The 139746-nt window shown below is 44.8% G+C and overlaps 2 protein-coding genes across 4 annotated transcripts; one reads left to right on the top strand and one right to left on the bottom strand.

Annotated features, from left to right (window-relative positions):
* Positions 1-10929: 10929 nt before the first annotated feature.
* LOC125447369 (regulator of G-protein signaling 4-like) lies at positions 10930-20355 on the bottom strand. Its single transcript, XM_048521691.2, is given in 6 exon segments — positions 10930-13732; positions 15916-15948; positions 15950-16083; positions 17746-17804; positions 18380-18490; positions 20258-20355. Coding segments are annotated over 6 exon segments (549 nt in total). The 5' UTR covers positions 20302-20355; the 3' UTR covers positions 10930-13564.
* A 40723-nt stretch (positions 20356-61078) lies between these two features.
* LOC125447400 (adhesion G protein-coupled receptor E1-like) lies at positions 61079-117463 on the top strand. 3 transcript variants are annotated; one of them, XM_059640012.1, is made up of 19 exons: positions 61081-61153; positions 63422-63502; positions 65891-66025; positions 67610-67744; positions 68468-68602; positions 73828-73959; positions 74773-74861; positions 76885-76983; positions 85551-85728; positions 87552-87668; positions 88492-88694; positions 89829-89999; positions 98362-98553; positions 101931-102166; positions 104844-104910; positions 106046-106137; positions 106688-106856; positions 112226-112312; positions 114449-117463. In XM_059640012.1, exons 1-19 carry the CDS (start codon positions 61123-61125, stop codon positions 114461-114463), a joined length of 2364 nt encoding a protein of 787 aa, XP_059495995.1. In that variant the 5' UTR covers positions 61081-61122; the 3' UTR covers positions 114464-117463. The 3 variants fall into 3 exon arrangements, with proteins under 3 accessions (XP_059495996.1, XP_059495995.1, XP_059495997.1); XM_059640014.1 differs by lacking the exon at positions 61081-61153 and adding an exon at positions 61802-61891; XM_059640013.1 differs by lacking the exon at positions 63422-63502 and having other exon boundaries at positions 61079-61153.
* Positions 117464-139746: the final 22283 nt, after the last annotated feature.

Raw genomic sequence — 139746 nt, 5'->3', positions numbered from 1 at the left:
GTCGTACTCCACTACAGTCATTGCCCTACAGTCGCCTACCTGCTTATAGTCATACACTTTGAAAAGAAACCTCCCATAGTCATCCCTGCAGTCACACAAATTCAACAGCCACACCCACAATACAATCACCCTTAAGTACAGTTACACCTCTGTTACAATTTTACACTCAACATGATCATAATTCCTGTATGGTTACACTCCACTGGTGATTTCAGTACCTGAAGATGTTTTTTCATTATGATCCCACTCTCCTCTCTTAATGAGACCCTCCCAGTCAACCCCAACACAGTTTCATACCCCTGCAGCCACACCCCCAATCACAGTAATTCTGCAGTACAATCAACCTACAGTCATCCCTCGTTAAATAGCTCCACATGACAGTCACCACTGCACCACAGTAAAACAATTTTCTACGCAACTCCTACTACAGCCATACTCCCCCTATGATCACAATTCCCTTAAGATCATGCTCTACCAATCTCACTTCCCAGCAATGTTGCCCACCCCTTCGTTGATTCCATTCCTTGGCTCTGCCCTCAGACCTGCCTTTAGCCACTGGGATTGGTCATCTTTACCCTGGCACCAAGCTGCAAGGTAGCGCCCATCTAATAGCTGTAAGTTGCTGCCATCATCTGGTTAATAATCCTGACCGGAGAGCCTGCTCTGACAGGTCGCACCACTGAGTGGCATTCATGCCATAATAAGGTGACCAGAGCATTAGGAGGATATTAAATTTATGCCAAGAACAACATTAAGCAATGTCTCACAAACAGCACATAATAAACAGAGGATCTTTTGTTGTATGTTTTATCATTACGAAACAGTACCAGCAAGGGAACCGGTTCACCAATGATTCTTTCCAATATATGCACTTACGAGCACAGAGAACAAGAGGTAGGTATGTATTATTTACAGACGGCCTGAACTGAAGTTTGAGCTTCTGCTAGCTGCTGCTGAAGGAGATAACTGCTCATTTACTGTCACCTCAATGAAGAAATGGATTGCATTTTGAGACAGTTTGTTGCCAATGTGGGATCTTGGTCTGCATATACTGGCTTTCTCTTTGTCTGCACATGGCTTAACGGACCACAGCCACATTTACTGCCCATCCCTAATTGCCCTGGAGAATGTAGCAGTGAACTGCCCTCTTGAATCGCTGCAGTCCATGTGCTGCCATTAGGAAGGCAATTCCAGGATTTTCACCCAGCAACAATTAAGGAATGCAATAAATTTCCAAGTCAGGATACTGAGTAGCTTGGAGGGAGTCACCCATTTAAGACAGAGATTAAGACAGAAGATTTTGTTTCTCTCCAAGGATTGAGAGATTTTGGAACTCTCTTCCCAGAGGCAGCAGGACTGAATAAGGCAGAGGTAGATAGATTCTTGATAAACAGCAAAGTCAAAGGCTGTCAAGGTGGGAAGGGAATTGGAGTTGATGCCACAATCAGATTAGCCATGATTTTATCAAATGTCAGAACAGGCTTAAGAGGCTGATTGGCCAACTTCTGCTCCTAATTGTATGCTTGTATGAGTGGGACTTAAACGCAGAGTCAGCAGCCTGCACTGAGCTGGCACCAAGATGATGCAACACTCCTTTTGATTTTTCCAATTGGGTGCGCAGAGAGAATGTGAAAAATGTTTGCCATCCTAAAGATGTGCTTCACATTTTAACTCATCGAAAGCGAATGTCAGACCACAATGATTCCTTATGAACTGCAAGTACAGATGCACAAATTCCCACATCACAGAGCTTTTTTTTAATTTCAAGAATGTTCCAAGCAGATGTTTGTGTGTGTGATGTGCTCACTCATGTTACTGCAAGCAGATTAAATTAGAATTGTCCAATAGTGACACACAGCCACTCAGTAAATTTGTAAAATCCATATCGACTGCCAAACCCCAAGTAGCAGCTGGTTCTGCTTTCATTGTCAAAACTTCTCTTTGATGACTGGCATCTCTTGCTGAATTCAGATATAAAAATATGAATAAGGAGCAGGAGTTGGCCATTCAGCCTCTGCACCAACTGTACCATTCGATAAGGTCATGGTTGATCTGACTGTGGCCTACACTCTACTTCCTTGCCTTGCCCTCAATACCCACTTACGCTTCTGTCAGTCATTATCTATCTATCTCAGTCTTAAGCATATCCAAATCACAGTTCTTTGTACAACAGAATCCCACTTATTCACAATCTGGAAAGAAAGACTTTCTCTTCATCTTAAATGGGAGACCTCCAGTTTCATGTGTCCCCTTGTTTTAGTATCTCCCACAAGGGGAAACATCCTTTCAGAAGCTATCCTTATCAATTCTCCTCTGGATCCTCCATGTTTTAATAAGATCACCCGTTCTGATTCACATTGCAATTTTTGTTTTGTGTTGAGTTTACTTAACATCAGACACACAAGGTTTGGAACTTGGCAATTCAGTGGAAAGCCATAGATGAGGGGTAAGAGAATTAGAAGAAATTGCTCACCTGTGGAGGAATTTTTGCCCTTTGATCAGTAAGATTTGCTCAACCAGGAAGGAAAGATCACATCCAGAGTGACACAGCCCGAAATTATACAGTCCAGGGAGTTTGGAGGCAGTGTGGAAATTGGTGCAGAGAGGAAGAGGTGATTTTTATGAGCCAAAAACAGCAAGAAGTTTGTAGGTTTTTAAAAATAGGATAAATTGCAGCCCACATTCAGGAGCCTTTGCATTGCTTACTTTCAGGTTGAAGATAAATAAGGGAAACATTGACAAGTTACAAACTGAAAGATTAATATGGAAATTTTAAAAATCAAATTAAGAACTAAGCAATTAAAATAGAAATGCTGGTCCTGGCAATATGTTGTAACTGCATGATGTTTATGTTAGTGGACTCCATTGTGGTTCATAGCGATCACATCTGTAGCAAGTTTTGACTACATGAGGAACTCTGGCTCAATTCATGAGCTACAGTCTGAGCTTGGAACACTGTGATACATCTGAAGAGTTACATGTACGCTGTGTTTCAGGAGGCAGTCACATCCTTGAAATTAACTAACAAATCCATTCAGTGGTCAGGGACAGAAAGTATGACCACGAGTGAGGCAGGACATGGAGCTGAAGAAGCCTCAGCCCCTGAGTTTGTCTAACAGGCTTGAGATTCTTGCTCTGTATGGATGAGACTGGGGGCTATAAGGAGGTCAAGCAAACTGATCATAGGACTGTGGTAGAGGATGGAAGAATGAATCCAAGAAGATTTGGCAAACCAAGTTCTAGTCAGATTCTAATTGGAACACTACGTTTTCTTTGCTCTTTCAGGGGAAGTAGGCATCACTGGCTAGGCTCGGCATTTATTGTACATCCCTGATACTCTTGAACTAAGTGGCTTGCCAGGCCCATTTCAGAGGGTTAGCACTGCTGCCTCATGGCACCAGAGATCTAGGTTCGATTCCAGCACTGGATGATTGTGACTGGATGGAGAGAAAGGGGGTAGAAAGAGAAAAATAGTTGGAATTGAGGATATTACAGTCAAAGGAATAGACCCTGTTCTGGAAGGGAGGTGACGGCCTAGTGGTATTATTGCTGGGCAGTTAATCTGGAGACCCAGGTAATGTTCTGGGGGCTTTGATTCAAAATCCAACCACTGCATATGGTGGAATTTGAATTCAATAAAAATCTGGAATTAAGAGTCTAATGATGACCACAAATCCATTGTTAATTGTCAGGGAAAACCCATCTGGTTCCCGAATGTCCTTTAGGCAAGGAAACTACCATCTTTATAGCTGGTCTGGTCTAAGTGCAATTCCAGATCCACAGCAATGTGGTTGACTCTGAACTGCCCTTTGGGCAATTAGGAGGGGCAATAAACTTTGGCCTAGCCAGCAATGCCCTCATCCCACAAAAAAATCTGTGGTCGGGACTAAGAGTCCTGAAGGCTATGTTGCCTACCTGGTGACAGGGTTCAGGATATCTCAAACAAAACCAGAAATTACTGGAAAAATTCAACAGGGAATTGTGGTGAATTGGATCCAAAATTGGCTCAATGATAGGAAACAAAACATTATGGTGAATGGAGAGATAATGGGAACTGCAGGTGCTGGAGAATCCGGGATAACAAAGTGTGGAGCTGGATGAACACAACAGGCCAAGCAGCATCTTGGGAGCACAAAAGATGATGTTTCAGGCCTATGCCTTTCAAGGGTCTAGGCCCGAAACATCAGCTTTTGTGGTCCTAAGATGCTGCTTGGCCTGTTGTATTCATCCAGCTCCACACTTTGTTATGGTGAATGGATGTTTTTTGTAAATGGATTTCAGAGGTGTTCCACAGGGCTTAGTGTGAGGACTCCTGTTGCTTGTGGTATACGTTAATCATTTAGAATTAAATGTGGAAAGCACGATTGGGAAATTTGCAGGTGGCACAAAAATCGGCAGGGCAGTTGATAGTGAAGAGAACTACGGTCACTTGCAGGGTTGTATCAGTGGTTTGGTTGAATTGAGGAAATCATGGCAAATGAATTCGATTCAGAGAAGTGGGAGATTATGCATTGGTGAGGGCAAACAAAGCAAGGGAATAGATAATAGATGTCACTGAGAGATGTAAAGGCAGTGAGAGACCTCGAGCGCATGTCCCCGGGTCCCTGAAGGTGGCAGGATGAGTAGATAAAGTGGTAAAGGTATGGGAGGTTTTCCTTCACAGGGCAAAGTATTGACAGAGCAGAGATATAATGCTGATACTGGTTAGGTTCCAGCTGTAAGGCACTGGTTAGGCCACAGCTGGGATTTGTGTGTAGTTCTGGCCATCACATTACTGGGACGACAATAGGTGCTATAGAGAATACGAAGGAGACTTACGAGATTGCTTCAGAGATAGCAGGAACTGCAGATGCTGGAGAATCTGAGATAACAAGGTGTAGAGCGGGATGAATACAGCAGGCCAAGCAACATCAGGGGAGCAGGAAAGTTGACGTTTCGGGCCTAGACCCCCATCTACTCTGTCTATTCTTTTAGCCTTTTGTTGGCTCCAATGAGATCATCTCTCATTCTCTGAAACTCTAGAGAATATAAGCCCAGTTTGCCCCATCTCTCTACTGACTAGCTTTCACATCCAGATTTTTAAATGTGATTCAAATTACATTGTGGTGAGATCTGAATTCTTGTTCCCAGGCCTTTATACCTGGAACTCTGGTTTAAAATCCAGAGTCAATAGTCCAGTGACAAAGCCATGACACCACTGCCTCAGTCTTAATTACTTTCCTCACTGTTTGCTGCATGTCCAAGCTTCATGGCAGCTACAATTTATCTGCCCAGATCTTTAGTATATGATAACAAGAGCACTGGTTCCAAAAGCACACTATTTTTGGCTCCAATGGAAAAGATGACTGTTCACCATGATTCTCCACTTTTGGTTTCTTAGTCAGTTTTGGTCTGCTCTATAATTATGTATGGACTTCCGTACTATTTACATAATCCTTTCTTAAAGTAAACACCCCATAGTGTAACAAGTACAAGGCATTGGATTTTGCTACGTGATTAATCAATTTACTTGACAAGGTGTGTGCAACTGCCTCTGGGAGGTACATCTTGAAGTCAAATGAGTGTCAATTGATTAATCCAAACCCTGTAGCACATATTAATGCCAATCCAAGTTATTTTAGAGTTTCTACTTGTTTAATAATTATTTGTTCATGAAACTGGCCCTTAAGGCCTTTCTGACAGGATTGTTTGGACACTCCCCTTGCTCTGGCTCTGATCCAGTGGCATCTATTTTACACGGAAGCTTCTCATTTCCTGTTGCAATTTACACCATCTCCTCAGTTCTAGTTTTTTTTAAGAGTCATACAGCATGGAAATGGAGCCTTCAGTCCAACCAGTCCACATTTTATTTCTGTATGGCATGTGAGTGGTGGAGATAAGGTGAGCATCCCCTGGAGAAGAGGCATAGTAAGTTACCTTCTTGGACCATTGCATTCGTCTGGTGTAGCTGCATCCTTGGGGCTTAGAATGTGCTTTCCGCTTTTCAGAAGGCAGCAAAAACAAAAATTCGACTCAGCAACAGAAGTAGGCAATTTGGCCCCTATCGAGAAAACATTCTTTGCTGGCTTAAAAATTATTGTCCTTGTCTAAGTCTTAAATAAGTGACCCTGTATTTTTAAACAGAGACCTCTGCTTCTGGATTCACCCATTGGTCACTGCTGATTAGCTGGTGTTCTGTGTAGGTCAAACCACGTAAGGATGATAGATTTCCTCCCAAAGGACATACAACCGTACTGCACAGGAACAGGTTCTTCAGGCCACCATGTCTCAACCACGATGCCATTCTAAGTCAATCCTATCTGCTTGCATATGGTCAGTCTCTCTCTGTTCCCTGCCTGGTCAGAAATTAGACGACATCAAGTTATAGTTCCAAACCACATCAATATAGTGGAGGTGCCAGCATTGGACTGGGATGGACAAGGCCAGAAGTCAAATGACACCAGGTTACAGTCCAACAGATTTATTTGAAATCACAAGCTTTTTGAGCATTGCTCCCTTGTCAAGTGACTGTAACCTGGTGTCACCTGACTTCTGACCTTGTCCACCCAAGTCCAACACCGGAATTCCACATCATGACATATTCCCTGCCTGTTCATGTCTCTAAATGTCATTTAAACGTTGGTATCGTTTCCACCTCTACCACCTCATCTGGCAGCGTGTTCCAGGCACCTACCTTCCTCTATATAAAAGACCTGCCTCACACAACTCCTTTAAATTTCTCCACTCTCACCTTAAACCTATGCACCATCGTATTTGATGTTTCCAAAGACTTCGGCAATCTACCCTATTCATGGCTCTCATGTCCGTATCCTAGTAACGAATGGAAAAAAAATCTTTGAAGCCTATGGGATTAAAGGGGATACAGAATTGGCCACAAGGTAGAAACCGGAGATCATCTGCTTTCCCACTGGCGGTAGTATTGATCCACATGGCTTTGGAACCATTGCCTTAACTGGGTGCACAAATTACAATGTTTATAAGTGACAGAAAATATGGCCATTCAGTAAAAAGCAAGGAAGTAACGCTCTGAGTGAACACCACTTTACCTGAGTCAGATGTTGATGGGTCCAATCTCCCATCTAGGATACAAAATTAAGGCAGATATTCCTAGAGCAGTACCAAAGGAGTGTTGCCTTAATAGGAAAGCTATCTTTCAGATAAGATGTTAAACCAATGCCCTTTCACCCAACTCACACTGTAAAAATCCTAAGGCTCTGTTTCAAAAGGGGTTGCTCCACTCTCCTGGGATTTCCAACTCTAATAACACAGTAAGTAGTACAGCAACCGTCAAATATAGCAGCAAATCACCTGTGTTCCAATCGGTGCTCATGAGTTGGTCCCAGTCAAGGCATCACATTTGGGCTCAGAATCCTAGGGCTACACATGGAGGCCAATGGGTGTTCACAATCACTATGAGCTCTGTTCACTGCTCCAACAAGCAATGCAATACTTGCCTGCATGCTGAATTTTGGGTGAGGACAGAGTGACCACAAATTTGATGACACCCTCTACCATCTGGCTCCACAGGTTAAGAATGACACTAGTGCGTGTTTAGAAATATGGTTTTAGATCCGATGCCTGAGGAGGTGGAGTGCAGCCATGGTCAGCACCTTCTGGGGAGGATAATTGAACAAGCAAACACTAACTGACCAGCAAATCAACACAGATACCTGGGCCACCAACTCTCAGGGGTCATCCTGGATTCTGCAGGGATTTAAAGTTTTGTGCCACAGACACGAAAAAGTGTCATTCCTTTCATTCACTTTGAGTGTTTTAAAAAATACTAGAAATTTTGAATGGGTGGAAATGTTTAATCACAGGAGATCATGTGATTCAAACCTTCTGTGGATAAGGTCAACAAGAGTTGGCAACATTAGCTCCTGCAGTGGTGAAAATCATCTCAGGAAATGTGGGAAATGGCTCATGCCTGTGTCATTTTACTCAGGCAATGTACATAAATACTAACAAAAGGAAACATCCCAAACGACATCATATAGTGGAGGTGTTGGTGTTGGGACTGGGGTGGACAAGGTCTTAAGTCAGGCAACACCAGGTTACAGTCTAACAGGTTTATTTGAAATCACAAGCTTTCGGAACATTGTCAAGGAGCAGCGCTCTGAAAGTTCGCGATTTCGAATAAACCTGTTGGACTATAACCTGGTGTTGCCTGACATCCGACCACATCATATAGCACATCAAGTGGTCAGAATGTTACAATCAGGAGTATTCTGTGGGCAAAGGCAGTGGCACACAGAGTGAGGTCAGGATGGTGTATGGGCAAAAGTCTGTACCTTCAGGCAGACTGCATTTAAAGGATTAGCTGCAGCTTGAAGCAGCTCCACAAAGAATTAATAATTGCTGTCTTATGCTAGTTCAAAGCTACACCCTGTGCCATAACGTAGCAATACATTTCTCTCTGTCTTTACCCACGTTCCCTTCCATCTTTTATTTACTTTATCTGCTGCTCTCTTCTCGATTGCAGTGCTCCTGTCTGCCCTAGTTTATCTCTACTTGTCCTTGTATCATCCTCTGTCTGATTTAGAAATCTATCAATGTTTGTTCCTTTCAGTCTTTTCCTACATTGTCAGTCTACCTGTGGGAACTCTTTCTCAATGTGTCCTTCCTTCTCTCTACCTTAAGTCGGTGTGTTAACTCTGCTTTGTTTGTATCCTCTGGGATCACAAGGCTTTAGGGTCAACTCCCATTCTAAGAACCTTAACCCAAATTTGTTGCTAATGGTCAACTGCAGCAAAGTGCAGTTTTTGGGTTGAGATGGGACACCATCTGCACTCTTGGGTGAACATAAATACTCCCATTGCACTTTTATAAAGAAGGGGCTTAGTTTTCCCCAGTATCCAGATCAATATTTATTCCTCCATTAACATCATTAAAAGCAATCTATCTGGTCATTTATCGTGTTGACATTTTTGGGAGCTTGCTGTGTACAAGTTGACTACCATGAATGAATTTCCATCATTACTATTGGGGTGATACTTCAAAAGTAACTCATTATTTGCAAAGTGTTTTTGGATCTCCCAATTTGCGCAAAGGTGCTATTTAACGGGAGGTTCTTCATCCGGTTTCCATGCAGCCGATAGAAGCCCGATTGGGCTCTTGGGCAATGGAGACAGAGAGACTAAAGCATTGATGTGCCTTTCTCTAATCCTGCACTGTTGTGATGAGGGAAGGGAGATACAACCATGTAAGTCCAGCAGGGTCCTTCTTTAAAAATGCAGCTTGCCATTTGAAACATTGGTTAGAAGTTTCCTTATCTGGAAAACCAGGCGATTAGAGGCCAAAACACAGTCTTTTAAACCTGCATTTCCACAGAGTCTTTCACAACCTTGGAACATTCTGAAGTGTTTTCCAATCAATGAAGCACTTTGGAAGCATCATTATAGTCGTACAAAAGGGAACCCAGGAGCTGAGTTGTGCACAGAAAGATCCCACACCCAATATTAGGCGGGACACTGAGAGAGATCTCCCTTGCTCTTCTTCCAAGTAGAAAGATATTATAGGGAAGCAGCTCACCTTCTCCAGGTCAACTAGAAATGGACAATGAATGCTGGCTGAGCCAGTGACACCAACACTGCATGAGTGAATGAAAAGAAATAAAATATTTTTGTGCACTCTGTTTATAGTTTAAGCCAGCTGTTAAGACAGAAACCATGACATGTTTCTTCTGTTCCTTTACGCAGCGAGTTTATTGATTTACTCTTCTCAACACACACTCAGAGTCCTCCTGCCTGTTTGCAATTTATAGATATTTTTAGTCAACCTTTTCAGATGTTATGATATCTCAAGAGCTGGCCTCCTCGCTCAAAAGGTATGCCACAAGAGCCGTCCTCTATTTATGTATGCTCAAAGACAAGAGATCCAAGAGCGAAAGTTCAGTATAGTATAGGGACAGGCTCTTCAGCCCACCAGGACTTCACCAACACATAGTCTTTCTCAACTAAAACACTTTTGCCTCTAACCTATCCATTTCCCTCTAATGCCTGCTTATTCAAACATCTGTCAAGATGCCTCTTAAACACTTATTGTATCCACCACCCCTGACAGTGCATTCCAGGCACTTACTACCTACTGCAATATAAAACATGCCTCACATCTCCTTTGAAATTCACCCCTTTACCTTAAACTTTTAAGAACCAAAAGTTCTGAGGAAGGGTGACTGGACCCAAAATGTTAACTCCGTTTTCTCCTCCACAGATGCTGCCAGACCTGCTGAGCCTTTCCAGCAACTTTGTTTTTGTTCCTTAAATTTATGTCCCCTAGTAATTAACACTTCTACTCTGGGAAAAGGATTGATTATCTGTTCTGTCCATACCTCTCAATTTTGTAACCTATTACTGGTCACCTCACAGACTCCAACATTCAAGTGAAAATATTCCAAGTTCATCCTGTCTTTCCCATAGTTAATACCCTCCAAACTAGCCAACATCCTGGAAAACTGTTTCCACATCCCCTCCAAAGGCTCCATATCCTTCCAGCAGTGTGGCAAAGCAATGGAAGGAATATTCCAATGTGGCCTAATGTTATTTCCAGCTGCAATATGTCTTGCCAATTAACACCAACCACCAATTTCTTTTAACTTGAACAAAGAAATGAACAAAGTCAACAATGCAAATGACAACATTTAAAACACTTTGGATGAGGTGAATAGTACAGCACCAAAAATGACATCCTTGGGTATCTGGATTGAGACTGTACACACTGACGTGTAGTCCTATTTAGGGTTCATTCCCAATACATCTACGTTTTGTCACATGAACCTCGATTTTATTCAAGTTTGAAAAACCATTGTTGGGATGCAACGTATCTCGACCCATAACAGAAAATGAGAAGTGACGTCCACACAAATCAGCATGCAGTGTTTAATCTACAATCGACGGCATTAAAACTACTAAAGAACATGATCCAAAATATGCTCTCAACAATAAAATTTTTCCACGCATACATGTGGTTGCCACACTTTTTAAAAAGCCCTTCAACCTCTGATTTCATTGAAATCGCACACACCATTCCCAGCAACATGAGAGAGTGCGTGTTCCTCAGGTGGTGTCAAATTGGCTGCCGGAGTGTGCGCACGAGGCAAACGTGAACAGCAAAGCGTCTCTCAACACGATGCCACCATCACTCACCCTCGGCTTCAACGACGCCCGTTAGCCACTGAGGCAAAGACCATCACTGATTCTTAGGTCTCAAAACAGAGAACCGTCAACCTCAGCATTTAACAAAATTTCCTACGCGTTTCCCTCAGTCAGGCACAATGGGAATAAATTTAAACTGTCAACCGTCACGCATTCCCAGACAGCTCATTTGGCTCATGGCAGCCATTTTGTCTGTCGCTCCAACCTGAGGTGATGTCCGTTAATTTGCCGATGGGGAGAGGCGGGGTACTCTTCGACCAATTCTAAAGTGGTTTCAACTGAATGACATAATAACCAGCCAATGATTGAAGACTAGCAACGGTGTGGTGATAAAGGCCTCCAACGGACCCACCTCCTTTGTTAAATGCCGGCGCGAACGAATTCGTTCGAAAAGCGCTAAATAAAAACCGAAAGAACTATAGATGCTTTCAATCAGAAACAAACGTAGAAATTGCTGGAAAGCTCAGCAGGCCTGGCAGCATCTGTGGAAAGAAATCAGTTAACGTTTTGGGGTCGAATGACCTTGCCTCAGAACTAGGCAAAGGAGGGTGTTTATGCTGAAGATGATGTGGAGGGAGTGTGAAGGAGGATGTGATGGATGGAGACGGAGCCCAAAGAGCAGTTGGGCAGACAAAGGAACACCTAAAGGTCAGCCTGGGAGAATCAGTCACTGCTAATGGAGACCATTAGTGGCTGATAATGGGCTGTGCATCTCAAGTTGTTGCTGGTGTGGCTAACTGGAGCGAATGTGATCTGTAGTTTACAAAGTGTGTCATAACATAATGCCTTCATCACTCTCACCTTTGGCTTCAATGATGCCTGTTAGCTACTGAGGCAAAGATCAGCTGCAATTGCCACTGCTGTTGCTTAGGCCTCAAAATGGAGAACTGTTTAGCTCAGCAATTGAAAGATTTTCCCTCAGTCAGGGACAGTGGGAGTAAACTTTATGCGTGGAAAGTTCTTTACGCAGAGGGTGGTGGGTACCTTGAACGCATTGCCAGCAGAGGCGGTAGACAGAAACACGAAAGATAGTGTCTTTTAAGATGTATTTGGACAGATACATGGATGGGCAGGGAGCAATGGGATACAGACCCTTAGAAAATAGATAACATGTTTAGACAAAGGATCTCGATCGGTGCAGGCTTGGAGGGCCAATGTGCCTGTCTCTATGCTGTAATTTTCTTGTTCTTTGTTCTTGACACCAGCCCCCGCCCTTTGCCAGCCAAAATGGTAGGATTTGTTTATGGCAGCCATTTTGTCCAGCATCCCAACCTGCGATTGTTTTGACAGAATGACACTGAACCAGGCAATGATTTGAAGATGAGCAACTGCTGATGGTCTCCAACAGACCAACCTTGCTAGTTAAATAAGAATGCAGATGGAAATTGATGGAAAAGATTCAGGAGGTCTGGCAGCATCTGTGGTGATTAAAGTAGTTCACATTTTGGGCCTAGTGATCCTTCTTTAGAATTGATTTGTTGTGAGGAAAATATTGATATTTATGCTGACGATGTTGTTCGGGGTGTGGGAAGAAGGAAACAATAGATGGAAATGGAGGTCAGAGGGAGAGAGAGAGAAAACATCAGTTGAGGCAAAAAAGGAAAATGTAAATGTCAACCTGGGAGTATCGATAGCGACTAATGGAGACCATTAATGACTGACACGGAATTGTGAGCAGTGGTAGCAGCCCAGGTGAAAACAAGGCCTGGTGTGTAGGGGTTAAGGTGCATAGGGCCTAAAATTATTGAACTTGACATTCAGTCCAGAAGGCTGAAGAAAATAAGCTGCTGCCTTCCAGTGAGGGTTGACCTGGAGCACTGTCGTAAGCCTGAGGCAGAGATGTTGGCTAGGAAAGTTGTGTTTTGAAGCAGTGGGTAACAGGAAGCTTGGGATCCTTTCTGTAGATTGAAGTTAGTCAAATGATGTTGAAATCATTTCCAGGTTGCTGAGGCCAATGGGGCCATTTCTGGATTCTTTATGAGACTGCCCTCAACATCGACCTACAAAATTTCAATAACTATTACCAGCATCAGTCATTTAAAGTCATTTCAGTGTGCACTTTAATTATATTGACAGGTGCTAAACTTGTCATCAATTTTTGTATATGGCACAAACAATGCAATTGTGGGTATATCTCAAGGCTTAACTACATGGGTTTTTAAGACTGTGCAACCGTTCAACCTTTCTTGAGTCTAGGACAGGATGTGGTTGGATCACAATTATCTCTCAATCATCGCCCCAGCATGAGAGATGGCCCATTCCTAAGGTAAGCCTGGGTATCTCAAAATGGTTACTGAGGCGTCTACATAGTTTGACTAAATGAAGCAAAACTGGAACAAGTGCTTGAAAAGTGAAATGGTGAATGGGTTGACACATGGAAGGATCTAACCTGTGGTAGGAAATCTCATTTTTTACAGGTATTTAAGCAAATTGAAGAAAAGGTTTGATTTCAGGAACCTAGGAAAGGAATCTTTCTCCATCAAAATGTACGTTCTCTCCTGGGCAACCTGGAAGCAGGAGTTGTTGGGATTGGCCAAGTTCCTGGACACAGTTTTCCTGGTCAGTGAGTCAAGGTTCACCTGAAATATAGGAAATAATCCATAAGAAAGAAAGAAGTGATCAAGGTGGTGAGGGAAGAGTAATACTAGGGTTACATTAGGCAGCAGTGATCGGCTTTCATGGAGACATCTCTGTGGTCCCTCAGTTTATGATGAGTTAAGCAGTCGAGAGAGAATCTTATGAACCTAGGGAGGGAAACAATATAAAGGATAAGTTTAGAAATAATGGGTGCAGTTGCAGATGATACAAGAGTGAGTTTGAACTGGAATATGAAAACACTGGAGTGTGATTGCACTGGAATATGAATACTGGAGTATTTTTGATTCATCCATGGAGTATAGATGTCACTAGCTAGGGCAGCAATGATTGCCCATCCCCATTGCGCTGAGAAGGTAGTGGTACCTTCTTCAACTGTTACAGGCCTGAGTTGTAGGGGCACACAATGTTGTTGGGAAGGGAGTACCTGGATTTTAATCCAGCGACACTAAAGGAACAGTGATATATTTCCAAGTCAGAATGGAATGTGGGGTTTGGTGTTGCCATGTATCTGCTGCCGTTGTCCTTCTTGGTGGTAGTGGTCAAAGGTTTAGAAGGTGCTTGGATGAGCCTTTGCAAGTTGCTGTGGTGTATCTTGATGGTACTCATTGCTGCCTCTGTGCGTTACTGGTAAAAGGAGTGAGTGTTGAAGGTGGTGGATGGCGTGCCACTGAAGTGGGCTGCTTTGGTCTGCATGGTGTGAAGCTTTTCTTGAGTTTTGTTGGAGCTGCACATATCCAGGCAAGTGGGAGGTATTCAAGACAATAAAATGTGAGGCTGGATGAACACAGCAGGCCCAGCAGCATCTCAGGAGCACAAAAGCTGACGTTTCGGGCCTAGACCCTTCATCAGAGAGGGGGATGGGGTGAGGGTTCTGGAATAAACAGGGAGAGAGGGGGAGGCGGACCGAAGATGGAGAGGAAAGAAGATAGGTGGAGAGGAGAGTATAGGTGGGGAGGTAGGAGGGGATAGGTCAGTCCAGGGAAGACGGACAGGTCAAGGAGGTGGGATGAGGTTGGTGGGTAGGAGATGGAGGTGTGGCTTGGGGTGGGAGGAAGGGATGGGTGAGAGGAAGAACCGGTTAGGGAGGCAGAGACAGGTTGGACTGGTTTTGGGATGCAGTGGGGGGAGGGGACGAACTGGGCTGGTTTTGGGATGCAGTGGGGGAAAGGGAGATTTTGAAGCTGGTGAAGTCCACATTGATACCATTGGGCTGCAGGTTTCCCAAGCGGAATATGAGTTGCTGTTCCTGCAACCTTCGGGTGGCATCATTGTGGCACTGCCGGAGTCCCATGATGGACATGTCATCTAAAGAATGGGAGGGGGAGTGGAAATGGTTTGCGACTGGGAGGTGCAGTTGTTTGTTGCGAACTGAGCGGAGGTGTTCTGCAAAGCGGTCCCCAAGCCTCCGCTTGGTTTCCCCAATGTAGAGGAAGCCACACCGGGTACAGTGGATGCAGTATACCACATTGGCAGATGTGCAGGTGAACCTCTGCTTAATGTGGAAAGTCTTCTTGGGGCCTGGGATAGGGGTGAGGGAGGAGGTGTGGGGGCAAGTGCAGCATTTCCTGCGGTTGCAGGGGAAGGTGCCGGATGTGGTGGTGTTGGAGGACAGTGTGGAGCGAACAAGGGAGTCACGGAGAGAGTGGTCTCTCCGGAAAGCAGACAGGGGTGGGGATGGAAAAATGTCTTGGGTGGTGGGGTCGGATTGTAGATGGCGGTATTCTGTCACTGTCCTGACTTGTGCCTTGTAGATGGTGGACAGGCTCTGGTAAGTCAGGAGATGAGTTACTCACTAAAATTCCCAACCTCTGACCTGCTTTTGTAGCTACAGCACTCTTGTATCATCTGCAACTGCGCCCAGTTCAGTTTCTGATCAATGGTAACTCCCAAGATATTGATAATGGGCATTTCACTGATAGTAACATTATTGTACATCAAGAGATGATGGTTAAACTCTCTTCTAACTGTCTTGCGGTCACACTAGGCAAGTGCTGGAGACTGTCTAAACTAAAGATAGAATTACAGACTATTTGATTTGATATAACATTTGATTTGATATCCATTTTCTAAATGGATTGAGAGAGATGACACAGACCTTGAAAAATATTTAGCGGGTACTTAAATACTTCTTCCCTTCTCCTTCCCCAGCAGTTGTACATTTTACCTCCTTTGGTGCCTGGACTTTGACAAACTCATCCATAAATCTTTTGGACTTTGAACACAAGCTTGGAGGTGGTCTTTGTGTTCTTGTAGTCCTCACAGGCAAGCCAGAAGTCAATGTTCTTCTCACTGAACTCAGAGCAAAGGAAGGCTCGGAATGCAGCCACGGCACCTGGAATGACGACGCCATTTCTCAGTCATTTACGTTTAATCATCGCTCTGTTTAAAAACCCTTCCCTAGCTCTCAACTAGTTTGCCTCAAATTTCTCATTCGTTTGTCTCCCTGTTCTTTCAACCTTTCTCCAGTTCTGGCTCCTTGTCCATCTCCTGTCTGACTGGGGGAGGAGAGAAGTGCTACACCAATGAGACTTTGCTAAAGCTCTGCCACCAGCCCCTCCCACAAAGAAAACAGCTCGCCACCACCACCTTTCTCCAGGTCTGGTTGGCATAGGAAATAAATGCTAGCCTGGCCAATGATGTCCACATTACACAAGTAAACAACTGAATCCCAGAAGTCAACTGGTGGTCATGTGCCTTGAGTTATTTTAGATCCTAAATTCTGCGATGTGTTTCTTAATTTTGTCAATCCCTCCCCTCTCCCTTTTGTGTCCTTTTACTTAAAGCAACAATATCAATTGCACAACAATCATTGATAAATTGAAATGTGGGCTCATAATTAAGGGCATCCACAAACATGCATAAATATTCATATACAATATAAATACACAGCGGCTACTGAGCAGCTATATAGCTAACTCTGATCTGTGAGTACTATTGACCTCCACAGAGCCATCGGATTATATATTGTGTGGTGTACAATAATAGATAGTCATTTCAAATATGCCCTTTTAAATGTACATGTATATCACCTCACAACGGCTTGAAGATCCTCTGAAAAATCTGTAGTTTTGACCAGACTTTTACATCTCTTTTTAGGATTCAGGCCCAAATTCTGTTCGGTAATTGTCTTCTGTCACCGTTTAGGGAATTTAGCTACATCAAAGGCAGTGCAAATGGTTCTCCTCCTCCCTTATCCCTTATCTAACAGCAACACCATCCCCAAGCCACCTATGACCAGTTGCCACAATCATCTCTCAAAGACTGTCCTTTCCCTTCCTGCCCTCTAGTAACAATAATGTATATCAATAATGTATATTTGATGTAAGGATCATCATGAATAGGCTGAATATAAAGATTTGGTGAACCAGTGAGGGAGACATTAGGAATTGGAGGGGGCCATTTAGTCCCTTGAATCTGCACTACCATTCAATTCAATCACAATCGATCTGCACATCAACTACTTTTCCAACTTTGTGCTTTATCCCTTGATATCTGTACCCAAAAGAACTCTATTAATCTTACTCTTGAAAGCTCTAATGGTAAACACAGGATTTTAGGGTGGAGATTTTCACATTTCTGGGAAAAAATGCTTTCTATGTTTCCTGCCATTGGACTGGCTCAAATATTAAGCCACACCCTACTCTATTCTTGATTTCCCAGCTGAAGGTCATTTTTTTTCCCAAATTATCCTTGCTGATAAATCCAGTGAATGTTTATAACTACTCCATCATATGACCAAGTCCATCATCAGCTCATACAGCCTGTCATCGCAACTTATCCATCAAGGGCCTGGGTACTTGTTTCTGGGGAGACTGCGATGCCCTCAGCCCAAGGCCATATGTAAGCCCAAGAGATGAAGGTACAAATCTTCTGTTCAAACAAAGAACACATTCAACAAGGTTTACATTGGAGCTGGAGGGATTTGGATGGGAAATTGAAAAAAACTACTATGTTTTTGGTGATAAATAGTGTAACTGGTAAAATCAATGCTTACGTTTGTTAGCCAGGAGCTTCTCGAAGAACTGACTTCCTTGTGTGTCCTCAGCACTAGCTCTGGGGAATGAAAATGAAGATGAGGTTGAGAGTGTTAACTTTGCTATCTCACTTTCAGCCACTGAAGCAAGAGTTATCGCAGTTTTCAGGCTTGTTATGACTTGAAGCGGGGAGAGTGTTGTTGTCTAACGCTGGGTTCCTTCACTCAGTTCTCAGCACACCTCCACCCAGGTGCCTTCTTTGGGAAAATCCCATGTTGAGCAGCAGGAGGCACTATGCTCTAACTGGATTAGGCTGTGGGCCCAATCATTCTCATTTAGCCCGTGTATACCTGAGCCAGACAAACCAGACAAAAAGAGGTTGATCCTGGTCAATATCGTCAGAGACTCCCAGTAGAGCAGCAGTTCCTGACTCAAGAGACCTGGGTTAGGTCATGAGAAAGAAACCTACCTTGAATCCTGCTGCTGGTCTGACAGTAGCCCCTGTGTATGTGTTTGAACGTGCACTTCCATGTGTGTATGCGTTTGTGTCTGTGTATTTGTGATGTTTGTGTGTTTTTTTTGTGTGAGAAGGTGTGTATTTCAGTATGCACGTGAGTCTGAGTGTGTATAAGCGAAAGTAACATGTACACTTACTGGACCATTTTTGTCAGTTTATCTTGTTTGACAGGAGAAAGACTGTCACATTCGTTGATGGCTTCTGATTTGTGCAGAAATTGTCCTAGGCGAACCTTCAATTCTTTGACCCTGTAACAGAGGTATGTCAAAATATATCTGTGGATGAGTTATGCAGTTTTTAAGGAGTATTACTGAATTGAGTCAGCTCTCAGTGGTTGGTCTCACGGCCCCCTGCACAAGGTGCTGGAAAGAGCTGTATCTTCAGGTGAGTCATCTATTCAGAGGAGGAAGGGGAGAGGCAGAAATTTAGAAGGGATGGGTTGGTACCTGGGGTGCAGAGAATCATTACATTTGGGGGAGGTAAGAAACACAGTGGGCCAGTAAACAATGACCACACTTCACCATACATTCATGATTACTGTCAGATCCTGCTGAGCCTCTTCTCTGGTCCATTGACATAACCAGCAAAGGACTGCTCATTTGTACACAATAGCATCCCATAAAAAGCATAGAAGAGAAATGATCTGATAATTATTCCCTGATTGTTGGAGTTGAGGATGAAATATTGGTCAGGAATACTCAGGAGAACTCCCCTGCTATTCCTGAAAGCAGGGCTTTGGGATTGCTTACATCCTCCTGAGAGGGCAGACTGGAACCTATCTAAAATATGCCACCTCAGTTTCAGAAACAAACACTTGTAGAGCGTTACAAACTCATCATCTCACAGAATCTCACAATCCTACACAAACCTCTCATGGTCTCACTCATGATCTCTCACTCAAACACAGGAACAAGCTTTCACTCCCTCACAGTCACACATACTCCTTCACATCACAAAAAAGTGGGAACTTGGCTAGTGTTGTAGAACAGAGAGACCTAGGAGTTCAGGTACATAATTCTTTGAAGTTTGCATCATATGTAGACAGAGGTTAAGAAGGCGTTTAGCATATTTGCCTTCACTACTCAGTTGGGACATCATGTTAAGGCTGTACACTACGTTGGTGAAGCCTCTTCTGGAGTGCAGTTTTGCTCACCTGTTATGGGAAGGATATTGTCAAGTTGGGGAGGGCTCAGAAAAGGTTCACTAGGATGTTGCTAGGAATGGAGGGTTTGCATTATATGGATAGGCTGGTATGTTTTTCACTGAAGTGTAGGACGTTGATGGGTTTATAGAGGTTTACCTTATAAAGGTTTACAATATCATGAGATAAGGTGAATGGCAGGTGTTTTTTTTCCCTAGGGTAGAGGATTTCAAGAAAAGGGGGCATATTTTTAAGAGGAGAAATATTTTGAGAGGAGAAAGGCTTTAAAAAAGACACAAGGGACAACGTTTTTACACACTGTGGTTCTTGTATAGTTTGATCTGCCACAGAAATTGATGGATGTAGGTACAGTCACAACAGCACATGAATAAGAAATGTTTCAGTGATTTAGGTTAAGTGCTGGTAGGTGGTACTAGTTTAGATTGGGATTAAGGGCAGTGTAGACGAAGTGGAACGAAGATCCTGTTTCCATGCTGTCTGACCCGAACAGTGCAGCACTCAGTCAATATCGCACTAGAAGGTCAGCCTAGCTAGGCTACTCATGTCTTGGTAAAGTCTGAGCTGAATCCACAACCTTTTGTGGTGAAGTTCAGTATTCTACCCCTAAGCTAACAAACACTGTCTTTGCCAACTGATCAGCTGGTACCAAAGACCACAGTATGTCCGAATCACTCCTGCCATTCAAGCCAACAGTCCACACCCATTGACTGCACCAAATATCCACACTAAGTACACCAACCATTCATGCCCACGAGCCAGTTACACCAAACGTTCCTCCCTATGAACCAATGCAAAAACTATCCTTACAAAAAGACAATTGTAGCTAAAGAGGTAAAGCCAAAAGATAACATACCTCTCAATGGAGATACTAGGCAATGCAGCCAATACCCTACACATGTTGATGGCTAATGTTTTTCTGCTTCCAGAAGGAAAAGTGAATACAATTGTCAAGTTAAGATCGTGTTCCGTATGAGTGCCAGTGGCAGCTGTGCAATGGTGGAGGGGACGAAGCAGAGATTTATATATTTACATCACAGATAAGGGGGAGGAGTCAGCAGCCCTCATCAATCTTCAGTTCATCCCTCAAAAGGAGCCCTGTGACATTTAAAATCAAAGCTTCTGTTCGCTGAGAATATGGGGACATTCAGAGCCAGTGCTGAGGGTAAAAGATGTCCTGACTTGCCACCTGTGCTTTGTTATTCAGTAAGCTGTCTTCAACTTATTTACTAGCTTGTTCTCTAATGAGCAGCATCTGCTCAGTTTGTTACTAGTTTTCCTGTCATAGTTTCCATTTACAGATCAAATTGATGATAAACCAGGAGAATGATGCGTCTTGAATTCTCTCAAAGAAACAGTTAACCTTTGAGGGGGCAGATGGCTGTGAGCACACTGCCTCGATTGATTGGCCTCGAGCAGAGTTTACCTGTCACTTTGCCCCTACAGAGTATCAGGGCCAGCCATTCAGTGTGCATTTTACCTGGAGACAAGACCAGTGTATATCATGTGATTGACCAGATCCTCTCAACCCGTTGGTTCACCAGGATGTTGCCTGGATGGAGCAATTAAGCTATGAAGAGAGGCCAGATAAGCTCGTGTTGCTTTCTTTGGAGCAGTGAAGGTTGATGTGGGGGATGTGTTAGAGGTGTGAGGGCCACGGATAGCGTGAAGGCAAAGCAACTGTTCCCATTAGCTGAAAGATGAGTAACAAGGGGGCATAATTTTAAAGTGAAAAGCAGGAACCCTAGAGGGGATTTGAGGAAGAGGGTAATGGGAGTCTGGAAAGCGTGGTCTGGGAGCGTAGTTGAGATGGGAAACCTCACAGCCTTTAAAAACTACTTGGATGACTACTTAAAATGCCATAACATTCAAGGCTATAGGCCAAGTGTGGGAAAGTATGGTTTTAGTAGATTTTTGGAGTTACAGTCTCAATTGGCCAAAGGACATCTTCTGTACTGTGTGATTTGGAGTGCTTCCCAATCAGAGGGCATTAGGTCTCAAGAATTGGCAGACCCACCAGGAGAAGGTGGGCACAACTGAGGCAGGTTGGTTACCCTGAGGGGACCAGAACTGTAAAAACGCCACCTGGTGTGTGCAGCAGGCGCCTCAAATCTTGGGACTGCACCTCCTGTGGATTGTTGCACTGATGGAGTTCTCATTTGATGCCTGTTGTCCCCAAGTTTGCGGCATTGAGCCCTCTGACTCCAATTGTCCAATTCCACTTGCTGATCCACAGACTATCATGGAGAGACATCTCCATCAAAGGGGACAGATCCTGCAGGTGACTGAGTGGAGACATCTCTGCTGTATGCTATAAGTGGTCGAGGGGGTGATATTACTGCTATCCAATGATAGAAATGTAGCGAGCATCCCCTTTGATCCCTTTAGCCTTCAGATCTATATCTAACTCCTTCTTGAAAACATTCAATGTTTTGGCCTCGAATGCTTTCTGTGACAGAGTTCCATGGGATCACCAGTCTCTGGGTGAAGATGTTTTTCATCATCTCTGTCCTAAATGCCTACTTTGTACCCTTAGACTGTGATCCCTGAATCCATGGTCATTGGGAACATCCTTTCCCTATTTGCCCTGTTTCGTCCTGTTGGAATGTTATAGGTTTTTGAGGTTTTCTCCTCATTCTTTTAAACTTCAGTGAATATAATCCTAACAGATCCCGTCTCTCTTCATACATCAGTTCTGCCATTCCAGGAATCAGTCTGGCGTCCCTCTTGCTCTGCATGTAACGGTTTTCAACGTCACAACTTGAATATACTTCAAATACTGTAAAACATTTTAGGGCATCCTGAGATCAGGAACAGTGCCAAGTAAATGTAAGTCCTTCTTTCCTGCATCCACCTGCAATTTTCCTTTGAGGAGCAGCGACCTCCCTCTTGACTGAGCTTGAGCAGGGCGGAGTTTCCATTGAATGAAGACACTGGCTTTGTTGAGTGAAAGAAGCACCTGTCTATCACACCTCAGAGGTGCTGATAGTTCAGATACAAAGAGAGCCCTCCTCAAACACAACAATTCTGACAGGTTCTGTCCTCACTTTCTCCTCAGCAGCAAACATGCTGATTGGAATCTCCGAGAATGTGGAACTTTGCTCTCTGCCAACTTGTGATGATACATAATATCTGACCTACAGCATCAACATAAAATCCCTCTCGTATTCACACTGAAGAAGAAAAGGTCCCTCTTGTTGCTGCAAACACTTGAGACTTTATAAAGCTTTAGTTAGGCCCCTTTTAGAATACTGTGTCCAATTTTGGGCCCCACACCTCAGGAAGGACATACTGGCACTGGAGCATGTCCAGCGGAGCTTCGCACAGATGATCCCTGGAATGGTAGGCTTAACAAACGATGAACGGCTGAGGATCCTGAGATTGTATTTGTTAGAGTTTAGAAGGTTGAGGGGAGATCTTACAGAAACATACAAGATAATGCATGGCTTAGAAAGGGTGGACGCTGGGAGGTTGTTTCCGTTAGGTGGGGAGGCTAGGACTCGTGGGCACAGCCTTAGAATTAGAGGGGTAAATTTAGAATGGAAATGAGGAGACATTTCTTCAGCTAGAGAGTGGTGGGCCTGTGGAATTCATTGCCATAGAGCGCAGTGGAGGCTGGGATGTTAAATGTCTTCAAGGCAGAGATTGATAATTTCTTGATCTCGCAAGGAATTAAGGGCTATGGGGAGAGTGCAGTTAAGTAGAGTTGAAATGCCCATCAGCCATGATTGAATGGCGGAGTGGACTCGATGGGCCGAATGGCCTTACTTCCACTCCTATGTCTTATGGCCTTATGCTCCCTGACCACTTCCAAAGCTGCAGCCTGTTACGACTGAGACTGAAGATGTTCTCACTCTTGCGCTCGCTGTCACTCTCGCTGTCTAATGCCACTGATGCATGAGTCACAACACAAAATAAAAATACTTATTTTCTGCCCCCCCACCCCAAGTTTGATCATTAAGCAGCTTACGTATATCAGGTTGTAAACACTGGGGTTTATCAACTGAGCCTCTTAATACACACAATATAGTTTACTCTCAAAATAAAACTTACTAAGTAAAGATGCAATAAGTGGTTGACATACAGTCAGTAATACAGAAGTATAACACGCTTCCGTATAAATATCCGCAAATTGCACACCAACATAAAGCAGTTGTTGCAGAGAAATCTTCTGAAAAGAGAAACAGCATGATCAATGGCTTATTCTTGAATGCAAAAGGATAGAGCATTGGATGTTCTGGATTTGTTTCTGTGATGTTTGGACATGTGTGGGCATCACTAATTGTGCATAGATGTATTTTCATTCAGTCTTTCAAAAGAACAGATAAGTTTTACCTTGCATTGATTCAGAGAATTTTCTTTTTAGAAATGGGAGAAGACAATTGGGTAGCTTGTGCTTCAGCAAGGTTTTCTTCAACTCTGCTTCTTCCTAGCTGACTTTGCTCTAAATCAGATTATTCTGAGTGAACTTTCCTCCAACGCAACCAGATAAAGCAAGAATCTCTCCAGATCAGTCAGAGTTGTTCAAGACAACCACATTAGCATCTACAAAACAGTAACCATCAGTCATGTCATTTCCAGGAAGCCTTGGTTGAAATTAAAATCTTCAGTGCCCACTATGAACTTGCGATAACCTCTTTTATATTGATCATTCTAGTATGCCTCAAAACTAAATAAATGCCTTTGCCACAATCCTTCAACATGTAATTTAATCCAGCAACATTAAATATTGTCTCAACAAAACATGACCTCCAACTTTATAATCCCCCCAGCGAGTTTTGAGAAGATTTGTAGCTCAGGTTGGGTTTCTGGATGTGAGTTTGCTTGCTGAGCTGGAAGATTAGTTTTCAGACGTTTCGTCACTTTTTTTTATTTGAAAAAATATACTTTATTCATAAGATGTACAAAAAATAAAACATATTTACACACCTACCCAGTCATGCAAGCCGCTCCGGGTTACCCAGGGGGTACGTACACCAACTAAAGGGAAAAAACAAACGAAGAAAAAAAAAACAAAGCAAAGAAAATACCCCGGCAGTCGTCTCCTGGCACAGTCCCAGTTGGCCACCTGACCAGTTGGGGAAGGCGCCAGCTGGGCCCAGTTACCAGATAGGGCCCTTTTTTCTATTCTGGACGAGGGGTTTCATACGGTGGTCTTTCCCCACCGCGCCTTGGCGGCGGCTGCCCCAAGCTTTAGCGCGTCCCTCAGCATGTAGTCCTGGACCTTGGAGTGCGCCAGTCTGCAACACTCGGTCGGGGTCAGTTCTTTCAGCTGGCAGACCAGCAAGTTGCGGGCAGACCAAAGAGCATCTTTCACCGCATTGATGGTCCTCCAGGCGCAGTTGATGTTGGTCCCGGTGTGCGGCCCGGGAAACAGCCCGTAGAGCATGGAGTCCCGCGTCACGGAGCTGCTCGGGACGAATCTCGACAAATACCACCGCATCCCCCTCCAGACCTCCTGCGCATAGGCACACTCCAGAAGGAGGTGATCGACAGTCTCGTCCCCCCCGCAGCCGCCTCGAGGGCAGCGTGCGGTGGCGCAGAGACTCCAGGCATGCATAAAGGATCTCCCTGGCAGAGCCCCTCTCACCGCCAGCCAAGCAATGTCCTTGTGCTTGTTTGAAAGTTCTGGCGATGAGGCATTCTGCCAAACGACTTTGGCAGTCTGTGTGGGGAACCACACGACGGGATCCACCCTCTCCTTTTCTCGAAGGGTCTCGAGGATACTACGTGCTGACCACTGCCTGACGGCCTTGTGGTCAAAGGTGTTTCCCTTCAAAAATTTCTCCACGAAGGACAGGTGGTACGGGACGGTCCAACTACTCGGAGCATTCCGCGGCAATGAGGCCAGGCCCATCCTTGGCAACACCGGGGACAGGTAGAACCTCAGTAAGCAGTGACGCTTGGTGTTTGCGTACTGAGGATCGACGCACAGCTTGATGCAGCTGCACACAAAGGTAGCCGTCAGGGCGAGGGTGGCGTTCGGTACGCCCTTTCCCCCCATTTCCCAGGTCTTTGTACATGGTGTCCCTGCGGACCCGGTCCATCCTCGACCCCCGAATGAAGTGGAAGATGGCCCGGGTGACCACAGCGGCACAGGTCCAGGGAATAGGCCAGGCCTGCGCCACGTACAACAGTACCGAAAGCCCCTCACACCTGACAACCAGGTTCTTATCCACGATGGAGAGGGACCGAAGCGTCCACCTGCCCAGCTTCGGCTTCAGTTTGGTGATACGCTCCTCCCAAGTCTTAGTGCATGCCTCAGCTCCACCGAACCAAACACCCAGCACCTTCAGGTAGTCTGTCCTGATGGTGAAGGGGATGAAGGAGCGGTTGTCCCAGTTCCCGAAGAACATGACCTCGCTCTTACCCCTATTGACTTTGGCACCCGAGGCCAGTTCAAACTGGCCGCAGATGTCCAACAGCCTACTTACCGACCGACGATCGGTGCAGAAGATGGTGACGTCATCCATGTTCAGGGAGGTCTTGACCTGAAGGCCTCCGCTGCCTGGGATAGTCACGTCCTTCAGGCTCACGTCCTTCCTGATGAATGCGGCGAAGAGCTCCACACAGCACACGAACAAGACAGGAGAGAGCGGGCAGCCCTGCCTGACTCCAGATCTGACGGGAAAACTGTCCGATTCCCACCCATTGATCGAGACTGCGCTAACGATGTTGGTGTAGAGCGGCCGGATCCAATTGCGGATGCCCTCCCCGAACCCCAATTTGGAGAGGATGTCCCTCATGTAAGCATGAGAGACCCTGTCAAAGGCCTTCTCCTGGTCCAGGCTGACGAGGCAGGTGTCCACCCGCCTGTCCTGTATGTAGGCGATCGTATCCCTGATGAGCGCGAGGCTCTCAGCGATCTTCCTGCCCGGCACAGCACAGGTTTGGTCAGGGTGAATCACCGACTCCAGGACAGACCTGACCTGGTTGGCTATGACCTTGGCCAGGATTTTGTAGTCCACGTTCAATAGTAAAATGGGACGCCAATTCTTAATTTCTTCCCTCTCCCCCTTCCTCTTGTAAATGAGGGTGATGATGCCCTTCCTCATGGACTTGCACATTTCCCCTGCCCGAAGCGCACTATCGTACACCTCCAGCAGGTCCTGGCCGACCAGGTCCCACAGAGCGGAATACAGCTCGACCGGTAAGCCGTAGCTCCCGGGAGTCTTATTCCTCTCCAAGGACTTGAGGGCTCTGGTCAGCTCGTCCAGGGATACCGGCCGGTCCAGCTACTCCCTCATGCCGTCGTCTGGACCTCCGTGATAGACGACAGGAACGACTCGGAGGCCGTGCTGTCCGTGGGCTTCGTGTCGTACAGTCCAGCATAGAAGGATCTGCTCATCCTCAAAATGTCGGGCCGAGACGACGTCACTGAGTCGTCATCCTCCTTCAGCCGGCTAAGCACAGAGCTCTCTTTGTGCACCTTCTGAAAGAAGAAATGCGAGCACGTCTCGTCCTGCTCCACGGAGCGGACCCTGGACCGGAAGATTATCCTGGAGTCCTCCACGGTGAAGAGCGAGGCTTGCTGGCCCCTCTCCTCGCGGAGGTCCTCCGTGACATCGACCCCCATCAACTGCAGAAGGAGCAGGTTCTGCACCCTTTTCTGGAGTCGCGACAGCTTTCCCCGCCTCTCTCTCGCCTTCCGAACACCCGTGAGGACAAAGAACCTCTTGATGTTCTCCTTCACCGTCTCCCACCAGTCGCCCAGAGACTCAAAGAGGGGTTTCACGGTTCTCCAACTGGCGTACTCCCTCTTAAGCTCCTCGACGTTCTCTGGGGTCAACAGAGTCGTGTTGAGCTTCCACGTCCCCTTGCTGGCCGGCTGGTCGTCCTGTAAGTGACAGTCGGCCAGCAGGAGGCAGTAGTCAGAGAAGAACACCGGCTCGACGCTGGTGGACCTGACCGAGAACGCCCGTGACACAAACAGGAAGTCTATCCTTGAGCGAATAGACCCGTCTGGCCGCAACCAGGTGTACCTCTGCTGCGCTCCGTCTGCAGGGGTGCTGAAGACGTCGAGCAGCTTGGCGTCCTTCACCGTGCCCATCAGGAATCTGGATGTGACGTCCAGTTGACTCCCCCCACCAGCTGGCCCCACGCCGGATCTTCCATCTGCATCAATGATGCAGTTGAAGTCTCCGCCTAGGATGACCGGCCTGGACGTAGCCAGCAGGGGTGGAAGCTGCTGCAGGACGGCCAACCGCTCACTCCGTACCACTGGGGCATACACATTGATCAGCCTCAGGGGAGTGTTCCTATAGGTGATGTCAGCCACTAGGAGGCGCCCCCCCACCACCTCCTGAACTTGAGAGATGGTGAAGTTGCGCCCCTGCAGCAGAATAGCCAGGCCCGAGGAGCGACAGTCGTTACCCCCCCGACCAGATCGAAGGTCCACAGGTCCAGGCGCCGGACCATTTCCCGTACCTGCCGAGGTGCGGTATCCCGCACTCCTGCAGAAACAGGAGGTCCGCCTTGATGGTGGTCAGGTAGGCCAACGTGGACACACATCTCGCGGTTGACTTGACGCTGCGCACATTAATGCTCGCAATTCGTACCCCCATTGTGGGCAGTGACCGCAGTACCCTCCCCAAGTCCAAGGTCCAGCCCCTCCATCTGTCCCTTCATGCCCATTGCCCGGGCTAACTGCTGGACGCCCTCTGGGCTCAGGAAACCGTCCGTGCTGCCTTCTGGGTGGCATTCCCCCGTCGGGGGTACGGAGGCAGGAGAGTCCGGCTCTGGGTCAGGCTGGGGACGCGCTGTTTCCTCCATCCCGCCTGGAAGTTCTGGGGGGCCCTCCAGGGCCCCAGCGGCACGTGACTGGGTGTCGGAGGGAGCCTCAGGACGCCTGCCATCACCTGGAAGTGGGGTGCTGCTTTCCTTCTCCCTTGAGATCTTTGGCTTCTGCTTTGGGCGGGCCCTCTCCGAATCCCCGTCGTCAGAGCAGCTCTTATAGCCCCCCTGTAGCTGCCTCTTCCCGCCTGATGGTTGCAGTTCCTGGGCCCGCTGACGTGCCTTCCTCCTAGCTTTCCGGACCGTCATCCACTCCCCTGGGTCGCCTGTCACCGCCTCCATCGATTCCGGGTTGTCGGGGGGGAGCGGAGCCTGCAGGGGTGCTTTGCTGGCCTCAGGCCCATCCTGCGGGGCTGGGCCCTCCTGCATGACCTGGCCCTCCTGCACAGTAGTGGGGTCCTTGCAGGGCCCTGGTGCCTTCCTCTCCTCCGGGGGGGGCTGGCCCCGCATTTCCCCTGCCGGTGACTTGGGCGTAGGTGGTCCTCTGCTGCGGGCATGCCCTATAGAGGTGGCCCGCTTCCCCGCAAAGGTTGCAGCTTTTTTCTTGTGGGCAATCCTTTGCAAGGTGTCCCTCCTCCCTGCAGTTCCTGCACATGGTGGCTTTGCAGTCGGCCGCCACGTGACCTGACCTACCACAGGCATGGCAGACTTTAGGTTGCCCTGCGTAGGTCAGGTAGCCCTTGCTCCCACCGATCGCGAAGCTGGACGGTGGGTGTACAATGTTCCCGTCTGCGCCCATCCTCAGCGTCACCTTGACCTGCCTCTTACTGGTCCAGATGCCAAAGGGGTCCATGATGTCAGTTAGGTCCCCTTCCACCTTCACGTACCTTCCAAGGAAGGTCAGGGCATCAACTGCTGGCACATGCGGGTTGTACATGTATACAGTCACCATACGGCTCCTCTGTGCTGGCATCACAAACAGTGGGACAGCGGTCAATACAGAGAGGGGGCCCTCACCTCCTTTCTCCTTGAAAACCTCCAGGAAGCGCTCGCAAAGCTTGGCACTCCTGAAGGTCACATCATAAAAACCTCCTCCGAGGAAATCCTGCAGGCAGTAAATGTCCGCAGCAGCGAACCCACAACAGCCCAACAGGACCCTCTTCACGAAGAAGGTGCGGTCCACAGGTGCACCTTCATCCACCTTCTTCACAGAAACACGGATGGTGTTCCGGACTCCCTGACCTGGGGCACGAGCACTTGCCGCAGCCATCGTTGCAGGTTGGCTGCTCCCCTGAACCTGCGTTAGACCGAAGCCAGCTTTAAGATCCACTGGTCGCAAGGTTGCACAGCCAACCTGACGGCTTCCTTCCACCTCCAAGACAGCGCTCTCCTCCTCTCGGTCCACAGGAGAGTGGGTCTTTATTTTGTTCCGGATGTAAGCTGGGTCACTGAGCTGGAAGGTTTGTTCCCGGATGTTTTGTCACCTTTTTTTTTATTTGAAAAAATATACTTTATTCATAGAATGTACAAAAAATAAAACATTTATACACCTACCCAGTCATGCAAGCCACTCCGGGTTACCCGGGGGTACGTACACCAACTAAAGGGAAAAAAAAACAAAACAGAGAAAAAAGAAACAAAGCAAAGAAACCGCCCCGGCAGTCGCCACCCCGCACAGTCCCAGTTGGCCCCCTGCCCAGTTGGGGAAGGCGCCAGCTGGGCCCAGTTACCAGATAGGATTCTTTTCCCTTTTCTGGACGAGGGGGCTCATACGGTGGTCTTTCCCCACCGCGCCTTGGCGGCGGCTGCCCCAAGCTTTAGCGCGTCCCTCAGCACGTAGCCCTGGACCTTGGAGTGCGCCAGTCTGCAACACTCGGTCGGGGTCAGTTCTTTCAGCTGGCAGACCAGCAAGTTGCGGGCAGACCAAAGAGCGTCTTTCACCGCATTGATGGTCCTCCAGGCGCAGTTGATGTTGGTCTCGGTGTGCGTCCCCGGAAACAGCCCGTAGAGCACGGAGTCCCACGTCACGGAGCTGCTCGGGACGAACCTCGACAAATACCACTGCAACCCCCTCCAGACCTCCTGCGCATAGGCACACTCCAGAAGGAGGTGATCGACAGTCTCATCCCCCCCGCAGCCACCTCGAGGGCAGCGTGTGGTGGCGCAGCGATTCCGGGCATGCATAAACGATCTCCCTGGCAGAGCCCCTCTCACCGCCAGCCAAGCAATGTCCTTGTGCTTGTTTGAAAGTTCTGGCGATGAGGCATTCTGCCAAACGACTTTGGCAGTCTGCATGGGGAACCACATGACGGGATCCACCCTCTCCTTTTCCCGAAGGGTCCCGAGGATACTACGTGCTGACCACTGCCTGACGGCCTTGTGGTCAAAGGTGTTTCCTTTCAAAAATTTCTCCACGAAGGACAGGTGGTACGGAACGGTCCAACTACTCGGAGCGTTCCGCGGCAACGAGGCCAGGCCCATCCTTCGCAACACCGGGGACAGGTAGAACCTCAGTAAGTAGTGACACTTGGTGTTTCCGTACTGAGGATCTACGCACAGCTTGATGCAGCCGCACACAAAGGTAGCCGTCAGGGCGAGGGTGGCGTTCGGTACGCCCTTTCCCCCATTTCCCAGGTCTTTGTACATGGTGTCCCTGCGGACCCGGTCCATCCTCGACCCCCGAATGAAGTGGAAGATGGCCCGGGTGACCGCAGCGGCGCAGGTCCAGGTAATAGGCCAGGCCTGCGGCACATACAACAGTACCGAAAGCCCCTCGCACCTGACAACCAGGTTCTTACCCGCGATGGAGAGGGACCGTAGCGTCCACCTGCCCAGCTTCTGCTTAAATTTGGAGATACGCTCCTCCCAAGTCTTAGTGCATGCCCCAGCTCCACCAAACCAAACACCCAGCACCTTCAGGTAGTCTGTCCTGACGGTGAAGGGGATGAAGGAGCGGTCGTCCCAGTTCCCGAAGAACATGACCTCGCTCTTACCCCTATTGACTTTGGCACCCGAGGCCAGTTCAAACTGGCCGCAGATGTCCAACAGCCTACTCACCGACCGACGATCGGTGCAGAAGACGGCGACATCATCCATGTACAGGGAGGTCTTGACCTGAAGGCCTCCGCTGCCTGGGATAGTCACGCCCCTCAGGCTCACGTCCTTCCTGATGGAGGCGGCGAAGGGCTCCACACAGCACACGAACAAGGCAGGAGAGAGCGGGCAGCCCTGCCTGACTCCAGATCTAACAGGTAAACTGTCTGACTCCCACCCGTTGATCGAGACTGCGCTAACGATGTTGGCGTAGAGCAGCCGGATCCAATTGCGGATGCCCTCCCCGAACCCCAATTTGGAGAGGATGTCCCTCATGTAAGCATGAGAGACCCTGTCGAAGGCCTTCTCCTGGTCCAGGCTGACGAGGCAGGTGTCCACCCGCCTGTCCTGTACGTAGGCGATCGTATCCCTGATGAGCGCGAGGCTCTCAGCGATCTTCCTGCCCGGCACAGCACAGGTTTGGTCAGGGTGAATCACCGACTCCAGGACAGACCTGACCCGGTTGGCAATGACCTTGGCCAGGATTTTGTAGTCCACGTTCAAAAGTGAAATGGGACGCCAATTCTTAATTTCTTCCCTCTCCCCCTTCCTCTTGTAAATGAGGGTGATGATGCCCTTCCTCATGGACTTGCACATTTCCCCTGCCCGAAGCGCACTATCGTACACCTCCAGCAGGTCCTGGCCGACCAGGCCCCACAGAGCAGTATACAGCTCGACCGGTAAGCCATCACTTCCGGGAGTCCTATTCCTCTGCAAGGACTTGAGGGCTCTGGCCAGCTCGTCCAGGGATATCGGCCGGTCCAGCCACTCCCTCGTGCCGTCGTCTAAGACCTCCGTGATAGACGACAGGAACGACTCGGAGGCCGTGCTGTCCGTGGGCTTCGTGTCGTACAGTCCGGCATAGAAGGATCTGCTGATCCTCAAAACGTCGGGCCGAGACGACGTCACCGAGCCGTCGTCCTCCTTCAGCCGGCTAAGCACAGAGCTCTCTTTGTGCACCTTCTGAAAGAAGAAACGCGAGCACGTCTCGTCCTGCTCCACGGAGCGGACCCTGGACCGGAAGATTATCCTGGAGGCCTCCGCGGCGAAGAGCGAGGCTTGCTGGCCCCTCACCTCGCGGAGGTCCTCCGTGACATCGACCCCCATCAACTGCAGAAGGAGCAGGTTCTGCACCCTTTTCTGGAGTCGCGACAGCTTTCCCCGCCTCTCTCTCACCTTCCGCACACCCTTGAGGACAAAGGACCTCTTGATGTTCTCCTTCACCGTCTCCCACCAGTTGCCTGGAGACTCAAAGAGGGGTTTCACGGTTCTCCAACCGGTGTACTCCCTCTTAAGCTCCTCGACGTTCTCTGGGGTCAACAGAGTCGTGTTGAGCTTCCACGTCCTCTTGCCGGCCGGCTGGTCGTCCTGTAAGTGACAGTCGGCCAGCAGGAGGCAGTGGTCAGAGAAGAACACCGGCTCGACGCCAGTGGATCTGACCGAGAACGCCCGTGACACAAACAGGAAGTCTATCCTTGAGCGGATAGACCCGTCTGGCCGCGACCAGGTGTACCTCTGCTGCGCTCCGTCTGCAGGGGTGCTGAAGACGTCGAGCAGCTTGGCGTCCTTCACCGTGCCCATCAGGAATCTGGACGTGACGTCCAGTTGACTCCCCCCACCAGCTGGCCCCACGCCGGATCTTCCATCTGCATCAATGATGCAGTTGAAGTCTCCGCCTAGGATGACCGGCCTGGACATAGCCAGCAGGGGTGGAAGCCGCTGCAGGACGTCCAACCGCTCACTCCGTACCACTGGGGCGTACACGTTGATCAGCCTCAGGGGAGCGTTCCTGTAGGTGATGTCAGCCACTAGGAGGCGCCCCCCCACCACCTCCTGAACTTGAGAGATGGTGAAGTTGTGCCCCCGCAGCAGAATAGCCAGGCCCGAGGAGCGACAGTCGTTACCCCCTGATCAGATCGAAGGCCCACAGGTCCAGGCGCCGGACCATTTCCCGTACCTGCCGAGGTGCGGTATCCCGCACTCCTGCAGAAACAGGAGGTCCGCCTTGATGGTGGTCAGGTAGGCCAACATGGACACACATCTCGCGGTTGACTTGACGCTGCGCACATTAATGCTCGCAACTCGTACCCCCATTGTGGGCAGTGACCGCAGTACCCTCCCCAAGTCCAAGGTCCAGCCCCTCCATCTGTCCCTTCATGCCCATTGCCCGGGCTAACTGCTGGACGCTCTCCGGGCTCAGGAAACCGTCCATGCTGCCTTCCGGGTGGCATCCCCCCGCCAGGGGTGCGGAGGCAGGAGGGTCCGGCTCCGGATCAGGCTGGGGACGTGCTGTTTCCTCCTTCCCGCCTGGAAGTTCCGGGGGGCCCTCCAGTGCTCCAGCGGCACTTGACTGGGTGTCGGAGTGAGCCTCAGGACGCCTCCCGTCACCTGGAAGCGGGGTGCTGCTTTCCTTCCCCCTCGAGACCTTTAACTTCTGCTTCGGGTGGGCCCTCTCCGAATCCTCCTCGTCAGAGGAGCTCTTATAGCCCCCCTGTAGCTGCCTCTTCCCTCCTGATTGTTGCGGTTCCTGGGCCTGTCGACGCACCTTCCTCCTTGCTTTCCGGACTGTAGTCCACTCCCCTGGGTTGCCTGCCGCCGCCTCCATTGGCTCCGGGTTGTCGGGGGGGATCGGAGCCTGCAGGGGTGCTTTGCTGGCCTCGGGCCCATCCTGCAGGGCTGGGCCCTCCTGCACGGCCTGGCCCTCCTGCACATTAGTGGGGTCCTTGCAGGGCCCTGGTGCCTTCCTCTCCTCCGGGGGGGCTGGCCCCGCATTTCCCCTGCCGGCGACCTGGGCGTAGGTGGTCCCCCGCCGCGGGCATGCCCTATAGAAGTGGCCCGCTTCCCCGCAAAGGTTGCAGCTTTTCTCTTGTGGGCAATCCTTTGCAAGGTGTCCCTCCTCCCTGCAGTTCCTGCAGATGGTGGCTTTGCAGTCAGCCGCCACGTGACCTGACCTACCACAGGCATGGCAGACTTTAGGTTGCCCTGCATAGGTCAGGTAGCCCCTGCTCCCGCCGATCGCGAAGCTGGACGGTGGGTGTGCGACATTCCCGTCTGCGCCCATCCTCAGCGTCACCTTGACCTGCCTCTTACTCGTCCAGATGCCAAAGGGGTCCACCATGTCAGTTAGGTCCCCTTCCACCTTCACATACCTTCCGAGGAAGGTCAGGACATCAACTGCTGGCACATGCGGGTTGTACATGTGTACAGTCACCAGACGGCTCCTCTGTGCTGGCATCACAAACAGTGGGACAGCGGTCAATACAGAGAGGGGGCCCTCACCTCCTTTCTCCTTGAAAACCTCCAGGAAGCGCTCGCAAAGCTTGGCACTCCGGAAGGTCACGTCGTAAAAACCTCCTCCGGGGAAATCCTGCAGGCAGTAAATGTCCGCAGCAGCAAACTCACAACAGTCCAACAGGACCCTCTTCACGAAGAAGGTGCGGTCCACAGGTGCACCTTCATCCACCTTCTTTACAGAAACACGGATGGTGTTCCGGACCCCCTGACCTGGGGCACGAACACTTGCCGCAGCCATCGTTGCAGGTTGGCTGCTCCCCTGAACCAGCGTTAGGCCGAAGCCAGCATTAAGATCCACTGGTCGCAAGGGTGCACAGCCAACCCGACGTCCTCCTTTCACCTCCAAGACAGCACTCTCGTCCTCTCAGTCCACAGGAGAGTGGGTCTTTATTGTGTTTGAGATGTAAGCTAGTTCACTGAGCTGTAAGGTTTGTCCCCAGATGTTTTGTCACCATTCTAGGTAACATCAACAGTGAGCCTCCGACGAAGCGCTGGTGTTATGTCCTGCTTTCTATTTATCTGTTTAGGTTTCCTTCGGTTGGTGATGTCATTTCCTGTGTTGGTGATGTCATTTCCTGTTCTTTTTCTCAGTGGATGGTAGATTGGCTCCAAATCAATGTGTTTGTTGATGGAGTTCCGGTTGGAATGCCATGCTTCTAGGAATTCTCGTGTGTGTCTCTGTTTGGCTTGTCCGAGGATGGATGTGTTGTCCCAATCAAAGTGGTGTCCTTCCTCATCTGTATGTAAGGATCTGTAATCCCCCCTCTGCTACCTGGATAATCTCTTCTAATCTTAGAACCCTTATTATTTACAATTACCTCAGTACTTGAAATCTTCTGTCCCTGTAAGATTTTTGAACCCTATATCCACTCTATCTCTGTATCCTCTTCTACACCTCCAATCCTGACATATGAGGAGAGATTGGGTCACTTAGGATCGTACTTGCTGGAATTTGAAGAAATGAGGAGGGATCTCAAAGAAACCTATAAAATTCAAGCAGGACTAGGCAGGTTTGATGTAGGAAGGATGCTCCTGATGGTGAGGGAGTCCAGAATCAGGTGTCATTGTTTAAGGATAAGGATAAACTTTTCAGGACTGAGATGAGGAGAAATCTCTTCATCCAGCGAACTTGTGGAATTCACTACCACAGAAAGTGTTTGAGGCCAAACCATCATGTGTTTTGAAGAAGGAGGTAGATGTATCACTTGTGGCTGAAGAGATCGAATGATATGGGGAGAGGGTGGGATTAGGGTATTGAAATCAATCATCATATTGAATGGTAATGCAAGCTGCGAGGGTTGAATGGCCTACTCCTGTTCCTATCTTCAATTTTTCACGTTTTTATTTACTTTTCTGCAATCTCTCCACCTTCCAAACACCACCTTCCCTGTAATGTCTTCTGTTGTAACAATTCTTCCACCCTGTAACTTCCTCCCATCTCTGTAAGCTCTTCCAGCCCTACAACCCACTCTATCTTGATAACTTGTCCAGCTTTACAATCCCCACAACCTCCAAAATCTTTTTTAAAAGCTCATTCGTGATGTATACACATTGCTGGAAAACCATTATTTGTGGCCTACACCTAATTATCCTTGAACTGAGAGACCTGCTTCTCCATTTCAGAGGGCACTTATAAGATTAACCACACTGCTGTGGGTTTGGAGTGACATGTAGGGCAGAATAGGTAAGGACAGCTGATATCCTTCCCTAAAAGATATCAGTAAACCAGATGGGTTTTACAACAATGAATGATAGTTTCCGAGTCACCATTCCTGCTATTAGTTTTCAATTCCAGCAATGATCTTATGAATTTCAGATTCAGTCAACTGCCGAGGTGAGATTTGAAGTCAGGTGGCCAGACATAGATGTCTGAATTTTTTAGTTCAGTGATATTATCACTGTGTTGCCATCTTCCACTTACGTGATTGACACCGGACAAGCAATTAGGGATGGTAGTAAATGTTGGCCTTGCCATCCCACAAAAGACTAACAGTATTCACTAACCAGACCCAGGTGCAGCTGTAGCAATTCTCCAACCCAATGCTTTGTACCCTTTGAGAGAAAGGCCAATATTTGACTGGTCAAATGTAATGGGTGATTTGGATTTGGAATATTTTTTGTTTCTGTGAATGAATTCCGAAATTCCTGCCTATTGACAATTTCAAGCTTCTTGTCCCTAAATAATATTTTTTTAACTATCTTCCTTTGGTCCAATTTGGATGTTCTCAAATGTTGCCTAACCAGATTCCATTTCATAGAATCCCTACAGTGTGGGAACAGGTCCCGAGCCCCAACAAGTCCACATCGAACCTCAGAGCATCCCACCCAGACCCATCCCCCTATAACCCACCTAATCTACACCTCTCTGAATACTGCGGGCAATTTAGCATGGCCAATCCACCTAACTTGCACATCTTTGGACTGTGGGAGGAAACCAGAGGACCCGGAGGAAACACATGCAGACACAGGGGGAATGTGTAAAGAATTGTTACAGTCACCGGAGGGTGTAATCAAACCCAGGTCCCTGGCACTGTGAGGCAGCAGTGCTAGCCACTGTGCCACCGTGTCACAGTTTTGTTGACTGATCGAATGTGCTGCTATCCCGTTGTAACTTCCTGTTTCCATCTGCACAGTTTACAGTGCCATTTAACTTTGGGTATCAGTAAACCTAGGTATATACCTAACTATTCCTCTGTTCTAGTCACTTACAAATACAGTGAAAATCAAAGCATTCTAGTAAAGATCCCTGAGGATACCAATGGTCGCATTATGTTAATTTGAGTCAGCACTGCTATTCCTATTGTTTAGATAACCCTTCTGTGTCTTCAGCTCTTAATAACTCCTGATCCAAATCAATGGGTTGTCTCCAATTCCATTTACTTCAATTTTCTTGTGAACTAAAGGCACAGCCTGTGATGGAGGCATGAACAAGACTAGAATTGGAGGAGCAGAGAGATCGCGAAAGACTAAATAACATAGAACATAGAACATAGAACAGTACAGCACAGAACAGGCCCTTCAGCCCACAATGTTGTGCCGACCATTGATCCTCATGTATGCACCCTCAAATTTCTGTGACCATATACATGTCCAGCAGTCTCTTAAATGACCCCAATGACCTTGCTTCCACAACTGCTGCTGGCAACGCATTCCATGCTCTCACAACTCTCTGCGTAAAGAACCTGCCTCTGACATCCCCTCTATACTTTTCACCAACCAGCTTAAAACTATGACCCCTCGTGCTAGCCATTTCTGCCCTGGGAAATAGTCTCTGGCTATCAACTGTATCTGTGCCTCTCATTATCTTGTATACCTCAATTAGGTCCCCTCTCCTCCTCCTTTTCTCCAATGAAAAGAGACCGAGCTCAAACCTTGAGAAAGAAATAGTGTCAAGTCTGTATGTGACTCCAGGTCCATGGAAATGGGGCTGACTTCTGATTACCCTCAGAATTGGCCCTTCAGACCAATCCATTCATGGGCAATTAGTGATGGGCAATAAATGGCACCCTTGCCAGTGACACCCAACTCGATGAAAAAATACATTGTTGTTGGTCTGGAGTCATGTGTAGAACAATGCAGTTAGAGGTGACAGATTTCTTTTTTTCTGGGTCATCAAAGAGCCGGATGTGTTGCTGTGAGCATTGATGATTGTCATGGTCCTAAGATCAGCTTTAAAACCCAGAGTTTGTTAACTGACGTTAAATCTCACTAGACATGGTGACATCTATACATCCGTCCCCCTAGAATATTATATTCATCTGGATCTCTGTATTATTCATTCAATGACTATATCATTATCAGTGTCTTGGCCTTGGAGTGTGGGGAAAACTCATCCAAATGAATTATTTTTAATCAACCTTCTCTGACATATCTCCAGGAGGGTGGAATTTGAACCCAGGTCACAAGGCTCAGAGGTAGAGGTGCCACCATTACATCACAAAAAACCTGCACAGCTGAATAACATTTGGCTAAAATGCTTCATGAAGCCAGAATGCACAGACTAGAGTTGAAAATAGCACATGATCTAATTGAGGTGTTTTAGGATAGTTAAAGGGTTTGATTCTTTAGTTAACACTTGGAAATAATTTCCTGTGCTGGGGGAAATCTATTCCAAACAAAAGTCAATCATAGTGGCAGTCAGAGTACAACAGATTGGACCTGGGAATACACAGCAGCAGGACCTTCTGGCCAAATACCAGAGGAGCAGGGCTTGGATCGTGGTCAGTCAGAGAGCAGCAGGAGAGAACTGAATACAGAGGCAGAGCTCCAGAGATAACCTTGGGTTTCAAAATGTGATGTAGGCTTGGCTACTTGGGAACCAGGTCTGGAGAATAAGTGAGTAGTACTTGGAAATAAAGTGGTTATTTTTATGGTTTGTAGTTTGTTAGGAAGAGAAGCGAAAGTGAGAAATCTGATTTTGGTGTTTAATGGATGAGGTTGTGAGTAGTTTATTGTTTGTAGTTGGTAAGCTTCACAATAGCAGGAAAACCCAGCCCTGTGAAATGTTTATCCTGCATTATGTGGGAAATCAGCAACACTTCCTAGTGCAAAAAAGTGTAGGCTAGATGGATTAGCCATGGGAAATGCAGGATTACTGGAATAGTTTGAGGGATGGATCCGGCTGGGATGCTGTTGGAGGGGTGGTGTGGACTCTATGGTTCAAATGGCCTTCTTCCACACTGCAGGGATTCTATGATTCTATTCCAGTGTCCATGATGATGATGTATGCGAGAAGTGTCTTCAGCTGCAGCTCCTGATTTGTTGCATGGAGCAGCCAGGGCTGTGGATGGACTTACAATGGAGCATTGCGATATGGATAGAATATTTAGCATGCTGGTCTCACCACTAGTAAGGGCTACACAGACAGATAAGGTGTTTCTATGGCTGCAAGTGAGACTCCAGGATAGCATGTTGCCTCCCTGCTGCCACAGTCAAGGATGTCTCTGAGTGGACACAGGACATTCTGGAAAGGGAAGGTGAGTAGCCAAAGGTTGCGGTCCATGTTGATACCGATAAGAAAGGCATAAAGAGAGATGAAGTCTTGCAAAGGGAATTTAGGTATTAGAACAGAAGTTGAAAAGTAGGACCTCTCAAGTTTTAATCTCAGGTTTACTCCCTGTGCTACATGCAAGTGAGGCCAGAAAAAGGAAGGTAATACAGTTGAATGTGTGGCTAAAGATCTAGTGTAGGAGGGAGGACTTCAGATATCTGGATCATTAGGATCTCTTCCAGGGCAAGTGGGAACTGTACAAGAAGGACAGGTTGCACCTAAATGGAAGAGCACTAATATCCTAGCAGCTAAGTTTATTGGTGCCTCTCAGGAGGGTTTAAACTAGTGCAGCAGAGGGATGGAATCAGAGCAGTAGGTCAACATGTTGAGTGATTGACTAGAAAGTAGAGGCTTAGTCAAGAAAATCTAATAGGAACGACAGGCAGGGTTAGATTAATGAACATGGAGAGACAATGGTCTGAAGTGTAGTTATCTGAATGCAACGAGTGTAACAGGTGAGGCAGATGAGCTTAGAGCCTGGATCAATCAGTACATGGAACTACGATGTTGTAACCATGACAGAAACTTGGATGAGAGAAGAGCAGGACTGACAATTGAATGGTGTTTAGATATTTCAGGGGAGATAGAGAAGGATGTAATATGGATTGGTGGCAGTTGCACTGCTGATTAAGGAGAATATCACAGTTGCACAGGACATCTTGAAGGGCTCATATGGGTAGAACTCAGGTATAAGGAAGGTGCTATCACTATAATAGTGTTCTACAAGAGGCTTCCTAATAGCCAGCAGGAAATAGAGGAACAGAATTTGAATTACGTTTATTGTTACATGTGCCCATAAAAGTGGTGAAAAGTTTACAAGGTCATTATTAACGCCATTATCTTAAGTACAAAGGTACCTGGGTACATGATCTTAGGAATAAATTAGAAAAATAAAAAACTTAAAGTTCAGAATTACAGTCCTTCACGCTGTCTTTGGTGCAATGTACCTAGAAGCAGAAGTTTAGGAATAAATTAGAAAAATAAAGAAATAAAAAGTTCAGTATTACAGCCCTTTCACCACTCTGTACCAGGATCTCACCTCTAGTCCATACTGGGACTTCGCTGAACTCAACCTTATACTGCAGAAAGGGTGCACCCCCGCTACAGGCAGCAAACTCCGCTGCAGACAATGACCCAACGAGCATTGAACACAATCATAACACGAACTCAGGACCCCTAACGCACCCTACTCTGCCGGCGCCACTAGCTTGGGACAGACATACAAGCAAATCATTGAAAGATGTAAAATCGAAGAGTTGTTTTAGTGGGTGATTTTAATTCCCCAATATTGACTGGGAGTCCTTTAGTGCCAGGGCTTAGATGGGGCAGAATTTGTTACGTGCTTCCACAAGGGTTTCTTGAAATAATATGGAGACAGTCCAACTAGGAAAGGTACCATTATCAGATCCTGTATTGGGGATTGAGTCCGGCCATGTGATCAGAAGTTCAGTGGGGAGCATTTTGGAAATAGTGATCGTAAATCCTTAAGCTTTAAGATAGTTATGGATAAGGATAAGACCAGACCTCGGGTGAAAGTGCTATATTGGGGGAAGGCTAATTACCACAGTATTAGGCAGGAACAGGAGAAATTAGATTGGGGGCAGCGATTTGAATATAAACCCACACCTGTTATATGGAAGTCTTTTAAAAGCCAGTTGACCATAGTTCAACATATTCCTGTGAGGATGAAAGTTAAGGATGGCAAGATTTGGGAACCTCGGATGACAAGAGATCTTGAAAGATTAATCAAAAAGCAATAGAAAGTATGTGTAAGGTTTAAGAAACTGAAATCAAGAAGGCCCTTGAAGAGCTTAAAGAAAACAGAAAATATCTTAAACAATAAATTTGCAGGGGCTATGAAGTGACCTTGGCAAGTAGGATGAAGGAGAATCCCAAGGCATTTTATATGTGTAATAGGAGCAAGAGAGAGTAACTACAGATGGCGTAGGTCCACTTGTGCGTAAATCACCACAATTTACGTCTAATTTGAATCATAGAATCCCTACAGTGTGGAAACAGGCCTCCTGGCCCAACAAGTCCACACTGACACTCAGAGCATCCCACCCAGACCCATTCCCTTATAACCTACACAACTCTGAACACTACGGGCAATTTAGCAAGGCCAATCTTTGGACAGTGAGAGGAAACCGGAACACCCGGAGGAAACCTGCACAGACACGGGGAAAATGTGCAAACTCCACACAGACAGTCACGCGAGGGTAGAATCAAACCCAAGCCCCTGGTACTGTGAAGCAACAGTGCTAACCACTGAGCCACCATTCTGCACTGTGGCTACTTGTTAAGAAATCTCACAGACAATCAAATACTGAAATAATAATTCTAACTTTATTGCATGTAACAACCACATAGAAGACCCCTCAAGTAAGCATGTATAAGCCGACAACCCAATCCAGCTATTACCTGATTAATGGTGAAATTTGGTGAGAACTTCACCCGACAGAGGTCTGTCTCTGGAGGTGTCCCACGGTTCGATCCTTCTGCAGTGTTCTTCGAACGTCTGCTGTTGAGTTGTTCTGGTGTAGGATTCTTTTACAATTTTCTCTCTTTCAAGTTTGTTGTGTGGCAGTATTGATATCCTTTCACCCCAACATTGACTACTTTTTTGGAGACCTCAAGTCTGGAGCTTGATGTTTTATCAAAAATAGCTCCTTTGTTCCTTAATACAACTGGGGTTAGTTGTCTGTTTAAAACACAGCTTTTTCTTGCAATTAACCCCTTTACCAGAACATCGCTTCTGCAGGCAGGTCTAATTGGGCATTTGTCACTAAGTAGCAGTGTTATCTCCTGACTCCCAGGAAACAACTAGTTTATATTGTTTCTGTAACTCCTTCTTCCCAGGGATGATTAATTCACATTTTGCTGTAACTCCTTTTTTAACAGTTTATTCCATAAAGAGTTATTGCTGTTTATTTCAATCTATACATAACGGTTTATCTTTGTTAAATTTCCAATCCATTAGCGGTCACTAAATCTCTGAAATTTACATTGTCACACATCAAGGATAAAGTGGGGAATTTATATGTGGAGCCAGAGGAAGTGGGTGAAGTCCTTAATTAGTGCTTTCCATTGGTATTCACCAAGGAGAAAGGCGTGGATGGTAAGTTTAGGGAAGGGGATGTTAATATTCTGGGACATGTCAATATTAAGAAAGAAGAGGTGTTGGATGTCTTGAAAAACATTAAGGTGGATAAGGCCCTAACACCTGATGGGATCTAAGTCAGGGTAGTGAAGCAGGCAGGGTAGGAGATTGCTGGGTCCTTGACAGAGATCTTTCTATCCTGTATAGCCACAGGTAATGTCCTGAAAGTCTGGAGAATAGCTGCTTTGTTTACGAAAGGAAACAAGGATAATCCCCAAAATTAGAGCGTGGTAAGCCTCCTATCAATGGTAGGGAAATTATTGGAGAAGATTCTTAGAGAGAGGATGAATTCACATTTGGAGAAAAATTATTACAGATAGTCAGTGTGGCTTTATATGGAGGAGGGCTTATCTCACAATCTTGATTAAGTTTTTTTGAGGAGGTAATGAAGATGTTTGATGATGGTAAGGCAATGAATGTTGTCTGCTTGGACTTTACAAAGGCATTTAACAAGCCCTTCATGGTATGTTGGTCTAGAAGATTAAGTCACAGGGGATCTGTGGTGAGTTGGCAATTTGTATATTGAATTGGCTTGGTCATAGAAGAGGGTAGTTGTGGCAGCGTGTTTTTCTGACTGGACGTCCGTGACCAGTAGTGTTCTAAGGATCAGTGCTGGGACCTCTGATGTTTGTAATACATATAAATTATTTTGATGAAAATGTAGGTGTCTGTTTAGTAAGTTTGAAGATGGCACCAAAATGGGTGGAGTTGTGGTTAGTGAAGGAGGTTAGCAAAGGATACAGCAGGATATAGAGAAATTCGGGTGGAGAAATAGCAGATGAAGATACCTGGAGAAGTGTGAGGTGATGCATCTTGAGAAGTCAAAATCAAGAGGAATGTGTGCAGTATAACAAAGTGTGGAGCTGGATGACCACAGCAGGCCAAGCAGCATCTCAGGAGCAGAAAAGCTGACGTTTCGGGCCTAGACCCTTCATGTGCATGACCCTTAGGAGCATTGATATAGTCCATAGCTCCCTGAAAATGGCAACACAACTGGATGAGGTGGTAAAGAAACCAAATGTCATGCTTGCATTCATTGATTGAGGCATTGAGTATAAAAGTTGGCAAGTCATGTTGTAGCTGTGTAAAACTTTAGTCAGGTCACGTGTGGAGTATTTGCTGCAGTTCCGATCACCACACTATATGAAGGATGCAGAGGCTTTGGACAGGGTGCAGAAGAGGTTCACCAGGATGTTGCCTGGATTGGAGTATACTAGCTCAAAGGAGAAGCTGAACAAACTTGGATTATTTTCACCATTGTGTCGGAGGCTGAGGACCAGGCTTGTAGAAGTGTATAAAATTATAAGCAGGATTGACAGCCCTACACCGTGTGTTGCCTGCCAAATGCCAGAGTAAGGAATATCTCTGACTATGATAATAAAGTGTGAAGCTGGATGAACACAGCAGGCCAAGCAGCATCTCAGGAGCACAAAAGCTGACGTTTCGGGCCTAGACCCTTCATCAGAGACGCGAAACATCAGCTTTTGTGCTCCTGAGATGCTGCTTGGCCTGCTGTGTTCATCCAGCTTCACACTTTATTATCTTGGATTCTCCAGCATCTGCAGTTCCCATTATCTCAACTATCTCTGACTGACTGGAAAGCATAGTGGAGAGGGAGGGGGAGGGCCCAGTTGTTGTGGTCCAAGTCGAAACAAACAACATCGGCAAGACTAGGAAAGAAGACCTGTTCAGGGATTATCAGGAGCTAGGAACGAAATTAAAGAGCAGGTCCTCAAGGGTTATGAGATAACAAGGTGTAAAACTGGGTGAGCACAGCAGGCCAAGCAGCACCAGAGGAGCAGGAACGCTGACGTTTCGGACCTAGACCCTTCATCAGAAATGGGGGAGGGGAAGGGGGTTCTGAAATAACTAGGGAGAGAGGGGGAGGCAGATTGAAGATGGATAGAGGAGAAGATAGATGGAGAGGAGACAGATAAGGTAAGGAGGCGGGGATGAAGCCAGTCAAGGTGAGTGTAGGTGGGGATGTAGGGAGGAGATAGGTCAATGCAGGGAGGACAGACAGGTCAAGGGGGCGGGATGAAGTTAGTAGGTAGGAAATGGGGGTGCGGCTTGAGGTGGGAGGAGGGGAGATTTTGAAGCTTGTGGAATGCACATTGATACCATTGGGCTGCAGGGTTCCCAAGTGGAAGATGAGTTGCTGTTCCTGCAACCCTCGGGTGGCATCATTGTGGCACTGCAGGAGGCCCAGGATGGACATATTATCTGAGGAATAGGCAGGGGAGTTGAAATGGTTCATGATTGGGAGGTGCAGTTGTTTATTGTGAACTGAGCATAGGTGTTCTGCAAAGCAGTCCCCAAGCCTCCGCACGGTTTCCCCGATGTAGAGGAGGACACAACGGAAACAGCGGATGCAGTATACTACATTGACAGATGTGCAGCTGAACATCTCTTTGATGTGGAAAATCTCCTTGGAGCCTGGGATCGGGATGAGGGAGGAGGTGTGGGGGCAGGTGTAGTACTTCTTGTGGTTGCAGGGAAAAGTACTGGGTGTGGTGGGGCTGGAGGGGAGTGTGGAGCAGACAAGGGAGTCACGGAGAGAGTGGCCCCTCTGGAAAGCAGACAAGGTTGGGGAGGGAAAACTGTCTTTGGTTGTGGGGTCGGATTGAGAATGGCGGAACTGTCAGAGGATGAAGCGTTGGATCCGGAGGTTGGTGGGGTGGTACATGAGGATGAGGGGGATTCTGTTTTGGTTGTTATTGCGGGGAGGGAGTGTGAGGAATGAGTTGCGGGAAATGCAGGAGACATGGTCGAGTGCATTCTCGACCACTGCGGGGTGGGGAAGTTGTGGTCCTTGAAAAACGAAGACATCTGAGATGTACGGGAGTGGAATGCCTCATCCTGGGTGCAGATGCGGTAGAGGCGAAGGAATTGGGAATAGGGAATGGCATTTTTGCAGGAAGGTGGGTGGGAGGAGGTGTATTCTAGGTAGCTGTGGGAGTCGGTGGGCATGAAATGGATATCGCTTTCTAGCTGGTTGTCCAAGATAGTGACAGAGAGGTCCAAGAAGGTGAGAGAGGTGTTAGAGGTGTCCAGGTAAACTTAAGTTTGGGTGGAAGGTGTTGATGAAGTGGATGAACTGTTTGAGCTCCTCGTGAGAGCTGGAGGTGGCGCTGATACAATCATCAGTGTAATGGAGGAAGACGTGAGGTTTGGGGCCAGTGTAGGTATGGAAGAGGGATTGTTCCACGTAACCTACAAGGAGGCAGGCATAGCTTCGGCCCATGCGGGTGCCCATGGCCACCCCCTTTGTCTGTAGGAAGTGGGAGGAATTGAAAGAGAAGTTGTTGAGGGTGAGGACGAGTTTGGCTATGCGGATGAGGTGTCAGTGGAGGGGGACTAGTCAGGCCTGTGGGACAGGAAGAAGCAGAGGGCCTTTAGGCCATCTGCATGAGGAATACAGGTGCATAGGGACTGGACGTCCATGGTGAAAATGAGGTGTTGGGGACTGGGGAATTGGAAGTTCTGGAGGAGGTGGAGGGCGTGGGTGGTGTCATGGATGTAGGTGGTGAGTTCCTGGACCAAGGGGGAGAAAATGGAGTCAAGATAGTTGCAGTTAAGTTCGGTGGGGCAGGAGCAGGTGGAGACAATGGGTCGACCAGGGCTGTCAGGTTTGTGGATTTTGGGAAGGAGATAGAAGCTGGTGGTGCGGGGTCGGGGGATGATGAGGCTGGAGGCTGTGGGTGGGAGGTCACCTGAGGTGATGAGGTCGTGGATGGTTTGGGAGATGATGGTGCTCGGGGGTGGGGTCATGATCCAGGAGTGGAGGAGGAGGCGTAGGAGAGTTGGCGCCTGGCCTCGGCAATGTAGAGGTCAGTGCGCCGTACTACAACCGCGTCTCCCTTGTCCGCAGCTTTTATAGTGAGGTTGGGATTGGAGCAGAGGGCTGCACGTTCTGCGGGGGGAGAGATTGGAGTGGGTGGAGAGGTTGAGGCGATTGATGTCTCGTGGGCAGTTGGAGATGAAGAGGTCGAGGGAGGGTAGAAGGCTTTGGGGTGGCGTCCAAGGAGGAGGGTTGTGTTGGAGGTGGGAGAAGGGGTCAGTAGAGGGAGGATTATGCTTACAGTTGAAGAAGTAAGCGTGGAGGCGGAGGTGGTGGAAAAACTGCTCAATGTCCAAACGTGACAGGTATTCGTTGATGTACGGGTGGAGGGGGACAAATTTGAGTCCTTTACTGAGGACTGACTATTCGTCCTCAGTAAGGGGGAGGTCTGGGGGGATGGTGAAGACTCGGCAGGCCTCAGTGTTGCTGTCTCCTCTGGAGCTGCTAGCTGTGGAGGCTGTAGGCGGAGCAATATTGGCGTGGGTTGCGGGAGGGATTGCATCGGCGGTGGTTGGCAGAGTCGCGTCGGCTTTGCTGTGGGTCGTTTTGCGTCAGCATCAGCAGTGGGCAGAGTTCTGTCGGCGTCAGCGGTGGGCGGAGTTGCCTCGGTGGTGAACGGAGTTTCATTCCCGTTTGTGTTGGACGGAGCGGCATCGGTGGTGGGCGGAGCGGGATAGTTGGCGGTGGCAGCAGCAGCAGTGACAATAGTGTCTGTGGTGTTGGTCTTGGAAATGGCAGCGGTGGCTTCAGCAGCAATGGCATTCGCTGTCCCAAAAGTGGTGTACCCAGCGGTGACGGATGTGGCGTCATCTGTGGGTTCTCCGACAGTGGTGTCATGGCCAATGGCGGTGGGTACATTGTGGGGAAGATCCTCGGTACAGCTGAGGATTTGGGAGGTGGAGGAAGCCCGTTTTGGGTGGTAGGCACCAGTAAGTTTACTGTACTTAGAGCTTTTAGTGTCCAATAAAGCTGAGTAGAATTGTGTGTTCAGGTTGTGGATCCTACGAAGAATAAAAAACAGGAGAGGTCCTTTGCTGGTCTGGGAGAGGGAGGCTCTGGGCTGGGGTAGGCTTGATTGTAGTGTCCGGAGATGCCGGCACATTGCTGCGAGAGTGTGTTTCGGGAGTCGCAGGGAGAAATGCTTCTGAAGGATCTCAGTGTTCGGAATGTAGATATTGTCATGGTTGGGGCTAAATAATCTCCAGATTACTGCCCGAGCCAGATACAAACTGGCATAGAGACACGAGAATAAGGGAAGTAAACGTGGCTAAAGGAGAGGAGTGGGAAAGAGGGATTCCTTTTCATAGGGAAATGGCAATCAGTGTTGGAATAGAAGGGATCCGTACCATTTGGATGGTCTCCACCTAACTGTGCTGGGACCAACGTTTTAGCGAAAGGGTAAATAGGCTGGTCAACAGGACTTTAAACCCGAAAGTACAGGGTAAGGGAAGGGTGAAACTGCCCCCAATGGGGAACAAAGAAGAGGGTTAACATCTGTAGGGGTAGAATCCACTGTGTGGAAAAATATGAAAAATGACAGAAAAGGAAAACTCCAGAGAGGTTATTAAAGTCTCCAGCACAGACACAATTAGGATGATGTGTTTGGAAAGGGCTAGCAATCAAACTTCAAGCATACTGGATAAATGAATGACAATGAGAAGAGGTTCAGTGAACACAGGACTGAAGGTGTTATATCTGAATGGACGCAGTATAAGGAAGAAGGTCAATGAGCTTGTGGCGCAGATCGAAATTGGCAGATATGACGTGGTGGGCATCACGGAGGCATGGCTGCAAGGGGATCAGGATTGGGAGCTAATTATCCAAGGATATGCATTTTATTCAAACGGTGGGCAGAGGGCGTGGTGTTGCCTTATCAGTAAGAAATAAAATTAAATCAATGGTAAGAACTGAACTGAGTCAGATGGTGTAGAATCTGTGTGCGTAGAGTTGAGGAACTGCAGAGGTAAAAAATACCATAGCTGGAATTATGTACAGGCCCCTGCGAAAATCAGGCTGGTAGTAGAATGTAAGAAAAGGAATTTGTGAAATGTCTACAAGATGGTTTTTTGGAGCAGCTTGTGGTGGAGCCCACCATGTAACAGGCAATACTGGATTTAGTGTTCCGCAAAGAAGCAGACTTGATCAGGGAGCTTAAGGTGAAGGAACCCTTAGGAGGCAGTGATCATAGTATGATTGAATTTACTCTGCAATTTGAGAGGGAGAAGATTGAATCAGAGGTAATGGTATTACAGCTGAATAAAGGCAACTACAGAGTCATGAGGGAGGAGCTGGGCAGAATTGACTGGGAGAGGAGTCTGGCTGGAAGGAGTGGAACAGCAATGGCAGGAGTTTTTAAGAGTTATTCAGAAGACACAGCAAAAATTCATCCCTAGGAAAAGGAAGCACGATACGGGGTCACTGAGGCAATCATGGCTGACTAGGAATGTCAGGGAAAACATAAAAGCAAAAGAGAAAGCGTACAATGTAGCGAAGGGTACTGGGAAACAAGAGGATTTGGAAGCTTACAAAGACTAACAGAGGGCAACAGAAAAGAAATAAGGAGGGAGAAGATTAAATATGAGGGTAAGCTAGCCAGTAATATAAAGGAGGACTGTAGGAGCTTCTTTCGACATATAAAGGGCAAAAGAGAGGCAAAAGTGAACATTGGACTGCTGGAAAGTGATGTTGGAGAGATAGTAGTCGTGAGCAAGGAAATGGCAGTGGGACTGAATAATTACTTTGCATCAATCTTCATAGTGGAAGACAAGAATACTATCCCAAAAATTCAAGAGAAACAGGCGGCAGAGCTGAGTATGATGGCTATCACCAAGGAGAAGGTGCTAGAAAAACTGGTCGACCTCAAGGTGGATAGATCACCAGGATCAGATGGACTACATCCTAGAGTTCTTAAGGAGATAGCTGAAGAGATAATGGAGTTATTATTGGTGATCTTTCAGGAATTGCTAGAGACAGGGAGGATCCCAGAGAAAATCGCTGAAGTGACAGCCCTGTTTAAAAAGGGAGTAAGACAAAAGACTGAAAATTACAGGCCGATTAGCCTAACCTTAGTTGTAGGTTAGATTTTAGAGTCTATTATGAAGGATGAGATTCCTGAATACTTGGAAGTGCATGTTAAAATAGGGCAAAGTCAGCACGGCTTCATAAAGGGGAGGTCGTGCCTGACAAATCTGTTAGAATCCTTTGAGGAAGTAATGAGCAGGTTAGATCAGGGAGAGCCAATGGATGTTATCTACCTGGACTTCAAAAAGGTCTTTGACAAGATGCTGCACAGGAAGATGCTGGATCAGGTAAGGGCTCATGGTGTTAGAGGCGAGGTGCTAGCATGGAAAGGAGATTCGCTCTCTGGCAAAAAACAGTGAGTGAGGTTAAAAGGATCTTTCTCAGGATGACAGCTCATGACAAGAGGTGCTCCACAAGGGTCAGTGTTGGGACCACAACTTTTCAATTTATACATTAGTGATCGAGATGATGAAAGTGAGGGCATTCTAGCTAAGTTTGCAGATGACACAAAGATAGGTGGAGGGACAGGTAGTATTGAGGATGCGGAAAGGCTGCAGAAGGATTCAGACAGGTTAGGAGAATGGACAAAGAAGTGGCAGATGGAGTACAGTGTGGGAAAGTGTGAGGTCATGCACTTTGGTGAAAAGAATAGAGGCATTGACTTTTCAAAACAGGGAGAAAATTCAGAAGTCTGAAGTGCAAAGAGACTTGGGAGTTCTCGCTCAGGATTCTTCCAAGGTAAACTTGCAGGTTGAGCCAGTAGTTAGGAAGGCAAATGCGACTTTGGCATTTATTTTGAGAGGACTTGAATACAAAACATAGAACAGTACAGCACAGTACAGGCCCTTCGGCCCATGATGTTGTGCTGAACTTTGATACTAAACCTAAGGTCTATCTAACCTCCACCCTTAACTTCTCCTATGATCCAATCATGCCTATCTAATAGCTGCTTAAATACCCCTAATGAGGCCGACTCCACTACACACTCTGGCAATGCATTCCATGGCCCTACCAGTCCCTGAGTAAAAAACCTACCTCTGACATCTCCCCTATATCTACCTCCACTCACTTTAAAACTATGCCCCCTCGTAATAGCTACCTCCACCCTAGAAAAATGTCTCTTCCTGTCCACTCTATCTATACCTCTGATCATTTTGTACACCTCTATCAAGTCACCTCTCATCCTTTGTCGTTCTAAAGAGAAAAGCCTTAGTTCTCTTAACCTTTCTTTGTAAGACTTTCCCTCCATTCCAAGCAACATCCTGGTAAGTCTCCTCTGCACCTTCCCCAACGCTTCCACATCTTTCTTGTAATGAGGCAACCAGAACTGGACACAATACTCCAGAAGTGGCTGAACCAGGCGTTTGTATAGCTGGAGCATAACTTCACGGCTCTTGAACTCAATCCCTCTATCAATGAAAGCTAACACACCATACAGTTTCTTAACAACTCTAGCCACCTGGGTGGCAGCTTTCCGGGAACTGTGGACATGAACCCTAAGATCCTCCTGTTCCTCCACACTGCCAAGAATCTTTCCATTAACCCTGTATTCTGCTTTCAAGTTTGTCCTTCCAAAATGAATCACCTCACACTTTTCAGTGTTAAACCCCATCTGCCACTTCTCAGCCCAGCTGTGCATCCTATCAATGCCTCTTTGTTAACTAGAACACCCTCCACACTGTCCACAACTCAACCCACCTTCTTATTGTCTGCAAATTTACTAATTCACCCTTCCACTCCTTCATCCAAATCATATACAAAAATCGCAAATAGAAGAGGACCCACAACAGATCCTTGTGGTAGACCACTCATAACTGAGCACCATGTTGAATATTTTCCGTCCATTACCACCCTTTGTCTTTTCAGGGTCAGCCAATTCTGAATCCAATCTGCCACATTTCCCCCCCTATCCCATGCCTGCTTACTTTCTGCATGAGCCTACTATGGGAAACCTTATCAAATGCTTTACTTAAATCCATGTATACCACATCCACTGCTTTACTTTCATCCTCTTGTTTGGTCACCTCTTCAAAGAATTCAGTAAGGTTTGTGAGGCATGATCTACCCCTCACAAATCCATTCATTAAGGACCTCTCCTATTTCTTTAGGCTCTGTGCACGAGGTCCCTTTACAATCCTTGATCAGCCCTATCCTTTCTCTGGGCATTCTGTTATTCCTCACGTACGTGTAAAAAGCCATGGAGTCTTCCTTGACCCTATCTGCCACGGTTTTCTCATGCCCCCTTATAGCTCTCCTAAGCCCTTTCTTCAGCTCCTTCCTGGCTAACTTGTATCCCTCTACAGCCTTTTCTGATCCTTGTTTCCAAAACCTTATATAAGCATCCTTCTTCCTCTTAACCAGTCGTTCGACCTCTCTCGAGAACCAAGGCTCCCTCGCTTGATCACATCTTCCCTGCCTGGGACAAACATATCGAGCCCATGCTGTATGCATTTCTTAAACAATCTCCATATTTCTATAGTGCTCTTCCCTGACAGCCTATGGCCCCATTTTATGTTACCCAGTTCTTGCCTAACAGAATTATAATTACCCTTTCCCCAATTATAAACCTTACCCTGCTGTACGTACCTATCCTTTTCCATTGTAAAAGGATATTGTAAAAGTAACAAAGTTATGATCACTACCACCAAAATGCTCTTCTACGAACAGGTCTAACACTTGGCTCGGTTCATTGCCAAGCACCAAATCCAATGTCGCCTCTCCTCATGTTGGTCTATCTACATACTGTGTCAGGAATCCTTCATGAACAGGCTAGACAAAATCTGCTCCATCTAAACTATTACAACTAAAAAGTTTCCAATCAATATTTGGAAAGTTGAAGTCACCTGTGACTACAACCCTGTGACTTCTGCACCTTTCCAGTATCTGCCTCCTAATCCGCCCCTCCACTTCTGTGTAATTATTAGGGGGCCTGTAAAAAAATAACCCAACAAAGTGGCTGCTCCTCTCTTGTTCCTGACCTCAACCCAAACTGACTCTGCAGACATATCATTCTTGAACTGCCTTTCAATAGCTGCTAAACTAGCCCTGACTAGCAATGCCACTCCACCGTCTCTTTTACCACCCTCCCTATTTCTTTTAAAGCACCTAAATTCCGGAACTTCCAACAACCATTCCTGTCCCTGAGTTACCCAAGTTTCTATAAAAGCCACAACATCATAGTTCCAAGTACTGACCCATGCTCTAAGTTCATCCGCCTTATTTCTGATAGCATTGAAATGTACACACTTCACACCATCCCTGTGTCTGCAATTTCATTCCATTGACCACATTTCTTTAATGACAACCTCACTCCCTATGTGTCTGTTGGAAGGCTGAATACCTCATCCTCTGAATTGCTAAATTATAAATTGCTGGATAAGAGAGGAGCATCCTTGATCCCTGGCATCAGGGAATAAACGCTCCATTCTAGAGTCACAACTGCAGCCATAGGAATGCCTGTCTGTACTCCTCAGGGGGAGGCAATGGCCTAGTGTTGTTATTGCTGGACTGTTAACCCAAGAACTGGATAACATTCTGGGGAATGGGTTTAAATCCCGACACAGCAGATTGTGGAATTGAAAACTAAAGCAGTGATGTACTTCTGAGGCTCTATAAGGCTAGTTCAGGCCACATTTAGTGTATTGTGTGCACTTTTTGGCCCCATATCTGAGGAAAGATATACTGGCCTGGGAGTGGGTTCAGAGGAGGTTCAGGAGTATGGCCCCAGGAATGAAATACTTAATATACGAGGAACGTTTGAGGACTCTGGGTCTCTACTCGATGGAGTTTAGAAGGATGATGGGGGGGAGTGGATCTAATTGAAATAGAATACTGAATGGCCTGGACAAAGTGGATGTTGGGAAGATCTTTATATTGGTAGGAGAGACTAGGACCTGAGGGCACAGAATTAGAATAAAAGGAATACCTTTTAACACAGAGATAAGGAGAAACTTCTTCGGTCAGAAGGTGATGAATCTATGGAATTCACTGCCACAGAATGCTGTGGAGGTCAGGTCATAAGATGGAGATGGATAGGTTCTTGATTGTCAAGAGGATCAGGAGTTAAGGGGAGAAAGCGGGAGAATGGGGTTGAGAAACTTATCAGCCATGATTGATTGGCGGAGCAGACTCAGTGGGCTGAATAGCTTAACTTCTGTGCTTTTGTCTTATAGTCTTACGTTGCTGGGTACAGTGGTTAGGACTGAAATGAAGAAGTTTGTCTCTCAAAGGGACGTGAATCTTTGGAATTCTCACCCCCAGAGGACTGTGAATGCTGCATCACAGCTTATGTATTTATGGCTATAGATTGATTTAGGATATCTGGTTGACATGGATGGGTTGGACTGAAGGGTCTCTTTCCATGCCCTATGACTCTATAACCTTACAAGACTTCACAGTGGGTCCAAGGAATACAAGAGCAACCAGTGAATTTCAGGCGCCAAAGTGTACAGTGCCTCCATGTTGTAATACAGGCTACAGGTTGGCATTTATTGTCCATCGCTAATTGCTCTTGCAAATGTGGTGTTTAGCATCGTTGATTTACATCTGTACATAGTACATTACCAAATACAGCTCTCCTGTGCAGTGTACTGTGTACAATGCTTCTTGAGCATGGGAGCGTTCACCTTCAGCTGAGCCAATCTTACTGAACCAATGAGAAAATTTTTGAAGGTCGGCAAGTGTATTGGATTTAGGAACAGTTAGCAATTTTTGAAAAGATTAAAGAGAAAGAATTTTTCAATAACTTTAGCTCATTACAATCTGGGCTGATTTGCTATCTTAGCCACATATGCGTCATCCATAGTACTCGCAATACTCTTTATTTAAGTGTAAACTGACATAAAAACTGGTCTTTTTTATATCAAGAGGTTTTGGTGGAGATTGAACACAGATAAGCAGCCACGAAAAAGGAAGTGTTATCTGCTACATGGGTGTGACAGGTTTGCAGACTTCCCAATGGGGCTGAGAGACAACAAGCCTTTGGTAACATTATTGAGATGAAAATAAACTCAAAAATGCCTCAACTCATAAACAGTCAGGTTTAGCCATATGAGATACTACAATCAGCCTAGATTGCGTTGGTCAACCAAAAGTTTCTTAGATGCTGCACTGGAGGGTTCTAATTTGTAGTGTACTATGTACAGATGTAAGTCAAAGATGCTCACCAGCACCTTTGTAAGCACAATTGGCGCTGGTCAATAAATCCTGGCCTGTAGCCTGTTTTACAACATGGAGACAGGGAGCCAAATCAAGGCAGCCTTCATACCTCTGTGTTTGCAATGAAGTAAAATTAAACCATCCAAGATCCCCAGATAGTCACTACAGTGGTTCCTTTCCAGACTTTGCGAAAAATTAGTTGCCAGTTTCGTACTTTAAGCAAAAGACTTAACAACGTACTGATTACACAATAACTTCTGCGGAGAGAAAATTAAACAACTCAGTAAGCTGATTGGTCTGTGGTTCAAACTCAAAACAGCCCCCATTCACACAAAAAACACATAACATATACAATTAAGGGATAAATAAAAGAAAATAACACAACTGACCAGATTACTTGAATGCCCTCCATAATGCATAATTTCATACATACAAATACTCCTTGTACATATGCACTCCTTGGCCACGTTCCTGAAATGTTGATTTGGGTCATATTCTTGGTTCACCCAGGCAAAAGAAACAATACTTCTATTGCAGCTTGTCTCTGTTTGGGCTTCTGGAACCTGGTGTATCAAATTAGGCAGGAAGCTTTCAAATCTTCATGTGGTTTCAGCAGAAGCCTAGAACCATCTCTCAGAAAACATAATTCGACAAATTCTGCTCCCAATATGTTGAAAGACCGATCGACTCTTTTCGAGGCTTCAGTTGCCATTCAACAGCTGTCATTTGCTTGAACTTAGGGTCTCTTCCATTCTTGCCAGAATCATTTCCTAGGTACTAACAATGTTAATAGCCAATTTCTGCTATCTGTTTAAACGCAGTACTCCTCCTGGGGCTCTCTGTATCTGTTAGTCTTTTTAATCAAGGCAAAGTTCGCAATTAGCCACCAGGTCTGGCCTCGTAAGTAAACAAAGCTCATTTGGTCTGTTCCTTTACTTTTAACACAAACTGTCCTGAAGTTCACAGGTCCTTTTCCAAATTTATAAAAGATTAAAATAACAAAAAGAATGAGTTTATTGATTATTAGAATATGAATGCAACATATGTACAAAAATTAGTAATAGAGTTTAAAAAGATAAAAATTAAAAAGAACAGATGATACATGAATAATAAAAATAACATTTTTTTGAGTAAGTTGTGAAATGCAGTTCGTTGAACTTTTAAAGCCATTGCAGTGGAGTTTACTTGTAGTATTGACGTTGGTCAGTATTGCAGACTGATTGCAATTCTGTATTTCAGATGCCTTTTGGCTGTGATTGTATTCCAGCATTCAGACTGAGGGAGAGTCCCTTTTATGTCCTGTTTCTCTTCTAACTGTTTAGATCACTTGGGGTTAGAGACAATAATACCTACAAACTAGAGGATAGGCATTTCAACTAACACAGCTAACAGTGTTCAAATCAGAGGCTGGTATACTAGAGAATGTTCAGTCATACTACTCCACTTCAGTAGAGTTGGAAGTGGGATATCTCTTAAAGATGTGTAGTTATTGAAATGTGTATTTGAGGCATGACTCTCAATCTCTGCAGTTTGAGACTAAGTGCTGAACAACTGAACTTTATCTTTAAAAAAAAAGTAACAGCGGATTTAGAATTGAAAAATGAAGGTAGCTTTTTAACCCTGTCCTTTTGTGTCCTTGGAGAGTTGAACAGACATGCCAACATGAGGTGGCTTTCTGCCAAGAGGGGAGAAATAGTCAGCCCTGTCATTATCTCTTCTTGTGAGGGCTCTTCATGATGAACTGTTCCTGACAATTTATATGCACACAGGTCCATTACTTTCACACAGGATTCTAACAGAAAATGCAGGAAAAACTCAGGAAGCCTGACAGCATCTGTGGCAAGAAATCAGAGTTTACGATTTGGGGCGAGTGATCCTTCCTTGTTGCGTTTCCAGCACTGTTTTTGTTACTGATTTACAATATCTGCACTTCCTTCAGTTTTCACACAGGACTCTGTCAGAGTCACAGAATTTAAATCCGCAGTTTTTCTCTAGCTGACCTCCTCTTACAAACAATGTATTTTGGGGTTCTGATCCATTGTCATGACACTATGAAATGAGCTACTCAACAGATCTCTTCTTGTTGCCAGAGAAAGACCAAACTCTGTCTGGTAGCCAGGCCACGTCAGGAACAACCCAGGGGTACAGAGTGAAACTTCCTCAACACTATTAGAACTTAGAACATCGAACGGTACAGCACAATACAGACCCTACGGCCCAAGATGTGCCAACCTACTATCCTACTAAGATCAATCTACCCTCTATACTCTACTTTTTACTATTCTCCATGTGCCTACCCAAGAGTGGCTTAAAAGTCTATAAAAAATTTGACTCCCCTACCATTGCCGGCAGCGCATTCCAAACGCCCACCACTCTCAGTGGAAAGAACCTACCTCTGACATCTCCCTTATAACTTCCTCCAATCACCTAAAAATTATGCCCCCTTGTAATAGACATTTCCACCCTGGGAAAAAGTTTCTGACTATCCACTCTATCCATGCCTGTCATCATTTTAGTATACTATTACACTTGGTCATTTCATTCAGTTAGTTAGTTTAACATACAAATTTGTTTTGTTATGAAGAAATGAATTTTCTTACCTGGTTGAGATTGATTTTAATTCACGTTCTTAATTTTCTCATCGTTTTGGATGGACAGTTTACAGACAAGAGGCCCAAGTGCTGGGTGAAACAATTATAGTCTCAATGATTTCCCAGTTAGAATTAATTTTCTAGTAGTGGTACTAGAAAGTTGACCCCTAATGTTGTTTAATTACATTGACATTGTTCCTTTCATTCTGAAAATATCTGGAATGACAGGAAATTAGGCAGGGTTATTGGCCACTGACTGTCTTTGCGTTTAGTTGCATTAAGATCCACAAATCCAGAAACATGATATTTCAATATGGTCTCAAGTATATTATCCATCTTAACATTGCTGGAGAATTAAACACAGACTGAATTCCAATCCTCAAGTTATTACGTTGGGATTCAACTCCTGGCCTGTGGATCAATACTCCAAATCGCCAGGCTGAAAGACTAATGAGGTTAGAGCTCTTTTCTCCAGACTGGAGGAAGCAGCGCCTGATAGTAGCTTGTTGTAACATGAAATTTGCATACATGGACAGCTCAAAGATCATGAATAAAGGATCCTTTATTCCACTGGCATCAAATCATTGTAATCATGAAGGGAAACATAAGTTAAACAAGGAGATACTTACAAGGAATGAAGCCTGGATTTACATTGGGCCCAGGAAGCTTTTGTCTGTCAGCTACTTTTTCCCATGAGAACTTCTTCTCCCAGAGACATTCGTTTTCCCAGAGAGGCTCCGGTCAACTCTTCCAGTAGCTCTCCCTCACCATTCCCATGCGCTACTGGAGGACCTGTTGCACCCTTCTCTGCTTGAAAGTTTCCATCCCAGCATCTACACAGTGCCTGTTTGCTAAGCAGCTGTGTGCTTAGCAGGATCAATCATATTGCAATTACTACAGTGTTTGAGTCCACACCAGTGGCAACATCCTCTTGTCTTTGATCTGATATTGATCAGAGTTGGAATAATATCCAGCATTTACTCAAGGCAGCCTTCTCAGCTTCTTATCAGGAATGGTTCCTTCCAAGGTATCCAGGCTTTGTGGCAAATCACTACATCGGGATCTAGTCCTATACCATTTGCCTTTGTCACCGCCTGCTGCACCTGCAAGCTTACTTTCAGTGACTGCTGTACGATGTCTTGTTGCACCTCCTCATATCCCAATCTATTATCATTCAGATGATAATCCGCTTTCTGTTTTTGCGACTAAAATGGATAGCCTCACATTTATCCACATTACACTGTCATGCATTTGCTCACTCAAGGTACTTGTCTAAATCATATGGAAGCATCTCTGCATCCTTCTCCCAGTTTTTTCTCCCACCCAGTTCAAAGTCATTAAAGTTCACAATCTGCCTGGGTTTCTTTACATTTTATTGCACAGTGTGAGAGAATGCAGGGGAGTGGTGTTGAAATGCCCATCAGCCATGATTTAAATGGTGGAGTGGACTTGATGGGCTGAATGACCTTACTTCCACTCCTATGCCTTATGGTCTTATGGTCTTAACACTGCATTGAACACCACATTTTCCAATCTTTCCCAAGTCTGTTTGGTTTTCCACTTGTTGGCAGGTAAGCATTGATCAGAAGTACTGCTTCCTTCCTCCATTGTGTCAAAGGAATGCACATGGGGAGTGCATGCTGCAGTTGGGTGAAGAAATCGGACGCTCTTTGCCAATAGCTAAGCCTCCAGTGAACTGAGAGAGCTTTAGCCTCTTGCCTCACGAACGTAGACAGTTTCAGTTTCCCCCACCTCCATCTCACCCAGGCATCTTTCAACTTCATCTCCCAAGACTTGATGCATTGTGAATTCCTGATGTCTACACATGAAATATAATATGAGATTTGAACACATGGACAGCCCCAAATCATGAACCAGGGATTCTTTATTGCACTGACTTCATGTAAGTACAAACATGAAGGGAAATGGTCAGACATCAGTGTTGCCCATTTCTCCAACTTGTCAGTGTCTCTTTGAAGTTATTCAGCATCATTGTCATGCCGTGGAGGAGGGAATGAAACCAGCATGAAGGAGAGGGTGAGCCCAGTACAGAGGACAGTGAGCCCTGAGGTGATGTCGGCGAGGCAGACCCAGGAGTGAAAGATGGCGCCTAAGGTTCGGTGACATCATTGTTAGTTGGCTCTGGCACTGGCAGCAGCAAAGTGGTGATGGGAGGGCACCATGGTAACATTGAGCGTGGCGATAGTCTCCAATGTTGATATGCCTGGTGCAGCTCATTGACAGCTGAATCGGCCAAATGGCAGAGAATGACACTTAATCATCGATGACTTAAATATCAGTTGGGTCTGGTGAGGCGCTGGTGGATCTGGAGCTTGAGAGTTGATGTACTTCTCTTTTAGCTGTATCTTTTCATTATCTCTTATTCTTGGATTTTCAAAATGGCACTGGACTATGGCAACAAATGAAAGCTTTTCACTATTTTATTTTATTGTATTTCACTATAAAATACGCATGACAATAAAATCATTCAAATCAGTGCTAATGAAGGCTTAACAAGGAAGTACTCTGAACGGTTACATGGAATGGAGTGTGATTCACATTGGGCAGAGGAATCCTTTGTCTGCCTATGTCATCTTGCCATGAGTCTGCCTTCGGCCCACAGAGACCCTTCCTTTCCAGATAGGTTCTGTTCAATTGTTGCAGCTGCTCTCCCTCACCGTCTCCATCTGCTGCTGGAGGTTCCATTACGCCTTAAAATTATGAAGGTGTTTATATCAAGCAAACTCTGCAAAAATCAACTAAAGGGACATAAATATAAATAACCATTAACTAAATGTAATTGAGATTTCAGGAGAAACTACTTGTCGAGAAACTGAAACTTGCTCCCTCAAGGAATAGTTAAGTATTTAAGAGGAAGGTGATTATTTCACAACAAAAACAGAAGTTCCTGAAAAACCTTAGCAGGTCTGGCAGCATCTGTGAAGAAAAAAATCAGACTTAACGTTTCAGGCCCGGAGACCTTTCCTCAAGTTCCGAGGAAGGGTCACTGGACCTGGAACATTAACTCTGATTTCTTTTTTCACAGATGATGCTAGACCTGCTGAGCGTTTCCAGCAAATTTGTTTTTGTTCCTGATTTACAGCATCTGCAGTTCTTTTGGTTTTTATTTCGTGATTAGTTCAGTGGCTTTAATCTTTCCCTGAAATGGGTTGTGCCACAATACAGGGAGCTCCCACCACAATTACCCTGATACCTTCCATGAAAGAATGTCAGTACTGCAACATCAGGATTAGCAATTAAAATATTTTAAACATTTTCAGGACTTTTATTCAGAGCCTCCAGCCAATGTGCATTAGGATCAAATAGGAGTCCATCAGTGTTCGTGAAATCAGTGTCCCTCGGTTTGGATGAAACGTAACTTGATTTATGGTGTCTTAGATGTAGTTGCTAATCCCAAAGAAATTATCATAATGACTAGGGCAGTGCTGCAGTTAATGTGGTCTGTAGAAAATTTTGGCTGCTACTGTAGTTCCTAATCCCATGGCTGGGTTTTCATTCCTGAAGCTCCAAACCTTGGGATAAGGTTTTGTTTCTGTTGGTCCTGATTCGATCTCAGTTGAAATGACTACATCGATGTTACCTCAAGAAAAGTAAGTTCTGTTTTTCGGGTCTTGATCAAGGCCAACAGGAAATTGTTTAATTTCCTGTCCTTTCTGATTGGATCATCACAAATGAAAGATAATGCAGTGAATATATCTGCTCATTTGACTGCCAACATACTGCAGCAATTACAGCATCTGAGGAAAACTGTACCGTGGACATGAAAATCAGCTGTGACTTGCTATTTCTGGGTAAAAAATATTTATTAAATATTTTTCTGATTGCTCACCTATCCTCCAGCATCTTCCATTCTTTCTCCCCCATATCCCTCTCTTCTTCCCCCTCCTTTCATTCCCTCCTGCTCACCTTTTGCAAGCCCATCCTCAGTTCCCTATGAACATTTCTTCCTGACCCTAACTTCTCCATCCTCACTGTCTTTCCTCTGCATTCCCCCTGTTTGTCTCTTGTTCTGACTCCCAAATCTCTCTTCTGACTGTTCACCTTCCTTCTCTGCACTTGTGCTCTCCCCTCTCCTCCCATCACATCCATTTCTTCCTTTGCTCTAACTCTCACCTCTTCTAGTCCCTCCCCCCGTACCTCCCTCCCATTCCTGTTCTCCTTTCAATGTTGAACACAGACTGTTGACTGTACTGTCACTTAAGTCACTGCTTGTTCTTGTTGCTTTTCTCACCACACTCCCCTTCTTGAATCTTCTGTGATCCGTGATTACCTGTGGTCGCCACAGGGGCAGAAGTCTGGATGGATTTTTTGTCATGAGCGCAGACAATTCTTTCGTTATGCAAGATCTGCTTTTTAAAACAACTGTTTTTAGATTTTATCCAGCAAGACAGGAAACATGAGAATTTTCAATACTAACTTGTCTTCCCCATTTTGAGAAATGTTGATTCTGCATAGTCACTGAATTCAAGGATGTTGACAGGGATAAACAGACCACATCTTATTGGCGTCAGCAAAGTCTTAGTTATTTGGTAAGTTCACTAAAGTTAACCTTCATGGGACATTATCCTTTGGGTCAAAGGAATAAAACACTGATTATACGTGGACTTGTTGGGCCAAAGGGCCTGTTTCCACACTGTAGGGAATCTAATCTAATCTAAACCACAGCTAGAGAATCATGTACAGCTTTGGGGGCATCATTTAGCTCAGTTGGTTGGAGAGCTGATTTGTGTTACAGAGTACTGCTAGCAGTGTGGGTTCAATTTCCATACCACCTGAGGTTCCCAACTTCTCCGCTAGCCTGAGCTGTGATCCTCAGACTAAACCACTACCAATTGCCTTTGTACAATTAAAGAGCAGCCCTATGGTCTAGTAAAGCTATGATGAATTTAACTTTGTAAAGACTCTTTGCAAGAAGAACCAAAGACCTTTATCACTCTGACAGAAGCAGTTCTGCTCATCTCATTCTTAATTTACTGCCCCGTAGTTCTGCTATTATGCTCTTCAGCCCTAGGCTCTCCCATGAGGGGAAACATCCTCTCAGCATTTACCCTGCCAAACTCCTTATGTTTCAATATGATCGCCTGTAATTCTCCTAAACTGCAGTGAGTAGAGTCCCAACCTGTTTAATCTTTGGTCATAAGGCAATCCATTTAGAGTGAAATTGACAGGTAAATCTTTGCAACCACAGGGTGATGGAGATCTGGAGCTCGCTGGCTGCAGTAGAGGCAGAAACCCTCCTCATATTGTTTAAAATAGAAGATATACACACTTAATGTGGTTAAACACAATTAGAGTTTCGTCCCCGGCACAGGAAAGCTTCAGGGAAGGAATTAGGTATCTCGAATTTTGAATTTACACCTCCTGTCCATCATCTCACATCTTTTAAAATGTGACCCTCCTGAGGGCAGCAGATCACATGGTCTCCAGCTACTTTTAACATCAACGCTGCATCACGACACCAATGATGTCAATACACTGCGACTGTGTCTTAAGCAGGTCCCTGCTTGCTATTAACGGGAGTCTAGTCCACAGCCTGAACTGCCACTATATTGCCTGGCAACACAATGGGTGGGAGGGTGATATTTAAGGTATTAACCACTCACCTGACTCTTCCCTGCCCAATGGAGGGGTAGATTAAAATCGAGGCCAATTGGGTTTTATCAGCCAGGCCACTTGGCAGAATCAAATCTTGTACGTTGTGAAACTGACCTTATTATGTCTCTTAATTTGACATTTAGCTTTGGGTGAGATGTCCACCTGGAAGTTTCCAGATTGTTGTACAAAGCCAACTGGTTTCACAGCGGCTCTCAGGGAAAGGGACAGGCCCACAGTGCCCAATCTGGGCTGATACACATGTATCAAACTCAGCAATGTAGTGGGACCTCAGTCATCTTTCCAACCAAACCCAGATCCATCCTCAGTCTGTGCTGGTTGAAATGTTGTTGGCCCTGTGCATGAGGAATTTGTGAAGGATTGGAGAATGAGTAAACTCTTTCAGGATAGGCAGAGAGACAACTGAAAAGCAAAATTCTAAAATGCTTCATTTCTTTTTCTCTTAGTGGTCTGCTTCATTTGGAAACTGTGCTCAGCTCAGCCCTGTTCGCAGGGTTATATGTTTACTGAAGGTATAGGCTGTGTGGGTAAGTGTTAAGCAAGGTCAGAAGAGTGTTACATGATTGAAGACAATGATCAGGTCATTCCCTGTTGATTTCTGACCCTCACAGCCAGAGTAAGAGAAGGCTGCAGTATTTGTATCTTACACCATGGATGGACATCAAACACCTATGCCTCACACACATTCTCACATCCATTCCCCTTATCCTGTCCCCATAGTCATAGCCACATCTATGTCTCACATCCTTTCCTCACACTCTTGCCTGACACACGTTCCTCATATCCATTCCCCACACTGGTACCTCACACATATGCCTCACATCCATGCCTCACTTCTGTTCCCCACACCAATGTCTTACATCCATTCCCCATGCCCATACCTACGACAATACCCCACACATTTCTGTGAACAATGTCTGCACAAGTTATCTTTTTATGTTTTACATTGAAAGAAGGTGGCCTTTATTGGTGGAGGAGTGGTGTATAAAAGTAAGAAGTCCTGAAACAGGTATAAGGGCTTTAGAGAGAACCCATCCAGAGTTCTGCCTGCAACTTCTTTAAGGAGCAATATATTTTGAATTGGAAACAGATTTCTGGGATGATGACATTATCACATAAGGATTGGGTGAGCCTATACCCATAGGAAGGGTGAAAGGGGGAGCAGAACTTTATAAGGTCTGGGCGAGATTGGCTGTAGTGAGCTGTACGGCAGAACCTGGTGAGGATTTGAATGAGGCAAATCTTGACATCGGGAGCATCTGCTATGTTTGTGCCAAGCTGTGAGGCAAGTTTCTCACTCAGGCCGAGTGGGTTGTTAATGAATGGGGATTACAGTTTGTTAAATGCCTTGCTAACAGCATTACTCACCTAATCAGTATTCAGCTTCCTGTCTGACGAAATGCATCAAACAAGCTTGATGTCAGGATGCTCGATATAGAAATCAGAACAGGGACCTGGTGACTACCACTTACCCTGAGGATACCTATACCAGACATCAGGCACCGATATCTTAACTGCTAAACATACCTCAAATGCATGTATATTGACATCAACATGTTCCATCCTCGAAGAACTCTTTGGAACATCTCCATTCCAGTCCTGCATTTGAACGCTGCTCCAGCCCAGATCATTGTAATGTTGCAGCAAGGACACTGAAGGGCACTTGGACATAGACCCAGCTCATGGACTGCACCAGGCAGTAACTCCAGGCTGTTTGGTTATAATGCACACTCACTGCAAGCCTTACCTGGATGTTCACAGTATTCCCTACCGTGCGTTACCTTGGCACTTTGTGCTTTACCTTCTCAGTCTCACACACCAGGCTCCTACTACTTCTGAAGATGAGTGTCAGACTTAAAATGTTAATTCAGCTTCTCCAGCTTTTTCTGATTTATTTTTCAAGTTTCCAGCATTCGCAGTATTTTGCTCATATTACTTCTGCTTGGCCTTATTATTCAGCACAGACTGAAAGGAAGGAACCTTGTCACAGTTATCAGCAGCCTTTAGTCAAGTCATAGAAACACAGAGAGCAAAGCAGGAATAGACCTTGTGGCCCTTCAAGCCTGTTACGCTATTTATTAAGATCATGGTTGATCATCTAACTCTGTAGCCTATTCCTGCTTTTCCTTCAATATCCTTTAATCCCTATAGCCCCAAGTGCTATACCCAACTCCTTTTTGAAATCCTGAAATGTTTTGGCCTTGATTGCTTCCTGTGACATGGAATTTCAGAGACTCACCACTCTGTGGGTGAAGAGATTTCTGCTCATTTCAGCCCTAAATGGTTTACCCCGTATCCTTAGACAGTGACTTACGATTCTGGACTCTTCCACCATTGGGAACATCCTTCCTGTATCTATCCTGTCTGACCCTGTTAGAGTTTTATAGATTTCTATGAGGTGACCCATTTCATTCTTCTGAATTCCAGCAATTATCAACTGCAGCAGTTAGGATTCTAACTGATTTAATGTCTCCTCGTACATCACTCCCACCATCGCCGGAATGAGCTCATTGCACTGCCTCCATGGCCAGAACATCCATCTTCAGATAAGGAGACCAAAACTGCACAGAAACAATCGGGAGCAAAAGACTTTGTTCCGAAGTTCCTGCACAAAGTATCCCCTAATTTTCCCAAAGGCTGCATGGCCCCCCGAGGCCTGCGCATAGATGCCAGTAGGATGATCTGCAATAATTGTACTGAATGACAGAGCATACTCAAAGGGCCGAGTGGCCGACTCCTGCTCCTGTTCACCATGTTTCTATATTCAGGAGCATGAGGTGTATTTTCAATCAACAAATGATTTGAGAGATATGAAGAATTGACAGGAAAGTGGAGTGAAGGCAGTGTCAGTTATTAAATGGTGGATCAGAGCAAAATAGTGACCCCACCATTAATGAACATTTATATTTACCCAGATATCGATGAGTGTAAATCAGCACCGTGTCATCCGACTGCAACATGTCGCAACTTCGTTGGGAACTTTGAGTGTAAATGTGATAAAGGGTTTACCACCGTTGCTGGGACATTTGGCATTTTAACAACTTGTGAAGGTGAGAGGCATAATTTTACAAACGATTAATCAGGGGGCACTAATCTTTTGCTTGTGATAAGGTTGTCAGTTCTCTGGGATGGCCCTGAACTCCAAAGGAGTGAGAGATGAATGTCTGAATCAAACCCAGAAGAAAAATTGGAGAAATACTTTAAGGGGGAAGCGGCGGATATAATATAGTGGATTTTCAGAAGGCATTTTATAAGGTACCATGTGGCAGTGATGCTACTGAATAACATAAGCACCCGAAGTGTTAGAGGTAGTAAATAAGCGAGATTTGGCTAACCAAAAGAAGACAGAGTTGAGATAGGGGGAACATTTCAAGAATCTTGATGGCAGCTAGTGGACCACAATTACTTACAATATGTATTAATGACCTGGATGAGAAATTGAATGTACCATAGCCAAGTTTGCGGATGACACAAAAGTAGGTGAGAATACAAGTGGTGACATTGATGGTCTGCAGAGGGAAGTAGACAGGTCAAGCAACAATGCAAATACTTGGCAGGGAAATGTATGGTTATGCACTTCTGGCAGGAAGAAGAGAGGAGCTGAAAATTATTTAAATAGGAAAAAAAACTACAAAAACCTACAGAACAGAGATTTAAGAGTCCTCATGCATGAATCACAAAAAGTTTACATCTAAGTTCAGCAGGTAATAGGCAACTCAGATGGACTGTTTGCCTTTATTTTATAGGGGATGATATATCAAAGAAGGAAATAGTTCTAAAACTATATAAGGCACTAGCCAGACCATAGCTGGAACGTTGTGGGCAAATGTCAGAGATAGGTTCCTTACTCAGAGAGTAGTAAGGGCATGGAATGCCCTGCCTGTAACCGTAGTAGACTCACCAATTTTAAGGGCATTTAAATGGTCATTGGATAAACATATGGATAATAATGGAATAGTGTAGGTTAGATGGGCTTCAGTTTGGTTTCACTGTTCGGCGCAACATCAAGGGCCGAAGGGCATGTACTGCACTTAAGTGTTCTATGTTCTATGTTCTAAAACAAATTAAAAATAATAGCACAACACAGGATCAGACCCAAGGTTCAGCAAGACTGTGCCGGCACGTGGTGCCTTTCTAATCTGTGAAACCATTTTGCCACTGCGTGGTCAGTATACCTCTATTTCCTGCCTATTCATTTATCTATCAAGATGTCTTTTATACATTGCTGTGATATCAGACTCGACCACCTCCTCTAGCAGTGCCTTCATAGGGTCCAGCACAGCATGCCCCCTAATTTTCTTAATGGCTATATGTCACGCCAAGGCCTGTGTACAGAAGCCAGTAGGATGATCAACCATGATCATATTGAATTACAGAGCATAGTCAAAGGGCTGAATGGCCTACTGTTGCTCGCATTCTCTATGTTTTGATATTCAAGGTGCATGCAATGGATTTTCGATTGACAACCAAGGTGAGGTTTATGAGGAACAGACAGTAAAGACCACAGTTGGGTCAGCCGTTGAATGGTTGGGCAGGCTTCAGGGTTTCAGTGGTCTGCTCATGGTCCTATATCTGAGGTTCTATTCCCAGCAGAATAAAGACCCTGGCATTAATAAATATGATTGTTTACACAGATATCGATGAGTGTAGATCATCACCGTGCGAACCATCTGCAATATGTCGCAACTTGAATGGGAGCTATGAGTGTTACTGTGGTAGAGGGTTTACCCCCATTCCTGGGAGCTCCGGCATTACGACAACTTGTAAAGGTAAAGAGGATAATCTTACGAGCAATTAATTGGGGACACTAATCTCTTTTTTGTGATAAGGTTGTCAGTTCTCTGGGATGGCCCCGGACTCCAGAGGAATTAGAGATTGATGTCCAAGTCAAAGCCAGGTGAAAAATCAGGGGTGTAATGAAGAAAACAAAGAATAAAGCATAGTACAGCTCAGGAATAGGTGCTTTCATCTCCAAAACAGTATGATGCATTTCTAAACTAAAAACCTGCTGCCTCCACATGGTCTGTATCCCTCTGTTCTCTGCCTAATCATGAATCTGTCAAGGGATCTTTTAAACGTTGCTATTTTATCTACCTCCACCACATCCTCTAACAGTGCATTCAAAACTTCCTGCACAATGGGTCTCTTAATTTTATTAATGCCTGTCGAAGGCCTATGCACAGAAGCCTGTAGGATGATCAGCCATGATTATATTGAATGAGACCGCATACTCAAGTTCTGAATGGTTGACTCCTGCACCTATTCTCTTTGTTTCTATATTCAAGGCACATGAGATAGTTTTTCAATCAACAGAAGAGCTTAGGGTGATGAGCAACAGCTAGGAAGGTGGAGTGAACGCCACAATTGGGTCAGCTGTTGGGCGGTGGAGCAGGCTAGGTGGGCTGAGTGGCGTGCTCATGCCCCTATGTCTAAAGTTCTAATTAGAGCAAAATGATGATCCAGCCATCAACAAACATTACTGTTTTACACAGATATCGATGAGTGTAAGTCGTCACCGTGTGATCCATTCGCGTTATGCCGCAACTTGAATGGGAGCTATGAGTGTTACTGTGGTAAAGGGTTTACCCCCAATCCTGGGAGCTCCGGCAATGCAACAACTTGTAAAGGTAAGGAGGATAATATTACAAGCAGCTAAACAGAGGCATTAATCTGATGGGGGCTCCCTGATGTAGGGTCTAGGTCCGAAACGTCAGCTTTTGTGATCCTGAGATGCTGCTTGGCCTGCTGTTTTCATCCAGCGTCACACTTTGTTATCTTGCTTTAATCTCTTGTTTGTGACAATGTTGTCAGATCGCCAGGATGATCATGAACTCCAAAGGAATTAGAGTTTGATGTCCAAGTCAAATCTGGGAGAAAAATTATAGGCATAATTTTAAAAAAAACGGAACGAAGAGTGATACAGCACAGGGACAGGCCCTTTGACCCACCAAGACTGCACAACACATGATGCCTTTCTAAACTAGAAACCAAAGAAGGGTTCCAACCCAAATGTAAACTTTCCTGCTTCTCTGATGCTGCCTGGCTTGCTGCCTTCCTCCAGCTCCATGTTGTGTTACCTCTGACTCCAGCATCTGCAGTTCATATTATCTCTGAACCTTTTGCCTCTATATGCTCTGAATCCCTCTTTGATATTGTGTCTGCCTCCACATCCTACTCTGACTGTGCATTCCTGGCTGTTAAAAAAAAATGCCTCTCACATAATTTTCTGAGGAAGAGTCCCGACCCAAAACATCAGCTTTCTTGCTCCTCTGATTCTGCCTGCCTTGCTGTGTTCCTCAAGCTCCACATTGTGTTATCTCCGTTAAACTTTCCCCATTTTACCTTAACCCTATGTCTCCTGGTAATTGTACCCTGGGAGAAAAGCTCTGACTGTTCATTCTAATACTGCCTTGTGGTTTTCTTGATATATTCTAAAGACGTTAAGAACAGAAGAAAACAAAATGTTGTTGGACCAGTTGAGACATTTCGGAACAGCGGTTGGATGTGATCATTATTATAGGTTCTATAGTTTTCACAGGGCCCAAACTTGTGCGTGTAGTGCCAGGGAGAATGGACCCAGGATCCAAATATACCAGGTCGCAGCCTGATGCTTAGAGACCATTTCTAAGCTTGATACATACCTGACCACAGCCCTCATTATAAGTATTGTCCACAGGAATCAGCCAAACTGTTGTTGCCTCCGTGGAATCTGAGTCTGGATCCAGGGCGGAAATGCTGAGTTCTGTGGATTCTAAAGAGTAGGCTGCCTGTAGGCAGAGGAGAAGACCATTCAACCCCAGAAACATCAGCCTCTTTCAGTGAGATCATGGTTGATCTGCATCTGAACTCCAACCAGCTGCCTCTGTTGTATGTCCTCTAATAGCCCTGGCCAATGGTTTTGGTGCCCTTTGTGATAAAGGATGTACTTGCTTTGAACGTGACACGCTGGAATTTCACTGGGTGGCCCCTGAGAGGAACGTGGCAGAGCACACCCTTCAACTGGGGACAAAGACTCAGGAGACAGACAGGATTCAGGCAAGTGGCGGACTTTTATACAGGCAAGAACCAGTTAGTACAGGGAAAGGGTCAAAGGATCTTCCCTCAATCTGCCTCAATGTGACAACACAATTATTCCCTTAATATTTGGCTCAAATCGGAAGAAAGATCAATGGCACACTCTGATTTTTAACAGTTAAATACAACATTCTTATACATTTTCTGTTACATTAATCACATACCATGTGGTCAATTTGTCCTTGCCCTGATTCCATGCACCCAATCCATTGAAACACCTGATCAATGATGGGCATTCCTGTGGACAGCCCCAGGTTCCCGTGGTCTGTTGGTATTTAACAGACATTGTTAATTTCCAGGCCTTGGGATCTTTCTATGCATCTTATTAATTAGCATTCCAGAGTTACTGATCATACTCCTTCTGGTCTGTCCCTGACTTGCTTTCCTCTAAAGACTGGTTGAATTCTATTATTTATTATATTCCATGTGCTGCCTTGATCAAATTCAATTATTCCTCTTGTATTTTCCATTGTTTCTATCCTGTGTTTAAAAAAAATGCAAAAGACAGTTGGCTTTAACCAACTGCTGTAAGATTCGTCGTATTAATTTCTGTTGTAAAGTTAGTAAAGTGTAAAGTTAAACAACTACTTCTACTGTTAGCAGTTCGTCACTAATAAGTTGCGACCAATTCATTTCATTCAGGGCATAAAGAACAAAGAGAAAAGAACAAAGAAAATTACAGCACAGGAACAGGCCCTTCAGCCCTCCAAGCCTGCACCAGTCGAGATCCTCTGTCTAACCTGTCATCTATTTTCCATTTGCTCCCAGCCCATCCATGTACCTGTCCAGATATATCTTAAAAGACGCTAACGTGTCTGCGTCTACCACCTTCGCTGGCAACGCGTTCCAGGCACCCACCACCTTCTGCGTAAAGAACTTTCCACGCATATCTCCCTTAACCTTTCTTCCTCTCACTTTGAATTCATGACCCCTAGTAATTGAGTCCCCCACTCTGGGAAAAAGCTTCTTGCTATCCACCCTGTCTATACCCCTCATGACTTTGTAGACCTCAATCAGGTCCCCCCTCAATCTCCGTCTTTCTAATGAAAATAATCCTAATCTACTCAACCTCTCTTCCATAGCTAGCACCCTCCATATCAGACAACATCCTGTGAACCTCCTCTGCACCCTCTCCAAAGCATCCACATCCTTTTGGTAATGTGGCGACCAGAACTGTACACAGTACTCCAAATGTGGCTGAACTAAAGTCCTATACAACTGTAACATGACCTGCCAACTCTTGTACTCAATACCCCGTCCAATGAAGGAAAGCATGCGAATAACTTCTTGACCACTCTATTGACCTGCGTTGCCACCTTCAGGGAACAATGGACCTGAACACCCAGATCTCTCTGTTCATCAATTTTCCCAGGACCTTTCCAGTTACAGTATAGTTCACCCTTGAATTAGATCTTCCAAAATGCATCACCTCGCATTTGCCCCAACTGAACTCCATCTGCCATTTATCTGCCCAACTCTACAGTCTATCTATATTCTGCTGTAATCTCTGACAGTCCCCTTCACTATCTGCTACTCCACCAATCTTAGTGTCATCTGCAAACTTGCTGTTCAGACCACCTACACCTTCCTCCAAATCATTTATATATATCACAAACAACAGTGGTCCCAGCACAGATCCCTGTGGAACACCGCTGGTTACAGGTCTCCAATTTGAGAAACTCCCTTCTACTACTACCCTCTGTCTCCTGTTGCCCAGCCAGTTTTTTATCCGTCTAGCTAGCACACCCTGGACCCCATGTGACTTCACTTTCTCCATCAGCCTGCCATGGGAAACTTTATCAAACGCCTTACTGAAGTCCATGTATATGACATCTACAGCCTTTCCCTCATCAATCAACTTTGTCACATCCTCAAAGAATTGTATTAAGTTGGTAAGACATGACCTTCCCTGCACAAAACCATGTTGCCTATCACTGATAAGCCCATTTTCTTCCAAATGGGAATAGATCCTATCCCTCAGTAACTTCTCCAGTAGCTTCCCAACCACTGACGTCAGGCTCACAGGTCCATAATTACCTGGATTATCCTTGCTACCCTTCTTAAACAAGGGGACAACATTAGCAAGTCTCCTCTGAAACCTCACCCGTGTCTAAGGCATGCCAGGCATCCTTTTAGAGATAAGGGAAAGTAATTCTTTAGACCAAATAACTTTCTCATCTAGGTTTAAACATTTTTTCCCTAATGTTTCTATTAATACTTTGGTTGTAGTGTATCTACACTTATGTTGAAATCTATCTCTAGGATTGTCTGAAGAATCTTTAACTAGAACCTATCTCTTGATATTGTGACTAACTTCAAGGAACAACTAATTACTACAAAATAGCTTTAGCTGTTGTCTTCACAGCTGCTTAATGAGTTAGGCTGGCTGGTTTGTGGGCTGTAATTTATACTCTTTGTTCTAATTGGTGCTGTTCATCTAATAGGACAAGCCCTTTCATTAATGTGGCTGGAATCAATCACTTGAGTAGCCTTGGGCATCCTCTGATCGAACTATCTCAGATGGTTGCTTGCAAGGCCCCTAGTTGGCCTTGGAGTAGCCCTGTTTAAAGGTATCATTATGATTCACTTAATGTGAGAGCAGGCTGTCCCATTTTGCTTTAATCCTTGTTGGCCATTTTGTGTCTTTCAAACATGGGCCACTTTTACAGAAGAGTTGATCTATGATGAGAAATCAGTAATTTGGTCCTACACATTGAAATTTAGAAGCTAATAATCAGCTTGCTAACCCTTTAAAACCTTCCCAAAACTTCCTCAAAGGGGAGGAAGTGTGCATGAAGAGAGGTGAATATGCATCAAGACAAATTGCACTCACCTATGGACACTCTAATTGTTCCATTAAATCACTATAGCATAAGTGCAGTATCTAACACTTCAGTTATCAATGCCACAGACAAAATCTTAAGTATTCATGCTTTGACTGTCAGCTCATTGTCACTGCTGTGTGTGCTATCTACAAAATGTGCTGGAGCAGCTCCACAAAACTTCTTCAACACATCTCCAATATCCAGAAGAACAAGAGCATCTGACCATTGAAATTTTTACTGCAATTTTCCAGAAAGCTGTGATTGAATGTACAACTGGAGCCAATATTTGCACACTTTTCAAGGCATTCACTTATAGAGATACACTTCACAAGCATTCACCTCCTGACGTAACAATCACTCCACTTTTCTACTCTGTTCTTCTATAAAATGGCACAAGTAAATCCCAGATAATGTCCACAACTTGCGTTCAAGGAGATACAATTGAACAAAAGTCCAGCCCCTGCAATTATGCTCTGAGCTGTACCATCCTAATGTGGAAATATGTCGCCATTCTTTCAATGTTGCTGAGTCAGAATCCAGCTTAGGTTGGGGGTCCATTCAAACCTAAAGGACATATATATTTAATATCTACTCAGAAACACAGTGAAGAGTTGAGGAGCAACCATGTCAGCCGAAGAGTTCTTAAAATGTGGAACTTGCTACAGTATGGAGTAATTGAACATTGATGCATGAGGTAGATAAGTACCTGAGGGAGAAAGTAATAGAAAGCTATGTTAATGTGTGAGATAGCGTTGGAGGAGGCTCTTAGGTGGAATATCAAGACCACCATTCATCTACGGACCGATGGCCTATTTCTTTGCTGCAAAGTTTGTGCAATGTGGATTATTAACAGCAAGTTACAAGCATTGGCTCAAGTGGGAGACTGTTTTGTCTGAGTTTGTTCAATTGAGCTCTGGAGCAGTTGCTGTGATCTCCTTCCCTCTTCCCTTCAGATGTGGACGAGTGTGAGGATGAAGATGTGTGTGGCAAGAATGCAACCTGTGTTAACTCCCTTGGGAGTTATCACTGTATCTGTCGGACAGGATTTGATCCAGTTCCAGAACAGACAGGAAAGACCTGCACAGGTAATGGCAATGATTAATACACAGAGCTGCATGGAAATGTTTATTGGCCCTGGAGTTTGGGTGATTAGGCTTGTGTGTATGTTGAGGGTGGTATTGGTGGTGGAGGGGATCAGCTTGGTGAGGTCATATTGAAATCAGTTTGGGCCCATTATTTGGCCTAAACTCATGATGTACAAGTACTTTCCTGATAGGCCATAGATGCCTGAGGCCTCAGGCCCCAGAGAAATTTTGGGCAACTAGCAATGACTGTGAGCTCAGTTCTGCAGAGGAGAGGATCAGAAGGGGCAATGGTGGGAACGTTAGGATATCAGAAAACTTGTAGACCTGAAATTAGCTTCATCTTCAGTTGTTGGTTTCCAAGAATCGTGAGTTTGATTCTGAGGAACATATTTTATTTACATGCCTTCCCACAGATGCTACATCCCTCTTTGACAGAATTACAGGAGTTAATAGATGCTGAAAAATTAATCTTCATTAATTTATAATTTGGACTAATCTCTAAACAGGCTAGTTGGTATTGTGCAAGTCAGTTTGGCTCAGTTCAGACCCCACTCTGGGTCAGAAGACCAGTGATATGAAACGCTATGCCAGGATTTGAGTGTGGAATCTAAGCTGATGCTCCTCCCTTCCCAAGACCCAGTGCTGTGCTGAGGGAGTGCTACACTATTGGAGGAGCATCCTTTAGATGAGATGTCAAAACTGAGTTCCACCTGCTGATTCAGATGGTCATCAATAATCCATAGTAGGAAGATGGCAGAGTTTTGGACTGGGCATTAATGCTCAAAGATCTCTTAACTGCTCTAATTTTTACAGTGCAACCTCTCAACTGTCCCAACCCAGAAAAGCCAAACAATTCTACACTCACACAGTGTGGTGGGAAGCATTCACAAACTCTCAAACAGGTATGTGACCCGTACTGTTCCATTCTCACTCATTATGCTTACTGGTGTACATTTCTTTGTACCCACGATATTTGATTTAGCATGAACACAGATGCGAAATGGCTGCATGATGATTATAATGGTCACAGGTAATGACTGCAGGTTGAAAAGGTTGAACGGAAGAAAATAATTTTTTAAAAATCAGCGGGTAGCTTCCCAGGAAACTAGCACTTCCTTGTTATCTATCGTCAGAATGTTCAACTTAAAAGAGGCCTCGTTTGGAAGTATTTCCCCTGCTGTAATAAGGACAACTCAACCACTGAATATTTATCTCTTTTGGTTCGCCCCACAACCTGATCCCCGATCTCATTCATTGGATCGAGGCCTGGCAAGCCAGTCTGTCCCCAGTAGGTCCAAATGTTCTTGACCATAGGCTCGATTGTCAAGTGAGATGTTAAGCGCAGATCCCATGTGCCTTCATGGGTAGAACCAAGATCACAGTGGCACTCGTGGAGAAAGCACGAGGGAGCTTCCAGTAATGTCCAAGTCAAGATTGAATCCTCAATACTAAATGTTAAATAGTTTATCATTATCTAAGCACTTGGCATTGCTGTTCATGGGAACTTCCTGTGTGAAACTGGAATGCACCTTTCCCTGCCTTACAACTGTGACAAAATCGATATCATGGTCAAAATGTCTACACTCCAGAGGTGAGAGCAGAGTGACTGCCCTTGGCATAAAGTCAATATTTGACCACGTTTGGCATCAAGGAGCTCCAGCAAAACTAGACTCATTCACAATCAGGGGAAACTTTCTGTTGGTTGGAGTTGTAGCTGGCACAAAGGAAGATGGTTGTGGTTGTTAGAGGTCTGTCATCCCAGCTCCATGACATCTACGCCGAACCGTCTTCAGCTGCTTCATCAGTGAATGTCTGTCCATCGTGAGTGGGGATGCTCACACAATGTTCAGCGCCATTCATGACTCCTCAGTGACTGAACCATGTACATATGCAGCATAGTCTGGACAACATTCAGCTTTGGGTTTATAAGTGGCAAGTTGTATTCACACTACACAAGTGAGAGGTAGTGACTGTCTCCGACAAGAGAAAGTCTGAACATGACGTTCAATGGCATGACCATTGCTGTATTACCCACTATCCACATCCAGGGGGTTACCATTGACCAGAAATTGAATTGGACCAGCTGTATAATTTCAGGGGCTACCAAAGCAGGTCAGTCCTGCAGTGAGTAAGTCATCTTCTGACTCTCCAAATCCTACACACTAATCCACGAAACACAAGTCAGATATGTGGAGGAATATGAAATAAAAACTGAAAGAACTGCAGATGCTGTAAATGAAAAACAAAAACTGAAGTTGCTGGAAAAGCTCTGAAGGCCTGGCAGCATTTGTGAAGAGAAATCAAAGTTAATGTTTTGCATCCGGTGACCTTCCTCAGAATTTATGGTTGCTAGGAAGATGTTGGTATAGTGGAATATTTGCCTGGATAAGTATCATTCCAATAGCACTCGAGTAGGTGGATACAGTTTAGGATAAAGCAGTCTGCTTGATTGACCTCCGGTTAACCACGTTCAACATTCTCCGTCTACCAGTGATGCACAGTGAGAGTAAAGTACACTATTAACAAGATGCACTGCAGCAGCTCACCAAGACTCCTACAACAGCAACTGGGAAAATTGTCACCCGTAGGCCAAGGGCAGCTGACGCTTGGGAGCATCACCGACCTACAGGTCATAAACCATCCTAACTTGAAATGCCTACATATCCTATATCAACAAGGTTCCCTGACACTGATATCATGAATTCCAGTGAGATGGAACTAGACATCACTGTCTGATATCATCCCAGTGTCACCACTATTGACACAAGCAATGTCATGCCCCTTATTTCCAGTTTCTACAAAGTTGATTCTCCAGGCTTTTGCTCTTGGGACTGTTGCTTTTGTGGATTTTCTTGGTTGATTTGTCCAATGATGATTATCAATGAGATGGGGTGCTTTTTAACTATTGTCTTGTTCCATGTCTAGCCAAATTCTGAGGACAATGGGTCTTGTTCCGCAATAGAAGCAGCTCACCGATTACTTGATAAAGTCTGTCAGAATTTCAGCTCCACAGACGATATCCAGGTAAGGAATTATAAGCCAGTACTTTTATTTGTTCCAAAAGTGACATGGTTCTGGTGCAGAGAGTTCTACTCTGCAAAGCCTGTCAGTGAAGAATGAAACTGAGCCAAGCTTAACGTAGCCCTACATTTATTTACAGAGTGAAACAGTACAAGCATGTGCCTCCAAACTCAATCAACTATAGTTTCAGTGAATGTCTCTAATTTTAAAAATTTTTAAATGTTTTTTTAATTCACCTTTTTTTTACATCAACCTGTTCTGAGATGTTATCGCACTCCTCTGGAGCCCATGGGACTTGAAGCTAGTTCTGTCAGTCGAGGGGTATGGGCACAACCAGTATAAGACAAGATGGCCCTTGAACATCTCTTTCTGTGGAGTCAATTGAGACCAAAATTAATGCTTTCTATCAGCACATAATCAAACACAGTTGGTAAATAATTAAAACAATGGGCTGAACCAGCCTTCATGGATTGACTTCACCTACAGTTCCCGCTGCCTTGGGAAAGCAACCGACAGAATCAATGACCCTTCCTGGGCTGGTTATACTTGCTTCAACCTTTTTCTTTCGGGCAGAAGATATAGAATTTTGTATACACATATGAATTGATTCAAGAACAGCTTTTCTTATTAGACTTCTGAATGGACCTCTCAAATTTTAAACTTAATGTTGATCTCACTGCCTGTGCACCTTATCTGTAACCATAACATTGTATTCCTTGCTCTGTTCCATTACCGTATGCACTTTGTATGGTTTGGTCTGCCTGTTCCACGTGCAAAACATAACTGTTCACTGTACCCAGGTACGTGTGGCAATAATAAATCAAATCAAATCCAATCAAATCAATCCCCGAGAGTGTGGAAATGGGCCCTTCAACCCAAGAAGTCCACACCAACCCTCAGAGCATCATACCCAGACACATTTCCCAATCTATACATCCCCGAACACTATGGACCAAGTACGGCCAAGCCACCTAACTTGCACATCTTTGGACTGTGGGAGGAAACCGGAGCACCCGGAGAAAACCTGTGCAGACGCAAGGAAAATGTGCAAACTCACGCAGACAATCACCCGAGGTTGGAATCAAACCTGGGTCCCTGGTGCTGTGTGGCAGCAGTGTTAACCATCGTGCCATCCCAGACATCCACGTGTTCCAAAATATGGATAATATAGGTTAGACCCCAGCTCTGTCTTTGTACTGGAATTGCACCTGACTTCATTTTAAGCCTGTAGCAAGCAGGGGTGGGTCATTTGCTTGTCCTGTCAGGCAAATGTACCTAGGTTTGTATAGGACTTTGGTTTGACCACATCTGGAATATTATGTACAGTTCTGGTCGCCACATTACCAAAAGGATGTGGATGCTTTGGAGATGGTGCAGAGGAGGTTCACCAGGATGTTGCCTGGTATGGAGGATCCTAGCTATGAAGAGAGATTGAGTAGATTAGGATCATTTACATTAGAAAGACAGAGGTTGAGGGGGGACCTGACTGAGGTCTACAAAATCATGAGAGGTATAGACCAGGTGGAAAGCAAGAAGCTTTCCCCCAGATTGGGGGACTCAATTATTAGGGGTCACGATTTCAAGGTGAGAGGGGAAAAGTTTAAGGGAGGAATTGCAGATGCGTGGAATGTTCTTTACGCAGAGGGTGGTGGATTCCTGGAACGCGTTGCCAGTGGAGGTGGTAGAGGTGGGCACAATAGCGTCATTTAAGATGTATCTAGACAGATACCTGAATGGGCAGGGAGCAGAGGGATACAGATCCTTGGAAACTAGGCGACAGGCTTAGATAGAGGATCTGTATCGGAGCAGGCTTGGAGGGCTGAAGGCCCTATTCCTGTTCTGGAAATTTCTTTGTTTTTGTTTGCTTGTTCATTTGGTATTTTACAAATTTCGTTTCGAAGGGGGTAACAAGGTGTAGAGCTGGATAAACACAGCAGGCCAAGCAGCGTCAGAAACGTCAGCCTTCCTGCTCCTCTGACGCTGCTTGGCCTGCTGTGTTCACCCAGCTCTATACCATGTCATCACAGATTCTCCAGCATCTGCAATTCCTACTATGTCTTCCTTTCGAAGGGGTCAATTTCTCTAGTCATTTGATGATAGATTGTGGATGTTCTCATGCATAGATATAATTGTCATATCCAGAACAGGCATAAGAGGAATTGAGAGAGGCATCCTCTTCTCCGCAGCCACTATTGCCCCAACCCTCCAAGATGTTTGTGTTCCTCTGGTTCCAGTCTCTTATGCATTCCAGAGTTCAGTGGCTCCATCATCATCTTCTGCAGCTAGAGCCACAAACTCTAGAATACCATATAGACCAGCTTTTCTACCGAACTTCTTCATTTCCTTCACGTGGGTCTCTTCCAGGTGCTCTGGATTCCTCCCACAGTCCAAAAATATGCAGGTTAGGTGGATTGGCCTTGTTAAATTTTCCAAAGTGTCCAGGTGTATGCAGGTTAGGTGGATTAGCCAATGGGAAATGCAGGGTTCCAGGGATAATGTAGGGGGTTGGGTCTGGGTAGGATGTTCTTTAGGGTCAGTGTGGAATCGACGGGCCAAATGGCCTGCTTCAACACTATAGGGATTCTATGAATCTATCATGAAATTATACAAACAGGGGAGGGCCATTCAGCCCATTGGACCTTTTCCACCATTCAGTAAGAGCAGGGATGATTTGGTTTTGATCATTTTCCTGCCTGTCTCCCAAAACTTTGGCTTCCATGTTGTTCAAAAATCAAATTCAGCCATCAGGGTGTTCAGTGGCCCAAACTTTGTTGCGTTCTATGATTCTAAAGACTAATAACTCCCTGACAGAAACCCCTTATTGTGGAACTGTGCTCCTTAGTTCGTGATTCCACTATGAGGGAAAGTATTCTCTGACTATCCGCCCTGTGAAGCCTATCAGCGTGTAATGTTACAATAAGACCCTGTCTCGTTCTTCTAAACTGCAATGAGTCTAAGCCCAAATGTGCTTATCGTTTCTTCACAAAGTAACCACTTTTTCTCAGGAATCAGGTAAGTGAACATTGTTTGAACTACTTTTGAAGCAGATATATCCTGTTTGTACTTTTTTAACTTAAATGGTGCTGAGATGCAGTCGCACAAATAGCCATATTAGTGTTTGTAAGACTTTTCTATTTTTATCCTTCATCATCTTTAATGTTAAGGCTAACATTTTACTTAGCTTGTTAATTACTTCCTGATCCTTCTTGCTAATATAACATGAGATTTGAACACTCTGAAGGTCCAAAGATCATGAAACCTTGATTCTTCATTCCATTGGCATCAAGTTAGAACAGAAGTGAAGGGAAATTAAGTTTAAATGAGGATTTACATGGACTATAGCCTGTGGTTAATGTTGACCTGAGAGAGGCTGAATAGGCTGGGATTATTTTCTCTGGGCTGTTGGAGGCTGAGAAGTGATCTTATAGAGGTTTATAAAATCAAGAGGGGCATGGATAGGGTGAGTAGTCAAGGTCTTTTCCCAGGGTAAGGGAGTCCAAAACTGGAGGGCATGTTTAAGGTGAGAGGGGAAAGATTTAAAAGGGACCGAAGGGGCAACTTTTTCATGCAGAGCATGGTGTGTGTATGGAATAAACTGCCATAGGAGGTGGTGGAGGCTGGTAAATTACAATACATAAAAGGCATCTCGATGGGTATATGAATAGGAAGGAATTAGAGGGATATGGGCCAAATGCTGGCAAAAATAGGGCGAGATTAATTTAGGATATCGGGTTGGCATGAATATGTTGGACTGAAAGGTTTGTTTCGTGCTGTTCATCTGTAAGATTCTGACTGAATTCTTTTGTCTGTTTGCTCCTTCCCATTTAGCCTACTTACCCTAAAGATAATAAAATGTGAGGCTGGATGAACACAGCAGGCCCAGTAGCATCTCAGGAGCACAAAAGCTGACGTTTCGGGCCTAGACCCTTCATCCTTTTTTTAGAGGGGAAGAGCTGGGCTGGTTGTGTGGTGCAGTGGGGGGAGGGGATGAACTGGGCTGGTTTTGGGATGCGGTGGGGGAAGGGGAGATTTTGAAGCTGGTGAAGTCCAATTGATGCCATTGGACTGCAGGGTTCCCAAGCGGAACATGAGTTGCTGTTCCTGCAACCTTCGGGTGGCATCATTGTGGCACTGCAGGAGGCCCATGATGGACATGTCATCTAAAGAATGGGAGGGGGAGTGGAAATGGTTTGCGACTGGGAGGTGCAGTTGCTTATTGCGAACTGAGTGGAGGTGTTCTGCAAAGCGGTCCCCAAGCCTCCGCTTGGTTTCCCCAATGTAGAGGAAGCCACACCGGGTACAATGGATGCAGTATACCACATTGGCAGATGTGCAGGTGAACCTCTGCTTAATATGGGAAGTCATCTTGGGGCCTGGGATAGGGGTGAGGGAGGAGGTGTGGGGGCAAGTGCAGCATTTCCTGCGGTTGCAGGGGAAGGTGCCAGATGTGGTGGGGTTGGAGGGCAGTGTGGAGCAAACAAAGGAGTCAAGGAGAGAGTGGTGTCTCCGGAAAGCAGGCAAGGATGGGGATGGAAAAATGTCTTGGGTGGTGGGGTCGGATTGTAGATGGCGGAAGTGTCGGAGGATGATGCGTTGTATCCAGAGGTTGGTGGGGTGGTGTGTGAGAACGAGGGGGATCCTCTTTGGGCGGTTGTGGCGGGGGCAGGGTGTGAGGGATGTGTTGAGGGAAATGCGGGAGACGCGGTCAAGGGCGTTCTCGACCACTGTGGGGGGAAAGTTGCAGTCCTTGAAGAACTTGGACATCTGGGATGTGCGGGACTGGAATGCTTCACCGTGGGAGCAGATGCGGCGGAGGTGGAGGAATTGGGAATAGGGGATGGAATTTTTGCAGGAGGGTGGGTGGGAGGAGGTGTATTCTAGGTAGCTGTGGGAGTCGGTGGGCTTGAAATGGACATCAGTTACAAGCTGGTTGCCTGAGATGGAGACTGAGAGGTCCAGGAAGGTGAGGGATGTGCTAGAGATGGCCCAGGTGAACTGAAGGTTGGGGTGGAATGTGTTGGTGAAGTGGATGAACTGTTCGAGCTCCTCTGGGGAGCAAGAGGCGGCGCAGATACAGTCATCAATGTGACGGAGGAAGAGGTGGGGTTTTGGGGCCTGTGTAGGTGCGGAAGAGGGACTGTTCCAGGATGAAGGGTCTAGGCCCGAAACGTCAGCTTTTGTGCTCCTGAGATGCTGCTGGGCCTGCTGTGTTCATTCAGCGTCACATTTTATTATCTTGGATTCTCCAGCATCTGCAGCTCCCATTATCACTGACACAATTTTACCCTAAAGATACTCCCCTTTCTAGACAGGGTGGGTGTTGTTGGCAAGACCAGCATTTGTTGCCTTTCCTCAATTGCCTTTTAACTGAGGCTTTTTCAGGGATGTTACAAACTTGATGGGCTGAAAGACCTCTTCTGTACTGTATAATTCAGGGGCAGTTAAGAGTCAACCAAATGGCTGCTGTTTGGAGTCATATGTAGTCTTGACTGGGTGACGATGGCAGGCCTCCTTCCCGCAAGGACACGTTCAGTCTTTACAACAATCAGTGATCAGTGATGGTGTTTTTGTGTTAAAAGCCATTTTGGCTATAATGCATTTAGTTCCTTCTTTAAAAACACTTGAAAACCTATCTGTTTGACCAAGCTTTAAGTCAACTTGTGACCGGGTGTCATACTTTTATAATCCTCGTGTTGTGATGGTCTACATACTTTGGGGAAAGAAGCCAATATTGTATATTCGGCTGATGGCCCATTAATGAACCCCCCCTCTGAAGGGAGACTAGATCTTGCAATCTGAATGTGGGTTTGGTATTCAATGCGATCACAAGAACTACAGATGCTGGAGTCAGAGATAACACATTGTGGACCGAGAGGAATACAGCAGGCCAGGCAGCATCAGAGGAACAGGAAAGCTGACTTTTAAGCTGACATTTCAGATCAGAACCTGAAACGTCAGCTTTCCTGCTCCTCTGATGCTGCCTGGTCTGCTGTGTTCCTCCAGCTCCACACTGTGTTATCCTTGATATCCAATGCAATGTTCTTACCTAAGATAACAAAGTGTGGGTCTGGATGAACACAGCAGGCCAAGCAGCATCTTAGGAGCACAAAAGCTGACATTTCGGGCCTAGACCCTTCATCAGAAAAGGGGGCTGGGGAGAGGATTCTGAAATAAATAGGGAGAGAGGGGGAGGCGGACCGAAGATGGATAGAGGAGAAGAAAGGTGGAGAGGAAAATATAAGTGGGGAGGTAGGGAGGGGATAGGTCAGTCCGGGGAGGACGGACAATCCAAGGGGGCGGGATGAGGTTAGTAGATAGGAAATGGTGGTGCGGCTTGAGGTGGGAAGAGGGGATAGGTGAGAGAAAGAACAGGTTAGGGAGGCGGGGACGAGGTGGGCTGGTTTTGGCATGCAGTTGGGGGAGCGGAGATTTTGAAGCTGGTGAAATCTACATTGATATCACTGGGCTGCAGGGTTCCCAAGCGGAATATGAGTTGCTGTTCCTGCAGCCTTCGGGTGGCATCATTATGGCAGTGCAGGAGGCCCAGGATGGACATGTCGTCTAAGGAATGGGAGGGGGAGTTGAAATGGTTTGCGACTGGAAGGTGCAGTTGTTTATTGCAAACCGAGCAGAGGTGTTCTACAAACCGGTCCCCAAGCCTCCGCTTGGTTTCCCCAATGTAGAGGAAGCCACAACGGGTATAGTGGGTGCAGTATACCATATTGGCAGATGTGCAGGTGAACATCTGCTTGATGTGGAAAGTCATCTTGGGGCCTGGGATGGGGGTGAGGGAGGAGATGTGGGGGCAAGTGTAGCACTTCCTGCGGTTGCAGGGGAAGGTGTCGGGTGTGGTAGGGTTGGAAGGGAGTGTGGAGCAGAAAAGGGAGTCACGGAGAGAGTGGTCTCTCCGGAAAGCAGACAAGGGTGGGGATGGAAAATGCCTTGGGTGGTGGGGTCTGATTGTAGATGGCGGAAGTGTCGGAGGATGATGCATTGTATGCGGATGTTGGTGGGATGGTATGTGAGGACGAGGGGTATTCTCTTTTGGTGGTTATTGCGGGGACGGGGTGTGAGGGATGAGTTGCAGGAAATGCGGGAGATTTGGTCGAGGGTGTTCTCGGATGTTGCGGTCCTTGAAGAGCGAGGACATCTGGGTTGTGCAGGAGTGGATGCCTCTCATCCTGGGAGCAGATGTGGTGGAGATGAAGGAATTGGGAATAGGGGATGGAATTTTTGCAGGAAGGTGGGTGGGAGGAGGTGTATTCTGGGTAGCTGTGGAAGTAGGTGGGCTTGAAATGGGCATCGGTTTGTAGGTGGTTGCCTGAGATGGAGACAGAGAGGTCTAGGAAGGTGATGAAGTGTTGAAGATGGCCCAGGTGAATTTGAGGCTGGGGTGGAAGGTGTTGGTGAAGTGGATGAACTGTTCGAGCTCCTTGTGGGAGCACGAGGCGGCGCCGATACAGTCATCAATGTAACGGAGGAAGAGGTCGGGTTTAGGGCCAGTGTAGGTGCGGAAGAGGGACTGTTCCACGTAACTTACAAAGAGACCCATTACTTGGGCCCATGCCGGTACCGATGGTCACCCCCGTTGTCTGTTGGAAGTGGGAGAAATCGAAAGAGAAGTTGTTGAGGGTAAGGACGAGTTCAGCCAGGTGGATGAGGGTGTCGGTGGAGGGGGACTGGTTGGGTCTGAGGGACAGGAAGAAGTGGGGGGCCTTTAGGCCATTTGCATGGGTAATGCAGGTGTATAGGGACTGGACGCCAATGGTGAAAATGAGGTGTTGGGGACTGGGGAAGCAATGTTCTTATCTGATGGGTGTGTAGCATCCCATCATTGTGTAGCGTGTAGGGGCCCATAACACCTCTCTGCAATGGTGAACTAACTAATGTGTGAAGGTGGTGCAAACATGACCATTGTAAAGGTAGGAGCGTTCAAATTACAAACTGTAAATTGGGCAGGATCTGAGTGATGTGTGTCACTGGTAAAGCAGTCCGGGTTACATGTGATTGCAGACCCTCAGCAACGGGATTGACTCTCAGCTCCAATCTGGAATGGACTCGGGAAGCCACTCAGTTCAAAGGCAACAAATATTAGCAATTTGCAATGAGGACAAGGCAGGAGATTGGCACCTGGGCACAACCAGCACAGGCACAGTGGGCTGATCGGCCTCCTTTGGCACTGTTACAATTCTGTGATTGTGAAAACACTTATTTTGGCTGTTTCTGTTTAATTTCAAAGTTTCTTTTTGTGAATTGCAGTTCACCGTTGTTGTGGCATGTTACAACAACTAGTAAGAGTCAGGGGCATTAACCTTATTTATTGAGGCAGATAATTGGCAATCACAGGTGAAGGTGGTAGAAAGCAGCAACAGGGAAGGGAGAAAAAAGGAGCGGAAAGAAAGATTCCAAGACAAACACCGTGACAGGGGTGTTAGAAAAGGAGGTGAAAAAGCAAAAAGAAATTGAGGAGGAAACGGTTCATAGAGGAAAGGAATGAGAGAAAATGAATATAAAAAAGCAGACAAAACAGGCCCATGAGTTCAAGAAGCCATTTCTTTTTCTACCCTTAGGCTGTCACAAACTTGACAAATGGTCTCCTCAATAGGAATTCACGGCTGCAGAACATGACGACCAGTCAGCGGTTAAATGTCGTAGCAACCATCTTGGATCTTTTGGAGAATACAGCAATGGCTATCGCTTTGACTTTGCCCAGAGGAGGAACAAAGTCAATCTCAGCAGACTCTTTTGGTAAAATATTACTCAGTAGAAATACTAACATTCTAGATGTCGAGTGGACATTTAATCAAAGAGAAGGTTATTATTTATGGTTTTTTGGCCTGCCCTTTCTGAGCCAATTGGCACTTTATGATTGAGCATAGATATCAATCAAAATGGTGACATCTGATCAATAATTTCAAACAATATTCGTTATACTTGTTTTAATGAACATGTAGAAACATTACTGTCAATGGCGCTGTGTCTTCGAGCTGAGGAATTTCCTAGATCATATTATATTATCACGCATTATCCACAGAAACACTGCTAAGGAAATTGCTACCAATCTGGGTTCCTGTGTCTGAACACAAAGCCTAATTAGTCCATTCTGCCTTCTGCCCATAACCTTTGATCACCTTCCTATTCAAGAACCTACCTACCTAATAAATGAAGTTAACACCACTCTCTCTTACTATTTGTTGAAACATATCACAACAGCAGTAAACTGTGCTGTGGCTCAGGGTTTTGTGCCGCTTCTGGGCCTCAGTGGGTTATTTTAATACCTGTCAGGGAGACGATTGAGTTATGTCTCACTCCAGAGGCTTTGAACACAAGATCATGGCAGACAATCACACTGCAGTTCTGAGGAAGCATACACTGCCAGAGGGACTGTCTTTCACATTGGGCATGAAGTTGACATTGCTCAGCATTTTGTAGCAATCACATCAATAGCAGGTTTTTGGCTTCAGGTTTTGCAAATGCAGGCTGGCTATAATCAACCTGTTATAATCAACAGTAGGAACATTCTAAACAAAGACAGAAATTGCTGGAAAAGCTTTGAAGGTCTGGCAGCATCTGTGAAAAGAAATCAAAGTTAGCATTTTAGGTCTGGTGACTCTTCCTCAGACGACCTGCTGAGCTTTTCCAGTAATTTCTGTTTTTGTTTCTGATTTACAGCATCCATAGTCTTTCCTGTTTTATTTCAGAAGGAAGGTCCTGTTTCATTTAGTCAGATACTTTTAGATTAGATTAGATTCCCTACAGTGTGGAAACAGGCCCTTTGGCCCAACAAGTCCACACCGCCCTTTGAAGCATCCCACCCAGACCCATTCCCCTATAACCCACACACCCCTGAACACTATGGGCAATTTAGCATGGCCAGTCCACCTAACCTGCAAATCTTTGGACTGTGGGAGGAAACAGGAACACCCGGAGGAAACCCAAGCTGACACAGGGAGAATGTGCAAACTCCACACAGACAGTTGCCCGAGGCTAGAATCGAACCTGGGTCCCTGGTGCTGTGAGGCTGCAGTGTTAACCACTGAGCCACCGTGCCGCCCGATACATAGGCTACATACCAGGTTCTGCACTAACACTGAAATTCATGCATTACATTGTTTGGTTGTCTACTAGGTGGAGTGTCCAGTGCGTGGTAGTAGCTATGCTAACAGCCATTGTTAAGAGAGTCCGTCAAGCTTGCAACATGGCTCATTTACGCATGCGAGAAACAACATGCATTAATGCACAGGGACATATTCTCTGCAAAAGAAAAGGAATATGTTTGGCAACAAACAGACAGTGCTGGGGAAATTTAGTAGAATTTGATAGCATTCGGTGAAGTGAAAAAGAGTTTATGCTTTGAATTTGATCTGACTCTTCTTCAGAAGCAATGAGCTTGATGTGTCAGGCTGAGTGGACAAAGTGCTGAAAAGCAAGCCGGGGATGCTCTGAGTATCCAGGTAGGCCAGAATGAATCATCGAGTAATGTCAAAGACAGGTAAACCTGTGAGAGAGAAAGACACATGGCAATTTCAATAGGCACTGCATTCTTCACAAGGTCTTATCTTTACTTTTAGCTGCAAAGATCCAGGTGTTTGGTAATCAAAGTATGCCAGACAAGTTGGTACAAATCGAGATCTGGAATAACACCATGGAGATAAACTGGAGAACGATCATAGGAGCAAAGAACTCTGGTAAATGTTTAGTTTCTTCTGCATCCAGATTTGTATTTCTGAACTCACTGTCTTTAGAATTGCTACTCCTCCCTTCCTTCTTTCCCTCCCACCCCACCCGTGTCTCTCTCTCTCTCTCTCTCTCTCAATCTTTCTCCCTCTGTCTCTCTCTCTCTGAAATGAGGTCCTGCACTCAGACTGTAGGGAGTTAGGTTGGAAACTGAAAAGCAGGACTTAAAGGTAGTAATCTCTGGATTATTCCCAATGTCACACTAGTACCCCGTGAATGTAAGAATCGAAAGATAGAGCAGATAAATGCATGTCTCATTATCGCTTTGCTCTTTGTTGAAATTTCTGTACAAATTGGCCACTGTGATTCCAGTGACTACAGTGAAAAGAATTAAAATGACTGTAGAGTGCTTTCAAAAATACTGAGATCATCAAAGCCGCTGTATAGGTACAAGTTCACAAATATGCTGGTGAGCTCTTGTAGCAATAAAACAATACTGATACAAATGTTACAACCTCTTCTCACACAGTTCAGATAGTTGTTTCCTCTGAGATTTGGTATTCTTGCAATTCTGTCTTGATGATTGTAAGGCACAAACCGTTGAACATTTCTCCTTTTTTAGCTATATTCAACTTCTGTGCTGCGAAGCAACTCATTCATTTTATAAAATGTTTAAAAATTTCCTTGTTTTCATATTTGGAACAATTCTGTAATGCATCATTGGAATGGATACAATGGGCTGTGGATTGGACTTATACCTAGATCAACTATTGTTTCTGAACTATTTCAGATGACTTAACACTGACCAAAGTTCAAATCACTTTGCTCCACCAGACTTTGCTGCAGTCTCCTTCTTTGTATTCAGCGACATGGAATCCCTTTTGAACAGCGAGATCCGTAAAGATGGGGTCAAGCAATTAGAGGCAACTGAAGGAACAAGTTGGTTAAACTCCAAAGTGGTAACAGCCAGAATCAGTAACAAAGCAGCCAGTCATGAACTGACAGAAATGGTCAATTTTACACTGAAACTCAACCAGGTTTGTAAGGGAGACTGAGGCTTTTCGTGCAAATGGAATTGTAGTGGTCCAAGGTGAAGGATTTGCCAGCATAGAGAGTTGTTTTACTTTGTATCTAACTCCATACTGCCCTGGAAATGTTTGCTGGGTCAGCATAGAGGGAGGTTTACTCTATCTACCCCTGCACTATCCCTGTTCCAGGGTGTTTGATGGGGACAGTTTAGAGAAGGCTTTACTTTCTGTTTACTTACAGTGTAAAGGAATATTAGGCACCCTATTTTGTGTTCAAAATAGTAGCGGTATCTTTATGCTGTATCTAATCCTATACTTTACCTGCCCTGGGTTGTTTGATGTTGACAGTGTGGAGGCAGTTTTAACCTGTATCTAATCCCATGCTGTCCATGGCCTCTGAGTGTTTGTTGGGGCAATGTAGATTAGATTCCCTACAGTGTGGAAGCAGGCCCTTTGGCCGAACAAGTCCACACCGCCCCTTGGAGCACACCACCCAGACTCATTCCCCTATAACCTCACACCCCTGAACAGTACGGACAATTTAGCATGGCCGATCTACCTAGCCTGCACATCTTTGGACTGTGGAAGGAAACCCACGCAGACACGGGGAGAATGTGCAAACTCCACACAGACAGTTACTCAAGGCTGGAATTGAACCCAGGACCCTGGCGCTGTGAGGCTGCAGTGCTAACCACTGAGCCACCGTGCCGCCCCTAGTAGTAAAAGTTTTACTTTCAGTTTAAAAGCACAGAGAGAACTTTACTCTGCAGCTAACCCTGTGCTTTTCCTGTTTTGGAAAGTGTTTAATGGGGACACTGTAGAGAGAGTTTTACTCCATATCTGATGTTGTACTGTACCTGTTATGGGAGTATTTGATGGGGACAGTGTAGCGACAGCTTTGCTGTGTAACTAACCCCATGCTATATCTGTTTACAGAATCTTTGGTGGGGATGCTGCAGAAGGAGATTTTGCTAACATTTCTTCCGTAATGGTGTGAGATATGTTTTTGCCTCTTAAGTTCTTATCTCGAGGAGGTTACTGTGTACTCATTGATTGTTCTGTGCTGCCGCTGTTGACAGAGGTGGGAATATTTAAATCTGTGGTAGGTGCAGGTTGTGTAACAAGGTTTGTTCCTTCATGCAGGATACCAAAGATCACGAGAAGGCTGAATGCGTTTATTTGAAGATAACAGACGGGGGAAGTTTCTGGTCCCCTGAGGGCTGCTTCCTGATTGATTCCATTGGAAGCTCCGTAATGTGCCAATGTGACCATCTGACGAGCTTTGCTATTTTAATGTCTCCGATTGAGATTGAGGTAAAACATCATTCAAACTCCGGTCAAAGTGGGAAGTAAACACAGAGACAGTGGAAACCCAAAAGTGTAACAGTCAGAAAATAGAACAGTCAGAGATTAAATACACAAAAACGAGATTAGACGAAGTTGGAGAGTCAGAATAACACCCAAGGGTGATAGATAAGGAAAGTAACTCCATTAGCGACTACTTAGTGATCCAGAGAATGAGCTGACAGACTCTTGAAACACCACATCGTGAGCCGTTCTGTGAGTTCAGAGAGTGACCCTGACTGTAACCCTAAAGTGTGACCATTGAGACCCCAGAGTGATCCCAGAGACTAATGCTGTATGATTTGGAGACTCCAAAAGTCACACCACAATTGACCACAGAGATTGACACAGAAAATTACTTCGGTGAGTGGATGTGTTGAAAACCCAGGAGTGACCCCAGGTAATGATCCCATGGAGTGGCTCCAGACATTGACGTGAAAAAATGAACCATCAGCCGGAAGCAAAACAATGAAGCCAGTCAGAACGTAGCAAGAAGCAGACTGAAGCAGGAGATGGAGGGTTGTGAGAATATTGTCCCAGAATTACATAGTGTTACTGATACCAAGTATTAACCTGTCAGTGATCACAGTGCAGCCTCTCTGACACTTTCAAGAAACAGTCACTGCTACACCAGGGTCTGGGACCTCTGCTGCAGAATCTCAGCAAGATATAATTGTACACCGTGTCACACCAAGTGAAACCGGAGTTTCAATTCAGTAATGTAGTGTGACATTCTCAGGGACAGAATAGCTGGAAGTACACAGAACATCAGCATTGCTAACTGCGTGCGGATAGATGGGTTGCTCCATGGAACTGGGCTGAATTGTGTTTCCTGTTTCTGAAATGAATAAAGGGAGAAGTGATAGCTTTAAAATTATTCGAGAATAGAGCCATAAAGTCAGACAGCACAGAAACAGACCGTTCAGTCCAACTTGTCCATGCAACCAGGCCTTCCAAACTAAACTAGCCCTGTTTGCCTGTGTTTGGCCCATATTCCTCTAACCCTTTCCTTTTCTTGTATCTGTCCAAATGCCTATTGAATGTTGTAACTTTACTTGCATCTACTACTTCCTCTGGCAGTTAATTCTACCCTCGGTGTGAAAAAGTTGCCACTCAGGTGCGTCTTAAATCTTTCTTCTTGCAACTTAAAATTATGCATTCTAATTTGAAATTTTCTACACTGGGGAAAAGGCACTTTATTTATGTCCCTCATGATTTTATAAATCTCTGTAAGGTCACGCCTCAACTTCCTACACTGCAGTGAAATAAGTCCCAGCCTACCCAGCCTCTCTGTATAGAACAAACCTGCAGTCCTGGCAACATCCTTGTCAATCTTCTCTGCACCCTCTTCAATTTAGTAATATCCTTTCATAGCAGGGCGACCAGAACAGTACATAGTGGTCCTACACCGCACCAATGTCCAGTACAACCAGTTACTAGTATGAGGTAAAGCCATGTTTAATTCAGTGATTTCAGGTGATGTTACAAAGCTGAGAAGCAAAAGCATGGGAACGAGAGGAGGACTAATGCTGAGGGGGTTTTGGGGAGTGGTGTGAAGATCAAGTATCAAGTCAGCAGCCAGACCAGGAAGATCTCCAGTCAGATTTGGCAACCCTGAGCCCCGATTCCAATCAGGAACAGCAACAACATGGTTCTGTTAATGGATTAGTAATTAATTTGCTAATAATCTAAAGAGGTCTAGACTAATGCTCGCAGAAATCTCAGATTTCAAATAAGCCCTCAGTGGATATTTACATTGAAGCTGGCTCATGCATGCCCTTCAGGGAAGGAAATCTGTCTTTGCATTACCCGGTCTGGTCTACACATGACTCAACAATGTGGTTGGTACTGAGCCGCCTTCTGAAATGGCTACTCAAAATCAACAGAATACAACAAAAATCAGTTGTAGCTGACTCCATTGGTAATACTTTCACCTCTGTATCATCAGGTCTTTGAGTCAATGCCCACTCCCCATGAGCTCAGCACACAAATCACGCCTGGCCACTCCAAATCTCGTGCCTGAGGAAGCGTGATACTGTCAGGGATGTGAAATTAAACTAAGGAGCAGTCTGCTGTGTTAGAGTGATGTTGAAGATTACACGATGTTATTTTGAAGGAAAACAGTGGAGTTGCCCCAACATCAATATTTACCCCAGAAGCAACATCGCTGGCCTTTATTAGAATCAATGATAACTAAAAGATGAAGAAAATGTGAAATAGGTTATGATAGTATGGTAGTAGCCCTGCCCCTGAGCCAGGAGACCTAGGTTTTAAGTCTCCAGAGGCGTGTGATAAACCTCTGAAAATGTTGCTTAAAATACTGTGGATGCTGGATATCTGAAATCAAAACAGAGAGTCCTGGGGAAACTCAGCAGGTCCGGAGACGGAGAAACATAGTTAACGTTTTGAGTTTGCTATGACTCTTCTTTCAGAATAGGCTATCACTGTTTTACATGAGTGAAAGTTGCCAGAGGACCATGGAGTCATTTAAAAGAGATGGCTGGCAGTGAATTTAACCTGGGGGTGACCATGCCCTGGGCAGGGAGTGAGCTAAAGGAGGCAGGGTTTTCATGGTGATCTCAGCTATTCTGGTAATTGAACCTGTTTACCCCTGAAATTAATGCCCTGACTAATGTTAGCTGCAGTTCACAGTGCCACCCAATCTGTCACAGTCCCTGGAACAAATCATGTGGCGGAGATCAAACTTGAGGATCCATAACTATGATATTGTTTTATCCTTACATTCAATAGGAGGAGCTGTTGAAGTCTTGTAAAAAGTGGTTAGTGAGATATCTGATTCATTGTTTCTAATTTTCAAAGTTTTCTGCATTTGGGGAAGGGCCGTTCACTGTAAGATATCGAATGTAACTCAAGAAAAAGCAAAACACTACGATGATGAAAATCTGAAACAAATACTGAAAATACTGGATAATCTCAGCAGTTCTGGCGGCTTTTACAGAGATAGAAACTGTTAAAGTTTTGAATCTGGTGTGACTCCTCTTGAGAATGGTAAATGTAACACCATTATTCAAAACAGGAGGCAGGTAGAAAGTAGGAAACCAAAAGCCAGTTAATTTAACATGTCAGAGGGAAGATATGAGAAACTATTATGAAAGGTGCTACAGCAAAACTTAGAAAAATTTAAGATAATCAGGCATTTGCTTAACCAATTTATTGGAATTCTTTGAAGGATTAACGCATGTTGTGGGTTAAGTGGTAGATGTAGTGTACTTAGATTTCCAGAAGGAATTTGATAAAGTACTACTTCAAAGATTATTGCGGCAAATGAACTTTCATAGTGTAGGGGTTGATATATTTGGCATGAACAGAAGATTGACTGGCTAACAGGAGTTAAGAGACTTACATAAAATGTGTTAGCAAGATGTCCTGTGTGGTGTACCACAGAGATGAGTGCTGGCACCTCAATTTGTAATAATTTATGTGAAGGACTTGGATAAAAAGGTTGAAGATATAACTAAATTTGCCAATGGCATAAAAATAGCTGGTAGTGCAAATAGCACCCAGGACATAGCAGCTACAAATACATACAAATAGATTAAATGAATGGGTGAAGATCTTGCAAATGGAGTATAATATGGGAAAATGTGATATTATCTGTTCTGTCAAGAAGAATTATAAAGAAGCATACTGTTCAAATGGTGAGAGGTTGTGTAGCTCCAAAATGTGCAGGAACTTGTGCATCTGCAGTACATGAATCTTAAAAGACTATTATGTGGCTACAGCTAATATTAAGGAAAACTTATGATTTATTGTGGGGGGAATTGATAACAAATGTATGGAAAATATGTTTCAGTTATGTGATACTCCAATGAAACTACGTCTGGAGTATTGTGGACGGTATTGGTCTCTTTATTTAAGGAAGGGAGTACATATGTATGAATCAGTTCAGAGAAGGTTTACTAAGTGCAAGTCACTGGACTTGAAACATTGATTTTGATTTTCGCTCTACAGATGCTGCCAGACCGGTTGAGTTTCTCCAGCAATTTCTGTGTTTGTTTCAGATCTCCAGCATCAACAGTTCTTTGTTTTATTTCACCAGTCTAATAGCTGGAATAGATCAGTTGTCTCAGGAGGAAACATTGGACAGTTGAGCCTTGTATCTGGAGTTTGGAAAAGTAAGATGACTTGATTGAAACATATCAGATCTTGAGGGCTCATGACAGGGTAATGTGGAGAGGATGTTCCTTCAATCTAGAACCATGGGTCACTGTTTAAAAGTAAAGAGTTGCTCCTTTAAGTCAAAGATGAAATCATAGACTTGTGTTGCAGAAAGAAGGCCATTTGGCCAATCAAGTGTGCACAAACCCTCTGAAGAGCAGCCCACCCACCCACCCCATTACCCTGCATTCACATGGCTAATCCTCCTAGTCTGCACATCCCTAAACTCTATAGGTCAATTTAGTATGTCCCATCCACCTAAGCTGCAGACAAAAAAAAAGGTGCAGATGCTGGAACCCAAGGTAAATAAACAGGAGGATGGAGAAACACAGCAAGCCAGGCAGCTTCTGGAGGAAAGGAGAAGCAAATGTTTCAGATATTATCCTTCTTTGGGACTGGATATGAGGGTAGGAAGAACTGTAGATAAAGGGGGGTGTGGGGGAGGGGGAGTAGCGGAATGGTGGTGATAAGTGGATATTGGTAGTAGGTACGAACTGGTTGGCCAGTGGGAGGGATGAAACCGGTTGGTAGCTGAAAGGAAGAGTCAGAAGGTGGAATGGAAAGGAGGAGCTGGGGCTGGAAAGGGACCCGGGGAATGGGTGGGAATGTTATTTGAAATTATAGAACCCAGTGTTGAGACCTCTGGGTTGCAGGAGGCCCTGGTGGTAGATAAAATATAACGGCCAGTCTAACTTCCCGGTTACCGTCCATTTCAGCTCCCCCTACCCCCCCAACCCCCCTCCGACATGTCTGTCCTTGGCCTCCTCCAGTGTCACAGTGATTCAGAATGAGGAATAACACTTTATTTTCTGCCTGGGTAGCCTGGAGGACTCAACATTGAGTTCTCTAATTTCGAACGACCTTCCCAAACATCCCCTGATCTCCTTTCCAGGGAGGAAACTGGAGTACCTAGTGGAAACCCATGCAGATGCAGGAAGAGCATGCAAGTTCCATGTCGACAATCACCCAAGCCTGGAATTTAATCCAGGTCCTTGGCACTGCGAGGCAGCAGTGCAAACCACTGTGCCACCATGCTGCCCAAGTCTTTTCTACCAGAGAACAAAAAGTCTATTCCTCAAAAGCATGTGGAAGAAAAATCTTCAAATATTTTTAAGGCAGAGGTGCATAATTTCTTGACAAAATTGGAGGTAAAACGTTAGCAGGTTACAGTCAGTTCTCTGCACTGTACATCCTCACACCCCACTTCCTGTAAAGACTTCTTTCCATTCTCTCAGTTCCTCCGTCTCTGTCGCATTTGTTCAGATGAGGCCAACTTCGACAAGGGACCCTCCAAAATATCCACATCAGCGATAGGCATCCCCTACCATCCCACCAGCATCCAAATCCAGAAGATCATCAGAAGCCATTTCCACCATCTCCAGCACGATGCCACCACCAGACACACGTTCCCCTCCCCTCTCTTGTCTGCCTTCCGCAGGGACCGTTCCCTCCGGGACACCCTGGTCCATACTTCGTTCACCCCCAACACCTCCCCACAGCCCTACGGCACCCTCCCCTGTAACTGGTAAAGGTGCAACACCTGCGCATGCACCTCCTCCCTCCCCAGTATTCAAGGGCACAAACATACCTTCCAGGTGAAGCAACACTTCACTTGCACTTCCCAGAATCCAGTCTACTGCATTCACTGCTCACAGTGTGGTCTCCTCTACACTGGGGAAACGAAGTGTAGACTTGGTGACTGCTTCGCAGAACATCTGCGTTCTGCTCGCAAAAAAGACCCTGAACTACCTGTTGCCTGCCACTCAACGCACCATCTTGCTCCCTGGCCAACATCTCTGTCTCTGACTTGCTACAGTGTTCCAGTGAAGCCCAGCGCAAGCTGGAGGAACAATACCTCATTTTCCACTTGGGGACCCTACACCCATCTGGCCTAAACTCTCCCATGTCCCAACCCCCCCCCCACCCCACATACCAGGCCTTGTTACAACACAGCCTGCCACTACACACCCCCTGTTGTTAGTCACTAACGGCCCCCATTAACAACTATTCACCCTCTCAGCCTGATCTTGCGCAACTCTTTTGTCTGTCCAACTGTCTTTCTCTCTCTTTCGGCTCTATCCTATCGCTTACTCCCTACCCCACCCACCTCCCTATTCTCTGCATATAAACTGATGTTTTCCCAGCCAGCATCAGTTCTGAGGAACGGTCACTGGGCCCAAAACATTAACTCTGTTTTCTCCTCCACAGATGCTGCCAGACCTGCTGAGCTTTTCCAGCAACTTTGTTTTTGTAAAGTCAGATCTCCCATGATTTCTTGAGGGGCAAAATGGCCTACTCCTGTTCCATACTAGATACAAAGATTGGTGGCATTGCAGATAGTGAGGAAGATTGTCAGAGGTTACAGCAGTACATAGATCATTTGGAGGCATGGGCTGAAAAATGGCAGATGGAGTTTAATCCAGACAAATGTAAGGTGATGCATTTTTGACAGTCAAGTACAGGTGGAAATTATACAGTGAATGGCAGAATGCTTAGGAGTATTGATATGCAGAGGGGTCTGAGTGTGTGGGTCCACAGATCACTGAAGATGGCAGCGCAGGTAGATAAGGTAGTAAAAAAGGCTTATGGCATCCTTGCCTTCTTCAGAAGGGGCATTGAGTGGAGGATAGGCAAGTTATGCTGAAGCTTTATTAGGCAACACCTGGACTACAGTTGCATACAGTTCTGGTCACTACACTACCAGAAGGATGTGGATGCTTTGGAGAGGGTACAAAACATGGTTACCAGGATGTTATGTGGTTTGAGGGATTTTAGCTATGAAGAAAGGTTGGATAGACTAGGTTTATTTTAACTGCAACACAGGAGGTTGAGGGGTGACCTGACAGAAGTTTATAAGATTGTGAATGACATGGATAGAATCAAAAGTATGAGGCCTTTTTTTCCCAGGGTGGAGGGTTCACTTACTGGGAACCCAGGTTCAAGGTTAAGGTGGTGACGGGACAGGAGTTAAAAGAGATGTGAGAAGCAAGTTTTTCACTCAAAGGGTGGTGAGTGCGTGGAATGTGCTGCCAGAGGAAATGGTGAAAGCAGACACAATAGCAACATGCAAGAAACACCTGGACACATACATGAATAGTAGGGGAACAGAGTGAGATGGATCCTGTAAGTGAAGCAGTTTTGGTACGGAAGGGCAAAATGTGTTGGCACAGGCTGTTTTGTTTCTGTGCTATTTTGTTCTTTGTACTCATGTGTTTATATGTCTGTATGTTTGTGGTGTAGGGTCAGTTACCTTCGACAATTAGTTTGTGATGCAGAGTGACACCAACAGTGTGTGTTCAATTTCTGCACTGCCTGAGTTTACTGTGAAGGACTCTCTTTCGCACACTCCCTCTTTACCTGTGGCATGTTAACCCTCGGGTTAAACCACCACCAGTCGCCTCTGTCTCTCTCTCCCTCTTTCTCTCTCTGATGCAAGAGCAGCCCTGTGCTTTGGGAGGACTATGATGGCTTAAGTACTTTATATTTGTGGTCATGTGAATTGATTCATTATCCAGAGGCCCAGGCTAATGTTCTTCTTTTGTTGGTTTAAATCCCACTGAAGCATCTGGTGGAATTTGAACATAATTACTCAAATCTGGAATTGAATACTAGCCTCAGTGGAGGTGGCTGTGAAGCCAACATCAGTCGCTGGGAAAAAAAATGTAGTGCGTTAATGTCCTTCAGGGACGAAATCTGCCATCGTTACCCAGTCTGTGACTCCAGACCAAGGATCAGTTTGTTGATTCTTAACTGCCTCTCAAGAGCAATTATGTGTGGTTAAATAGGTGGGCATGTTAGTGATGCCCACATCCCCTGACCAAAGCTGAGAAATCAGGGAATTCAGGACAAACCTCATTATACAGAGAATGATTAGAAGATGAAACTCACTGCCACACGGAATGACTGAGGTGAATAATATTGATGCATTTACAGGAAAGCTAGGTAAATAGGTGAGGGAGAAGGGAACAGAAGGTTCTCATGTTGATAGAATGAGATGTCAAGAGATAGTGAGTAGGCTTGTATGGAATGTAAACATCAGTATGGGCCCAATGATCTGAATGACCTGTTTCTGAGCTCTATCCCCAATGTAATTCTGTGGGAGCATCCAAACGGCTGTGCCCAGCATGTAATTCCCTGTTTGTCATTGCTGCAGGAAGGCTGGTCCTTGCTGCTGATCAGCACAGTCGGGCTCACAATATCCTTGCTGTGCCTCGCCGCCTCCATCGTTGTGTTCACAAAGTGCCGCTCCATCCAAAAGGCCAACATCATCGTGTACAAGCACCTGAGCATCAACCTCTTCCTGGCACAGCTCATCTTCCTGACAGGAATCCATGTGACAAACAAGGTGAGAAAACCGGCTCATAGACTGCCTCCCTCAGATAGGCAACCAAACCGAAGGAGATGGTGTGAGTCCTTGAAAAGATAAGCCAAGATCATATTGTGTGGCAGAGCATGCTTCAGGGGTCAAATGTTCTACTCCCACTCCTATTTCATACATTCATATGAGCCCAGACTTCTCATCTATTCTCAGTCTTGCCCTGTTCTGTCTCCCTGAGCTATCCACTCATCTTATCAAACCTTCATAGATATCTTAGTTTTGTCCCTTCCAATTCAATCTCCAAACTTCAGCTTCATCAGTTTAAAACACTCCAGATCTTCCAACATTACATGCAGGCTGCTTCTTCATAACCCTGAACTGCTGGTTAAGGTATCTGACAGCTAATGCCCAGATTGAATAGAAAAATTAACTTTATTTTGCTCAAGTATCTCATACAGGTTTTTGTACGCGACTTATTTCTCAAATGAATGCTCTCAATCCAGCTGAACTCAATCTTAATTCTCCTTACTCCGGTCTTGACTCCTGTGTTTGATATCACCATCCCTGGTTACCCCGGAGAAGGTGATGGTGAGCTGCCTTCTCGAGCCGCTGCAGTTTGTGTGGTGTTGAAACACACACGCGCATGGAACGCCATTTGGGAGGATTCAGACCGAGCATCAGTGAGGAAGCAGTGATATATTTCCAAGTCAGGATGGAATGGGACTCTGAGGGGATCTTGCAGGGGGTGGTGTTCCCTTGCATCTGCTGCCCTAGTCCTTCTAAATGATGGCAGTCACAGGTTTGGAGAGTGCTATAGAAGGGCTGGACTATTATTCGCTCTAAACTTGTCCCCCATTGCAGCGTGAAAGCTCAAACCTTGACAGGAAGAGAAGTGTTGCCCTTATGCCCAACCCTTGCTGGCATTTTCAGACCAATGTGCTCGTGAATGTGGCATTTTGTTTAATATCCTTGGTGAGCTCCCAGTGAGTTCCTTGTTAGCAAAGAGCATGCTCATCCATTGCCCAGTCCCAGGTTTTTGCCAGTCCTTCCTTATCAGAGGAGGAAGTCAGACACTTAAAGGAATGGAGAAGTATGCTAAGGATTGGCTGATCAGTTGCTTCGTCAGTTTTGGCACTGGTCCTGTTTACCACAATGAATGGGGACCACAGAGAAGTCTCCATGGGAGGGACCTTAGTGCCAGTTCATGCTTCGTTCCTGTATCCATTCCACAGCAATTCCGGAATTGGTTCTGATAAGGTTATGGAAGTCGAACCCAGCCCTAAGTCCTTCCTGGCCCCACTCAGATCTCAGTCTGTATCCTGCACAACCCTAGGTGGGATTGTGAATTACATTTGCTGTCATCATCAAGACATGCAACAAGATATGGAATAACACCTTTAGAGTCATAGAGATCTACACTGCAAAAAAATGCCTTTTGGGCCATTGCATCGGCTCCAGCGAAAAACAACCAACTAACAATTCTAAAAATAACAATTCTAATCCCGTTTTCCAGCCCTTGGCCCATAAGCTTGTATGCCCTGACATTATAAGTGCATATCTAAATACGTCTTGAAAGTTATGACGGTTTCTGCCTCTCCCATCATCAGAGGCAGTGTGTTTCAGATTCCCTCCACCCTCTGGATAAAAAAAATGTTTTTGCCACATCTCCTCCACACTTCCTGGCCTTAAATCTTCCTGGTCATTGACCCACCCCTCAAGGTGAAAAATTGCTCCCTGTCCTCTTTATGCCCTATTACCTTTAAACATTGCAATCATGTCCTTTCTCTGTCTCCTCTGGAAAACAACCCCAGTCTGTCTAAGTGATAATGGGAACTGCAGGTGCTGGAGAATCCAAGAGAATAAAATGTGAGGCTGGATGAACACAGCAGGCCCAGCAGCATCTCAGGAGCACAAAAGCTGACGTTTCGGGCCTAGACCCTTCATCAGAGAGCTCTCTGATGAAGGGTCTAGGCCCGAAACATCAGCTTTTGTGCTCCTGAGATGCTGCTGGGCCTGCTGTGTTCATCCAGCCTCACATTTTATTATCCCAGTCTGTTTAATCTTCTTTCGTAACTTCAGTCCAGGCAACATCCTAGTAAATCTGGAGACAACAGTGAGGAGCTGGAGGAACACAACATGTCAGACAGCATCAGAGGAGCAGAAAAGCTGATGTTTTGAGTCAGGGTCCTTCTTCAGACCCTTCTTTCTGAAGAATGGTCCGACCTGAAACGTCAACTTTCCTGCTCCTCTGATGCTGCCTTGACCTGCTGTGTTCCTCCGGCTCCTCGCTGTTATCTCTGACTCCAGCATCTGCAGTTCTTACTATCTCATTCTAGTAAATCTCCTCTGCACCCTCTCCGGTGCTGTCACATCCTTCCTATAAAATGGATTACAGAATTGCACACAGTACTTTAGTTGTGGCCTAAAAGTTCCTGGAAAATCTCCCTGTTCTTAAATTCTGTGCCTCGACTAAAGGCAAGCATCTCATATACCTTCTTAATTACTGTTATCTATCTGTCCTGTTAACTTAAGGGACTGGTGGACATGCTAACCAAGGCCTCCCTGAGTTCTACCATTCATCATGTATTCCCTTGCCTTGTTTGTTCTGCCCAAGTGCATCATCTCACATTTATTCAGATTGAATTCCAGTCCATCTGATTAGCTGTCTATATACTTCTGTAAACTAAAGCTGTCATCCTCACTGTTTACTATTCTATCTCAGCTCAAGAGAACACCCGCTGCTCAACAATATAACTTCCATTATTACATCCTCCTCTGTCTCTTGGAAGTGTAATAGTAGGTTGGGGCCCTACTGAAAGTCCTACAATCTTTAAAATCAATGGACTCTGCCCCATCATTATAATATACGCATCAAACATAGAGCTAGAGATTTCACAAAACCCCTATTTACTAACAGTGTTTCTGCCTGTGTCTTTGCCCATCTTTGTGTGCCTGCTTCTGACTGTGACTGTGTGTATATTTCTGTCTGTCTGTCTCTGTTTGTATCTACAGTTGTCTGTATTTGTATCTGTGCCCATGTCTATGTCTTTATCTCTGTGTTTCTGAAAATTTATTATCTGTGTGTTTATCATTGTGTCCCTCTGACTGTACTGTCTGTGTGTTAATCTGTGGATGTCTCTGCCTGTGAGTGTCATTTAAATGTGTCTCTTGTCTCTGTGTGTGTCCTGTTTATTTCTGAGTGAGTCTGCCTGTATACCTGTCTACGTGATCTCTCTGTGTTTCTCCAGACATATTTCTTTCTGTGTGTTACATCTCCCTTCAGAGTGTTAGTCTTTGTGTTTGTCGTGTTAGTGTGTCCGCCTGTGTTTCTCTCCATCTGCCTTTGTCACTGTGTGTTTTTACTCACTGCTGAACCTAACCGATTATTCGGATCTTCCCTCCAGGTGGTTTGTGCCCTGGTTGCAGGTTGCCTACATTACTTCTTTCTAACTGTCTTTGCCTGGATGTTCCTGGATGCTTTGCAGATCTTCATTGTGTGCAGACACCTCACAGTCACAAAGTTCACTCACACATACGTCATCAGACGGAGATACCTGTATCCTTCTGGCTACGCTGTCTCTGCGCTGATTGTCATTATATCGGCAGCAATCTATCCCTACGGCTACGGATCAGAAAAACAGTGAGTAATTTTATGTTTATTTGACATCACAGAATCAACAGCACAGAAGGAGGTAATTTGCTGTATCAAGCTCCTGAGTATACTCTGACAGGCTCCTTCAGAATCTTGTATATCTCAACGTTTCATTCTTCTATACTTTTATTTTTTGTGGGGTTGGGCATTACTGGCTATGCCAGTGTCTGATGCCCATCCCTAATTGGCAGAGGGCAGTTAAATGTCAGCCGCATTGCTGTGGACCTGGAGTCATGTGTAGACCAGACCGTGTGAGGATGATAGATTCCCCAAAGGAGCATTAGTGAACCAAGTGAACTATGACAAAAGCAGTGGTTACATAGTTACAACCGAGCTAGCATTTTCTTTGAATCTCTTTATAAAAATGTACACAACCTCATCATATGACAGCCCTCTCATTCCAGAAATCAATTTATAAAATCACAGAATGATTTTGGCTGTCTCTATTATCTAGCCTGGCCCTTTTACAGACAGCCAATCTCCTGCCTTTTCCCCATATCTATTCACACCGTTATTATCCATTAACGAATCATGTAACGCCCCATTGATTGCTTCAGTTGACCCTGCCCCCAGGATTGCAGCCTTCCCTACAGTGCAAGGTGCCACTCTGTAACCAAGTTGTGTGCGTGAGATGCTGTGTGAAAATGTTTTTTTTTCTCACCTCGCAAGATTTTGTTTGCCTATTACTAGGTGCTGGACTGTGCCCCAGAATTTTCGTTAGACCTCTGTGTAAAGGGTCCTCAAGATCCATCTGCTCCAGATATGTGTAATAACATGTCTGAATATGTTGATTAGAAAATATACATCTTTCCATGGATAAGGAAACCAACATCTTTCCATAGATAAGGAGACCAAAACTGCATAGCATTGCTCCAGCTGTAATTGTGTCGCCGCTTTGACTCCAAATCTTCTGAATTTCCTTTTACCTGGAGTTTTGGGGGTGGCATTTTCGGTATCAAAAATCTCATTACTCTTCACTGCCTAGTGACCCTGTTGATAGGTTGGCCCTAATTTTCTGTCATAAACATGAAACAAGTCAGCAGCCCCTTCACATCTATTTGACTTTATTTTCATTGGCTCCTAATGAGATGCTGGAGAAGGGGTGGGGGAAGTCTCGTTAAAGTCCTAGAATTCGTGTATCCTTGATTAAAATGTTACCGGAGCAAATTTCTGCAGCTGCTGGAAGTTGAACTGAATCTGAGGAAAGTGCTGGTGATCACAGGGGGTCAGTCTACATGCATAGAGAGAAAGCTAGCTAGTATTTTGAGTTGAATTGACTTTTCATCAGAGCTGATGTAAAGGGTAGGATTCATGCGGTAGTGGGGTTCTGGGGGCATTTCTGGAGTGCTGGAGTAGAAAGGATGTCAATAGTTTAGATTAAGTCATCAGAATGTGAGAGTAGCAGAACAATGGTGTGTCTAACTGCCAAACTTGAAAGAAAAAATGGTCCCACTGGGGTGGAGGAAGGGGAAAGAGGGTGACAGAGAATGTAACAAGCAAAGCTAAAAGAAAAGGAAGGAGTGGATCACAATTTGAAGGTGTTGAACTCAATCTTGAGCCCAAAAGTTGTAAACAACCTCATTTGAGGATGAGATAACACCGTGTGGAGCAGGAGGAACACAGCAGGCCACGCAGCATCAGAGGAGCAGGAAAGCTGGTGTTCTGGGTCAGATCCTTCTTCAGAAATGGGCTGAGGACAGACAATTGGACATGTGAGCAAGATGAGATGATCCCATAGCTGGTCATTTTAACACATCGTCTTGTCCACTTGTCTCTCCTTGGCATGCTGTAATACTCCAGTGAATCATTGTGCAAACTCAGGGAGCAACATCTCGTCTTCAAACCAAGCCGTTTACAACGTTTTAAGCTCAGTATTGTGTTCAACACCTTCAAATTGTGAACCCAATTCTTCCTTTTCTTTTAGCTTTGCTTGTACATGCTCCTTCACCCTGTCTCCCCTTCCCCCACCCCAGTGGGATAACTTGTTCTTTCAAGTTTGGCATTTGGACACACCATTATTCTACTGTTGTCACATTCCAATCGCGTAATCTGAACTATCAACATCCTTTCTTCCCCAGCACTCCAAATATCCCTCCAACTACTGCATAAATGCTACACCCTCCACACTTCATTTCAGCTCTGATGCATAGTCGTCTAGACTCAAAAGGTTAGGCTACTTTCTCTCTATGAATGCTGCATTACCCAGTGTGATCTCGAGCAGTTTTTATTTTCAGTGCATTGAAACATTAATCCATTAATACCTGGTCATTATTGTAAAATTGTCAGATGTTCCTACTTTATAATATTGTTGATTTTGCTGTGTTGACAAATACCTACAATGTCTACTGAGGCCAGGTGCAAGAGATTAATATTTAAGAACATAACTGAAAGTAACACCAAATAATGGGGACTATATTGTGCCACCAAGCTGTAGTGAAGAGCAAGGCCGTGATCATATCATGTGACATTCTATCACTTCCTAAGATGATGTATACTATGGCTTATTTGCATATCATTCAGAAAACCCTTTACACTACAAATATCATGTGAGAGCTTGCTGTGCACACACTGATTTCTGTGTTTTCTACATGACAATAGTGATGACATTGCAAAGGTACTTCAATGGCTGAATGACATGTAGTAATGAATTCTTTGGTTCTCACAGCTGCTGGCTGAGCTTGGAGAGGGGCTTTCGATGGAGTTTCCAAGGGCCAGTCTGTTTTGCAATTGTGGTACGTGTCTTTCTGGTGTTTACTCACTCTCTAATATCACAGCTCACATTCACGGGCACAAGAAGTGGAGAAGAGAGAAGTTTTAAACAAAAGATAATTGAAAATAAATGACTGCTGTTAGTAATGTCCTTCAGGGTGGAAATCTTACCTGGTCAGGTCTACATTTGACTCTATATACTACAAGTGTTATTGACTCTTAACCAGCTAAGAAAGACGCCAAGTTATAAAAGTAAAGTTGCCATTGCCTGAATAGTCCGTAGAGCTGCTGTCTCATTAGAGACGGATAACTTCTGGAGGTTTAACTTGATGCTCACTGCATCTCAGGCGATGGCGAAAGCGTTTGATAAGGTAGGATCTTCACAGTAACCTCACCTGGTCTGGGAATTGAACCCACACTGTTGGTGTTACTCTGTACCAGCTGTCCAACCAACTGAGCTAAACAATCCTGACGCATATTCAGTTGTATCAAATGGAAAAAAAGCTTTTTCAGGGCAACAATATAATGTTATCATGCTGGCAGATACACGTGAGAGCAAATAAAACTGGTTACCTGTGTTACTTAAGGGATAACTAGATGAGAACTTGACTGGGTGTAGATATTCTTATCAACCTGTCCAGGCATATTGTGATACACACATCTGGGACTGCATTTTTAATCACAATCAACAGAATTCATTATTTATCTTGGTGGGATTTGAGCTCAAATCCCAAGCCATTTTCTGGGTCTCTAAATTACTGGCCGAGTGACAATAACACTATACCAAAACCTCCTCATCTGGCTGGATATGTTACTGGTATGAAGTTGGCAGTGTGGTTTGAGTCACCGGTGTATCAGCTGAATTAAATCAAAAAGATTTTTGGCTGAACCCTGTCTAAGCAACCATTGAACTCTGGATGACATCATAGATCAAGAAGACAGCTCACTATCACCTTCTCAGGGCAATGAAGAATGTGCGACAAGTGTCGACCAGACCAGTTGTGCCGACATCCCAATGACTAACAACTATTAGGTGCAAGGAGAAAGATTGGAAAACAAAGAACTGGGATTGTTAGGCAAAGAGCATTCTGTGCACTGAGACTTTGGAAAATATCGTTTGGAATTTGCTTCCCAAGTTTTGTTTCTCTCCCTTTCCAGGTGAATATGGTGTTGTACGTCTGGACACTCTGCTTACTGAGACATCATTTGTCTTCACGTGACGTGAATGTGTCAAAGATTAAAGACACCACGTAAGTGTTGAGCAGAAAATTCATGGCCCACTGTCTTCAGATCACAGCATGATTCACTCCCACCCAGTAGCAGTGGCTGAAATGAGATCACCCTGCAATGGTTCATTCTACCTTTATATTGGGAAATGGTTGGTGCAGGGCTGGGGTTAGACCCCAGTCCACACAGAGGGAGTGCTTCACTGTCAGAGGTATCCTCTTTCAGACGAAGTGTCAGACTGAAGACCAGTCTGCTCTTTCAGCTGCATGTAAAACATCTATTGCACAATTGCAACAAAACATCTTCCTTATGTCCTGGCTAATAATTATCTCTCAGGTAACAACACCAAGCATAGATGTTCACAACGCTATTGACAGGAACTTCCTGCATACAAATTAGCTGCCACATTTCCTCCATCACAACAGTGTCAACACAGCAGAGTTTTTCAAAGGCTACTGTGCTCTTTGAAAACTCCCTGAGGTAGTGAAAGGCAATGTACAAATGGGTGCATTTTTCTAAATTGTGATGAGGTGGATTAACGTGAATGTTCTTTTATTTTGTGCCTTTTGTCAGGACCCTGACCCTTAAGGCAGCTGCACGGTTGTTTGTCCTGGGAATCACTTGGATCTTTGGAATATTTCATTTCAATGAGAGCACCAACTTTCTCTCCTACCTATTCACTATCATCAACACTCTCCAGGGCCTCTTTATTTTCATGGTCTACTGTGTTTCCAATCGCCAGGTAAGGCTGACTCCTTTACAGGTGGAGCGAATGGAGACTCTCCAAACCCCGCTATATTTGTGGAACAGGAAAGGATAGGTTTATCAGAGGAACTGGGTGTGGGTCAGATATTAGCTGTGTGGCAAAGTGACTGTCCTGTGGCTCTCACTGCCATCAGTCTGATGAAGAGTTATCAGTTAGCAACCTGAATCCATTTAATTTTGGTAAAAGACATAAAGATCCATCATGTAATATAGAATTAAATAAAAGTTCAGTGCACATAGAGATCATTTAGCCCAGCTAGTCTGTACTGATATTTATGTTCCATCTACCCCTGTTGATCATAGCTCGTAAGCTGATAGAGACTTACAGCACTGAAGGAGCCATCCAGCCCATCGTGTCCGCCCAGTCACAAACATTGTGACTACATTAATCTCACTTTTCAGCTCTTGGCCCAATGTCATGGTGGCTACAGCAGTGCAAGTGAATATTAAATACTGCTTCAATGTTACAAGAGTTTCTGACTCAACCACTCTTTAGGCAGTAACATCCGGACTCCCACCACTTTCTGGGTAAAAAACATTTTTCCTCAACTCTCCTGTTAGCCTTCTACTTCTTAACCTTAAATCTACACCCACTGGTAATTGATCTCTGTACTAATGGGAAAAGCACCTACCAATCTGATGTACCTCTATAAGGTTCCCTCTTGACCTTTCCTGTTCCAAGGAAAAGAAACCCAGCATCTCCAGTCTTTCCTCAAAGCTCAAATGTTCCAGCTGAGGGAACATCCTTGTCAGTCTCCTCTCCACCCTCTTTTGTGCAATCACATCTTTTCTACAATGTGAAAACCAGAGTGACATGTAGTACTCTGTTTGTGGTTGAGCCAGTGTTTTATACAGTTCCAACTGAACCTCCTTGCTCTTGTATTCTGTCTTAGCTAATAAAAGCATGTATCTCACATGCTCCATGCTCTGCTATCCTCACAGACCAGTGCTTGCCCACAAGAAGGTCTCTCTCATCTTCTGAAGTTCTGAAGAATCAGACTGGTTATTGAAACATTAATCTGATTCTTCTCCACGGCTGCTGCCGGATCTGTTGAGTTTCTCCAACATTTCCTGTGTTTGTTCCCTCTGATTTTCAGCACTTTCCAGGGTCCTACCATTTATAATTGCTTGTCTTGTTTGCCCTCCCCAGGTTTTTTACTTCACACATTTCTGCGTTAAATTCCTTTTGCCACTGTTCTGCCCAGCTGTCCAGTCCGTTGATATCCTCCTGCAGTTTACAGCTAGTCCCCTCATTACTTACCACAACACCAATTTCCATGTCATCTCCAAATTTCTCTAGACCTTCAGGTCTAGGCCCAAAATGTCAGCTTCCCTGCACCTAAGATGCTGCTTGGCCTGCTGTGTTCATCCAGCTACACACTTTGTTATCTCGGATTCTCCAGCATCTGCAGTTCCCATTATCTCTGCTTTCTATGTCTCTGCCAGTTTTGGATCCAACATGGCAGTTTGCCTTGGATCTCATGATACTTCCCCAACAGTTTGCCATGAGGAACTTTATCAGCTGCCTTGCTAAAGTCTATGCAGATCACATCAGAAACCCTCATCAACACTCATGGTTAGCTCCTCAAAAAATTTGATCAATTTTGCCAAACACAGCCTTCCCTTAACAAATCTTTGCTGACTATCCCTGATTAATCTGTGTCTACAAGTACAGATACACTCTGTAACTTAGAATTCTTTCTTGTAACATTCCCACCACCAAGGCTAGACTGACCAGCCTGTATTTTCATTAATGAGTTAGACATAGGATTATTATAAATAAGTAAACATGATACTAAATTAGGGGAGGACAAATTATGTCAGTATTAGGCAGGAGGTAGGGGGTGTTAATTGGGAGGAGCTTCTGTCAGGCAAGTCCTCATGTGACATGTGGAAATTGTTTACAGACCTGCTGATGAGAGTTCAGGACTGCCATGTTCCAGAAAAGAATAACAGCGAGGATGGTAAGATACCAAGGGAGGTTATGAATTTAGTCAAAAGGGAAAAAGAAACATATGTAAGGTTGAGGAACCTAAAATTGGACTGGGCCCTTGAGAAATGTAAAGAAGCCAAAAAGGAACTTAAGCAGGGTATTGGGACAACAAGAAGAGGTCATGAAATGACCTTGGTGAGTAAGATTAAAGAGCAATCCAAGGCATTCTATACATAGGCTTAAAACAAGAGAATGAGTAGAGAGAAGGTAGGATCACTCAAGAATTAAGGAACGAACTTATGCTTGGAGGCAGAGGATGTGGATCAGATCCTAAATGAGTACTTTGCATCAGTATTAACCCAGGAAAAGGATATGGAGGATAGTAAGATTCGTGTGGAGCATACTAATATGCTAGGCATTTTGAGATCAAGAAAGAAGTGGTGTTTGACCTCTTGAAGGGTATTAACGTCATAAGTTCCCAGGGCCTGGTGTTATCTACCCCCGGTTATTTCGAGAGACAAAAGAGGAGATTGTTGGGGGATTGACCAAGATCTTTGTAACTGCACTGGAGGGGTCCCAGTGGACTGGTGGGTATCTAATTTTGTTCCTCTATTCAAGAAGAGAAATAGGAATAATCCAAGAAACTGTAGACCAGTGAGTCTCACATTGGTGGTTGGGAGGCTATTGGTGAGAATTCTTAAGGATAGGATTTACGCACATTTGGAAAAACGTGGTCTTATTAGGGACAGTCAGATGGCTTTGTGCAGCGCAGGCCACGTCTTACGAACTTGATTGAATTTTTCAAGGAGATGACAAAGGTGGTCGATGAGGGTAGAGCAGTGGATGCTGTCTGCATGGATTTTAGTAAGGCTTTCAGCAAGATCCCTCATGGTAAGCTCACCCAAAAGATTAAGTTGCATGGGATTCAGCGTGACTCGCATTCGGAATTGGCCTGCCTATAGAAGGCAGAGAGTGATGGTGGAGGGTCAGTTTTCAGGCTGTAAGTCCATGACTGGTGGTGTTCCGTAAGGATCCATACTGGGATCTCAGCTGTTTGTGATACATATAAATGACTTGGATGGGAATGTAGATGGGCGGGTTAGTAAGTTTGCAGACAGTACAAAGATTGATGAAGTTGTGGGGTCAGTGGGATCTGGATAAGTTGCACTTGGAGAAATGGCAGATGGAGTTTAATCCGGGTAAGTGTGAGACGCTGCATTTTGGGAGATAAAATTTTAAGGAGACGTATACAGTTAAGGGCAGGACCCTGAACAACTTTGCTGTACAGAGGGATCTTGGGGTTCAAGTCCATAGCTCCCTGGGTGGTAAAGAAGGCATATGGCATGCTTTCCGTTGTTGCTCGGGGAATTGAGTACAAGAGTCGCGATGTCATGTTGCTGTTTTATAAACCTTTGGTTAGACTACACTTAGAATACTGTGCTCAATTCTGGTCATTGCAGGAAGGATGTGGAGGCTTTGGAGAAGGTGCAGAAGATGTTTACCAGGATACTGCCTGGATTAGAGGGTATGAGCTGTAAGGAGAGGCTAGAAACACTGGAGTGGCAGACGCTTGATAGCATCTAAAAAATTGAGATGCGTAATTAGGGCTGATGGTCAGCATCGTTTTCCCACAGTCGAAATGTCTTAGACTAGCTGGCATGCATTTAAGGTGAGAAGGAGTAAGTTCACAGGAGATGTGAGGGGCAAGTTTTTTTATGCAGAGAGTGGTAGGAGTCTGAAATGTGCTGCCAGGTGTGGTGGTGGACACAGATACAACAGGGGCATTTAAGAGACCAAGGGCAGGCAGAAAGGATTAGTTTAATTTGGCGACAGGTTTGGCACAACTTCGTGGGCTGAAGGGCCGATTCCTGTGCTTTGCAGTTCTGTGTTCTCTAAACTTCTGTTTGTTTCAACCTCATGTGCTTGTCTTGTTTTCCTTTGATTGCATCTACACAAGTCACCGCAACTAAACTTTATTATAGCAATCTCCAAATTCTCACTATTTTTCCTGATTTCTGTTGTGTTTATCATGTGAATTGACTTGGGCATCTTCTACTGTACTATTATGGGTGTTATATAATTGTAGTCAGTTGTTATGTAGGTAGTATGTGACAATCCTTCATGATCATTGCTCCTGACTTTTAAGATTTGCAAAGGATGCTTTATAATGTGACCTGTCCTACCTTAGCTGATTATTTTTATTATTCCAGGGCACAGGTGTATCCCTGCTGTATGCCCATAACAACGTCTGAAGTCAGAGATGGCTTACCCCAACCCCAAGCACTATTTCAATGCAATGAAGTGGAGTCATGTGTTGCCTGAACTAGTGGGAACATTTACTGCTTTCATACAAAATGCGACACAATGGAATTACATGGCATACATGTGCTATATATATGTAGCTACTTTGCTTCACCGCAGTGCCTGTCCAACATTTTACAAAGTTATCTTATAATGTATTAGAAAGTAATTGCACTGGACAAAGGCAATTCAGTCCAACTGGCATATGTCTGTAATTAAATTCCACAAAAACCTATTCCTACTACTTCTCGTTTAATCCCACCAAGAGAGCCTTCTATTCCCTTAACTGTACGCCTCAAATACTCCCTGTTGTGGTCAGCCCACATTCTCCCCATTTTTTGGATAAAGACATTTGTACTGAATTATCTTGTGGCTTTAGCTTAGATGAGTATTGCTGAAAAATGGCACATTATGGCAAAGCCTTTCCACATGCACTCATCAGGGCATTTTGCAAGAATACCAATATGAACGTTTTATACAGTGAGCCAGGAGAGTGCTGAATGGTTGTCAAGTGGAATTATATGTGTACATGTTGTTTACATTTAGTTGTTCTTCTGTTTATATTTTTGTGGCCCCTACTTCTTGCCTTGCCTGCATGCTCCACCATCTCCTCCAAGTTTGCCCTATGAAACCCTTTCATAATCTAGGACACCTCCATCAGATCATTGTAGTAAGATGAAGTCTGCAGCCATGCAAGTGAACATTAATATGCCTGATTAAAGATAGCTGTATACAACAGAGAAGAGGAATCTTCTAGAACTTTACAGTCAGGCTCCAATCCGATGTGACCTAGCATGACAATGACATAACTCCTTGGGCACATGCTCTGGAGGTATCCCATGAAGAAAAGTACAGTTCTCTTTACTCAACAGTCACCCTACATCCTGCTCTATTCTGGGGAGACCAGACACAAACTCAGCAATAGTCCCTGCTTAGCCCCACAGTTCTGATACCATCCTAGCCAATCTTCATCTTTGTCCCTTCACCATGGTTTACTTTTGAATGATGGAGATGAAAAATGTTCGCAGTGTATGAGCTGGGTGCAACTAGGGTTCTCCATAGGCTTAACCAAATCTTTTATGACTGACTTAATTATCCTCATTTTGTTGAAGGTGAGGGATGAGGTTCAGAAATGGTTCGCCAAGTCAAGCACGTACTCAACCAGCAACACCTCGAATGTTCAGATGAGTTCTCTTGAGGTAAGAAGTGACGTGCAAAAGTCAAGTGACATGCAATGATGTTGGCTCTTAAGTAGTTGGTAAAGCTTCTGACTATGGAATACTTTAAGCAGGGCAGAAAGATGCCATGGACCCTAGGGACTTTACCCTATCAATACTAAACCCACTACAACTCACCTAATAATCCTATCCCATCTACTTGTCTCGACAAACAAAAAATCAGAATTAAAGGGAACATGCAAAATGTACAAATATTTTCCTGCTTTTTCCCTACTAAATAGAGTAAATATATGTGCATTCAATATTGAATTATTTATCATACATAAACTGACTTATGCCAGAAACAGAAGTGCAGACATTATTCTTATGATAAACATTAATGCTATAAAATAGTTTTTTTACAATGTTCTAGTCTGTGTTATAAAATCAACACAGTCTTCAACATCAGCATGAGTGTATGTACAAATAGGCTTCTCCATCTTCTGATCCTGCTCTGAACTCCACTTTCTAGCATGTCCCCCATAATCCTTGACTCCTTTGACCAACAATAATCAGTCGAATTCTGCTTTGAAAGCATTCCATGGCCCAGACTCCTCTGCCCCCTGTGGAGAGGAAATTTCAAACATCAATGATCATCCAAGAGGATAAACTGCTTCTCATCTCTGTTTTAACCTTTTATTCTGATTCTCTGCTGCCTCATTCTAGATTATCCCACAGGAGGGAAGCATCTTCACTGTGTTTACCCTGTCAAGACCCCCTCAGAATCTTATGTTTCAATGAGAGAACAAACCTTGTTCTTTTCAACTCCAATTGTGCAGGTCCAACCTGCTCAATTCTTCCTCATAAGGCAGGATTAAGCTCTGAGAAACTAACATTCATCTTGCATCTGTATTCTTCAAGCAATATCAACAGTAACATGTATTGACCTCATAAAACAACATGATTGGAGTAATATTTTTGTGTTAGGTACAGGTAACAGAAATGAGCTAAGTAGGTTACATTTACATGAACATCTCTGAGTCTAATTCCTACCCTAATACATAAAACACAGGCTAATCCCATGCCATAGTCTGTGCCTTGAGTGCTACAGTGCAGAAAGCCAGGGACATGTGGTCATTGTACTAACATCTCATCATTTGGGTCATTTTGCGTGGTGAACTCTTAAAGGGACATCAATCTTAAAGTTACATATTCAATGACAACATCATGTGTACGGGAGTTCGTCATGTTGTGTAATGTCGAAGGAGTGTTGGGGATAGGTTTGGGTTTGATCCCTCATTTGATCTTGCCCATGACAATGTGTGTTAGTGAATTACATTTTGGACCAGCCCACCATCCCATCTCCAAGCCCGACTCAACCACCACAGGATACTAGTGGGAAGCACTGGCCTGTGGTCTTTTCAGGAGGGCATTTTTACAGAAACCTCAAATACCTCAGACTGTTTAATCTGAGCTCCTAGCCTTCTGCCTGAGCTCAGGATGTGTCTGTATTCATGGGGATATGTGCAGATGGATTACTGTGAGGTGAAGGTTGTCCACCTTCCCTTGTGGAATGGTCAAGTGATGTCCATGCTCAGATTTGGAATGACATGCTTTCACTTTGCGTCCCAGTGCCCACAGCAGCATATCCAGCTTGGAGTAAGCAGGATTCAAAGTGGTGACTGTTCCCTCAGTAAATGAAAGTGTTATCTTCCTCCAAAAGGGTATTTTTGCCTGACCACACCTCCTTTCTCTCCCTCTCACTGATGGAGTGGCTACCTGTGGACAAAATAAAACTCTTGCTCAGGAATTAAAGAGAGACATGGATGGTACAGAGGTCTTGGGCCCTTCATCCACACATTCCAACTGGGTGCCAGCTTTTCCAGCGAGCCTGGGCAGACATGCTTTGTCACTTCACTCCGAAAACAGTCAGTGCTCCTCCCAACCTTCGCTGCTGAAATGCCCTGCTCAGTGGGCTGAATGGCCAACCTCTGATCTTACATCATATAGCCTCCCACTGACCGTGCAAACCCCAGCAGACATCAACATGGCTGTATGTGCCCAGACGCGAAAGTGATCATTACCACCCGAGGGATTTCAGGGCAGTTATGTCTCTTAAATATCTGCCAAATCAAAGAGGGGCAAGTAATAGGAATCTTCATTTATTTTCTCAACCAGACTAAGACAACGTAACCCTCCTGAAGACTCGAGAGAAGACAGTGACAAGATTGTCCGTGGTTTGTGTGTCTGTGTCTCTCTGTCTGTGAGTACAGCTTGCGCTATGTCTAGAAAATTGGATTTGTGTTTTATTGGCTTTTCCAGCTTTGCCAGACAGGTTGTTTTTTTCATCACGCAAATTGTTGCTTTTTCTTCATTCTCTTATGGGTTGTGCGCTTCACTGGTAAGGTCACACATGGGCACAGTCATACAGACAAGTGTATACATGCCTGATATTGACACAGAGGTATACACCATGTCATACATATTGCAAATCACATGCAGAGCCTAGCAGAAACATAGATTTAACAAATACACACAAAACACCCATATATACACATTGAAGGCATTGAGAATCATGCTCATGTTCCCACCCTACCCTGGGTGTTTCGGCGCTAGTGGCAACCCCTTTGGTCTTCTGACTTGCTTGCTTTAGCTCCAGTGTCTCTTTACATGCTGAATGACAATATGGTGTATTAGAGATACTAGCCTCACACCCTGCATTTTGGATTTGTTATATGCCAAACATATTTTTAGAAAATTCATGGCTGAAGTGGAAGTATTGATTGACAGGAATTAAAATTACAGTACAATTATGTTTGGACAGAACATGTTCTTGAAATTTTATGGTCTGTTTTGTAGTTAATTACAATTCTTAACCAGTTGCACCTTAATAGAACAAAGTTTTTTTAGCTGTTATTACTCCGAGAGGGACATTAAGTAATATTTATGGCCAAATGTGATTTCATTTTATACTACATGTAGAGGCCTGACTACAATGGAGATAGAACATAGAACATTACAGTGCAGTACAGGCCCTTCAGCCCTCGATGTTGTGCCGACCTGTGGCAGTGTTGGTGTAAAATAGTTTCTGTTTGCTGTCACACCTAGTGACGTGTTTAAATAGACTCAGTTGTTAGACCCAAACTGCATTGAATTCACTGCCTTACTCAGTCATGTCAGTTCACAGTCTTTCTTGTCTTTTGCTCTGAAGATGGATTGGGATTGACAATGACGGCAAATTAAAGGAACCCAAGTGAGACACAACCGAAGTTACTGTATAGTTCAGCATGTTTGGAGGCAGCGTGAGAATTCAGTGCAGATGGGAAGAGTTGCTTTTTACTTGACTTTTTTGGCTCCTAGTTTGTAGAGTTTTTTTTCAAACTGAACATAAATCAAATTAAGAACTGAGTGTTACAGACCAGGCCAAACCTCCTCAAACTATTTTCAGAAGATAGTCGAGATCTTAACTTTTTTCTTTTTTAAACAAGTGTAAGGTGTTGCATTCCAGATGCAATTCAATTGGTCAGACTATTTGATGTTAAGTAAAACACACTTTATTCATAAACTATGTTAAAATACAAGTCCCACCTATTCTGTTTGTATTCTGGAAGCAGAAACCCCAGCTTTTATCTGTAACTGAGAAAGGAAAAAGAAAACAGCTTCCACACACAGCTTCAAAATCTGAGCAACCGCTGGTATGGACACAGTAAAACTAAAACATCCTGGTTCTGTGGGAGATGGCCCTGAGAGTCTGATTCTTTGATACAGGCTAGGCTAGGATATGGAGGCTCATGTCCCACACATTCAAGCTGCTTCTGTTGTTCCTACTTTGAAAAAAAAATGAAGCCTCACAGCTATGGGTTTTCGATGTTCACCACCGCAGACTTAAAATTACTCTTCAAAATAAAACCCAGGACAAAATACACCGTGTAAAGCCATAGTATTGTCACACCTCCCCCCTTAAAAAAATCATCAGCATACAAAGTTGACTTCACTTTTAAAACCAAGTACTACGCTATTAGTACACAATACATTTACATTATATTGGCTGTCAGCATGCAAACATTCCCTTCAAATTTCCACTTCAGTATGTTTATTCCTGCCAGTGAACAGGTGGATAAGGGTAAAGCGGTTGATGTGGTATATATGGATTTCAGTAAAGTGTTTGATAAGGTTCCCCACGGTAGGCAATTGCAGAAAATACGGAGGCATGGGATTGAGGGTGATTTAGCGGTTTGGATCAGAAATTGGCCAGCTGTAAGAAGACAGAGGGTGGTGGTTGATGGGAAATGTTCATCCTGGAGTTCAGTTACTAGTGGTGTACCACAAGGATCTGTTTTGGGGCCACTGCTGTTTGTCATTTTTATAAGTGACCTGGATGAGGGCGTAGAAGGATGGGTTAGTAAATTTACAGATGACGCTAAAGTGCAGAAGGATGTTACAGGTTATAGGACATAGATAAGCTGCAGAGCTGGGCTCAGAGGTGGCAAATGAAATGTAATGCGGAAAAGTGTGAGGTGATTCTCTTTGGAAGGAGTAACAGAAATACAGAGTACCGGGCTAATTGTAAGATTCTTGGTAGTGTGGATAAGCAGAGAGATCTTAGTGTTCATGTGCGTAGATCCCTGAAAGTTGCCACCCAGGTTGATAGGGTTGACCCTTAGGCTTTATTGGTAATAGGATTGAGTTTCGAGGCCATGAGGTCATGTTGCAGCTGTACACAACTCTGGTGCGGCCGCACTTGGAGTATTGCATACAGGTCTGGTCGCCGCATTATAAGAAGGATGTGGAAGCATTGGAAAGGGTGCAGAGGAGATTTACGAGGATGTTGCCTGGTATGGAGGGAAAGTCTTATGACGAAAGGCTGAGGAACTTGAGGCTGATTTTGTTACAGAGAAGAAAGTTAAGAGGCGGCTTAATAGAGACATACAAGATGATCAGAGGATTGGATCGGGTGGACAGTGAGAGACTTTTTCCTCGGATGGTGATGGCTAGCATGAGGGGACATAGCTTTAAATTGGGGTGATAGATAATGGACAGATGTCAGAGGTAGGTTCTTTACTCAGAGTAAGGGCATGGAATGCCCTGCCTGCAACAGTAGTAGACTTGCCAACTTTAAGGGCATTTAGGTGGTCATTGGATAAACATATGGATGATAATGGAATAGTGTAGATTAGATGGGCTTCAGATTGATCTCACAGGTCGGCGCAACATCGAGGGCCGAAGGGCCTGCACTGCGCTGTAATGTTCTATGCTCTATGTTCTATGAACACCTCCATCTTCCAACAGCAAAGTTGAGAAAACACCTCAGCAATTATGTTCTGTCATCTTGCCATGTGTATAATTTTCAAATTAAATGGCTGCTATAGTAAATTCTGTCTAATCAGTCTACAATTTTTGTCCTTAAATTTTTCCAAAACATTCAAGGGGTTGTGATCGATGGATACAATGGTCTCAGACGGATGACTGGCAATGTAAATGTTACAATGCCGACACCAAGCTCAAGGTCTCATTCTATTGATGATTATTCAGTTTTCTGGAAAAATACTCAATAGGTCTTTGTATCTTCTCATCGTCTTCTTGCAAGAGTAGAGCACCAACATCCACACCACTCGCAGCGATAGCCACTTTGAATGGCTTTGTATAATTCAGTGTGGCTAACACTGAAGCGATGATTAACACGGCTTTCAGGCTGTCAAAGACTTCTGACGTTTCTCTGACCACTGAAATTTTCTGCACTTCAAAAAGTAATTCAGTGGAACAACCACACTACTAAAATTCAATATGAACTTCTGATAATAAAATCTCTCAAACCCAGGAATCTTCATATTTCCTCTTTGAGTGTGGCATGGGAAATTCCCCAATAACCTTTGTTTTCACATCCCCTGGAGTCATCTGTCCACATCCAATAACATGGACCAGGAATGTGACTTGGGCTTCTGAGATGACTGTTATCTAGGTTTACCACCAAGCCCACCTCCCAAAGTCAATCAAACAATTCCAACAGATGCTCCAAATATTCTCTCCATGTGTAAAATCTGCAAAATCACCTGATCGTTGATGTACATCTCGCAATTGGGTAATCCTGAAATTGTTTTATTGGCTAGTGTATGAAATGTGGCTGGCACAAATGGCATTATTTAAAACAGCTACAGTCTATTTGGCATCACAAAAGCCAAAATTTCCTTTGTTCTTTTGGATAAAGGTACCTGCCTCTGAGTAATTCCAATTTAGCAATATAAGTTGCTTGACTCACCTTCTCAATATAGTCTTCCAGACGTGAAAAAGGATATGAATCAGATTTTTTAACTGCATTGACATCGTGATAATCCACACATATTCATTGAGCCCCTTCCAGTTTTGGCACACTTACCATGGGTGTGCTCCATTCACTGCAACTGACTTTAGTCATAATGTCTTTCAACCAGTACCAAATTTGGAGGGTTACTTCTATAAGGATATTGCTTGATTGGAATATCATTCATAATTAGATTTGTACTTCCCAGCTTGTTCCCTTTTATCTCCCCATGTGATTGGAATAATTCTTTCAGGTAATTTTGATTTTTCTCTGGAAGGTGAGACTGAATAATTTATGCCAATTTTTGAGAACTTCCTCACTGTCCAATTTAATTTGATGAATTCCAATTCAAAATCATCTGTACTTGATTCTTCGTTCTGTGTGGTGTAGCCAGTAACACGTTCTCCTTTTGCTGTCCTTCCCTATCAAAATCCCTTCTGAATATATTGATGTGACACACTCTCGTAGATTTCTTTCTATCTGACATTCTTATCCAATAATTCACCTCACTCAATTTACTTTTGATTTGATAAGGCCCACTAAACCTTGCCTTTAAAGATTCATCTCACACTTTATCTCCTGTAGCAAAATTGCAATTCTTTTTTATTTTTGTCAGCTTCCTCTTCAACACATGGTGTGCTACTTTTAAATACTGTCTAGCCAACTTACTCCCTCTATTTAATTTTTTTCCTAAAATTTGACACATAGTCCAGACATGTCTCTGAACAGTGACCCACCAATTTCTTTTTAATTTCAGTGGTCTTCTCACCTCATATCCAAAACATAATTTAAGTGGAGTGAATTTATTTATTTACTCTTTTTTGTGGTATGTAGGCATTGCAAGCTGGCCAGCAATTATTGCCTGCCCCTTAGTTGCCTTTGAGAAGGTATTGGTGAGCTGTTTTCTTGAATTGCTGCAGTCCACCTGCTTTGGGTTGACCCACAATGCCGCTAGGTGTGGAATTCCAGGATTTTGACCCAGTGAAAGTGAAGGAACAATGAAATATTTCCTAGTCAGAGTGGTGACTGGCTTGGAGGTGAACTTGAAATTGGTGGTGTTCCCGTATATCTGTTGCCCTTGTCCTTCTAGATGGAAGTGGCCCTAGGTTTGGAAGCTGTTGTCTAAGGATCTTTAATGAATTTCTGCTGTCCATCTTGTAGATAATACACACTGCTGCCGCTGAGCGTCGGTGGTGGAGGGAGTGAATGCTTGTGGATGTGGTCCCAATCAAGTGGCTACTTTGTCCTGGATGGTGTCAAGCTTCTTGAGTGTTGTTGGGGCTGCACCCATCCAGGCAAGTGGGGAGTATCCCATCACACTCCTGACTTGTGCCTTGGAGATGGTGGACAGGCTTTGGGGAGTCAGGAGGTGAGTTACTTACTGCAGTATTCCTAGCCTCTGACCTGCTCTTGTAGCCGCTGTGTTTATGTAGTGTCACTAACAGTCCCCATTAACAGTTATTCACCTTCCCAGCCTGATCGTTTGCAACTCCTTTGTCTGTCCAACTGTCTTTCTCTCTCTTCAGGCTCTATCCTATTGGTTATTCCCTATCCCACCCACCTCCCTATTTTCTGCAAATAAACTGACGTTTTCCCAGCCAGCATCACCTCTGAGGAAGGGTCGCCGGACCCGAAACAGTAACTCTGTTTTCTCCTTCACGGATGCTGCCAGACATGCTGAGCTTTTCCAGCAACTTTGTTTTTGTTGTTGTTTATGTGGTGAGTCCAAGTTTCAGGTCAATGATAAACTCCAGGATGTTGATATGAGGGATTCGGTGATGATAACACCATTGAATGTCAAGGGCAATGGTTAGATTGCCACTTATTGGTGATAGCCATAGCCTCGCATTTGTGAGATATGAATGTTACTTGCCACTTATCTGCCCAAGACTGGATATTGTCCACATCTTGTTGCATGTGAATATGGACTGCTTCAGTACTGGAGGAATCATGAATGGTTTTGAACATTGTGCAATTGTCAGTGAACATCCCCATTGCTGCCCTTATATGGAGGGAGTTCATTGATGAAGCTGCTGAACGTGGTTAGGCCTGTTACACTACTCTGAGGAACTCCAGCAGGGATGTCCTGGAGCTGAGATGTCTGACCTCAAACAACCACGACCATTTTCCCATGTGTCAGGTATGACTCTGACTATTGGAGAGTTTGCCTCCTGATTCCTATTGATTCCAGTTTTGCCTTGGCTCCTTGATGCCACACTTGGTTGAATGCAGCCTTAATGTCAATGGCTGTCATTCTCACCTCATCTCTGGAATTTAGCTCTTTGTCCATGTTTGAACCAAAACCATAATGAGGTCAGGAGCTGAATGGCCCTGGCAGAACCCAAACTGGGATTCACTGAGCAGGTTGTTGCTGAACAGGTGCTGCTTGATAGCACTGTTGGAGATACCTTCCATTACTTTGCTGGTGATCAAGACTAGACTGATGGTGGTAATTTTCTGGGTTGGATTTATCCTGCTTTTTACGTGCAGGACTTACTTGGGCAATTTTCCATATTGTCGGATAGATGCCAGTGTTTTAATGGTACTGGAAGAGCTTGGCTAGGGGAGCATCAAGCTCGGCAGCACAATTCTTCAGTACTGTTGCCAGAAAGTTGTCAGGGCCCGTAGCCTTTGCAGTGTCAGTGCCTCTAACTTTCTTGATGTTACGTGGAGTGAATTGAGTTAGCTGAAGACTGGTATGTGTAATGCCAGGGACCACTGGTGGAGGCCAAGATGGATCATTCACTTGGCATTTCTGACTGAAGGTTGCTACGAAAGCTTCAGCTTTATCTTTTGTACTCATGTGCTGGGCTCTTCCAACATTGAGGATGGGGATATTTGTGTAGTCTCCTCCTCCAGTGAGTTGTTTAATTGTCCATCACCATTCACGACTGGATGTAGCAAGACTGCAGAGCTTACATCTGATCTACTGGTTGTGGGATCATTTAGCTCAGTCTATCACTTGCTGCTTATGCTGTTTGGCATGCAAGCAATCCCGTTTGATGGCATCACTGGGTTCACACCTCATCTTCAGGTATTCCTGGTGCTGCTCCTGACATTCCCTCCTGTACTCTCTCCATTGAACCAGGGTTGATCCCTGGCTTGATGGTAATGGTTGAACGGGGTATATGCCAGACCATGAGGCTACAAATTGTGCTGGAGTACAACTCTGCTGCTGTTGATGGCTCACAGCACCACGTGGATGACAGTTGCCAGATCTGTGTGAGGTCTGCCCCATTTAGCACAATGATAGTGTCACACAATATAATGAAGGTTATTATCAATATGAAGGCAGGACTTTATCGCCACAGGATCTGTGCAGTTGTTGCTCTTACCGATACTGCCATGGATAGATGCATCTGCAGCTGGCAGATTGGTAAGGATGGGGTCAAGTTTGTTTTTCCCTCATGTCGGTTCCCCCACCACTTGCTGCAGACCCAGTCTTGCAGCTATGTTCTTTAGGACCCGACTAGCTCGATCAGTAATGCAGCTGTCGAACCGTGCTTAGTGGTGGACATTGAAATCCCCCACCCTAAGTACACTTTGTGCTCCTGCCATCTTCAGTGCTTCCTCCAGGTGTTGTTCAACATGGAGGAGTACCAATTTGTCAGCTGATGAAGGATGATACATGAAAATCAGTAGAAGGTTTCCTTGTCCATGCTTGACAAGATGCCCAGAGTCAATATTGAAGACTTGCAGTGCAGCTCCCTCCTGACTGTATACCGCTGTGCTGCCTCCTCTGCTGGGTCTGTTCTGGTGGGAGAGGACATTTTCAGGGATGGTAATGGTGGTGTCTGGGCCATTGTTTGTAAGTGTTGATTCCGTGAGTGTGACTGTGTCAGGCTGTTGCCTGCCTGTGAGACAGCTGTTCCATTTTTGGCGTTTAGACTCTTCAAAGGATGCAGGACAGATAACCAAGATGTACTAATGAGTTGAAGCCAGAAGACCCTCCCCCTGCCCCTGCCCCCACCCCTGCATTTCTATGGATTCCCTAAAGTAAAAAAAACAGACAACCCCCTCAAACCCATTGTTTCCCTACCAGGCACACAAACTGGCCAAGACCTACAACAGAGACTGAAACACCTAGTCAATGGATCACCCCATTCTATCAACTCAACCCAAAAATTACTCAATACCGTCAAGAACATAAAAATCAACGACAAAATTACAGTATCCTTTGACATCACAGCTTTATTCACATCAATCAACATCCGACTTGCCAAAGAAACAGTGGCCACATTACTAGAGGAAGCAGCAATGCAGACCAGCAGCTCAATTGGCAATGATAATATACTTAGACTACTAGATCTGTGCCTCAGCAAACACTTCGGCTTTAATGGTCAAGTATACAACCAGCTCAACGGTACACCAATGGGGTCACCCATCTCAGGGCTCATTGCAGAGGCAGTCATGCAATGACTAGAATACACCACCCTCTCCCACATTCAACGTAAACTGTGGACCCAGTACTAGATGACACATTTGTCATTATTAAACGTAACAAATTAGAAGAGACCCACCACCTCATCAACAATGTATTCTCAGGGATTAAATTGATAAGGGAAGAAGAAAACAAAGTTGAGTGTATGACCAATCAGGAGTCCCAAACGTCAGTATACAGAAGAGCAACCCACATTGATCAAATCCTCAATTTCCGCAGCAACCACCCCAACATCCACAAGCAAAGCTGTATTAGGACACTGTTTAAAAGGGCCAGGACACACTGCAGCACTCTGGAACTATGCAGGAAAGAGGAAGAGCACTTGTACAAAATTCTCACTATGAATGGATATCCCCACCACTTCATCCGCAGACACCTACTAAACAGACAACAGAAGGACACAGTAAGCCCTAACACACTGATCTACATCAAGAACATATCGGAACTGACAGCAAGACTCCTAAGACTACTAGGAATCATGGTGGCCCACAAGCCCACAGTCACACTATGACAAACACTCAAAAGGATTAAAGACCTCATTCCCACAAAATGCAGAACCAACCTGGTTTACAAATTACCATGCAACAACTGCCACAGAGATTACTTAGGACAGACAGGAAGGAAACTAGCCGTTTAAATACATGAACATCAGCTGGTAGCAAAACGACACGACAAACTGTCCTTGATATCAGTACATTCAGACAATGAAGGCCATCAGTTTAACTGGGACAAGGTAAACGTAATAGCCCAAGTCAAACACAGACACGCACAGGAATTCATAGAGGCATGGCTTTCCACCCATAATGCAATCAACAAACATGTAGCATTTTACCCCATATACAAACCCATACAGAGCAAAATCGGAAATTACACTACTCACCATAATAGACCGGACAGTATAAATTCCAAGTAGAGTAGAATAACATTGCTTCATCAGAGGTTCCCTTAATGATGTCACCTAGCATGGCGACGAAACAGCTGAATGAAAACTAGCCAGCTCAGCGAGCAAGTCAACAACCTTATTTATATGATAATAAAATGTGAGGCTGGATGAACACAGCAGGCCAAGCTGGCCCTCTGATGAAGGGTCTAGGCCCGAAACGTCAGCTTTTGTGCTCCTGAGATGCTGCTGGGCCTGCTGTGTTCATCCAGCCTCACATTTTATTCTCTTGGAATTCTCCAGCATCTGCAGTTCCCATTATCTCTGAACCTTATTTATATGCCTTGTTTTGCTGGTGTGATTGATATTACTTACAGCTCTGTCTTTCAGAGGTACCATGACCTGAGCTACAAATCTTCTCTAAAACTTCAAAATATGTTTGACTAGATTCTCTCCTCAGATTCTTGAAACTTTATCTGTAGGCTTCTGGTACGAGCTCATATGCACTTAGAATGGGGTTTTACACCCTGTCATACTCCCCAGATACCTCCCTTAATGGTGATGCAAATCCATCACTAACTGTAACTACCAACTTCATTTGGATCAACTTCGTGCACACGTCAACAGCCATTTCATTAATTTAGCCACTTTCCCTAATGAAATGAGAAAGATTTCTACATCCTTCTCGTCACACTTAGTCAGCACTTGGACATATTCAAACAAATCCCCACGAGGCCTATGGCTAAGATGGGATTACTCTCCATCAATGCCGTCATCACTATTCCTACTTTTCACTTCTACGTCTGCCATTTTAAGTCAACTTTGAGCTTTTGTTTCCAACCTCTGAAGCTCAAAATCTCTCTCTTTCTCCCGCTAGGGCCTTCCATTCCTTTTTTTTTACTCTGCTACTTCTAATTGTATTTCAAACTATTTCATTTTCTTTTTATGTTCAAACTGCTTCATTTTCAATTGAATTTTAGCCATTTCCAAAGATTCTGATGGCATTCCTGGCAATTTTAAATGCTGCTCAATTGCCACAATTATCTCCTATTTCCTCACAGATACTGGTGACATCAACTGTAGCTTCTTTGCCAATCCTGAAAGCTTTGCATTGCTCACTTTCTGTAAAATTCTTGAAGTGACTTCTTCCACGCTGAGGAGACACTTAGTGTCTGAAAGAACCATTACTACTCAAGGCACACCCTGTTCAAACCATACTAATTCAACCCCTTAAAAAAATCATTAACATATCCCCCCACCACTGCTTTTAAGTCCAACCCTAAACCCAATTTAGAATTAGAAATTTCAATCCTGACAAGAACCGCTCCCCCCCCCCCACTGCGCCCCCCCGTTTATTATGCATCAAACCAAACCTTTGAAAATATATTCAGATGATAGTCTAGACTCTGATGTTTTTCTTATTTTAGAGGTAAATGGAAGGTGTTGCATTCCAGTTGCAATTTGATTGGTGAAACTACTCGAGATTAAGCATAACACACTTTATTCATACTCTGTTGTTGAAATACAGCAAAGAAGCAGAAATTGGAGCAACTTACCTCCGTTGGGCACCTTCACAGAATAACAGATTATTTAACTGCGAAAGAGTAACTGTTCCATTATAGTAGCATCCCATAAACATACTCTTAACAGAGGCAAAAAAAACAGATTGTCTCACATGCAACTCCAGCAGCAGAAAGAGAATATCCAGCTTTTAGCTGTAACTGAGAGTGGTGAAAATGGCTTCTAAACCCAGCTTCAAGAATCAGCAACTGCTACAACTGAAAAGATAAAAACCAAAATTCTGGTTCTGTGGGAGCTTGGCCCACCCATTCAGGATGCTGCGATTGTTGCAACTTTAAGAAAAACTTTAAGATCTCACAAGCTGCTCACTCTGTGAGGTTTCAATGGACAGCTCATCACTGCTCTTCAAAAAAAAAGCCAGGACAAAATACACCCATTAAAGCCATAATATTGTCATATAAGTAATAAAGATGGAGATGCTGGGCAAGGCAACATGTTGTAACTGCATAATATTGGAGTTAGCGGATCTCATTGAGGTTCATTGCCACCACATCAGTAGCAAGTGTTGGTTACTTGAGGATGTCCGGCTCAGAGCTGAACACTATGACACATCTGAGACCAGGAGAGTTATCTGCACACTGTGTTTCACGAGGCAGTCACACCCTTCAGATTTACTAACTCAATTCACTCCATGGCCAGGGACTGGAAGGTGTGACTGTGAGTGAGACAGGTAGAGGAATCCAGGAGGTGGTGCTGAAGAAACCTCAGCCCCTGAGCTTGTCTAATAGGTTTGAGATTCTTGCTTCCTGTAGATGAGAGTGGGGGCTGTAGTGAGAATAAGCAAACTGACCACAGCCCTGTGGCACAGGGAGACATTCAAAGAGGGGAGGAGAAAGAGAAATGTGGTTCTAATTGAGGATCATGCATTCAGGGGAATAGACCCTGTTCTCTGTGGCCAGAATTGAGAATCCTGAAGGCTATGCTGCCTACCTGGTACCAGCGTTCAGGATGTCTCAAATTAAACCAGCAATTGATAGAAAAATTCAGCAAGAGATTGTGGTGAATTGGATCCAAAATTGGCTCAGTGACAGGAAACAAATGTAATGGTGATTGAGATAATGGGAACTGCAGATGCTGGAAAATCCGAGATAACAAAGTGTAGAGCTGGATGAACACAGCAGGCCAAGCAGCATCTCAGGAGCACAAAAGCTGACGTTTCGAGCCTAGACCCTTCGTGTTTTTTGTGAATGGATTTCAAGAGGTGTTCCAAAGGGACCCATTCTACTTATGGTATATGTTAATCATTTAGATTAAATGTGGGAAACATGACTGGGAAATTTGCAGATGGCACAAAAATTGGCAGGGAATTTGATAGTGAAGAAAATTGCTGTCACCTGCAGGGTTGTGACAGTGGTTTGGTTGAATTAACAGAATCATGGCAAATGGAATTCGATCTGGAGAAATGGGAGATTATGCATTTGGGGAAGGCAAACAAAGCAAGGGAATAGATAATAACTGGGATGACCCTGAGAGGAACAAAAGAAGTGAGACCTCGAGTGTATGTCCCCAGGTCCCTAAAGGTGGTAGGATGGATTGATAAAGTGGCAAAGAAGGCTTTCCTTCATATGACAAGTTATTGACACAGGATTGACACATGTGATTTTGGTTTAACCCCATGTGAGATGTTGAGAGACTATTTTGCATGCAGAATTAATGATGTGACCATGCAAATGCAACGACTAACTGGCTTTATCATTAGAAAATGCACCAAGTGGAGCATATGAGTTACAGTGTATTCCAAAAGAAGTGGACACCCTCACCAGTCCAACTGAGCTTGTGCAACATTACATGAATGACTGCAATTGCATAACCTCACTCAGGACATATCCTAAACAGAGGAACTCTAGGTCTGCCCAAGCAAAACGCCAAAACAAAGTCAAGCCTCAGCCAAACCGCTAAAATTTTCTTGAGGTTCTGGGCTGGCAAGTGATTGAATAAGAGAACTCAGGCTGGTATCCAGGAGAGTGCACATCCTGGAAAGTCTATCCACAACTGGTTTGGAACAGTTAAATTGCTTAGCAACATCCAAACCAAAATAAATGTTTGGTAAAGTGGTCACCCGTTCTAAAGGAGGTTAATACCGCTTGACTGTATCAGTGATTGCACAACTAGTCTTTACCACAGAGGTAGCATGAACTACCGATGCTGGAGTCTGAGATAACAAGATGTAGAGCTGGATGAACACAGCAGGTCAAGCAGCATCAGAGGAGCAGGAAAGCTGATGTTTCGAGTCTTCTTCAGATAAAAAAAGTCATTACCGCAATTCACTCTGGACTCCAACTCTTAGGTTTGTGTAAGACCTTGGCCAGGTTGAGAACCTATACCCTTCCAATTAAGGGTACAACTTCAGTTCCGGTTTCTAATGAGAAGCAGCTGGTTCAGTTACCACAGACTGTAGTAAAGGGATTGGGCACTAGCTTGATGGAGCGAAATTTGTTGAGGAAGGGGTACAGTGGCTCAATGGTTAACACTGCTGCCTTACAGCACCAGGTATCCAGGCTCAATTCCACCCCCAGGCAACTGTCTGTGTGGAGTTTACATATTATCTCCACGTCTGCATGGGGTTTCCTCTGAGTGCTCTGGTTTCCTCCCACAATCCAAAGATGTGCAGCCTAGGTGGATTGGCCATGTTGAAAATTGCCCGTAGTGTTCAGGGATGTGGAGATTAGATGGGTTATAGGGGGATGGGTCAGTGTGGACTTGTTGGGCCAAAGGGCCTGTTTCCACACTGTGGGGATTCTATGAAGATTCAACTAGATTGGGTCAATATTTTTGATTAGAAAATGACTGCCTGAATGAAGTCCTAAGTAAATACCCGGAAGATTTTTAGGAAGTTGTATGGGCTATCAAAAGGGCCAAGGCTGTGTTACACATTGGCCAAGAAGCAATTCCACGATACTACAAGGCTGACCCAGTGTCATTTGCCTTATATGCAAAAGTAGAGGCAGAAATCAGGAGGCTAGAATGCAAAGGAATCATTAAACTAGTACAGTTTGTGGAATAGGCATCACCGCTCGGACCGATTGTGAAGCCCAATCAGTCAGTTTGCCTGTGTGGGGATTACGAACAGTAAGCTACTTTTCACAGCAAAATAAATACCCAGTCACTCACATAGATGATTTATATACGAAGCAGGCCGGGCATGCTTCGTTCACAAAGCTGGACATGAGTGATGCGTACCTGCAATTGCAATTAGATGAGGATTCCCAGAAGTAAGCTACGATTAATTCCCGTAAGAATTTGGACCAATATACGAGACTACCTATTGGGGTATAAGTAGCCTGTGTCATTTTTCAGTGGGTGATGGAGACGTTTTACAAGATCTACCCCAGGTTACTATTTTTCTGGATGACGTGCTAATAACCGGGAGGACCGATAAAGAGCCTTTAGAGAACTTGTTATTATGCATAAAACTTTCTCCAAGGCAGATGTATACCTTAGGAGAGAAAGGTGTGTTTCAGGCATGCCAAGTGACCTACTAGGACAACAGAGTCAACAAGACCAGGTTGTACCCATTGGAAGATAAAGTGAGGACAATCAAAGGTGCCCCGGCTCCCACATCTGAACTGGAGCTGGGTCATTTCTTGGGCTGGTCAGTTATCACAGAAGATTCATATGTGCCCTGGCCTCCAACCAGGCACCCCTACATCTGCTATTGAAAAAGAATCAGCATTGAAAATGGTCTCATGGCCAAAATATAGCCTGCAGGGAAGTGAAGGAGCAGCTAGCATTGACCAAGATTTTGGCACACTTTGATCCCACGCAGGAAGTGGTGCTGACATGCGATGTCCTCCATATGTTATTGAGGTGGTGTTGGTTCAGCAGAGAGAAATGCCTGATAGTGTATGCTACCAAATTAACAAATGCCCAGATAGAGAGGAAATGTTAAGGAAAGAAATGGTCGTCATCTTTGGTATAAGAATGTTCCATCAATACCTATGCAGACATAAATTTGTCATTGTAACGGACCACAAATCCCTGCTCAGTCTTTAAAGAGGACATGGCTGTACTGCCCATAGTTTTGGGTTGAATTCAGTGCTGAACTCTTATTTTGAGTGAGGACAGTTACCAGTTGGAACACCATCTGAGAGGCCAGGCGGCAAATGTGGATGTCTTTTGCTGCCTCCTGCTGGCAAATACACCACCAGTGGTGCTACCTCGAGGAGTCTGTTCTGGTTTTAAGCATTGTGGATACCCTTCCAGTCACTGCTGACAATAACATACTGTAGAAAAGATCCCATCCTGACAAAGCTAAAATAGCTGGTGGTGATGGGGGAAGTAAAAGGGCCATCCCAACCAGAACTGAAACTTTTCTTGACACAGTGAGACTTGATCAACACAGAGGATGGGAAGCAAGAGTGATTGTCTAGTGCAAAGGCAGCTGCCAGGTACTGGCCGAACTCTACCGGGGTCATCCAGGGGTTTCTGCAGTGAAGATATTGGAGCAAAGTTATGTCACGTAGCAAGGATTGGATGCCAAGATAGCCACATTAGTGGGGCAGTGCTTAGAGTGCCAACAAGGACAAAAATTACAACTGGCAGCTCCTCCACATTTGTGAAAATAGCTGGCTAAACTCTGGACAGAGTTACACGTCAACTATGCCAGTTCTTCATAGGCTGTGTTTTTCATTGTGAATGACAATTCAAAGTAATTGGATGTGCATAAAGTTAATTTGTCAACCATGGGGCGACAATTTAAAAGTTACAAGAATCTTTTGCAATACACAGACTCCTGGAGGTTTGGTTGGAGACAACAGACCATCTTTTACCAACAAGGAATTTACGTATTTCCTAAAGTTGAATGGCATTTGGCATGAAAGGCAGCTCCGTCCCATTCATTGTACAATGGTCTGGTGGAAAGAGCAGTCCAAACTTTAAAGTCAGGCTCAAAAAAACAGTCTACAACTTCACTCGATACCAAACTGGCCCGGTTCCTGCTTTATTATCGGACCACCCCTCGTGCAACTGCAGGGATAGCTCCAGCAGAGTTGCTAATGGGGAGAAGACTCCACACCAGGTTAAACCTGATCTTCCTAGACCTTGGGGAGGGGGAAACGCATCAGGAATGCCAATATTGCACAAATGTCTCTTCCAAGTGAGAGAGACGGTTTATTTCACAGGACAGTTTGTTGTTGTAACCATGGAAATGGCCCTGCATGGGTAAGAGGTACAGTCGACTTGAGATCAGGCCCTGTGATGGACAAAGTTCAGGTAGGAGAGGCGGCCCTGAACAAGTATGTAGATCACGTGAAAGCTGCAACCTCATAAACTGGGCAGGAACAAAACATACCCGGTCCCTCAAAACATCCAGCAAGGCTGTCAGATCCAGGGTTTCTCCCCCCTCCACCCGGCATCGAAGAGGGTGAGATGGTCACTGCAGATGTGGCAGCCTAGATGCAGTTACTGAAGAAGATGATGAATTCCAGCCAAGTTGCTCCAGATGCAAGCAGGCTGTGGTCTGGTACACACTACCAGTGTCTGAGACAGAGTCGGAGAAACTGGGCCTAGTACAAAAATGTCTCAGGAGATGCTACAGGTAAAAGAACGAGTCTGTGTACCAGGATATAAAGGGTGGGTGTAAGGGAGTGTAGTGATTGGAATGAGGTCAGCCAGGGACGTCGTAGAATATGAGTTCCCTGTTTGATGCCATTAACCTGGTCCAATCAGGGAGACCTGGCTGATGGATGTAAACAGGAATGTCAGTGGTGCTGTTCACTCTAGAAGCCAGCACTGAGCTAGCTACATCAATGTCATTTTAGCATATAGGGTTAAGATTAAGGAAAATCCCAAAACCTTTTATTTGTACATAAGGAGCAAGAGAGTAACCAGAGAAAGGGTTGGCCCACTCAGGAACAAAGGAGGGAAGTTATGCGAGTAGTCAGAGAAAATAAGTGAGATTCTTAATGAGTACTTTACATCGGTATTCCCTAAAAGGGACATGACAAATGTTGAGGTTAGGGATAGATGTTTGATTACTCTAGGTCAAGTCGGCATAAGGAGGGGTAAGTGTTGGGTATTCTAAAAGGCATTAGGTGGACAAGTCCCCAGGTCCGGATGGGATCTATCCCAGGTTACTGAAGGAAGTGAGAGAGGAAACAGCATGGGCCTTAACAGATATCTTTGCGGCATCCTTGAGCATGGGTGAGCCCCAGAGGACTGAAGAATTGCTAATGTTGTCCTATTGTTTAAGAAGGGTAGCAAGGATAATCCAGATAATTATAGACCGGTGAGCCTAACGTCAGTGGTGGGGAAGGTGCTAGAGAAAACACTGAGGGATAGGGTCTATTTACATTCGGAAGAAAATAGGCTTATTAGTGATAGACAGCATGGTTTTGTGCAGGGAAGGCCATGCCTTACCAACTTGATAGAATTCTTTGAGGAAGTGAGAAAGTTGATAGATGAGGGAAGGGTTGTGGATGTCATATACATGGACTTCAGTAAGGCGTTTGATAAGGTTCCCCATGGTAGGCTGACTGAGAAAGTGAAGTTGCATGGGGCCCAGGGTATATTAGCTAGATGGATAGAGAACTGGCTAGGCAACAGGAGACAGAGTTGTAGTGGAAGGGAGTTTCTCAAAATGGAGGACTGTGACCAGTGGTGCTCCACAGGGATCCTTGTTGGGACCACTGTTGTTTCTGATACACACAAATGATCTGGAGGAAGGTATAGATGGTCTGATTAGCAAGTTTGCAGATAACACTAAGATTGGTGGAGTAGCAGATAGTGAAGGGAACTGTCAGAGAATGCAGCAGAATATAGATAGATTGAAGAGTTGGGTGGAGAAATGGCAGATGGCGTTCAATCCAGGCAAATGCGAAGTGATGCATTTTGGAAAATCCAATTCAAGAGTGAACTATGCAGTAAATGGAGAAGACCTGGGAAAAATTGATGCACAGAGAGATCTGGGTGTTCAGGTCCATTATAAAAGTTGGCAACGCAGATCGATAGAGTGGTCAAGAAGGCATATGGCATGCTTTTATTCATTGGACAGGGTATTGAGTACAAGAGTTGGCAGGTCATGTTACAGTTGTATAGGACTTTGGTTTGACCACATTTGGAATACTGCGTATAGTTCTGGTCGCCAAATTACCAAAATGATGTAGATGCTTTGGAGAGGGTGCACAGGGTGGTCACCAGGATGTTGCCTGGTATGGAGGGTGCTAGCTATGAAGAGAGGTTGAGTAGATTAGGATGATTTTCATTAGAAAGACAGAGGTTGAGAGGGGACCTGGTTGAGGTCTACAAAATCATGAGGGGTGTAGACAGGGTGGATAGCAAGAAGCTTTTTCCCAGAGTAGGGGACTCAGTTACTAGAGGTATCGATTTCAAGGTGAGAGAGGAAAAGTTCAAGTGAGATATGTGTGGAAAGTTCTTTACACAGAGGATGGTGGGTTCCTGGAATGTGTTGCCAGCAGAGGTGGTAGAGGTGGGCACAATAGCGTCATTTAAGATGTATCTAGATAGATACATGAGTGGGCAGGGAGCAGAGGGATACAGATCCTTGGAAAATAGGTGACAGGTTCAGATAAAGGATCTGGATCGGCGCAAGCTTGGAGTGCTGAAGGGCCTATTCCTGTGCTGTAATTTTCATTGTCCTTTATTCTTTGTCATGTACTAAACACATGTAAGTAAAAGGGTACTTGGTGAAGGGATACCAGCCTTCATGGAGTTATTTAGTGGGCATCATCACAAGGTCAGTACTTTTTCATCTGATTGCCTAAGACTATATCAGAGGCCAGTTCAGAGTCACTCGTTACTGTTTTAGAGTTTAGGATCACATGTAGGCCAGACCAGGTTACAGTGGCCAGTTTCCCTTGCCCTAAAGGACATTAACAAGCCAGTTGGGTTGTTATATCAATAACTGGCACACAGTCACCATCATTGATGATTAAGAAGATCAGAACAAGAGTAGACCATTCAGCCCATCAATCATTACCATTATTCAAATCATTCAAGATGTAACTCAAGTGTAATTGGGGATGGGCAATAAATGCTGGCCTGTAGCCTGTCTTACAATGTGGAGCCAGGCAGCCGAACCAAGGCATCCTTTCTACCTCTGTATTTGCAATGCAGTAAAACTAAACCGTCCAAGATCCCCAGATAGTCACTCCTATGGTTCATTACCAGACTTTTGAATAACCAATCCTAGACTTTGAGTAATTAATTTCCAGTTTTGGATTTTAAACAAAATGATTAACAACTTATTAATTATGTGATAACTTCAGCAAAGAGAAAATTAAACAACGCAGTGGACTGATTATTATCTGTACTTTAAACTCAAAACATTCGCTTTCAGCCCCCATTCACACAAAAGATAGGCAGACAAAGCAAACGCAGCTAATGGATCATTAAAGAAGATAATAACCTGGCCAGATTACTTAAATGTTCTCCATGATATGTTGTTTCATAGATTATAAATGTGAGCTTGTTGGCTGCTTTCCTGAAATGTTGACCTGTGTTATCTTCTAAGTTCACTCAGGCAGGGGAAGCAATACTTCTTCTGCGGCTTGCCTGTCTTTGGGCTTCCAGAAGCTGGTATACCATATTAGGCAGGGAGCTTTCAAATATTCGTGCTGTTTCAGCAGCAGTCCAGATCCATCTCTCAGAAAATATAATTCAAAAACAATTCTTAATTCTGGTTCCATTTTGATAGACTGATTGACTCTTCTTGACACATTAGTTACCATTCAACAACTGCCATTTGTTCGAATAGACCATCTCTTCCAGACTTGCAAGAACCAATTCCCACATAGTGATGTTGTTCATCACAAAATTCTGCTATCTGTTAAAATGCAGTGCTCTTCATGGGGCTCTCTGTGTTTGTTGAAGCCTTTTTAATCAAGGCAAAACATTCAATTAGCCAACAGGTCTGGCCTCATAAATAAACAAAGCTCATTTTGTCTGTTCCTTGTAACAAGTTCACCAGTCATTTTCAGTACATAGTTCCAAATTGATAAAAGAATAAAGGAACGAAAAGAATGTGTTTATTAATTATTTCAGATGAGAAGCATTATGACTACAACATATGTACAAAAATTAGAAGTAGGAGGAGAGATAAAAAATAAAAATTAAAAAGAACAGATGATACAATAAATTAAAAAAAATCTTTGAGTAAGTTCCCTTCATGATTACACTGATTTGATGCCAGTGGAACAAAGTATCCTTACTTTATGATCTTTGAGCTGTCCATGTGTCCAAATCTCATTTTATAACAAGCTGCTATCAGGTTCTTCTTCCTCCACTATGGAGGGAAGAGCTCTAACCTCTTCAGGCTTTCAGTCTGGAGACTTGGACTATTGATCTAGAGGCCAGGAGTTGGATCCCAATGCAATAATTTGAGAATTGGAATTCAGTGCCATCTCCCAGTCTATATTTAATCCTCCAACAAGGTTAAAATGCATCAATATAATTGAGAACATCTTGAAACATCATGTTTCTGGCTTTGTGGATCATAATGCAACTAAATGCAGAGATAGTCAGTGGCCAATGACCCTGCCTAATTTCCTGTCATTCCAGATATTTTCAGAATGAAAGGAACAATGTTAACGTAATTAAACAACATTAGGGCTCAACTTTCTGCTAGAAAATTAATTCTAGTTGGCAAATCATCAAGATTATAATTCCTTCGCCCAGCACTTGTGTCTCTGGTCTGTAAACTGTGCATTCAGAATAATGAGAAGAACAAGAACGTGAATTAAAACCAGTCTCACCAAAATTAGGGCATTCTTTTCTTTATAATGAGACCAATTCATATGTTGAACATCAAACAGAATGAAATAAATATTGTGATTGTGTCGAGGGAGATTTACTCTATTCCTAGCCTGTGGTTGTTCCTGAGATTGACTAACAATCAGATGCTACAAGACAGAGGTTGGCCTGTATCTGGCAAGAATAGCAGATCAGTTAAGTGGCTCATCACATGGGGATATGACGATGGATTCAAACCTTAAAAGTTTATAAACATTGTGTACTTTTAATCCCAAAATATATGTTTGTAAGAAGAGGACAGCTACTGAAAAAATGCAGATTTAAATTCTCTGAAAGTCTGACAGAGTCCTGTGTTAACGGATAGACTGGCATGTATGCAAATTCCCATGTAAACTTTAATCATTCAGAGCCTTAACACGAAAAGATAATGAGGAGGTTGACAATGCCTACCTTCTTGGTAGGAAGCCACCTCATGTAGACAGGTCTGTTTAACTCTCCAAGGAGACGACAGGGCAGGAGTTAAAAAGCCACTCTCAACTCTGCTGAAGTGGGGCAGTAAGACTGAACGTTGTCCAGTGTACCAGCCTCTGATTTGAGCATTAGAACACTGTTAGCCGAATACCTATCCTCTAGTTTGTACCAATTGATTGTCTCTAACTCCAGGGGATGCAAACCAGTTAAAAGAGAAACACTATGACAAAGTGATCCTCCACACTCTGAATGCTGGAAATCAATCACATTCAAAAGCCATCTGAACTTCAGAATCTCAGTCAATCTGCAAAATTGATCAGTGTCAGTATTACCAGTAATCTCCACAGCAATGGCCTTGATGACAGGAATTAGATAATGTCCAGCATTTACTCTAGAAAACCTTCTCAGCTTCTTATCAGGACTGATACCTTCCAAGGGATCCAGGCTTTGTGGCAGATCACTACATTGGGATTCAGTCCTATACAATTTGCCTTTGTCACCGCCTGCTGCATCTGCATGCTTACTTTCAGTGACTCGTGTACAATGTCTTTTTGCACCTCCCCATTTTCCAATCTATTATCATTCATATGGTAATCTGCTTTGTTTTTTTGCGACTAAAGTGGATAGCTTCACATTTATCCACGTTATACTGTACCTGTCATGCATTTGCCCACTCACTCTACTTGTCTAAATCACATGAAAGCATCTCTGCATCCTCTTCCCTGTTTTTCCTCTCACCCAGCTCAAAGTCATCGAAGCTCACAATCTGACTGAGTTTCTTCCCCTTTTAATCCACAGTGCTAACAGTGAATCGCAGCATTACAGCAAGTATACCATGTGACACAAGACACTAGCAAAGGCTTGATGCCAAACAGTTGGAGTTCAAGAACAGGCAAGTAAAGAACAGCCTGGGCCCCTGTGATGTTGACAGTTCTAGGGCTCTGTACAGGATGAATCATCATGAATGCGTAGACTAAGGCTAAAGACCCATGTGCCCTGACTGTTGACCTTGTGGTGTGCTGCCTTCACCATAGATGATCTCCAAGGACGCCTGGATATCTCTGAATACATTTGAATCCAGCACCGTGGCTATTCTCAACTTCCATGTTTCCCCAGGAGTATCGGTTATGTCATGACTTATCAAAAGCCTGAGGCTATGAAGCGTGTGATTGAAGACTGTTAGGAAAAATTCAATGTTGTCAAGGTATGGGATGTCCCATCCCTGAGAAGCAGAGACCGGGAGGAGGGAATCAACATTGATGATCTTACGTCCTTAAAGAAGAAAAAACTTATAGATTCTGGTTGACCCCTCCGCTCCTGTGTCATTTAGGCATGATACTCCTAGCTTTACCAAAGTTCACATTCACTATAGAACCACGTGAAGAAGGGGACAATTTTTGGCAAAAGGAGAGTAGAAGGCAGTGCCACAGTTTGTGAGGAATAACTTGTCTGAAGCTTCAGCAAAGTGTTCAACAAGGTTCCATATGGTAGACTGGTTAATAAGATTTGATCACAAAGGATCCATGGAGAGGTTGCCAATTGGATACAAAATTAGCTTGAAGGTAGGACAGTGAAGAACATTATCTCAAAGTACAATGGTATCATGATCAGAAGGGCCAATGGGCAAAGGAGTGGCAGTTGGAGTTTAGTTAGATAAATGTGAGGTGTTGCATTTTGGTAAGGCAAACTAGGGCATAACTTATACACTTAATGGTAGGGCCCTGGTGTGTGTTGCTGAACAAAGAGACTTAGGGGGCAGGTACATAGTTCCTTGAAAGCAGAGTCAAAGGTAGGCAGGGTAGTGAAGAAGGCATTTGACGCGCTTGCTTTCATTGGACAGAACATTGAGTATAGGAGTTGAGAAGTCATGTTGCAGCTATACAGAACATTGGTGAAGCTAATTTTAGAATACTGTGTTCAATTCTGTTCAACCAGAAGAAATAATGGTACAATTACAACATTTAAAAGGCATCTAGACGGATAAAAGATTCGGAAGGGTTTAGAAGGATATGGTCCAGAAGCTGGCAAATGGGACTAGGTCAGATTGGGATGTCTGGTTGACCTGGACAAGTTGGAGCAAAGGGTCTGTTTCCGTGCTGTGTGACTCAATGCCTCTCAGTTCCTATTGCTGTTCGTGGAGCTGAGCAACAGGGGAGGTGGGGTACTGGGGAGAAGGAGACTGGGTGTGCTGGGCAGGTGGTGCATGGGGTATCCAGTGGGGTAATGGAAGAATACTCTCTCCATTTTACCCCACCTCAGCCCCATCTGTCCTCTCTCCTGCCTCTGTCTGTTCTCTCTCCTCCACTATCCATTTTCTGTTATCCTCTGCCAGCAACCCCTCAGATTCCCATTTCAATGTTCTACCTACTTTGCACACGTGCAGTGCAATCTTTGTGCAAGATGCATTAACACAGAGGATGTGGAACTGTGCACATGCACATTTCCAAGGGAGCATCAGGGTTTTTCAATCTTCTTCTGAGTATATGTGATTTCCTACACATCTGCAGATAGAAGTACTGACCAGATGCACTGTTTCCTTCCTCCTTTGAGTCAAAGGAATGCACATGGGGATCCTCTGTCTCATTTTGAGCTAAAGAGCTTATTCTCTCTGTCATTAGCTGAGTCTCCATTGATTCCAGAGCAACTTCAATCTCCCACATCATGGACATAGACAGTTTCAATAGCCCCCCTCATCCATCCCACCTTTCAATCTCATCCACCATTAATTGATGCCTGTATTGTGAATGTTTGATGATTACACCAGAAATGTAAAATGTGTTTTGAACACATGGACAACTCAAAGATCATGAAACGTGGATTCATTATTCCACTGACTTGCCAGTGAAACATGAAGGGAAATGGTCTGCCCATTTGGCCAATGTCCCTGTGAAGTCACTCAGCATCATCCTCATCCCAAGGGAGAGAGGAAGCACAATGTAGAAGACAGCAAACCAAGCGTGGAAGAGAACGTGAGTGCAGCACAGAGGGAGATTGAGCCCAGCATGGAGGAGAGTGAGCCCAGTGTGGGGGAGTAGAAGCATAGCGCAAAGGAAGTGGAAGCCCAATGAGGAGGAGAGTGAGCCCAGTGCGGAGGAGAGGGTGAGGCTAGCATGAAGGAGACAACGTGCCCAGAGCAGAGGAGAGTGAGCCCAGTGCGGTGGAATTTGAGCCCTGAGACAGTGTCAGTGATGTAGGCCCAGAGGCAAAGGATGGCACCTGAGGATCAGTGACTTCATTGTTGGTTGAGTCCAGCACTGACAGCAGTGAAGTGATGACAGGAGGGCACCAGGGCAATATCAGTTGCAACAATAAACTGCAATGATGCTGTGTTCCGAGCAGTTGGTAGTGTAGGTGAATTGACCCAATGGTGAAAGGTGGCACCTCAGGATCGGTGATATCGACATTAGCAGGGTCTGGCGAGGTGCTGGTGATTGTGGTGCTCTGGTATGGATGGACTTCACTTTGAGCTGTATCATTTCATTTGCTCTTACACTTGGATTGTCAAAATGGCGTCAGATTATGGCAACAAATGAAAGCTTTTCACTGTATTTTCTGTATTTCACTGTCTAATATATGTGGCAATAAAATCATTCAGTTCAATTCTAATTAGAGTTTAACAAAGAAGTACTCTGAACATTTACATAGAATGGAGTGATTGGTTTACTTTGGGCAGAGGAATCCGTTGTCTGTCTATGTCATCTTCCCATGAGGCTGCCTTCCCCCTAGAGAGCCCATTTTCTTTCCAGAGAGGGTCTGTTCAGCTGCTCCAGCTGCTGTCGCTCACTATCTCCATCTGGTGCTGGAGATTCCATTACACTTTAAAATTACGAAGGCATTTATATCAAGTAGACTCTGCAAAAATCAACTAAAGGGACATAAATATAAACAACCATTAACTAAATGCACTTGAGAATTCAGGAGAAACTACTTGTTGAAAAACTGAAACTTGCTACCACAAGGAACAGTTAAATAAAGCTGCATTTAGGAGGAAACTGGATAAGCATGTAATAGTTCCATGATGAGTTCAGTGGCCTCACTCTTTCCCTGATGAGGTGTTATACTAAAATACAAGGAGCTCCCACCACAATTACCTTGAT

This window comes from Stegostoma tigrinum, chromosome 35, assembly GCF_030684315.1.
Source record: "Stegostoma tigrinum isolate sSteTig4 chromosome 35, sSteTig4.hap1, whole genome shotgun sequence".
In the NCBI taxonomy this organism is placed as follows: domain Eukaryota; kingdom Metazoa; phylum Chordata; class Chondrichthyes; order Orectolobiformes; family Stegostomatidae; genus Stegostoma; species Stegostoma tigrinum.
This window is presented reverse-complemented; position numbering and strand designations above follow the sequence as displayed.

What these genes read in the sequence shown, in the direction of transcription:
- LOC125447400 (XM_059640012.1), top strand. Translation starts at nt 61,123, where the DNA reads ATGAAAATCAGCTGTGACTTGCTATTTCTGG. An exon ending in GCTCCACAGACGATATCCAG is followed by an intron (nt 76,984 to 85,550) that starts GTAAGGAATTAT and finishes TTCTACCCTTAG; the next exon opens with GCTGTCACAAACTTGACAAA. An exon ending in TGTCTCCGATTGAGATTGAG is followed by an intron (nt 90,000 to 98,361) that starts GTAAAACATCAT and finishes TCATTGCTGCAG; the next exon opens with GAAGGCTGGTCCTTGCTGCT.